The 132,689-nt window shown below is 42.4% G+C and overlaps 2 protein-coding genes and 1 long non-coding RNA gene across 5 annotated transcripts; 1 reads left to right on the top strand and 2 right to left on the bottom strand.

The window, feature by feature from the left end:
- Positions 1 to 15,184: 15,184 nt before the first annotated feature.
- On the bottom strand, positions 15,185 to 116,666 carry AATF (apoptosis antagonizing transcription factor). 3 transcript variants are annotated; one of them, XR_011423031.1, is made up of 13 exons: positions 116,392 to 116,647; positions 115,230 to 115,421; positions 112,306 to 112,734; positions 111,722 to 111,859; positions 82,191 to 82,305; positions 80,802 to 81,003; positions 80,118 to 80,282; positions 78,689 to 78,772; positions 52,957 to 53,057; positions 51,797 to 51,864; positions 49,893 to 49,973; positions 42,478 to 42,549; positions 15,185 to 15,507 (listed from the first exon to the last, which is right to left on the bottom strand). XR_011423031.1 is itself a non-coding variant. In XM_005597556.4 (12 exons), the coding sequence occupies exons 1-12, from the start codon at positions 116,480 to 116,482 to the stop codon at positions 15,444 to 15,446; spliced, it is 1,701 nt and encodes a 566-aa protein (XP_005597613.1). In that variant the 5' UTR covers positions 116,483 to 116,666; the 3' UTR covers positions 15,185 to 15,443. The 3 variants fall into 3 exon arrangements, 1 of the variants encoding a protein (XP_005597613.1); XM_005597556.4 differs by lacking the exon at positions 52,957 to 53,057 and having other exon boundaries at positions 116,392 to 116,666; XR_011423032.1 differs by lacking the exons at positions 49,893 to 49,973; positions 51,797 to 51,864; positions 52,957 to 53,057.
- Positions 116,667 to 121,025: 4,359 nt separating this feature from the next.
- On the bottom strand, positions 121,026 to 128,186 carry LHX1 (LIM homeobox 1). Its single transcript, XM_023652963.2, has 5 exons — positions 127,270 to 128,186; positions 125,159 to 125,385; positions 124,785 to 125,062; positions 123,234 to 123,396; positions 121,026 to 122,889 (listed from the first exon to the last, which is right to left on the bottom strand). Exons 1-5 carry the CDS (start codon positions 127,437 to 127,439, stop codon positions 122,510 to 122,512), a joined length of 1,218 nt encoding a protein of 405 aa, XP_023508731.1. The 5' UTR covers positions 127,440 to 128,186; the 3' UTR covers positions 121,026 to 122,509.
- On the top strand, positions 127,752 to 128,651 carry LOC138916167 (uncharacterized). Its single transcript, XR_011423030.1, has 3 exons — positions 127,752 to 127,886; positions 127,996 to 128,053; positions 128,174 to 128,651. It is a non-coding gene; the product is annotated as an uncharacterized lncRNA (long non-coding RNA).
- Positions 128,652 to 132,689: the final 4,038 nt, after the last annotated feature.

Genomic DNA, 132,689 nt, shown 5'->3' with positions numbered 1-132,689 from the left:
CCACTTATAGGAGGTATCTAGAATTGGCAAGTTCACAGAGACAGAAAGTAGAATGGTGGTTACCAGGGACTAAAGCATGAGCGCAGGGTTTCCGTTTGGGATGATGACAAAGTTCTGGAGATAGATAGGAGTCATGGCTGCATAACAGTGTCAATTTACTTAATGTCACTGAACTTGTACACTTAAAAAATGTTAAAATGGTAATGGCTATGTTCTGTATATTTTACCATAATAAAAAAAAGAAATTCTTTTTTTTGGTGAGGAAGATTGGCCCTGTGCTAACATCTATTGCCAAGCTTCCTCCTTTTGCTTGAGGAAGATTGTTGCTGAGCTAACATCTGTGCCAATCTTCTTCTATTTTGTATGTGGGACACCTCTACAGCATGGCTTGATTAATGGTATGTAGGTCCACACCCAGGATCTGAACCTGCAAACCCAGGGCCACCAAAGCGGAACACATGAACTTAACTACACCACCGCTGGGCTGGCCCCAGAAAAGAAATTATGGAGTTGAAAAGTACAATAACAAATGAAAAATTAACTAGAGGGACTAAACAGTAGGTTCAAGAAGGCAGAAGAGGAGCCAGCCCAGTGGCACAGCAGTTAAGTTCACACATTCCACTTCGGCAGCACGGGGTTTGCCAGTTCAGATCCTGGGTGCAGACCTATGCACTGCTTGGCAAACCATGCTGTGGCAGGCGTCCCACATATAAAGTAGAGGAAGATGGGCATAGATGTTAGCTCAGGGCCAGTCTTCCTCAGCAAACAAGAGGAGGATTGGTAGTGGATGTTAGCTCAGGGCTAATCTTCCTCAAAAAAAAAAAAAAAAAAAGGCAGAAAGAAGAATCTGTGAACTTGAAGATAGAGCAATAGAAATTATCCAAAGTGAAGAACAGAGAGAAGAATGAAAAATGCACAGAGCCTCAGAGACCCATGCAACAACATCAGGTCTACCACTATATGTGTAATGGGAGTGCCAGAAGGACAGAAGAGAGGGAAAGGGGCAGAAAAAATATTTGAAGAAATAACGGCTGAAAACTTCCCAGACATGACAGAAAACAATCTGCAGATCCAAGAAGCTCAATAAACCTCAAGGAGGATAAACAGAGAGATCCATACCTAGACACATCACAGCCAACCTGTTCAAAGACAAAGAAAATCTTGAAAGAAGCTGGAGAAAAACAGCTCATTACATATAGAGGAATGACAAAACAAATAACAGCAATGGAAACAATGGCAGCGGGCTGATAGATTCAAAGTGCTACGAGAAAAAAGAAACCTGCCAACCAAGAATCTTATATCCAGCAAAGTTATCCTTAAAACAAAGATGAAATAAAGACATTCCCAGAAAAAAAGACTCTAAGAATTCATTGCTAGAAGACTTGCCTTACAAGAAATATTCAAGGCACTCATTCAGGCTGAAAAGAAATGATTCCAGATGGTAATTTGAATCTATGCAAAGATACAAAGAGCCACTTGAAAAGGTAAATATACAGATAAATATAAAAGACTGCATGTGCTTAGTCTCTTTTCTTTAACTTCATTAAGAGATATAAGATTGCAGAAAACAATTTTCTCTCTGTATTGTGGGAGTTATAGCATATAGAAATGTAATGTGATAATCACACGAAGGAAGAGGAAGAAAACTTGAGCTATATTGGAACCAAGCTTCTATATTTTACCAGAATTAAGTTAGCATTCGTCTCAAATAGATTGTAATGTGAATACCTAGAACAACCACTAAGAAAATAAATAGTACATACTATTAGTAATATGTAAGTCATGTATCTAATAAGGGGTTAATATGCAGAACATATAAAGAACTTCAACAATTCAACAACAGAAAAACCCAAACAACCTGATTTTAGAATGGACATATGACTTGAATAGACATTTCTCTGAAGATTATATACAAATGGCCAATAAGCATATGAAAAGATGCTCAACATCACTATTAGAGAAATGCAAAACAACCACAATGAGATATCACCTCACACCCATTAGAATGGCTTCTGTGAAAAACACAGAAAATAGTGTTGGCAAGGATATGGAGAAATTAGAACCCTTGTGCACTCTTGGTGAGGTGGTAAAATGATGCAGCAACTATGGAAAACTGTATGGTGGTTCCTCAAAAAAATTAAAAATTGAATGACCATATGATCCAGCAATCCCAGTTCTGGGTACATGCCCAAAAGAATCAAAAGCAGGGTCTCAAAGAGAGATTTGCACATCCGTGTCCACAGCAGCGTTATTCACAATAGGATGCAGAAGCACTTAAATGTCCACTGACTCATGAATGGATGAGCAAAATGTGGTACAGAAATACAGTGGAAGATTATTCAGACTTAAAAGGAAAGAAGTCCTGTTACATGCTACAACACGCATGAAGCTTGAGGACATTAAGCTTAGTATAAGCAGTCACAAAAAGACAAATACTGTATGATTCTATTTATATGAGATATCTAAAGTAGTCAAATTCACGGAAAAGAAGGTAGAATGGTGGTCACCTGGAGGTGGGAGGGGGAAATGGGAGTTGTTGCTTAATGGGCATAGAGTTTTGGTTTTGCAAGATGAGTAAGTTTTGAAGATCTGTTGCACAACAATGGGAATATACTTAACATTACTGAAAGGTGCGCTTAAAAATGGTTAAGATAGTAAATTTATGTATCTTAAGAATAAATATATAGTAAATACAACAATCGAATTAAAATGGGATACTTTTTAACACAAAAGAAGGCAGTAAAAGAGAAACAATTGGACAAAACCCTTAATAATTACATTAAACTTGAAATGACTAAACACTCCAATCAAAAGGCAGAGACCGTCAGACTAGTTAAAAAACAAATCTGGGGCTGGCTCCGTGGCTGAGTGGTTAAGTTCGCGCGCTCTGCTACAGGCGGCCCAGGGTTTCATTGGTTCGAATCCTGGGCGTGGACATGGCACTGCTCATCAAACCATGCTGAGGCAGCGTCCCACGTGCCACAACTAGAAGGACCCACAACGAAGAATATACAACTATGTACCGGGGGGGGGGGGGGGGGGGGGGTTTGGGGAGAAAACGGAAAAAAAATTAAATCTTTAAAAAAAAAAAAAAATCCAACTCTAAGCTGTCTCCACTTTAGGGGCCAGCCCTGAACTCGAGTGGTTAAGTTCGCACTCTGCTGTGGCGGCCCAGGGTTTTGCCAGTTCAGATCCTGGGTGCAGACACGGCCCCACTCACTGAGCCACACTGAGGCACAACTAGAAGGACCCACATGGCAAACATGGCAACTAGAAACATCTCACATGGCACAACTAGGACCTACAACTAGCTAATACAACTATGTACAGGGGTACTTTGGAGAGAAGAAAAAAAGAAGATTGGCAACAAATGTTAGCTCAGGGGCCAATATTAAAAAAAAGTCAAAGAAACGCACTTTAGATTCAAAGACAAAAATAGGTTAAAAGTAAAAGTATAGAAAACCACATGGCGGATAAACAGTAACCATAAGAGAGCTGGAGTGGCTATATTAACAGTGGAAAAACATACATTAAGATAAATATCACTAGAGGGGCCGGCTCCATGGCAGAGTGGTTAAGTTCGTGTGCTCTGCTGGGAGGCGCAGGGTTCGGATCCTGGGCACGGACATGGCACCGCTCATCAGGCCACGTTGAGGCGGCGTCCCACATCCCACAACTAGAAGGACATGCAACTAAGATATACAACTGTGTACAGGGGGAGTTTGGGGAGATAAAGCAGAAAAAAAAAAAAAAGAAAAAAAATTTTTTAAAAAAAGATAAATATCACTAGAGACCCTTAAGAGGAACATTTATAATGATTAAAGCATCAATTTGCCAGGAAGCTATAACAATTAAAAATGTGTAATACCTAAAAACAGAGCCCCAAAATACATAGAGCAAAAACTGACAGAAATAAATGAAAGAACTAGACAATTCAGCAACAGATCCAGTTCAATAACCTAAACTTTCATCCTAAGAAACTGAAAAAAAAAAAAAAAACAACAACAGACTGAGCCCAAAGCAAGCAGAATTAAGGAAAAAGTAAAGATCAGAGTGGTAACTACTGAAACAGAAAACAACAATTGAGAAAAATTAATAAAACTAAAAGTTAGTTCTTTGAAAAAAATCAACAAAATTGACAAGGAGAGAGAAGACAAATTCTCCAAAGTCAGGAATGAAAGAGGAGACATTGCTAGTGTCTCTGTGACATTAAAAGGATTATAAAGGAATAATATAACCCACTTTATGCCGGCGAATTAGACAACTTAGATAAAATGAACAAATTCCTAGAAAAACACAAATTTACCAAAACTGACTTGAGAAGAAACAGAGAATCTGAAAAGACCTAAACAAGTAAAGAAACTACATTAGTAATTTAAAACCTTCCCACAAAGAAAAGCCCAGTTCTGGAAGCTTCATTGATGAGTTCTCCATCAAATATTTAAAGAAGAAATATCGATCTTTCACAAACTCTTTCATAAAACAGAAGAGAGAACATTTTCCAGTTCATTCTATGGGCCAGTATCATCCTGATACCAAGGCCAAACAAAGACATCAACAGAAAAGAAAACTACAGACCATCCTGATACCAAAGCCAAACAAAGACATCAACAGAAAAGAAAACTACAGACCAATATCCTTCATGAAGAGAGACACAAAAATCCTTGCAAATATTAGCAAACTGAATCCAGCAATGTATAAAAAAGTTACACACCATAGCCAGGTGGATTTGTCCCAGGAGTGCAAAGTTAGTTTAACATCCAAATCAATTAATGGCACACACCATATTAACAGAATAAAGAACGAAATGATCATCTCAGTAGATGCAGAAAAAGCATTTGGTAAAATCCAGCACCCATTCCAGATAAAAATTCTCACAAAATATGAAGAGAAAGGAATTTCCTCAACCTGATAAAGGGCATCTATGAAAGAAACTCAACTAACATCATATTTAATGGTGAGAGACTGAATGCTTTTCCTCCTAAGATCAGGAACAAGGCGAGAATGTCAACTCTTGCCACTCCAACTCAGTATTAGAGGTTCAAGCCAGCACTAGAATTTTTATTTCCAGTTAAAACTGGAAAAGAGAATCTTTCTGACCTTGTGTTGGGCCAAGATTTCTTCAATGTGACACCAAAAACGCAATCCATAAAAGAAAAAAAATGATCCCACAACTAGAAGAACCTGCAACTAAGATATACAACTATGTACGGAGGGGGTTGGGGAGATAAAGCAGAAAAAAAAAAAAAAGATTGGCAACAGTTGTTAGCCCAGGTGCCAATCTCTAAAAAAAAAAAAAAAAAAGATAAATTAGACCATCAAAATTAAAAACATTTGTCATTCAAAAGACAGCTTAAGAAAATTAAAAGACTAGCCACAGACTGGGAGAAAATATTTGCACATCATGTATATGATAAAGGATTTGCATTTAGGCTATATAAAGAATTCTTACAATGCAATAAAACAAGCAACACGAAAGTGAGCAAAAGATTAGAATAGACATTTCATCAAGGTAATATATGAATGGTTAACAAACATAAAAAGCTGTTCCACATCATTAATCACTAGGGAAATATAAATTAAAGCCACAATGAGAGTCCACTACTCACTAGAATGCCTGTAATCGTAAGACAGACATAAGCATCAGGAGGGATGTGGAGCACCCGGAACCCTCACACACTGCTGGTGGGGCTGTAAAGTGGTGTAGCCACTTTGGAAAACAGTTTGGCAATTTCTTAAAAAGTTAAACATAAACTTACCATATGACACAGCGATGCTTTGCCTAGCTATCTATCCAAGAGAAATGAAAACAGGTACCACAAAGACTGGGGATCGTGTCTATGAGCTTTATACACAATAGCCAAAATCTGGAAACAATCCGAATGTTCACCAGTAAGCGAACAGATAAACAAAAGGTGGCATTTCCACACCATGGGTACTAGTCAGCAATAAAAAGAAAGAAACTGACATATGTGTGCTACAACATGGATGAACCTTATGCTAAGTGAAAGAAGCCAGACAGAAACACTACATATCGTATGATTGTTTTTATAGGAAACATTCAGAAAAGACACATCTTTAGCTACAGAAAGCAGATCAGTTATTGCCTGGGGCGGGGCTGGACTCAGGATCGACTGCAAACCAGCACAGACTTATTTGTTGGGGTGACGAAATCGTTATAAGAGTGTGTTGTTAGTAGCACAACTCTACACCTTTACCAAAAACCAGGGAATTGTACCTTTACAATGGGTGAATTTTATGCTGTGTAAATTACACCTCAATATCAAAGCCGTCAAAAACTAGAACCAGCAAGGGGTAGGGGTGTATTAACCTTACCACCAACACCCAACAGCCTGCCCTCCTGCCTTCGCACCTGTTTCCACAAACTCCTCCTCCTCCAACACCGGCTGCTCACCCTGCAGAGACCCTCCCGGACCCCCGGAGAGTGGTTTACATTTAGCTGAGGACGTTGCTCTGTGATGATTGTCTTCCTGTCTATCCTCCCACAGGACCTGGATCCTCCTCAAGCTTGTCCACTAGCTGTTGTCTCCCAGCTCCTCAAGAAAAGCTTCTTAAGAGAGAACAAGACCACCTGTGTCTGAAGTCCCTTCTGTGGGCCTTCGTGGCCCCTCACAGAGGAACAATAAAGTTTAAAAGTTGAAACTACTATTCACCCACGAAGTGCAGAAATTGACCCTGGCACCTTTCTAAGTTAATCAAGTTACAGAATGATCCTTTTAGGATCAAAGTCATTATAACAGCTGCTTCTATGACCCATTTTGTTATTACCTTTCCTCAAAATCTACTCTGGTCTGCCACCCTCTGATCTAGTCCAGTCAAGCCCTACCCTGTGTCTGGGAGGGCTGGGGGTGTGCTGGTGAGATGTTACAACGGTGAGGGGCTGCAGTCACCTGCCACCAATCTTTTTTTTGTAATCTTTTTAAAAAATTTTCTTCTCCCCAAAGCCCCCCAGTATATAGTTGTATATATTCTAGTTGTGAGCGCCTCTGCTTGTGCTATGTGGGATGCTGCCTCAGCATGGCCTGACGAGCCGTGCCATGTCCACGCCCGGGATGCGAACCAGAGAAACCCTGGGCCACTGAAGTGGAGCTCGCAAACTTAACCACTCCGACCCCAGGCCACGAGGCCAGCCCCTGAGAGCAGTCTTGCCCATAACAATACCTGGTACTCACACACAAATTTCACAATAAGCAGGGCAGAAAGCTCGGAGTTCTGCGCTGTTTCTGTGACCTCAAGTCCCAGCAGAGCCCCTCTCCGTTGCTCTTCCCTACAAGCGACAGCCCTGCTCCAGGCCCAGACTGGGATTTACTTAGCACCTGACAGGCTGGGAAACAGTATTACATCAAAGATCCTCCCTCTGGTCCAGACTCTAGCTGAGGGCTGGGGAGACCCTGAAGAGGGGAATTCGACCTTGGCCATCAAGGAGCCACCTGGAGTCACCGCCAGCAGCAAGGTAACCTCACCAGAGTTAGGACCCTGGTCACAACTGCACAGGTTCAACCAACCCACAGCAGGAGCCGCCTCAGGCAGAGCTCCATGCAGAGGCCACCCGGGTGGCGCTGCCCGGAGGGAAGGTGCCCTCCTTCCCACAGGGCTCGCAGGCTCCCCAGTGGACGTCTGCCCAGTAGCTAGAAGGACTGGGCACTGTTTGCTGCAGACACCGCCACCACTACTTTACACACTATTCGAAAGTCAAACACCCAAACCACTCCTAGGTGCTCACAGAAATGCAATTATGCGCGGCGGAAACTACGCAGCTCCAAATGCACCTAAAACTCTACCCTAAGTATCTGCATATTCAGCCACCAGGAAGAGTTACGCTTTCAAAGGAAGAAGATCAAAGTGCTGTCATCTTTTAATTTAAGCCTTTTGGTGCATCAGTGGTCTTAAGAGGGATGAGGGAGATCAAAATAAAAATGGAAACAAACTATACCTTTGTGGCTGTTGTGTTTTAGTCTTTTTTTCTCAATTTGGGCCACAAAATAGGTCAGCTCTATTACTGATCAGCCTTCCCACAAATATTTAAAACAAATTGAATTGCACACCCAATACCCATCACAATTACACCAGGCACAATAACTAAATTAGCAATTCAACAAAATAATTGGAAATGCGATTCTCTCTATTCCACCAGTCTCCCTTGAGGGTTTAGCCGATCTATGGGGGGAAACTCAGCTTTCCTAATTCTGCAGCTAATTAGAGACACACTTGTAAATGAAGTTGTTTGTCTTAAAGTTGAAATTCTCTTCTGGGGGTAGGGGAGAGGGAAGGAGAGATGAGAAAGTCCTTCCACTCTGGAGCAAGTGTATAAACAGGTATAAAGAACACGCGCCTGGGTTCTAATTAGCAGCCATATCTGCAATTAATAAAGCATCACTATTTTACCATCACTTATCTGGTAATGAACGGCTTCAGAAGAGCCAGTCCAGCTGATGTCCTCGTGGAGAGGGGCATGCCTTTTAAAGGCCCTTGAGATTGGTTGTCGTGGGCTGTGCTGCTGCGGTTTGCAGGGGGCCACAGACCTGCAAGGAGGACAGGAAGGTCGTGACAGAGCCGAGGCGGTGTGGGCCTCGTCAGTCATTAGGGCCAGGAGAACAAAGGCTTATCCCAACAGGAAGCAGCGAGGAAGCCCCCCCACCGCCCCGTGGACCGCAGTCAGCAGTGGGCCCAGGGCCCTGCCTTGGCCCCCTTGCTCAGACCACTCTTGGAGAAGCAATCTTGAAGTTTCAATTTGGCTGTCCTTGGCCTCTTTTTGTTCTTTGAGGAAAGAAAATCTCTATTTAATTATATAACCGAGAACTAGGGCTTAGGTTCGTCCCCTCTTACCCTCCTCCACAAAGATCAGGATGTGACCTTCAAATGCAAACTCTCCGTGGGGCTCTGAAGGCTTGAGGCGCCCAGCCAGGGGGCTTCCTCCCCGGGCGGCCGGGCACGCTGAGCTCCTCTCCATGGGCACCGTGCATCCCAGGGCCTGGCACTCCCCGCTGGGAACAGAGGCCTGACCTTACTAGCAAGGTCAGCAGATGAAACGGTGGCCCTGGGGCCTGGGGCAGCCTCCTCTCCCAAGATCCTCCCAGAACATCACAGCGCCCAGGTGGGGGGCGAGGCGGACAGGAGCCTGCTCAAACGCTGATAAGTAAATTCAAAGGCACCTGCTCCTTACTGCTTATCTCCTCAAACAATATGAACTCGGAGTTATCACACTGAAGGTGTTCCGTATTAGCCTTACAGTTAGCTCTTAAAACCAAGTGCAGTGTGCTACAACTTGAAAGGACACAGAAGTCAAACTGGAAAATAATTGTATGGCATCAAGGAGTCAGTTCGCAGCCTAATCGCTCAGGAGGGGAGATGGGGCCCATTCGGCTCCAAGGTGCCCGCACTGGGCACCCAGGCAGGAAACCCCCCACTTCCTCACCCCTCAGAGTACCTGGGCCACACTCCCAGCCACCTCTCAAGTCCAAAGCAAGGCTGCTGCCCAGCCTGCACACACGTGTGTGAAGACACTGCGTCCCTCGGCCCCGCACAGCTGGCCCTCCTGCTGCCCCATCTGTTGATTATTTACCTCATTTTCAATTTTGGTGTTTGCTGCAACTTGTAAAAGGCTGGGAAACATTCATACGGACCTGAGCTGTCCGATACAGTAGCCACACTGCAAGTGCTCAAAAGCCACATGTGGCTAGTGACTGTATGGGATAGCACAGAATGATAGGATTATATTCCCATCAGCCCCGAAGGTTCTATTGGACAGCTCTGGTCTAGATGTTTTGGACACTCCTAGGGTTCCAAGAGGCTTCTCCTGGGCTCCCCAGGACTCCCCACAGGAGAGAGGAAGGCAGCTGGCCACGAGGGCGAAGGAACCACTCAGAGCTGGGAGCTGCCCTCGCTGTGGAGAGGCAGAAATCACCGAGCAGCAGGCTAATTGCTTTGTGCTCAGTATCAGCCACACCTGCATACTAATGCGGCCGGCAGGCCTGCAGGCTTGGCTTTGAGCCCCAGGAGCAAGTGCCCACAAGCACCAGGCCTACTGCCCTCCTGCCAGGCTGAGCTCACTCTGGAGATCCAGAACCTTGGGAAAGTGATGCCATGCCTGAGAAAGGGCTCAGAGCTGGGCTTCCAGGAGTACCAGCCAGGATTAACATAGGCAAGTGCAGTGGAGGTGACGGGCTTCATCAGACCCAAGTTAGAGTATGCAGACCTCTCCAGAGGAGGAGAATGGAGACCCACCTGCAGCCTGTGTCACCTGCCAAGACAGCCCTTTGCTAAGCCTCCAGCAGTGTCCGGCGAGGTAGGAGGTCAGTAAGAATGAACGGATGTGGAAAAGATTCTTGCACCTGTGCTCAACGCAAGTCTCCCAGGCTGCCTTTGGAGATGGCTGCTTTCCAACGGCAAGGGCCTCAGAAACCAGTGTAGCTGACGCTCACCTACTGATGAGGACTCAGGCCCAGGCGTCAAAAGACTTCCTTCAGGTCACACACTAGCAGGTTTAATTTCTAGTCCAGGATTCTTTCCACTGCTCTGTCTTTCATTCACATCTGCCGTTACTCAAAACGTCACAGAAGCCCATTCCAGGACTAACCCTGTGCCCCCGAGTCTCTATTAGAACCAGGTAACAGGCGCCTAAATAACCACAGCCTCCACCCACCTCAGGGAAGGGCAGGTCAGAGGAGGGAGCAGTCTGCACCACGTGGCGGGGAGCCTGCCAGCCCAGAGCAGACTAAGCTCATTTTCAATCCAGTCATAAAGAGGAAGATGGGGGGGAGGGGGGGTCAGGAATCTTTATGCGTTACTGTCACAGTGCCTATTGGGGACCTTATATTCTTTTTCTACCCTATCATCAGTAATGTGGGATTGGTTTCTTTTTTCTACATTCTTTTAAATTTTCTTTCCTGAGAATTCAGTGTCCTTGACCTCAGCAAATGAACTGAGAACCCTGAACCAGGGGAAATAAACCAAGCAAACTTCTCAGGAATATAAATGCTCCTGAGGCAATGACCCTATTGGCAGACCCCACATGATGGGCAAGAAAGGCCTGGTAAAGGAAATCTATAGATATACAAGAAAAGCAAAAGTTAGATAAGGCATACGCACTCTGCATTTACACCACCCCTCTCCTCTCCAGACAAGGAGCAGGTAATGGGGGCTCCATCAATAGAGCTGTTGGACAAATTGAATTTATACAAATCAGCAGGGCGATATGGATCCCCTGGACTTAGGAGAGAATTAGCTAATGAACTTACCAAATTACTGGCAATTATTTTTGAAATGTTATGAAAAAAGAGAAAGTAAAAAAAAAGATGGAAAGAAAATGAGGTAGATAAGCTTTATTAAAAAAAAAGAATGACTAGGGCAAGCTCAATTTAATTCCTAGCACATCGCTCCCAATACACAAGCACATACATAAATTTAAAAAGTAAAAACACAAACCGAGATGCAGAAAACGAGGTTGAATTGCTTCAGACAAGGCTGGCTGCTTGTCTTTACCGTTATTAATGCAAGTACCCAGGGCAGCACATTCAGGGTACGACCAGAGGGCCAGCAGCCGCCCGGGCATAAAACACCCACAGCTCTGCCCCCACCACCTTGCACTTGCTGGGACATCCTTTACCTCTGCTCTTCTGTAAAGTGTTGCTGAGACACGTGGCTACATTTGTGAGTCTGGCCTAGGGAGACATGGATCTTGGCAACTATCCATTCCATATAGAGAGTGACTGCTGTGTCCTAGGGAAGTCCCATGGTTTATGATGAATGTCACATTTGGATTTATTCTGAACCTCGAACTCAGCTCTTTGGATGAAGTGGTAGGAGGTGAAGAGGCAGCAATCTTGGAGAGGTCTCAGCAATCCGTGTGGGGGCCAGGAAACTCGGCCTCTCCCGGGAACTATTTTTCTAAACTGGAGATGCAGTCTGTTGGTGAGCTGCTGGAGCTGAGCTGTCCCTGTGTTCTCTCGTCTCTCAGGGTTTCCAAATGATGCTCAGTAAGGGGTGCTGGATGGTGACCCCAGAGAGAAGGGCTTACACACCAAAAACACTACAGAGCAGCTGAGAGGAATGCAAACTCATACAAGGCAAGGAAAACCCACCTGAGAGGTCCCCAGAATGAAGGTACTGAAAGTAGCAAGAGCTTGAAAACCAGAGGGGAGCAGAGAGCAAATTATATGCGATCTAGCCAGAAGGAGGACATGGGGGCCGGGAGGGAGACGGTGTCACTTCCTATTTATCCACCATCTTTCACTGGAGCATCTCAAAGCACATTACAGACAGCAGCTCTTTAATCCTCCCAGAGGAGGATGCTGATTTGAAGGGTTCCCTGGGGAGCAAGAAATAAACCCCAGTGTCAGACCCCAGGGCCGATCTCCTCTCTGCCTCTCAACACCCTTTGCTGCGGGCGGCCCAGCCTAAGGCAAGTGAAAGGGAACAAGGGCCCTAAACCAGCCTCCTTAAGCACCAAGAGCCTTCAAAATGTCGGCACTTTCACCTGGTTCAATTTACTCCTAAAAATAGGTGCCAAGAAAAACAATAATTTCAAATGACAATAAACAAGCTCTATGCACAAATATTTTCCCGTAACATTATTCAAACAGCAAAAAATTGCTAGCAATTTAAATGTTCAACAACTGGGGATTTGGTTAAGTAGTGAAGACATGCCCCAAATGGATTATTAGTTAGCAATTAAAATACTTAAATGACATCTGTAAAAACACAGAAATAATCTCTTACTGTAGTATTTATAATAAAGTGCATACTACCACGTGCCACTGGTTCCCAGCTGCTGGCATCTGTGTGTCGTGTGGCCAGGCAGATGGAAGGCAGGGCTACCGGGCACTTTGTTTTTATTGTTTTTAAAAGGGTAGGTGAGGGGCCAGCCTGGTGGCACAGCGGTTAAGTTCGCACGTTCCACTTCTCAGCGGCCCCGGGGTTCACCGGTTCGGATCCCGGGTGTGGACATGGCACCACCTGGCAAAAGCCATGCTGTGGTAGGCGTCCCATGAGAAGATGGGCACGGATGTTAGCTCATGGCCAGTCTTCCTCAGCAAAAAGAGGAGGATTGGCAGTAGGTAGCTCAGGGCTAATCTTCCTCAAAAAAATAAACTTAAAAGGGGTAAGTGAAAAATGTCAAACAGTCCAAAAGTAAAAACCAAGTCTTCCACCCCAGCTCCCTCCTGTCCCCCCTCCCCAGGACAGGAGATGGGGCCACTTGCTGTCATTGCTCCCACACACAGAAGAGGGTGATGAAGTATTGAAATGTTAACGAGGAGACATGGACATTTCCAGGTGATGGCATTACAGCCCAGTCTTATTTTTATTTGTTCTTTCTACTTTTCTGCAATTAATTTTTAACATGAAATAAACTAAGACAAGAAAGCAGCCTTATCTTCTCTATCCTGAAAGGAGAGGCCCACTGCCTGCTTCCCGCCTTCTGTCTCTGGGGCAAATGGGTGGCTGGGCGGGTGCCACCGCGTCTCCGCGTGGCTGGCTCGCTGTCGTGCTGCCCCGGCGGGCTGAGGTCTTCAAGGTCAATGCTGCGTGAGTGTCGTGCATGAAGGAGTCAGCTGGGCAAAAAGAAAATAAGCAAACTCCACACAACAGGGAGGAATACTTCAGTCAACACTGAAAACGGGCTCTGGATGGCAACTCTTGATAACAGTTCTCAACTCATTTAAAAATCAGCATTAGCGACCAAAATGTAAAGTATTAGTTTTATTAAAATGCAAATCAATCAACTAATCTGTCTTTCTAGTAACAGTTGAATTGCAGTATCCGTGTCAATTAAAATAGTTTCCAATTTATTCTGGGCTGGAAGGAGGGTAGTCTTCTGAATTTTAAAATGCAGGTCTCCCTTTACTGAAGATTCTGTCTGTTCTTTCTCATCACTCCTGATTTTAAGTCATTTATTTAAACATGTTGGACTCCAAATATTTTGAAGTACCTGTTTAAATCTTCTTCATCAGGTGAAGAGTGGCTCTGACAAAGGCTCTCTCTTTAGGAGATGCGGGCTGGCATCAGGCCGGCTGGAAGGTCCACACTGAGGGGTCACTACTCGCCATTAAAACGGGCATTTACCCGAATCCTCTCGATGGGCTCGATGGACAGGGCGGGATGTTCGCTATTTTAAAAAGCGGTCATTTTGAAGGGAGTGAATGTAGGGAACTCTCCTATTTCTGTTGACAGGTCTTGTGGGAAACTGTAGACACACTGAAAATTATACATTTCCCTCACAGTCGAGCCCAAGAGGTGAACACTGAGACAAGAAAAACAAATCACCAAGTACCAAGGGCCACTCAGTGTGAGATGGAGACGCCCTCCGCCCCGCATCGGCCCCATCCCGCACTCAGACACACTGATGTGAGCACCACACTGGGCTCTCGATTCCTCAGGACTCCCTTCGTCTGGAGCCCAGCCTTCGGGCACCGTGCCGCCATCCCCAGACACCAAGTCAATGACACGTGGGACTCCTGGGCCCAAAATCTGTCACTTGGTTTTGACATTTTACAATAATATCAAAATCTGACTTTACAAACAATGACTAGGTATTAACTACAGCTGCACTCAGTTGCCTGGATGCAACGTTTCTCCTCTAATCTCACAGCCCTAAATAAAGATTTGGGCAAAGGACATGGGAGATGGTCAGTCTCGTATGCTGGTGCGCACATTACTTATGCAAGATAATCTCCATTGTATATTGACCACAGCAGGCCAATAAATCCTCCTTATGGGGATTTAATTTCCAGCTTTTGACCTTTGGATGAAAAACAAGTGAATTATTTCCTCCTGCTAGATTTACACCAGAGCTCATCTCAATAAAGTGATTCAGGAATGGTGAGAAGAGAAAAGGACTCTGGGAGATGTTTACGGGTGAAAAGAGGAAACACAAAAGAAGTCACAGGTTTGCATTTAGCACAAATAGGTAAATGCCCCCATAGCGCCAGGTTACAGAGCCTTCTGGGCAGAGCTCAGAGGGTTTGTGGGATCCCTGCCCCTCAGAGCCGCGACCGCTCACTGGACATTACCCACCCAGAAGGCAGCACATCGCCGAGAACTGTTCCCGCTCTGACGTGATATTGGAGGAGGCGGCCATGTGACTAGAAAACATTGAAGTGTCACCCTGCTCAGCTCTACATCAGACTTACTCCGGGCTGTGTAAGAAAAGCACACTTGGCAGCAGTGCGGGAACACACTCTTTATTTGTGAGGCTGGAGAAGCACGCGGCAGTGTCCGTGGCGCACTGGAGTACTGGAGACAGACACCTGAGTCCAGGCTCCCCGGGCTTTATAGACGTGTGTTCTGAACAGCACGCCTTCCACGGGGTTTCCTGACTAGCTCAGCCCTGCAGGCCAACAGGTTCCTCCACTGGGGCAGGAGGAGCAGCCAACTGGCCAGGGTGTGGCCGGTGTCCCGTGGCCTCGCAGCAGGAGAGGCGGGTGTCAGTCCCTCTGGCCTTCGTCAGGGGGGCCAAGTTGGCCGAAAAGCGATCGATACAACTCTGACCTAGAAGAGAGACAAAACAAATTGGTTAACACATTGGTTACCTTTTCAAGGTTAAAAAAGAACTAAGGAGCTGAGAAATACCCTAATCTTGCTTCTTCAATTGCAAACACAGCCGTGGAATTAAAAATGCATCCCGCAGCTCTTACTCACAAATCTAAGGGAAGGAAGACACCTAGAAGCCAATCAAATAGCAAGATATGTAAACAGTCCAGTGTGGCTGGATACCCTGTGTCTGGGGAATGAGTTTTCTATAAGTTTGCCCTTTACAGACAGGCTCTTCAAGTAAGAAAACAAGATTGAATATTCTAATAGGATGTCTGAGACTGCCGCAGGATGAGGAGGGCTCAGGCAGACGTGGGATGGAGGATATCATTTAGTTTTCATACATTTTCTCGGACTTGGCAGTACTTGAAAAACAATGAAAATGCCCCAGCAACAAGATTCCAATTACTAGCCCGCGTGCAGCTGCTCAGCAGTGAACCGAGGCCCTTCCACTCCCCCAGTCTTCTCCAGACTCAACATAATAACGAATTTGATTGGCTAATTCATTTCTAAAGTTGGGTTTTGACATTAAAAAAACCATAATAAGCCAGGGTCTGGGGTCCCTGAAAATAAAGTTAATTATCACTTCCAACCTGTTTCTGCTATCAAATGCAACATACCCACAGCCACCTGCTCAAAGCCATCCGTCAAGGCCTGGAAAACCCACAAACGGGTGGGATGGGGGAAGGATGCCTCTATCACTGTGACAGAAGCTCCAGAACCTTGTGCATAGGGAGCAGACTCTCCCTGCAGAGAGACGAGGAGCCACGAGGGTCCAAGCAGGTCAAACCCCCTAGGGAAGTGGGCCGTGGAGGACACATGGCCAACTGAGGCCAGTGGTCCATGGCTGCCCTCTGCGTGAAGGTCCAGCCACCAACCCTCAGGGAAGGCTAAGGTCATGGGCCAGCAAGTAAATGACCCCAGAAGAAAGCTGTGCCTGTTCTGTTTTCTATGTTCAAGATCTAACCATAAAATATAGTCTGCCATCCCCGTTAAGAAAACAGGCTTTTAAAAGTGCTCTCATTATCTGAGCATCATGATCCCAGCAAATGTGACTTTCAAAACAAAACAAAACAAAACAAAAAGTAAACAAACTAACCAAAACCCACCATTCAAACAGCTGTTTTGGTTAAGCAAGACTTGCACACAAAAACCCACTAGTCTGTTTTGAGGTCACCCTGCTCCAGTTGCGGGTAGGAAGAGAGGTACTAGAATTAGAACACGCAGCAACAGGAGGAGCATACTAAAACTTTTAGAAAGGAAAAGTCTTAAGGAAGAAACTGCAGAAGGCAAGAATGTAAACTAACCTTGTCATGCTGGGGCCACAGGGCAGGCAGGGAAGTACAGGCCAGAAAAGAGCGGGCCTCCAACGTTATTACAGGAATGTGATCCCAAGAATTTGCCGGTACCCCCAGCCTGAACTACCGACCAGCCCCTGGGCCTACAGACAAAGGAAGCAGGTTCACCGCCTCTTTTGTTCCTCTGCTGTCTCCATCCGCCTCACTCGCCCTCGGCCAAGGCTGGCGCACAAAGGTGGAAGGCAGCTTCAGACCAAATGCAAATGAGAGGCTGGCAGCCTCGCTTCCAAATCACCAGCTCCATCACATGAAAGACAGCAACGCCCGGCCCAGGCTTCACTCCATCACACTAGGGCCTGCCTATTTGCCAATAACTACAAGTCTCTCTAGCCATTTCAACAAAAAAAATGAAAGGGCATGAAGGGGAGAGTCGCCATGACAAAAAGGACAGTATGACTTTAAGGCTGCACCGGCTGATGAGAGGGAGCCGCGGAGGCGCGACGCTGTATAGTGCCTCGCAATCATACCCTTTGGAACCTCGCCTTGCTTGCCTGCACCAGACCCCATCATTACGACGGAGCGAATGCTCCCACTCGGTGCCGCGACATCAGCGGAACGCCTGGGCCGGGGCAGCAGTTACTGTCCGCAGCAGGGTTCACAAGTCAGGAGCAGAGAGGGAAATGCTGAAACCCATGTTTTGATAGAACATCATTTCACACTCAAGTGGGCAGAGCTGACAAACATATGCAGCTGTTCATGGCAAAGCAACTTGGAAAGCTGAGTGGTCAGGGTTCTTAAAACATTTTGAGAGAGAATATGAGTAAGGGATTATTCCAACCTAAAAATCCCCAAGGAATTTCAACTCTGTGTCCTCCTCACCCACCACCACAAATCGGTGAGGGTTTTCACCTTCAAAGCCTCTCAAACTTCCGGCTCCCACAACGCCTCCACTATTGCTGATCATGCCATCTCTTACCAAGAATGTGGCGACAGCCTCCTAACCGGCTTTTCTGCTCCCTTCTCCTCCCCTCTCCATTGCCCTCAGCCCCAGCGCTAGAGGACTAAGCAGACGCTCCGGGGTCCAGGAGCACCGGCAGGATGAAGAACCCCAGACTCCAGCTGCTCAGTGTGGCCCAACCCTCCTTTCCCTGCCGAGGCTCCGTGCTGGCCACACCTCCCACTCGCTGGCCACCAGGCAGAGCTGGGGTGACCAGGCCACTAGGGTGGGGCTTAGGGTCCTGGTCCTTGAGTTGTGCTGCACCGCCCCCCCAACAGAATTTTACAAAATCACACAGCCCCCTTATACATTTTTTAGCTGACATATAAAATTTTTCTCGAGAAATTTAATCATCACAAAGGATATAATTACCAGAATATTGTGAATACTAACTTTTAAAATAAAACTCTTACATCCCTTTTGTAATACACCCAATGGAATCTATACGCCATAATGATTTGATACCCATCATCAATCATTTAAATAACACATCAACAAACTCTTTAACTTGGAAATTGTACAGCATCTTCTTCTTTTTAAACTTTATTTCCATCTGATTTTTCCCTACAGATTTTTTCCTAATCTAGTTGTTTTATGCTTGAAAGTCTTTTATTGATCACCTGATCATACTTCTTGGCCACAAAAGTAAGTATGTAAATTGAAACACCTTCTGAAAAGTTGAAATGAAAATATTTTAATTTCTTGAAACCATAAGCCTTTAAGTAATTAAAAAAATGACTTCTGGGTTGTGTTACCATTATCATTATTAGTAGGAAACAATCAAAATATGCAATAATAATGTAATTAAAGGTATTATAATTTTGGTAAAAATTTAATATAAAGAAATACATAAAATGTTACTGGAAATGCATCTCTGAATGATATGGATGAGGCTTTCCCCTCCATTCCTTCATGTATCCATGAACGAATATTGTTTATACCTAGAATGAAAGAGGGCTCAGCATTGATTCTATTCTTTTTTTTTTAAAGATTTTATTTTTCCTTTTCTTCTCCAAAGGCCCCCCGTACATAGTTGTGTACTTTTAGCTGTGGTCCGTCTAGTTGTGGCATGTGGGACGCCACCTCAACATGGCCTGATGAGCGGTGCCATGTCTGTGCCCAGGATCCGAACCTGCGAAATCCTGGGCCGCTGAAGCGGAGTGTGTGAACTTAACCACTCAGCCACGGGCCGGCCCCCTGATTCTATTCTATTCTTTGATTTTTGTAGACATATACGTGCTGAGAAACCTTGTCACATGAACAAGTAGATGGGAATGAGAGAGTTCTGTTACAGTAATGTTGCTCAATTCTTTTAAGTCCGTCTGAATCATATGCCAAAAAAAAGTCCCATAGTGATCTACCACCCACGGTTAGTTTTAATGATCCCCCAGCTGAGAGCTCCATGAGGTTCTCCTGCAATTCTGTTGGAAAGAAAGACCCAGGAACCACCTGACCGCAGGGCTGTTACGGGGCACACCCTCCTCAATCCCTGCACCGTTGTGGGAACTGTCCTTTCGTTTGCTGCCCTGGAGCTTTTCCCATTCGGGGCGATGTCCCACGTCAGAATAGGGCGGGGCTGGGCTCCGTGTCAGGTGGGAGGACGACTGCGAAAGCCAGAGGGAGGAGAACCTCGGCTCCAGCGCGGGCGCCATCTCGGCAGATCCACTTGAGGAGAGAGCACACACTGGAAATAGACTCCTGGGCAGTCTGTCTACCTTCCCCTTGGAAAGTCTCTGCTCCCCAATATGAAGACAGAGGCAGAGAGAGCAGCGAGGTCTTCCCCAAACCCAGACAGGGGCTAGATCTGGTGCGATGCCCTGGGAAAGGTAAAAGCATCTGAAGAGAAACAGAACATGTCCATACCCCGTACCCCATCCTAAGGAAAAAAACTGAAAATGAAACTAGGTAACAAGAAGCCACATGGGACCGAGGTCAGACTGCCTGCTGCTGCACAGACACCCCCCTGCAGCAGCCTTCCTAGCCAGGATTTAGCTGCTGAGAAGCTAAACTAGCAATCCCTCAGGTTAACCTTGTCTCCATCCGCTTCTCCAGGGTAAGTGTATAGTTCATACTCGAGGTCCCCTTAAGGCTATGCATAATGAACGTTTAAAAAAAAAAAAAAATGCATAATTCCTGCTCCCTATCACATTAAGAATCAAGATTTGAATCACTGAGCTGAAATGCCTTCCCCCTTACTCAGCCCTCCCCCACACTCTTGGCCTCGATGGCCAGTGGGAATGTCCACTGTAGAAATGGATTAATGTGGGTATCATGCGGGAGAACAGCCTATGGAGTAATTAACAGGACTCGGACCTAAGGTAGAAGGTCGATAGCAGGGGCTCTTCCTTGAATTAAAATTTAACTTACCCTTTATTGCAACCTACAAAAGCAAGTAATGAGCACTAACATTTTTATTTCTTTTAAACTGTCATTTAGGCTGTAGAGGGGATAATTACCTATCTCTAGTGTAGTAAGGTTTTATAACCCTTAGTGAGGCATTTTCTAATTTAATATTTTTACTATATTACCATAAAACCTGTTTCTGGAAAAAAAAAGATCACGGATTAGCAGCCATTTTCCATAAAGACAGAACGTGTGTGTGCGTGTCTTAGGACTCGGCTTATTTCTTATGTGATTCTTCTGAAGAACCTTGAAGTCCGCACAGTCTGGCTGTGAAATGCACTCACTTTATGGCGGGCACGGCTTCACACAGCCCTGAATGAAAGGGGGTGGACGTGTCTAACAATGCGGCCCCAGACATGTGCACCCAAACGTGTTCCTTCAGCCCCACGTGTGCACTTCCTCACCGACTACAGCCAGCCCGGTGTCTTTCACGCTGCTATTTGGGCAAACAGTACAAAGGAGCACAGTAAACCTGCAGATGAACTATGTGGGGCTTTCAATTTGCTAGGTCAATAGCTTGCAGCGTCTGGGATACTGAAGAATTGTACCGGCCGCACTCCAGGACACGCACTCCTCCTGCTCTGGCCCAGAAACCCCCACACCTCCGAGACATCCCCGAGCTGCACCTACCTGTCCCTGCGGCCAGAGGCAGAGAGCAGAAAGCAAGCCACCACTCCCTGAAGAAACTGTACGTTCTACTCTCTGAGCAAGTATTACACGCAGGAGTTTTGAGCCAGTCTTCCAAACATGCCAGCGGAGACAATATTGCTGCTTTCCTGATTAAAATTATACACCTAATTTGCCCTTGATTAATTTGAAATTGTTCACTTGTTGCTTCATGGGGGGGGGTGTCTCCCGAAATACACAAGACACATCCCAGGAAGCATCCTGGCCCCTCCCCCTTTCCAATCCTCTCCCTCTCTCTGCACACCCCGAGGACCCCCGTGCTGCACACACGCTGGTGGAGCATTTGTCTCTGCTGAACTCAATCCCTCAGACCTACATTTAAGAATCAAAGGATGAAGCAGCACACAGAGGGGAAGTGAGACTAGGGGTTCCAATTCCAACCCTGCTCACGTCTAGCAGAGTCTTGATCAAATCCGAATCCTTATGAGTCGGTATAGGCGCAGCCGGAACAGAAATTCACACCGACCAGCATGGTCACTGGTGACAGACACGTGCTTTTAAAAACTATTGGTGATGTTACTGATGCCTGCCTTTTTTCACGTTTGTGTTTTGAAAACAACTTACTTATTGGTGCTGTGGAATAAGTACAGACACACATTAGATGTCTATGGTCTCTGGCTTCAAAGTTTAACACAAAGGTACAATAAATTTATAAAATACTTGTTTTGTTTTTTTGTTTTTTCTGTTTTATCTCCCCAACCCTCCCCCCCCCGGTACATGGTTGTATATCTTAGTTCCAGGTCCTTCCAGTTGTGTATAAAAATATTTGAATGCCTGTTTGAACTTTGGTAGATTTCGTGGAGGATTACGAAGACATGAATGACGCAGCAGAAGCTGAGCGGGAAGGTGAAGGTATCCAGTAGATCTATCCAGGAGAACCCAGTCCATCTGGAGAGACACGTGAACACACCTCCTCACGCTGGACCCAGCTCTGCGGTTCCAGAGCCAGGAGAGGAACAGGCCGACTGCTCTTCCCTGGGGCAGCCCCTCACCTATTTGATGTCTTCCCTTAACTAAATCTGTTCTTTTCTAGGTGAGAAGAAACAATTCACTCCATCCCTGCCATGACAAAGCTTGGAGTTCCCTTGCCATCCTGACAGAACTCCTCGGAGCCTCCTGTGTGCCAAAGAACTGGCAGGGAGGCCCTTACCCCCCGAGCCAATCCCGACAGGTCTGGTGCAGCCTGGTTGGCCCACAGCGGGCAGAGCGAGACTGCACTGCCTCCTGGGTTCTCAACACAGCCTTCTCCCTGCCTTCACAGAGCTGCCACCTCTTCTGCTCTGCTCCCACCATGCCCAGGGCATTCCAAATAGCTACTGAGAAAGGCATCTTGCCAATTATCACTTGGCACATGCTAACAACACCAAACAAGGGGACCCACCTAACCGCCAGCCCTAACCGTCTGAATGCCTTGTGGTGTGCACCCCAGAACACCCAAGACAAAATGGCACCTTCCTTTTCTCTTTCATTCCTTCTGCTTCTTCTGACCCAAATCCATTCTACTCTAGGACTTCACAGGCGAGAGAAAAGTGTTTGAGAAATATTTTTAGGACCTATAAGGGGAAAGATATTGATCCAAATGGCAAGCAATTGCCCTGTGCTCTTTGGGGGTTGTGGGGTGGAGGTACACCTATGCACGTCACAGGAATGGGATCAGAGGCAGATGACACACAGTGGAACTTCATCTCTCAAGGACACTAGATGGTTGGGGACGCAATCCAAGTGAAGAGACAGATGCAACTCTTCGTCTACTCAGGATGACAGACAAAAGTCATGACAGCAGAAAACTTAGGATTCCTGAATGCAGCCGAAAGTTCGCACTTAACTCTCCCTCATTCTCCTCCCAACTTCCCCCAGCAACAAAATGTGGGCCAGGGGCTTCTTTCCTCAAATCTCATCACAATTCCATGCCAAAAAATAAAACCCAAAAAACAAAGAAATGAAGTAAAAAAGAAAGCAACCTTCTCTCACTTAACACTCACTTCTTAACAGGATCAAGTTAGCAAAGTAACTGATAGTGACTCAGAAAACGCCCTCATCTATCACTAATTACCTGAATCTGGATACAAGGCAAATCTCCAATCAGACACCAGCTGAACTCGTCAGAAGCTCCCAGCCAAACCGTACCTGCCTGCATCTGCCACGAGGTGGCAGTGCACCACGCATTTCTGAGTGGGCCAGCCACCCTGAGTGGCTGGAGCCAACCGTGCCCATAAATTACCTCGCGGGTCTGCTCTCATCACATCCTCCCTAGTGCTTGAAGGAGACTCTAGAATGTCTGCTCCAATTCGCTCTTTTGGTCAGGTCAGAACTAGGTCCTTCAAACCTCTGCAAACGCTTTTAGCCCTACAGCCTTAAATTACAGATGGTGACACGTGGCCTCTGGCCTGTCTCCTAAAGATCAGACAGACTCAAGATTTATAAATGTTCAGAGAAGCAGGTTCAGGCCCCAAACAAAGGAACTGCAAGGCTGGGGAGAGGAGGGCGAGGGAAGAGGGGGAGAGAGATGAGAAGGGAACCAGGGGCAGAGTCGGGCAGTGTTTCTCTCTTGCACCCCCTCCTCATCCCCAAGTCAGTTACAGATCCACTCCCATCGAACAAAGGAACACAAATACTCGAAACTTCCATCATCCCTACCACTAGCTCCGAGTCTTTCAAATTCTTTTAAAGAAAAATAATTTTCCTTGGTGGACTTGCAAAAAAAAGTGGGGGGGGGGGGTGGCCAGGAGCACTGTAGACAAAAGGGATGCGGCCTCCTCTCCTGTGCATTAATATTCCATATTCCTGGGATGATTTCCACTTTCACAGTTTGACTGTTTTATAACAGATTTGATGCGAGAGAAGACAAATGGCCTCACAAAGGAAAGACGACAAATCATCTCACTGCTTTTAGCAGGGTTTTCTCTTTATTTTTATTTATTTTTATTCTGTAGCTGGGCTGCAGAGCTCTCTGCCTTGCTGGAGATGTTTAATATTAACGTCAAGCCACCACGATCTGGCAATAGAGTTGGCCAGTGCTGTGTTTACGGTTTTGTGACTGCTGGCTTCAGGAAGATGAAGCTCCTGTTCAAACAGCAGCCCCGCTAACAGCTCCTGTTGGAAGCCAGGGGATGCTTCACTGCTTAGACGTGAATCACTTCCCCCAACCGCACGAAGGTGAGACTGACACTAGCGTTACATTTGTATCCCTCTCCAGACCACTGCCCGACGACCCAGGGCCTGGGCACAGCAGAGGATGCGGCTCAGCTCCCGTTTAACTTCTACGTTTAGGGGGTCAAAATACACAGAAATTAGTGAGGGTATTTATGGTCAACCCACAGAGTTTCAGCAAAGCATTCTATTACTTCCCGTAATGAGTTGGAGGACTTATTTTACTTAAAAACCCAGTACCAATCTAATCATGTAAGAAGCAACTACTGAGCAGACAAACGTAAGGCGCCACGCCTGCATGTCACGGACTTGGCGTGCCACAAAGGAGCTGAGGGTCGGAGGCGCTGGGCACCTACCTCTGACCAGCCCCGCGGTGCTGACACTCGCCCCCTGGGGTGGAATGATCCCTGTTCTCCTCCTCTGTCCTCTGATCTTCCTCCTGGCTGGGAGCAGCCCTTCTCCTGGGTTCTGTTCTCCCCGCTTCTCTCGACACCCTCCCCTGGCAGTCTCATCCCTGCTCTCAGCTCTAACAATCTCCTCTGCACGAAGGAGGCCCGCAGCCAGAGTGCCCACAGGCTCACCGAGATACTGCCACCGACTCGAATAAAACGGAACGCACCCCCGACGCTGCAAGACTGTGCTGTCACCTAAACTGCCACTTGTGTTAATAATGGCGGCAGAATGTTTGTTATTCATGCCCCAGACTTAACTGTTTAATGGCAGGAAGCTATAAACAAAGTCACAGGTATCAATACCACATTTTCTGATTAAAAAATAAAACCCACCCTGAGATCGGGCTCTAGTTTAGACAGTTTACCTACATCAATTGATAAAATGCAAATTGATGTCCTTTATCTGTCAGTCTTTGTGGTTCTAACAGTATCCTTCAGAGAACTTCCCTCTCTCCTCTGTAAATCAGAGAGAAATGTGGAAAAAGGAAGGTTTGTCCCCGACACCTGCCAGGTAAACCTTCGCCAGGAGTAGTGACCAGGACCCCTCAGCTTCTGGATGTCTCCAACAGGGCCATTTCTCCCCCACTTGGTTCACCAACTAGTCACTCAAGTGAGCAATTTGATGACCTCGACCAGTTATATGACTGGCTTTAAAAAGCCTGATTGCTAAGTGGAAAATGAGTAGTTTGCATTTCTGCCCCTGAAAGCTGGTGGGCCTGTTTTGCTGCATAGCTGCGCCTCCCCTGCAGGACCGGGAGGGGGACGAGCGGCCGGAGTACTGCCAAGTGCGCGTAGGAGAAAATGTGTATTGATTTCTTCTTTCTTATAAAGGAGCACAAAGCATTGAAGAACAATTGCTCGTCTTTGCAGCATTTCACATTCCACACGAGACAAAAGGCCCAACCCCCACCAGCCTCTGAGAAGCAGAAAGGGGAGCTGTGCAGAGCAGCGTCTCCTGGGTGTCAGCGGCCACCGTGCTATCCGGGTCCACCGCTGGGACTCCAAACACCCTGGGCCACGCATGCCTCCTCTGCCTCTGATCAAGTCAGCTCCCTCTCCAGGCCCATGTTTCCTCATCTATATTGGAGAAGAAAGAGCCTTCAGTCTTCTTTACCTTTTAAGTGCAGGTGCCAGAGGGTAAAAGAGTTAATGTTTATAAAGTGCTCTGCTCCCCAGAGGGAGATGATGGGTGAAACACAAGGTGTGGTTACGGCTCATTCCAGACCTCATCTCCAGGGTAGTTAGTAATAGCTCCCGTTACAGACGCCGTGCTTCCCAGCACCTTGAACTCAAAGTACAATGAGGCAAAATGCCCTTGATCTAAATGTCCCTTTTTGGTTTGATACTTAACACCAACGCTCAAAATAAAAAGGGTAACCAGAGCCTCTTATGCCTTGTTAAGGCACATATAGAATCCATTCCAGAACTGTCTTCTTAAACCAAACAAATTCTGAAAGCGGGCCAAATAACTGACCTATAGTAACTGAGAATTTGTAGGAGAGCCACCAGAAACCAAAGCCAGTCTAGCTATCACAGCCAAGAAGGGCAGGAGAAAGCCTATGGGATAACCCAAAGTTTGTGCTGTACACTCTTGGAAGGAATGGAAATGCAAGAGTGTTCTTGAGAGATCTTTCCCCAGGACTCATCCTCAGTAAAAATGACCTCAAGAACTCTCTAAGTAAAGGGTTGGGAATGAGAAGTCCCAAGACTGGACTCTTCATTTCTGGGGCTTTTCCAACATGGCCAAAAGCTAAGAACAAAATATGGAGCTGGCCCTCAAGCAGTGCAATGTTCTATCATGGAAACATAACCCACAAAGAATTAGGACACGGCCTGGTAATGAATGTTGTCCATAATATGGACATGTACAGTGCTATGGGAGCAGAGGAAAGTGTATTAAAGGAGTGAGATGATTTGGAAAGATTTCAGTAAAAGAGGCAAAAAAAACCTTTGTTCATCCATCTTTATAGGACTGTTTGCAAAAATAATCTTACCAGCAAATTGTAAATAGACTTAAAGCTGAAGGCCTTTAAAGGCATTTCAGACAGGAGACTTATAGCCAACTTTTTTTCAGGTTTACACAGAAATGGATATGTCTGTGTTTCAGGCAAAGAGGCAAGGACATAATATATATATACATGAAAACACACATTTTGTTTTTTTAAAAATTATCTGTGCAGGGGCTGGCCCCATGGCCGAGTGGTTAAAGTTCTGCATGCTCCATGCCATGCTGTGGAGGTGTCCCACATGCAAAGTAGACAAAGACTGGCACAGATGTTAGCTCGGGGCCAATCTTCCTCAGCAGACACAAACAAGAAAAAGAGGAGGATTGGCAACGGATGTTAGCTTAGGGCAAATCTTCCTCACACACAATTATCTGTACAGATTACACTTAAAACAGTTCTTCTCAGGAACAAAAAATTTAAAAGAACATTTCATTCTCAAGAAGCTAATGAGCAAGAAGGACTATTTTCACCTTATAAAATAAAGAAACCAAGGCACATAGAGAAGACTTCTTCCGGGTCACACTGCATATGAGCGCCAGGGGGTGACACACACTCAAGAAGCTGGAATCAGTTCTATGTCTTAGAGAAGGCCGACAGCAACTGGGGAAAGACCTTAAATAAACTGTTTTGCAAATAATACTTGTCTAAAAAAATGCTATATAATAAGGCAAGATACAATGGGAATCAAAAAATATTATTCCAAATGTATGAGCATAAAACCTTGATGACACCAAATACGAGATTCCAGTAAACATATGGATAGTACTTTGACTTACAAGTTAAGCATTCTTAGCAAGAAAAAAAACCCCTAACAAGTGTTTTTGTGAACTGTAATACATACCGTTAGAGAGGAACAAATAAAATAGGGGTTCAAGGAATAAAGAGCCCCCAACTCAGTGGAGCTCAGGGGGTCCTAACAGTCCCTGGAAAGGCTGGTGTTGGCCAAGGACTATGACCATTTCAACAGGAAAGAACAGCGGTCGGGTCGGGGTGAGGAGGTGTTCCAGGTTAAGTGAGCAGAAGAAAGAGACACAAGTGGGAGGAGTATGGAGTGTGTTCTGGGGATCGCAGTGGTGTGCACACTGAAAAGGTGATGGGGGGCCCGGCCCCGTGGCCGAGTGGTTGGGTTCATGTGCTCTGCTTCGGTGGCCCAGGGTTTCACCGGTTCGGGTCCTGAGCGCGGACATGGCATCACTCAACAAGCCATGCGGAGGTGGCATCCCACATGCCACAACTAGAAGGACCCACAAGTAAAAATACACAACTATGTACCAGGGGGCTTTGGGAGAAAAAGGAAAAATAAAATCTTAAGAAAAGAAAAGGTGATGGGGAGAAAGACGGAGCAGGGGGGCAAATCACCGCAGGCCCAGAGCGGCAGGTTCGAGAGTGTGGCTTTACTCTACAGGCTAGGAGGAGGAGCGGGCCCTAAGAGATACTTAGGGGGCTTTAATCTGGCCACGCTACACACAACTGATCAGGTCAGACTAGTGTTAAGAGGCGGTTAGTGCAGTAGGCTACGTGGGAAGTATAAGAAAAGATCTGGACTCAAAAAGAAGCAGCAGAAATGGAAAGTAGACATCACTGAACGATATGTTAAAATAAAGCTGCAAGCAGATTATACGAAAGAAAAGAAATCAGACAAAACTAAGAGAAAATATAGCTGAATAACTGATCTTGGGATACAGGGGGGATTGCTTACGTATAAAAGCAATGAAAAATATTCAAAAGAAAAAAGTTTTATATATTTGATTACATTAAAAAGTAAAACTTATATGTGACCAATAACAATCATTAATATCAACAGGCAAGCAAAATGGGAAAAATCTATAAAAAATATGAAATATGGTGTATAATAATAATATAAAATAGAGAATTCATACAAAATGCAGAGAAAAACTAAAACTCAAAGAGGAAAATGAGCAAAGGGTAAAAAAAAGAAATACAAATGATTAATAAATATACAGATTTTTCAAGTTCACTGTTAAGTGAAAAAATAATCCCCAGATCCTTAGCCCAGTGCCTAGCACGTTGTAGATCCTCATAAGGGGTTACTTGTTATGAACTCATAAACAAGAATCAATGACAACTGCTGGCGTATCAAAACAGAAAATATTTTTATTTTTTTATGTTTTTTAAGATGGGCATCTGAGCTAACAACTGTTGCCATTCTTTTTTTTTTTTTTCCTGCTTTTTCTCCCCAAATCTCCCCAGTACATAGTTGTATATTTTAGCTGTGGGTCCTTCTAGTTGTGCTTTGTGGGACGCCACCTCAGCATGGCCTGATGAGTGGTGCCATGTCCGCACCCAGGACCCGAACCGGCGAAACCCTGGGCCACCGCAGCAGAGCGCGAGAACTTAACCACTCGGCCACGGGGCCGGCCCCAAAACAGAAAATATTTTTAAAAGATAACTCTCCTTATTAGCAAAGGTGCAGCGAGCGACATAAGCCTCAGCTGCAGGGGGCGGGGGTGGGGGGGGCATATAAATCAGTACAACCCATCAAGAATCATTAGAAATTGACCCAGGCATTACCCTTCTAAGAACCTATTCTAAAGACACAAGCAAAACTTAGAACACAGATTTCTGTATGAATATGTTCATTACAGCATTACTTAAAGAGAAATAAAAATAATCAGAAACAACCTAAATGTCAAATAATAAGTATCTCATAATTGAATATTATGAAGTTATTAACGTCTTTAAAAATGGCATTAAAATGCTTATACTATAAAGTTAACCAGAAAAAGGGACTCAAACATATATGTATATATCTTTATAAAATATCTACACAAAAAAATTCTGCAAGAAATCATATAAAAGTATTAATGTTCAAGTCTCAATAGCACATAACATATGAATTTTTCTTTGTCTTTTCTGTATTTTCCAAGCTTTCTTCCATGAGCATGTATTATTTTTATTATAGGGGAAAAAGATATTGTCTCTACGGACAGTGGGTGAGATGCATCTGAGCTGGCAGAGGCAGAACTGTAAGAGCAAACTGACTGAATATACTGGATCTGGGTTCAAAGTTCATTAGGAGGGATAGGGTCTTTGTAATCAGAAGAATGGTACAACCATAAGAGCAGGTCTGGAAATTCAGTGATTCACACTAAAATGTGAATGACTTGATAGGCAAAACCTTCCTATATAGAAAGCATCTCCATGATAAAAAGAAAGCAAAGGAAAAGAAAAAATTTTAATTCAAACAAGTTTTTCTCCCCCTCCAAGCAAGTTTTTAATCGAGAGAAAGGCTCTGGCATGTGTACTGGGAGTGGGAGGAAGCAGCTTCCCTTGGGTACATCATGCCCACATAAAAAAAAATTTTTTTTTTGAGGAAGATTAGCCCTGAGCTAACTGCTGCCAATCCTCGTCTTTTTGCTGAGGAAGACTGGCCCTGAGCCAACATCCATGCCCTCTTCCTCTACTTTATATGTGGGCGTGCCAAGCGCTGCCATGTCCGCACCCGGGATCCGAACCGGCGAACCCCAGGCCGCCGAAGCGGAACGTGTGCACTTAACCGCTGTGTCACCGGGCCGGCCCCTATTCCCACATAATTCTAAAAGCTTGCTGGTTTCCTGGAAACAGTGGCAGGGGTCAGGATTCACACTCCTAAATGCAAATACTGGCTCCAATACTTACTTGCTGTTTAACTTGGGCAAGTTACTTAATTGCTCTATGCCTCAGTATTCTTATCATAAAATGCAGATAATGTAAACCACCTCAGTGGTTTCTCATAAGGATTGAATGAAAACGTACGTGAAAGGCTTAGTGCAGTGTCTGGCATATAGTAAATGCTCAATGAGTGGAATATGATGTTATTACTCTATGTTATTTCATTGCCAATCAGAAATAGGGCGGCAGCCTTAGGGTGGATAAATCAGAGCAAAGGATGAATGACCTTAGAAAAAGAAATGCTCTTCACATTTAGCAACCTAATGTTGGCTCAGTGATCACTCCAGCAAATGTGCTAACAGTGTGTATGTACGACTAGTGTAAAGGAAGGTGAGAAACACCTAGCTGTTGCCTACCCACTTGCAAATTACTTAGTTGTGATTAACACAATATCTATGTAAGATATTAAGATATATTTTAAAAAGCAATAATAATAAAATACAAGAACTTAAAAACAGTAACTCCTTAAGAGAACATTTATACACATTCACTTTAAAGAACATGACAGATTCTTTTGGGGGAAAAAAGGATTCACAATCCTTTGAAGAAACGATGGGCATTTGACTGCAGAAATGAGAACTATAGTCAAGAAGTCCCATTCTGAGGAAAGATTTATCTGTTCAGCATCTACAATCTCTTTCTAGAAGATGCGCTGTTATCACTCCACATGCTGCTCAGAACCAAGGCTTCAACTTGAGAATGCAAATTCTCTAGAATTGTCTAAGACTGCACAGCAGTGAATCAGAAAAGATAGAAGAGACAATGGCACTGCTTCCTTTGCAACCCAGTTTTAATCTGGCCCAAGTCTCAGGTTTGAACTTGAGAATGTTTCCTTTGTCCTTCTGACGTTCCTGGAGGAGGAAGCCCCATGCCTCCTATCTCTGTGCGGGACACCATCTTTAATGATGATATATGGTGGTCCTTCTCCTCTGCACGGTTGGGGGGTCAAACATGTGCCACCGCCCGCCTAAGTAGCAACAAGCGAATTATAAACTGTGTCAATCCGAGTTAATGCAAAGCTGTAATCCTCTTTAACAAGAGATCAAATCACTGCCATGAGTTATGTTCATTCTGTAATCTGATAAGGAAGAGAGGGAACCTCTAATAAAAGAGTAATGGGAGCCTTTAATGACGCTGGTAAAAGGCAGCACCAGGGAAAATATTGCTCTGTTCCTGCTGATCAGATCAATGTTGCATATTTGCCCGGACCTGTCTCACCTGTCAGAAGAACCTGTGTCTTTTTAGGAGATAAGAAGCCTCAGAGAAAACATCTGTATCTTAACCATTCTTGCTTGCAAGCTTTTAACCAACAAAAAATGCTCTATGGAGATGGTATTTGTGTGGTTATTAGCTGATGTGCTCTCAAATGCTGAGCAAACTACACCCAATATTCACCATGATCCAGTGCACGTTTCTATTAAATAAAGGGGTAAAGTTGGCAAGGGCAGTCAAACATGGTCTAAGTAACCTCTGGGTTACCACGCAGGAGGAAAGGAACATATCAGCAGAGTGGTAGAATATGCCATATTTAGGGTTCAGACCCACACAAAAATGGCAAGCCGAAGATAAATTGCCTGTACAAATTCTATTATACCAAGGCACCTCAAGAACAACGTGGCAGTGATGTTGACAAAGCACTTTACAAGGCTGGGTTACATTTGTACATTTCTTTTCTAAAACTCCAGATGTAAAACAATAATGTATTTGGTGCTTAGTAGTTATCATTAAAAGACTCTCTCCTTGTTCTGTCTTAATGCCAGTAGCTTATAAAAGCAGAGGGAAAGCAGTTTTTTATTTTGGGGGAGGGAATTGGGGGCTAAAATGGAAATTCTTCCTGTTCTTATTGAGAATTTCTTTAAGTTCTTTGAAAAGGAATGGAGTACCTATAAAATGTTAATATGGCTATCATTTTTTTAATAAGAAAAAAAGCCATTTAGGAAATACAATAACCTACCCTTTTAATGAACAGTACCAGAATTGGGTTTGTCGAATAACTGCTCTCTGAAGCAGCGGTAAGTGCAAGACAAACACCAAGTTCTCTGGTGTACATGGAGCTGCTCGGTGCCACTCAGACCTGTTCCATGCAAACAAACAAACAAACAACAACAACAAAACCCATGCCGGCAGCGTAAGCAGTTCCCATGGACTCCCTTTCCAAAGCTGAGGCAGCGGCCAGTTTGAGGAGCACATCTCGATCCGTCTCACAGGTCTTACTCGGAATTTGCTTCTCCTACTTGTCACACTAGCATTTCACTATCTGACCTACATCAACACAGCAAATGAGAAAGAATTAACTTCTTTAAAAGTCTGCCTCAGAGGGCCTTGCAAAAGCACAGGCAAAAAGCAGATGATTATTTCCACAACCTCCAAATTCTTCCTTTTGTTAGAACCATAATAAATAAGAGATCATCTGAATTTTTACTTCCTGCTCCCCTGGTCTAACAGCACCCCAGGGGATTCACACCATGTAAAAGAAGCTGTTTCTAAAATGTTCTCGGTCACCCCAGAATAGCTTCAGTAGTCAGAGAAGTGAACAGCAATCCTGTAAACATGCAAGTAACATGCTGACCTGTTCTTGGTGCTGACAATATGCTCAGAGGGATTTTCCACCAATGAGACATCACACCTCTTCGCACCTTAGCCCATTGATAACTCTGTCTCTACCATTTCCCACGAGACTTTGCCCTCATAGCACAGATTACTCTGAGGGGCAAACAGTAGCTGTTCTGGGAGCTGAGCTGCCCTGTGCCAAGAGCATCAAGGGTTTCACAAAGCCAGTGATCTAAAGCTTTCAGGCTGGTGGTAATCTCCTCCCTTGCATGCAAACACGTAATACATGGGAAAGTGGGATTTCTTTTGTTTTCTCTCAATCCTGGGAATGTTCACAGGGCCTGCAAAGAGAAACCACCTGCCTACCTCGTAACAGAGTAAAGATCTACTGAACCAGCACACACAAAGGATCAGGGGTTACATGAGACTTTCACTAACAAAGGAGACCTGCAGGCACCTAAAAGCATTTAAATCAGTATCCAAAGTTTATCTGGAAAGAAATGCCCCTAAAGGGGAATTTGTTAACACAGGGACCCAAACTTGGCTACTTTGCATTTAAAAAGAGTTTTTAAAAAAATAGATCACTTGAAGAGAAAAATTCCTAGCATGAGAAAAGAATATGTATCAGCAGAAATTAACTAAATAGATAACACTACACAGACCACACCACAGGAAAACAAAATGAAGCTGCCACTACCTTTTTAAAGATCCTGTTAAAGATAGTACTTCTTTCTCCACTAAGGGTATCTTAATACTCTGTGTTAAAGATCTCTTCTTCTCTCTCCCTTAATGAGAGCTATGTGCCAGGTTCAATTATATTGGACCACGTGCAAAATTTTTTAAACTCGACCTTGATAAGGCATATGGGGGATTCAACAACAAGTAACAGCCCTCAGATTCCCCATCCCCTCCAAAAAACCAAACACCGGGTATTAACCCAACTTAGCCATGCGTATGGAACAATAAACTGGAACCAAGAAACACAGAAAGAAATGAGATCTCTTCTCTCTCCAGATCTGGGTAAAGTAGGAACCAAGGTGGAGCTGCCTCTGGGAATAAGAAATCAAAAGGGCTGGAAAATTTATGTTATGTGTACTTTACCATGATTAAAAACCGGGAGGAGGGAAGCTAGTCAGGTATTAAAAAGCCAGTTTTATCCATATGGTCCATAGGGCAGAAATCATAAAGGGAGAGAAGACCTTCCCCTTCCATTTATATACTTCAATAGAGAAATAATCAGGACCTTCCCACCTCCTCTCTATTATATATACAATTTTCAAAATGAAAATGTCCTTTTTTTCTGTTGATGAAAAGCAATACAAGCTTATTGTAAAAAAAATTCAAACACTACAGAAATACATAGACTAGAAAGTAAAATTTGTCCTCTGCTCCACCCCATTCAGCAATAAATATGTGAAGAGTCTGGTGTACACAGCTACAGAGCTTATTTTTCAATGATGATGAATACAAAGGCATTCTCATGGCAGAAGATTAGAGCAAAATAGAAATATAAAACATTGAAAGCCTCCCTTCATCCTCTTCTTCCTCCCAGTGGCTTCTCCCTAGGGAAACATTGTTAATATGAGGATGTATGGTCTTCCCAGGCATTTTCCTAAGCACTACAACATATACATACTACGTGTACATATATATCTAATTTTTATTTTAAAAACATAAATGGATCATATTATAAGAACTGTTTTTACTCAAAAAGTGGGATTATAATATAGTATTTTGTAACCTACTTTTTCCACTCAACATTGTTTATTTTTTATTTATTTTTTATTTTTATTTTTTTTATTAAGATTATGATAGTTTACAACCTTGTGAAATTTCAGTTGTACATTATTGTTAGCCATGTTGTAGGTACACCACTTCACCCTTTGTGCCTTCCCCCCACACCCCCCTTTCCCCTGGTAACCACTGATCAGTTCTCTTTGTCTATATGTTAACTTCCACCTATGAGTGGAGTCATATAGAGTTCGTCTTTCTCTGTCTGGCTTATTTCGCTTAACATAATACCCTCAAGGTCCATCCATGTTGTTGTGAATGGGACGATTTTGTCCGTTTTTATGGCTGAGTAGTATTCCATTGTGTATATATACCATATCTTGTTTATCCAATCATCAGTTGCTGGGCACTTAGGTTGGTTCCACATCTTGGCTATTGTAAATAATGCTGTGATGAACATAGGGGTGCATGGGACTCTTGGAATTGCTGATTTCAGGTTCTTAGGATAGATACCCAGTAGTGGGATGGCTGGGTCATAAGGTATTTCTATTTTTAACTTTTTGAGAAATCTCCATACTGTTTTCCATAGTGGCTGCACCAGTTTGCATTCCCACCAACAGTGTATGAGGGTTCCTTTTTCTCCACAACCTCTCCAACATTTGTCACTCTTGGTTTTGGATATTTTTGCCAATCTAACAGGTGTAACGTGATATCTTAGTGTAGTTTTGATTTGCATTTCCCTGATGATTAGTGATGATGAGCATCTTTTCATGTGTCTATTAGCCATCCTTATATCCTCTCTGGAGAAATGTCTGTTCGTATCCTCTACCCATTTTTTGATCGGGTTGTTTGATTTTTTGTTGTTGAGCTGTGTGAGTTCTTTATATATGATGGAGATTAACCCTTTGTCGGATAAGTAGCTTATAAATATTTTTTCCCAATTAGTGGGCTGTTTTTTTCTTTCAATCCTATTTTCCCTTGCCTTGAAGAAGCTCTTTAGTCTGATGAAGTCCCATTTGTTTATTCTTTCTATTGTTTCCCTCATCTGAGGAATTATGGTGTCCAAAAAGATTCTTTTGAAACTGATGTCAAAGAGTGTACTGCCTATATTCTCTTCTAGAAGACTTATTGTTTCAGGCCTAATCTTTAGGTCTTTGATCCATTTTGAGTTTATTTTGGTGAGTGGTGAAAAAGAATGGTCAATTTTCAATCTTTTGCATGTGGCTGTCCAGTTTCCCCAGCACCATTTGTTAAAGAGATTTTCTTTTCTCCATTGTAGGCCCTCAGCTCCTTTGTCGAAGATTAGCTGTCCATAGATGTGTGGTTTTATTTCTGGGCTTTCAATTCTGTTCCATTGATCTGTGCACCTGTTTTTGTACCAGTACCATGCTGTTTTGATTACTGTAGCTTTGTAGTATGTTTTGAAATCAGGGATTGTGATGCCTCCGGCTTTGTTTTTCTTGCTCAGAATTGCTTTAGCAATTCGGGGTCTTTTGTTGCCCCATATGAATTTTAGGATTCTTTGTTCAATTTCTGTAAAGGATGTTATTGGCATTCTGATTGGGATAGCATTGAATCTGTAGATTGCTTTAGGTAGTATGGACATTTTAACTATGTTTATTCTTCCAATCCATGTGCATGGAATGTCTTTCCATCTCTTTATGTCGTCATCAATTTCTTTCAAGAAAGTCTTGTAGTTTTCATTGTATAAATCTTTCACTTCCTTGGTTAAATTTATCCCAAGGTATTTTATTCTTTTCATTGCGATTGTGAATGGGATTGAGTTCTTGAGTTCTTTTTCTGTTAGTTCATTGTTAGTGTATAGAAATGCTACTGATTTATGTATTTTGATTTTATACCCTGCAACTTTGCTGTAACTGTTGATTGTTTCTAATAGTTTTCCTATGGATTCTTTGGGGTTTTCTATATATAAGATCATGTCATCTGCAAACAGCTAGAGTTTTACTTCTTCATTGCCTATTTGGATTCCTTTTATTTCTTTTTCCTGCTGAATTGCTCTGGCCAACACCTCCAGTACTATGTTGAATAGGAGTGGTGAAAGTGGGCACCCTTGTCTTGTTCCTGTTCTGAGAAGGATGGGTTTCAGTTTTGTCCATTGAGTATGATGTTGGCTGTGGGTTTGTCATATATGGCCTTTATTATGTTGAGGTACTTTCCTTCTATACCCATTTTATTGAGGGTTTTTATCATAAATGGATGTTGGATCTTGTCGAATGCTTCCTCTGCATCTATTGAGATGATCATGTGGTTTTTGTTTCTCATTTTGTTAATGCAGTGTATCACGTTGATTGACTTGCAGATGTTGAACCATCCCTGTGTCCCTGGTATAAATCCCACTTGATCATGGTGTATAATCTTTTTCATGTATTGCTGTATTCAGTTTGCCAGAGTTGTGTTGAGGATTTTTGCATCTATGTTCATCAGTGATATTGGCCTGTAGTTTTCCTTCTTTGTGTTGTCCTTGTCAGGTTTGGGGATCAGAGTGATGTTGGCTTCATAGAATGTGTTAGGGAGTGCTCCATCTTCCTCAATTTTCTGGAATAGTTTGAGAAGGATAGGTATTAAATCTTCTTTGAATGTTTGGTAGAATTCTCCAGAGAAGCCGTCTGGTCCTGGACTCTTATTTTTGGGGAGGTTTTTGATTACTGTTTCTATTTCTTTACTTGTGATTGGTCTATTCAGATTCTCTATTTCTTCCTGATTCAGTTTGGGGAGGTTGTAAGAGTCTAGGAATTTGTCCATTTCTTCTAGGTTGTTCAAGTTGTTGGCATATAGTTTTTCATAGTATTCTCTTATGATCCCTTGTATTTCTTTGGTATCCATTGTGATTTCTCCTCTCTCATTCCTAATTTTATTTATCTGAGATTTCTCTCTTCTTTTCTTAGTGAGTCTGGCTAAGGGTTTGTCGATTTTGTTAATTTTTTCGAAGAACCAACTCTTTGTTTCATTGATCCTTTCTACTGTCTTTTTTGTTTCAATATCGTTTATTTCTGCTCTAATTTTTATTATTTCCCTCCTTCTACTGACTTTGGGCTTTGTTTGTTCTTCTTTTTCTAATTCTGTTAGGTGTTGTTTGAGGTTGCTTATGTGAGATTTTTCTTATTTAGTGAGGTGAGCCTGTATTGCAATGAATTTCCCTCTTAGGACTGCTTTTGCTGTGTCCCAAATGAGTTGGTATGGCGTGTTTTCATTTTCATTTGTCTCCAGATAATATTTGATTTCTTTTTTAATTTCTTCAATAATCCATTGTTTGTTCAGTATTTTAATTTTTTTACTTTTTCCTTTTTCTCCCCAAAGCCCCCCAATACATAGTTGTGTACTTTTAGTTGTGGGTCCTTCTAGTTGTGGCATGTAGGATGCTGCCTCAGCATGGTTTGATGAGTGGTGCCATGTCCGTGCCCAGGATCCAAACCAGTCAAACCCTAGGCTGCCAGAGCGGAGGGCGAGAACTTAACCACTGGGCCATGGGGCTGGCCCCTCAACATTATGTTAATACATACAGCGCCATTTCCTCCTTTACCAGCTGCTTATAATTTCATTGAATGATTTTCTGTGATTTATTTAACTAGTTGCCTATTGATGGTCATTTGGATTGTTTCTTATTTTTCCCTATTATAAACAATGTTCCAATAAAGACCTTTGATACAAATATATTTGCCCACTTGCTATTTCTTTAGGTTAATTCCTAGAAGTAGATTTTTCTGGGTCAACAGAGACATATACATTTAAAATTCTGAAACACACTGCCAAATAGCCCTCCAAAATGATTTTGCCAATTACATTCCCCACAACAACATACGGAAGTGTCTATTTCCTCACACCATCAACACTGTGGATTACCAATCTTTTAATGTTTTCCAATTTAATAAGGAAAAAAATGAAATCTCATTGTTTTAATTTGTGTTTCTTTGATTAATGAGGTTGACAGACTTTATGGTTTTTTGCCATTTGAGATTTTTCTTTTACGATTTCTAAGTTTGCTTTGCCCATTATTTTTATTGGGATATTCTTTTTTTTTTTGGAGGAAGATTAGCCCTGAGTTAACTGCTGCTGCCAATCCTCCTTTTTTTTGCTGAGGAAGACTGGCCTTGAGCTAACATCCGTGCCCATCTTCCTCTCCTTTATATGTGGGACACCTACCACAGCATGGCTTGCCAAGTGGTGCCATGTCCACACCCGGGATCCAAACTAGCAAACCCCAGGCCGCCAAAGTGGAACGTGTGAACTTAACTGCTGCACCACTGAGCCAGCCCCATGGGATATTCTTAGAGATCTGTAAAAACTCTTTACATTGTATTATTACATAGTAAAGTAATATGTCATATATGGAACTTTTTCTTTCCAGTTTGTCATTTACTTATAATCTTGTTTTTGATGTCTTTTTCAATGTGACTTTTATGTAGTCAGATCTATTAATATTTTCCCTTATGCTTCTGGCCTTGGTGTCATGCTTACAAAGTCCTTCTCTACCTCAAAGTGATAAAAAAATTCTCTATTCAGACATGCACACCGAGAATGACATATCTGTAAGTTAGCAGAACCAAAACTATTCACTTGAAGAAAAGTAGTATGCACAGATATTGACATTCTAACAATTATGAAAGTTTCCCCTTACTCAATGATATTTTGTGGTGTAGAAAGTAGGACACAAATAGTACAGATTATTTCCTCAAAACAGTACTAGATTATTTCCAGTTGTGACAAAGCAGGCCAAGCTACGACTGCCTCCTTCTTAAGTTAAAGTAACGATACCTCCTGGCCCTGGAAGTTTTGATACTAGAAGCAGAAAGAGCTAATACTCAGGTACTCCACCCACAGTTAATCCGGCCTTTTCAGACCACAGAGCATGAGCAGTAACATGGATGTGCGCCTGTGTACCCTTACGAACACAGTGGGAAGGGAGTGCACTTAGATAAAAACACATGCTCAGTTCTCCAGCTACAAGGCTTTCATTAAATTCCTTGTTAAGTGGCTAAACCAACTGGAGAACAACTCTGATAATCAGTCCACAAAGGATAGCCTCCCCCCCCCCCCCCGCAAATACTGAATACTACAATGTTACTCAACAAACTTCTCTCAGCGCCTTCTCCCCTGCCTACTCTACCTGAAGGGGCAACGTAACACAGCTCTGGCCAACATAACACAGCTCCAGCCAATGAAACAGAAGAAGTTTGTTGGAGGGGATTCTGGGAAGCTTTTACTTTTCTGATGAACGAAAATAGGCATGGCTGACACCACTCCTCTCCCCTTGTTGCCTAAAATGCGTGTTCAATGGCTGAAGCTGCAGCAGTCACCTAGGGACTGCAGGGGAAAGACCAAGAGATGTTGGAGAAGGGAAAACCATCGCCAATACTTGTCTGCCACTAGGATTATTCTGTCAAAAAAAAAAAACTCATTTGCTTATGCTTCTGTAGTCAGGATTTATGTTTCTTGCAGACCAAGGCCAACATAATCCTAAATAATACAGTCATTTTCAAATAATCTTTATGTCTAGCAAGTAGACCCTCAAAAATTATGAGTGAATAAATATAATTCTGAAAAATTAAGTGCCCCTAGGGTATTAGGTGATTCAAGAAAAATTCCAACTAAGAATGACAAAAACTTGATTTCCAAATGATCTAGTAATATTCAGACTTCTATATGCAAAAGATGTTACCGGGGCCAGCCTGGTGCCATAGTGGATAAGTTCACACGCTCTGCGTGGGCAGCCTGGGGTTCTCCAGTTTGAAACCTGGGTGCGGACCTACACACTGGTCATCAAGCCACGCTGTGGCAGGAGTCTCACATATAAAATAGAGAAAGATGAGCAGAGATGTTAGATCAGGACCAATCTTCCTCAAAAAAAAAAAGATGTTACTAATATTTAAACTAAGTTTCACTTTATGCCTGGGATAATAATGTTACCTTAATGGGTTTGTTTTAGTTTTTAAGCTTCTAGTTTTCCTTTTTTGTTGAAATAATTTTTTTATGTCATCCTAACAGAGAATCTAAGATGTACTCAATTCACTTTGTAATTTTTAAAAACAGACTAGAGCCGGAAATGAATGAAAAAAACCCAGCCAGACAGAGGCATTCACTTGCAAAGCATAGGAGAGCATATGAGGTCACGAAGTTCTGAGTATAAATGTACTCAGAACCATCCATAAGCTGTTTTGTACACAAAGCACTGAACAAAAGCAAACAAAAAATTAATAATCACTCTGTTCACCTAAGCTTTTCAAGTGAGGGGGTAAGTGGGTGGGGAGGAAGAGTCTGATGGGGTTTAGTAGCAAACCAAATACTCTCGAATAAAAAGGTTAAATGTCGCTTAAGGGATAAGACTGGCAAAACCCACACGCGCTGACCTTATGACCAGTAATTTCACTTGGTGAAGATGTATGTTTAAAAACATCTACCGCGGCTGGCCCCGTGGCCGAGTGGTTAAGTTCACACGCTCCGCTGCAGGCGGCCCAGTGTTTCGTTGGTTCGAATCCTGGGCGCGGACATGGCACTGCTCATCAGACCACGCTGAGGCAGCGTCCCACATGCCACAGCTAGAAGAACCCACAACAGAGAATACACAACTATGTACCGGGGGGCTTCGGGGAGAAAAAGGAAAAAATAAAATCTTTAAAAAAAAAAAAAAAAATAAATAAATAAAAAAATAAAAACATCTACCGCAGCATTATTTACAATGACAATTTAAAACAATTAGTGAATGGCTAAATAAGTAATATTATAAAAATATTACATAGTCATTTAAAATTTTTGAATAATTTTAATGATAGGAAACTGCTCACAGTATACAAAATAGTTAAAGAAAAAATTCACAATAGTAGAATATAATTTTAATTATATAAAAAATAAAAACAAGAACATATTGACAGGAGACTTATAAAGAATGAATGGAAATATTCTGAAATGTTAACAGTGGTTATCTCCTGCACGTGTGTGTATATGTATACACACACATTTCCTAGCCCTGTACCCTGAGAGGGCCTAGAAACAATGACACCCAGTAACAATGAGCACCCCTAGCACCCAGATCTTGGTTTCTAAATACCAGAATCCACTAAAAAGAATCAGAGCTCTTTGCAGAAAGATTGATTGATTCCAGAGATGGAACAGGGAAAGTATAAGATGAGCCTAGAATAGCTTGTTGTGCCAGAAAGTAAGGAAGGACTCAAAGAATGATCAGGACATCTCAAAAGGACACAAGCCAGCTTGAAGCTTGAAGGGACTTCCATGAATCTGAGACAATTTTAAATCAAAATAAATAAAGATAGTAACAGATTATGATTAATTGAATAAAATAGGAAAGCATGAGTCTATACTAACATAAATGAATGGTGAACAAATGAAGAAAAGATAAGGCTAAATAAGTAATATTATAAAAATATTACGTTGTAGAATGCCAACTAATAAATATAGAAAGAATTAGTCTTTAAAAAATGGTTATCTCTGAATTGTAATACGATGAGTGTATTTTTTTCTGTACACATTTCTATATTGTTCCAGCTTGATAAAATGAGCATGTACTTCTTTTGTAAAAACACTCCAAAAAAGAATCCTCAACAGCTGCCTGAACACACAGAACCGAATGCACATCTCTAGAGCAATCTCTAGAGCCACTTTAAAAAGGACAGCGTATGCATATAACTCCCAAACAAGTGCATGTGGTGTCCTGACCCATCTGTTTAGAGAAGAGCTCAGATGTCCTAGGCAGGTGGCTAAAGTTAAAAACAAAACAAAACAGCGAAAACAAACAAAAAACCACAAGAGGCACGCTGAAATTTACGGAAATTTTGTTTTGGTTTTACAATAATTATTGGAGTGAAAAGACGTGACAAAGACCCTTGCTATGATGCCAATGACGAATGGTTAATTGATAAGAAGAAAAGGAGAGGGCGATGGGCTGTAGAACAGGTCACTATCAGGCTGTCATGAAGCCATCTGAGACATATAATTAATCTATTACTCACCTGGCATCATCATTCATTGTAGTATGGTCAATAGGTGCCATGAAGCTCAGTAGCTTGCTAAGGACATGAAACCTAAATAAAGAAGGAAACAAACAGACAGCAACATTAGTAACTATTAGCCTAGAAAAGGAAACACATTCTAGGAGCTAACAAAGTCCAGAACTGATCACAGGAACATTTGGCTCCAGAGTGGAATAGGGGATAATTCATACACACACCCACTTACAACTATATTTCCCCCTTTTCCCTTAATGCTACAGGAGAAAAGTCGGATAAAAGCACATGGTAAATGACAGCAGTTCAACACAGATCCATTTGTTTCACAGCCCAAAAGAAGAGCAGATACACTTGTGTCCTTGAGCAAGACACTCACCCTTAAACATTACTCCAGGCAAAAGACAGTGAGGACCTGACTGCTCCATTTTCCTCCTCTCCATACATCTTAATCCTTTTTTAGTGTCACTAAAGCTACCTACCGGCAGTAGCACAGGCAGTGGTCTAACACTTGAAACCTCGCCACCACTATCACTCACTAGCACTGCTTCCCTGAGCCAGAAAAGGCTTCCAGAATTCCACATCATCTTTACTCACTAGCCCCAGTGACTCTTTCATGTCCCCATCTTCATATGAAGGAGCACAACTGAGTATACAAGTTTGAGCCCTAGTTCAGTCAAGGTGTTATGGAAATCACCTCCATATTCTACCAATAGAAAAAAATGGTACTGTTCTATGAAGTGTTTTGAGATCCTTTGGTGAAAGGAGCTGAATAAACGTATGACCTTATACAGACCAAATTATACCAAAGAGAATTTAAAGAAGGTATCCCTTTCTGTTCATTATACTCGAAGAGGCTGTACGACAATATGCATATTATAAAATTCTAACCAAAAAAACTCTCCTCTGGGCCGGCCCCATGGCCGAGTGGTTACGTTCACGTGCTCTGCTTCAGGCAGCCCGGGGTTTTGCCAGTTCGGATCCTGGGCGCAGACATGGCACCACTCATCAGGTCATGTTGAAGTGGCATCCCACATGTCACAACTAGAAGGACCCACAACTAAAATATGCAACTATAATCACACACACACAAAAAAAGATTGGCAACAGGTGTTAGCTCAGGTGCCAATCTTTAAAAACAAAAACAAAAACTCTTCTTGAGCAAAACACTATCCACAAACAAAAATATGATAAATATTTTCATGTGCATAATGTTACAGTTTTAAAAACACTTTTATGCATATCAAATAATTTGATTCTCTGCTGTACTACCCACCACTAAGCCTCCCAAATGTCATTCGTTTTTTAAAAAAAAATTTTTTGGTGAGGAAGATTGGCCCTGAGCTAACATCTTGTGCCAGTCTTCCTCTATTTTGTATGTGGAATGCTGCCACAGCATGGTTTGATGAGCAGTGTGTAGGTCTGCACACAAGATCCAAACCTGTGAACCCCAGGCCGCCAAAGCACTGACTTAGCCACTATGCCACTGGGCTAGCCTCTCATTCTTATTTTTAACAAATGAATTTTACAAGAATAACAGTGATGACATTTTTCACATTACTAGAATAATAGAAAAAGTATAAATTCACTATAGAAAATTTGGAAAACAAACCAACTAAGCACACACAAAAATGCATAGTTCCTCCACCTACAGACAACTGTTATTAACATTTTGGTTAGTTATGTTTGTTTTACATAGTGATCCTGTTTTATATATATATATATATATATATATATATATATATATACATACACACACACACACACACACCCCCCACACACAATTTCATATCCTCTTTTTTTCACTTAGCATTGTATCTGAATAGCTATATACAATTCCAGGAGTGGAAGTACCATAATATATTTCCATATTTTTGAACATTTATATTGCTTCCAATTCTTCACTTTTTATAAGATGCAAAAACAAAATCTCTGTGCATCATACTTTTTTTAAACATCTATCTCCTACTTATAAAAATATATAATTCTTGTAAAGAGAATCCAAATACAGAAATGTATAGAGAACTGACAAGTCCCCCGTAGTCCGCTCTCCCAGCAACAATCACTGTTAGTTAAAACTATTAAGTTTGACTGCAGCGTTTTCCATATAGAAGACAAACATAAACAAGACATTTTTCATATAAAAATGAGATTATAATATACTTAATATTCTGCATTATGCTTTTTTCCACTGAACCATACGTCATATTCTATTCTTTTTTCATAGTTGTATTGTAGATCCACTTATATATAATACTGAGTCAAATACTAATAATCAATCTTTATAATTACTTCCAAAAACCAAAATATTTCTTTTTATATAAATCATTTTCTAGCATCCAACTAGCAAGTCCGACCAGGCTGATGCCACTGACCAGCTATCATGTAAACTAATGTTTCCACAAGGTAACGTGTTCATCTTTGCTATGACATTTCTGGAAATTTCTCTCCAACCCTATCACAAACCAAGAGCAAAACTTGCTCACTGGTGGAACCTGGTATCAGTGGTGATAGCTGGCACACCCCACCAACTCCCCCGAGGTCTAATTGAAGGAGTTATTTATAATATTCTCATCCGGCCTGGACCACTTGTTTAAATGAAGGAGCACAATTGAGTACATAAGTTTGATCCCTAGGCCTTCAGTCAAGGTGTTGTCTGAAGGGCAGAATTCTAATATAGCCAAGACATCATTTTGGTGCCTGCGTAGGCCAGGTGGTCCTGCCCGGAGAACCAACTCACCAGCCACAGGTTAGAAGCATGGGCTCTGGAATCAGACCAATTGGCTCCAATCCCAGTTTGCTACTTAGTAGTTCTGTAACACAGCATGAGTTACTTATCTTCTCTAAGCATTTTATATAAATTAGCTAATTTAATCTGCATGACAATCCTGAGATGTGACTTTTATTAGTGTACTTTTTCACAGATGAGGAAATGGAAGCACAGAGATGTAAAGTAACTTGCCTCAGGTCAAAAGGCCAGTAACTGGAAGAGTCAGATTGCAAACCTGGACAGCTTAGCATCAGGGACTGTGCTTTTCCTACCTCTGCATGTAAACTGCTCAGCAGGGCCCGACAGTGAGTTAGTTATCACTATTGCTATAAAGAAAGGTCACTCTGATCCTGACCATATCGCACACATTCATAGTCACAAGGAGAGCCAGGAGAATACGGACAACAAAACCGCAAACAATTCAAACACGTGACCTTATTTATTACCTTTATTTTACTTTTTATTTTGCAATGAGTCTAGATCTATAGAAAAATTGCAAAAATAGTGCAGAGAGTTCATACATACCCTCACCCAGCTCCCACTACTGTTAACAACTTACATAAACATACTGTAATTTACAAAATCAGAAAATTAACATTGGTACAATACTGTTAACTAAACTATAGACCTTATTCAACTTTCACCCATTTTTACCCTAATGTTCTTTTTCTTTTCCAGGATCCGATCTAGGACCCCACATTGCACCTAGCTGCGATGTCTCCTTAGTCTCCTCCAATCTGTGACAGTCCCTCAGTCTTCCTTGTTTTTCAATGACTCGCTACAGTCTACAAATAAAGTCCAAATTCTTAGTATAGCCATGACCTAGCACTCTCTTATTGACATAGCCCCATCTCCTGCCATTCCCCCATATCCACTCTAAGTCTCTGCCAAAACAAATTAATTGCAGTTCCCAGAACGACCATGCACACTCTCAAGTCTGCATTTTTGTAAACGTTATTCTTTTTTGGCCTTTCTCTGGACCAACTCAGTTCTTTCTAGTCTGCTCGGTGTGAAGTATGGATGTCGCATCTTACAGAAAGACTTTCTGAGCAGTCAGGTAACCCGACACCAGGATGATCTCCAGCACAGCACTTCCCACACAGCATCACTGTCTGCTTATCGTCCGCCATCCTCTCCATACTACATGTGCCTTGAGGGCAGAATGGGTATCACGCAGCACCTAATATTATTCCTAGAACTTCAGAAAGAAGCCTTCTTATATTTTAGTAAACCACTTCCCATATTTTACTGTTTAGCCCCTGTTTAAATAGAATGTCTGTTTCCCACTTGCCTGTTGCCAGAATAAGATTTCATATGCCTCTGGATTTGTAGGGCTGTGGGAATCTAAATCACTATCAAAATGGTAGAAAAACAGAATTATATAATTTCAGTGACACAAACCTCTAAGGAACAGTTTAATGAGGTTAGTTTAATAAATTAATATAAGAAAAGCAGTCCAATGACTGGGAAGAAGCCTGCAACCACCTAACCTGGTCTCTGTTAAGGAAGTCTCCAGTAATCCCTGTTGTGCATGGGGAGAGGCAGGCAAGCCCCAGGGCCCAGGCCTTGGCGGTCATTAAGATGTTAAATCTCGTGCTGAAAATTCCTGGTGATTTAATCAATAAGGTATAATTTCTAGTGAAATAAATAAAAAGGACTTTGTTGAAAAGAAAGAAAAGAGAAAGGTGCTATTAAAACAAAATCTTGTCTTTTAATTTCAACCTGATAAATAATAACTCTGATAAATTTATTTTGATTTGGGAAACAACAGACCCACGTTCTCCTTGCCATGCTAGAAAAGTACTCACTTCTCCAACACTCATCCAGATTCCTTTATCTGTGTTATGTTTAAAGCTATAGCCATTCTCATTACCTGATGTGCATGTTAATTCTACTGTAATAATCATCCAAAACCATATTCTGACTGACTAATGTCTACAAGGCACCACAGTAGATAATAAGGTTGGAACTGCCTTAAAGTATAAAGCCGCACAGTTCTTGCCCTCAAGGGGCATACAAATATAGCTACTTGCCCCAACAGTTCTAAAATTTGTAACAATACAATAATGTAGAAAAGGCATTTTTTTCCTCTCTCAGTTCTTTTGAAGACTATATATTTGCAACAGCAACACCAACAGATAAACACAAGAGAAACCAAAGAAACTAACAGTTTCGAATGTTTACTATGTACCAGACATTTACACATTATTTTAGTCTTCAAACCAGATCTATACAGTAGGGATTATTATCTCCACTCAGTAAAGGAGAAAACTAAGGCAAAGAAAATAACAGTCAAAAATCGTATAGCCAGACAGAGCCCATCTCCTGATTTGAAATCCTGGCTCCTCCCTCAAGGGAATATTTACAGCTTCATAAAGCTTTAATTTAAAAGTACAGTACTGGAGAAAAATTTGATCTCAAAACTGGGGCCGGCCCCATGGCCGAGTGGTTAAGTTTGCGCACTCTGCTTCAGCGGCCCAGGGTTTCACCAGTTCGAATCCTGGGCACGGAATGGCACCGCTCATTGAGCCACACTGAGGCGGCATCCCACATGACACAACTAGAAGGACCCACAACTAAAAATACACAACTAAGTACCAGGGGGCTTTAGGAGTAAAACGAAAATTAAAATCTTTAAAAACAAAAAAAAAATTAAAGAATAAGGTACTCATTCAGCCTGGCCAATTATAAGGTCCTATTAGCAACACTCTTCTTTAAATCCTTACAAAGGTGAGGGGTGCAGAAGAGACAGGTTGAAAAGAGGCATGTATGTGAGTGAGCAAGTAAATGAGCACTAGGCCAGGAGACTGACCCAGTCTTGGAATAATAGCAATAATAATGATGGTAATAATGGCAACAAATAATTCTATAGTGCTGTGTAGCTGGCACTGTTCTAAGAGCTGCATATATACTTACTCACTTAATCCTCACAGCAAGCCTACTAGTCTGGTACTATCACCACTCCCATTTAACAGATGAAGAAACTAGCACAGAGTTTAAGGGTCTTGCCCAAAGTAACTACCAGTCAATGTCAAAGCTGGGATTCAAACTCAGGCAGTCAGGCTCTTGAGTCCTTGCTTTTTTTTCCTTTTCTTTTAGATTGGCACCTGAGCTAGCAACTGTTGCCAATCTTTTTTTTTCTTCTCTCCAAAGCCCCCCGGTACATAGTTGTATATTTCAGTTGTGGGTCCTTCTAGTTGTGGCATGTGGGACACCGCCTCGGCGTGGCCTGATGAGCGGTGCCATGTCCGCACCCAGGATCCAAACCCGCAAAAACCTGGGCTGCCAAAGCGGAGCGCGCAAACTTAACCACTCGGCCACAGGGCCAGCCTCTTGAGTCCTTGCTCTCAACCATTACACTGAAAACGAACCTGGAGAAGTATGAAGATTTGGAGATTTCAACATATGAAAAAAGTTAAATTATGACAATTTGAGCTGAGATTTAAGAGAAGTGACTTCGAATCAAAAGATGATGAAAGCTACTTTGCACTTCTGCAAAGTTAAAAAAAGGTAAGCATTTCCTGATGAGTTTTGTTAAATACTAAAACAGGTTAATTAAAGTAGTTGTGAAATCTGCTTCTCTGAAGATATTTAAAAATGAGATAGATCCACATTTGTCTAAAGGGAATTTAATGACAGGCAGGCTCTAATAAGGATGTAGGATTAGCTATCTGCCTAAAACCGTCTGAACGCAATGAGTTTAAGACTTTTTTCAATGTGCACCTGAATTACAAGTTGTTTCTTTGACACTGAGGCATTATGTGAATATTATGTAATATATATATATAGTCACAAGGAATCTAAGTCCAAAAGCATCGCAATGTCACGTCCTACTCTTGTTCCTTCTTTTGTCTGCATACTTACAAGACTCCTTAAAGAGCTCACAGGGTTGAGGGGTTTCCTACAGTCAGAAAATTCTGTTTTCTCATAAAAATTATATTTCTCGGGGCTGGCCCCGTGGCCGAGTGATTAAGTTCGTGCGCTCCGCTGCAGGCGGCCCAGTGTTTCGTCGGTTCGAATCCTGGGCGCGGACATGGCACTGCTCGTCAGACCACGCTGAGGCAGCGTCCCACATGCCACAACTAGAGGAACCCACAACGAAAAATACACAACTATGTACCGGGGGGCTTTGGGGAGAAAAAGGAAAAAATAAAATCTTTAAAAAAAAAAAAAAAAAAAAATTATATTTCTCATCTCATTTAAGCACATTGTTAACCTTCTCTGGAATCCCTCATTTATATCCTTTTAGCATACTGTGTGTACACGTATGGCATTGTGAAAATGGGCCAATATAATCCTATTCTAAATAAGACTCCAAAATAAAATTTTTATATTGTTCTACAGAAATCACTTTTTAAAACTAAGACAATTGGAACTATCGTGTCTTATTTTCCTATTATTTCTCTTTCAGGAAAATGCAAATATTATTTAACCCATCCATTCACAACAGGAGAACAAAAAGAAAAGGAAACTCTATCTCCATTTTAGGGTAAGAAAAACTGAGTCTCAAAAAAGCCTCAAATATTGTTTTAGTTATTTTTCTGATCCTTAAAAACAGACATTAGAAGAAACAGAAAAGTGACATAATAGCCAAACGGCAAGAGAAGGGATACAACATACCATGTTAACATTTTTTCTAAAAATAACTCACCGAAGTTTCCTTCCTTTGCTGGCTTTCCTATCTACTTTCTTGTGGATTTTGCTTCGTAACTTCTGGATTGCAAGCCACTGCCTGGGAAATTCACAAACATGTTATGCATCATCACTAAGAGAAATAGTTATACGTATTGACAAATTGGAATTTTTCTCACTAACAACCCTGCAGAAAGAAATCGTCAACCTCTATCAAGTTCCTCAAAATAGTCTGGGGCCAAAGCGACTAATCAATTGAAGAGGATTTGTTCAATGGCAAAAAAACAAACTGCAGCTGGGAAATTCTACAGCAAATTTGGTTAACAATGCTCCTTAGATTTGGGGCTGCTGTGACAAGCACTAAATCTACCAGCCTGCAGGAGAACCCATCAAACTGCAGAGAGCTGATTCGGTTTGCTCTTCATGTTTGAGCTGTGCAGCGTGTTCTCTTACTAACATTGCCACTGCTGTTTGGTTGGAACATGTGAACCCTTTAAATCTAATTTTCCCTTTGTTAATACCCAACTGCTTTTTCTTGGGCTTTCCAATTTTTGCTAAGTTTTAATGACTATCCTTTACTAATACTACTTTTACGGTCATTTTATTTATTTAATTTTCATTTCACCTATAATATTTCAGAATATGTTGCTAAAAGGTAAGGGCTCTTCCCCCCCAACATAATCTCAACACCACCGTCACACCCAAAAAAAGTTGACAATAATTCTGTACTATCGAAAATTCAGTCAGTTTTCAAACTCCCCAGATTGTCTCAATTTTACAGTTGGTTTGTTTGAATCAGGATCCAAACAAGATTCATATATTCTGCAGTCATTTTAGATTAAAAGGAATTAATTTTTCAAATAAAGGATACTGAGCTCAGAAAATCTTCATAAATTGCTCATATGAACAAATGTGAAAGAAAGAAGGAGAAACAGCAGCAGCTAGTCATCTTACCTGATTTATACAACGAAAACTCAACATCAGAAAAGAAAAATCTAGGGAAATCCAATTACTGTAATCTTAATATAATCTTAATTACCATAATCTATTTTATTGTAAAGTCAGATAAATGTACAATATAATCACCACTTAAATGCAATTTGCTCTATCACATTAAATTTATAGTTAACAGCTCTCTATAGCATTCCAGAGATATACAAAATATCAACAACATCCTATCCTAAAATTCAAACATCGTTTTACTCAAATAAAATTATTTCATCAATACAAATTTTTCATTGCGTTCTCAAAACGCTCTCTGCCCAGATTCCATTCTAGCACGTGCAGCTTTTGTTTCCTTTCATGCTTTTGCAAATTATGGCTCTTGGCTATTTAAATGTACACTATTCATTAGGTAGCACTCTAAATGCCCTTTTTATTTTCCAACCACAGGATGACGCATACACACAAGAGCCTTCCTTCACTACTTTACATTCTACCCTGACATCTGGGTAATGCTGCCATGTTCCATTTCTAATTGTGCTGAAGCTTTTACCGAAGGGGTGGAGGTCTAAATTAGGGCAGACTCTAACAAAGCAGATTCAACTACGAGCAGGGAACCTGTTGTGCACAGTGCCACGTTCTGACAGCTGAGAGCACACATTTGGGTGGGTGCTTTTTATCCTCTGGTCAGAGATGGATACAAATACAATCACAATCCAAACCAGAGAGCAAAGAGCATAAGAAGGACTTTGTAAAACAAACACCGATAGGTGTTTTATAATCTCTTATTCAAACTGCACTTAAGGCTTATAAGGTAAACAAATAGGATTTCCATCATGTTGTCTTTCTAACTTTTATTATCTTGCTTAACTTTTATAATAATAGAGCCAATCTCTGCCTTGGAGACAGAATGAAGGGGACTCAAAGGGAGAAACTATTACATAGGCTGCTTGCATGAACAGAAAGCCATATCTAAATTACCTTCCCATGGCCACCTGATCATTGGGATCCAAGGAGCTGGTCTTCCGTTCTATGAGTTCTCGAAGGAGCTAGAGGCAAAAGGAAATCCATTGATTTATTTATCATCTCCCAGCACCACCTGACTTTAAAAGGGCACAGTAGGAATTCTGAATGGCATAGTGACAGCTCTAAAACTACAATCAATAAGGGACAAGTCAGTGGCAAGAGCATGACTGAATTCCCGTTAACCCTTTCATATTTATGTATCTTTAAAAAGGGGGCTATGGCAACAGCTGAGAACAGAAGTCCATTTGGAAGACTTATTGTGCTGCAGTTCATTTCAAATGGGTCAATGAGTGTGCAACATTCCCTTCACTGTTTTTATGATTAGTTTTGTCCACCTCATCGATATCAATGGAGAATCTTTAAAAGGTCAGGGGGAAAGGGCTACGTGGCAAAAAGGAAAATGCATCAGCTTCTCACCAATAGGATAATGGTACATGGTTAACTTCTGACCTATAACCTCTAGCAGTCAGGAAGGTCTTCCCCAGGCAAAAGCCTTTATTATATATAATTAAAAGTGCGGACTTCATCCTCTTGCTTTCCATGGCTGGTACTCTACCCTGCTTACTATTAAGTGATTTAACCATATATGACACCAACACATTCACAGTGACAACTATTCTGAGAGGGAACCTAAAAGAAGTCATATGCGTGTACTGCAAATACAACACAGAGAACCAGTTTCTCATCCTATACAATTAACTCCATGGGAACTCTAAATTACTCTCCCACTCTCCTCTTAACCCTGGGTAGTCCACTGCATGCAATCAGAGTCTAAATCTCTATCATTCACACAGACGTAAGAATTTGCATTGGATCTTCAAGTCCTAGGTGAAGAGACGCAATGGATTTAAAAGTTAAACATTAAAGGAGGAGAATTTTAAATTACAACACTAAAACTAGGTATCATCTCTCCTGTGCAAGCGCTCTATGCAGGGAAATAGCAGCAGATTAAAATTCCAAAAATCTTCTGAGAGAAATCTAAGAGAAGACACTAAAATAAACTAGTTCCTGCTAATCTTCTGTCAATAATACAGGTTTGACTTTAAAAGTTGTTTCTTCACAAAAATAAGTAATTCTTTTGTAGGAAAGGCATGGTAGCAATATAATTATCTCACCAAGGTAAACAGCTGAAGTCTGTGAGAGGATAGAAAAGGAGGAATGAATTCCTATGAAAGCAGTTCACTCTCTCATTTCCATTTGTTTATGTAAGAAGGCTCTAGAAGAAGTAAAACAAATTTATAAAAATATTCATTTCCATATAAGATGAATCTTTATTGCAAAAGGGAAAAGGGTATCTCAATCGCAATTAAAAAACCTCCTGTGATGTTTTTTCATTTGCTTATTTGGGACATTACTACAGCAATTACATTTAAAAATGTGGGGACCAGAGGCCACTGGTTTATTATCACTAGAAAACAGCAAGCTATTTCTCTACCCTGTTTATCTGATTGATTCCCAACATCTTTCTGGCAGCCAATCTATCAGTTTATCTCTCCTACTTCATCACAGTCACTTCTGGCAGCTAAATACAAGATCCAAATCCAGTGTTACACAGACATACGACACAGTAAACCTGTGTAACACTGCCACTCTGTAAACAGCTGCCCTTAAGGCTAAGCAAAAATGGGCTCTGGTTCCTAGTCAATATTCTGTCAAAAGAAAGGTTGGGAGGTAGAAGAGAGAGAGGTTAATAAGAAACGAATAAAAAATAAAGAAAAAGAAGAAGAAGAAAACGAAGAGAAAGAAAATAATAAAAAGGAAGAAAATAATGGAATGGCTACATCTTATTGTCCTTACCTCGTTCCAGCCACATAAGAGATTTTACAACAACCGCTCCTGTTGTCCTAATCATCTCTGATCCCTGGACTGGGAGCACTGGGAGCAAGTGCTCACGGAAGGCTGCCCCAGCACAAGAGGGGCGATCCTCTGGAACAAAGCCCAAACGCCCTTCCCAAGGGCTGGAACTTGGGGCTGCACAACTGCAGCGGATCTCCCACTTGCAGGGGTCTCTGTGTTCAGACACCAAGTTGGTCCGGCATTCACCTGCAAGTGCTCTGTGTACTCTCTGTGTTCTGGGTTGCATTTCCAGTACCCAAGTGCCTCGCACAGCTATTCTTAGTCATTCATGAGTAGGAAGATGGTTTTATGAGTCTATCTGGCCAAATCTAGTTTATTCAGTCCAATGTTTCAGAAGATTTTGTTGTGTACAAAGGAAGAATGAGAATGTAGCAAGAAAATACAAGTAAAACTAGTCCCATGGCTACTGCTATTTCCCACAGGTATCACTATCACTGGGTTTAAATTTAATTCGGAAAACTGCTTCCAAAAAAGCTGCTGGAAAATGAAGCTTTAGGGATGTTGCTCAAGAACTTAAGGAGCCGGCCAGTGGTTAAGTTCATGCGCTCTGCTGCAGTGGCCCAGGATTTCGCCAGTTCGGATCCTGGGTGTGGACATGGCACCGCTCATCAGGCCACGTTGAGGTGGCATCCCACATGCCACAACTAGAAGGACCCACAACTTAAAATATACAACTATGCACCGGGGGGATTCAGGGAAAAAAAGCAGAAAAAAAAAAAAAAAAGAAGATTGGCAACAGTTCTTAGCTCAGGTGCCAATCTTTAAAAAGAAAAAAAATTAGGTTTCTGTTAGTTATTGGAGTTTTCTATTTCGACAATGATACAATTTTGTAATTTTCCATGTGACTCGGAAAATGGAGAGATGTATGAAATATTTTTGTTCTAGTCAGTTATAATTCCTCCAGAGAAAGAGTTAATTCAGAAAGGCTTGACTGTTTCTCTAGTTCTAGGGGAAAATCATATATAGATGTAGTTAGGTTTTCAGGTCAGCCCACAAAAACCTATTTAACCCATAACAACATAGATGAGGAATAGCACTGACAGTACTATTCAGTATGTAATCAGCATTTATAAATACATTGCCTAGAAAAACGCATGCCAGAATCAGTTAAAAATGGCAGATTGAACACATTAGTTTCTCTCTTCTCCCTTCTCAACCCTCTAAAAGACAGTAGAGGAATAAAATAAATGTATTAACCCACAAGAAAGAAGAGAAAGGGAGAGCTAATGAGAGCAGATTTTCATAAATTTTTCAAAGACAGGAGATGGAGGAGTAAAAGGAAGTTATCACCCAAGTGCCCAGAGGGAACAGAGGGGAGGGTGGAGCTAATTAGGCCCACAGAATCCCTGTGAGGATGGGCTCCTAGAGCGCAGTTACCAGGAAAGGTGGAGAAGGGGGAGGGGGAGGAATCACCGGGCCTTCTCCATTATCCCACAGCCAAGTGACTAACCCCCTGCACCATCTCCTCTCACCGGAAGAGAAGTTTTATTCTCTGGAAAAATTGAGCCACAGAAGCTCCAGACTCAGGGATATGAGGCAGAGGCTGGATGAGGTACAGGGGAAAGACACTATGCCAATCTCTGGGACTTTCTGCCTCCTTCCCCCATCCTGCACAGTAGTCCCTCCTTATCCGTGGGGGACACAGTCCAGGACCCTCAGTGGATGCCTGAAACTGCGCATAGTACCAACTCTATTCACTATGTTTTTTCGTATACATATATACCTATGATAAAGTTTAATTTATAAATTAGGTACAGGAAGAGATTAACAATAACTAATAACTAGAAGAATTATAACAATATACTGTAATAAAAGTTATGTGAATGTGGTCTCTCTCCAAATCTTTTACTGTACTGTACTGTACTCCTTTTCTTGTGATGATGTGAGATGATAAAATGCGTCTGTGAAGAGACGCAGTGAGGCGAAGGACGCAGGCACTGTGACGTAGCCTTAGGTTACCACTGATCTCCTGGTGATACCTCATGGGGAGGATCACCCGCTTCTGGACCGTTGGTGACTGCGGGTGACTGACCCCATAGAAAGCAAAACGCGGATGGGGGGGGCCTACTGCATACAGAACGCTGGCACCCAGATTTAAAATTCCCAAGGCAGGAGAGCAGACGATTCTTTTCTGGGGAAACTGCATAGTCGATCCTCCCTCCCCCGAAAAAACAAGATTTCCAAGTTCTGACATTTCAGAATATTCCCAACCAAGAGGTTAGCTCACAGCATAGCTATAGTTAAAGGAGCCAAAAAGCTCTGCTCAGGTTTCCAAGCTACTTTTGAATGCCTTACTCTTAAATAGGAAGAGACAGTTAGGGATCACCAGCATCTGAGGAAGGCCTCAAACACAGGCCAAAACAACTAGAAAAAAGAGGACTCAAGACAGCAAGGCGGAGAAAGAAACAAATCTACGATGGACACCCATAGAGAAGTGAAAGCAGACACGCTTCCACACGAACAGGATGTTATGAGAAAAGAGTAAAACAAGAAATTAAACACAAAACACAAAAACACAAATTTCAACAGAAGAACTACAAGATAAATGTACGAAAATCTTTCAGATATGAAACAAAAAGGCAAAAAGATAGCAAATCTTTACTTATTTATGAGAGAAGAAAAAAATTTAGAGGACAATCCAGAATGTCAAACATTTGACTAACAAAGTCTGGGAGAACATTATTAAAGAAATAATGAAAATTTTCCCAAATCGAAGGACAGGAATGAGCCTACAAAGATCTAGTACAATGAATGAAAAAAGACCTTTCCCAAGACAATCATCATGAAATGTAGAACGCCAGAAGTAAAGAGAAGATCCTAAAGGGTTAGAGAAAAACTAGGTCACACATAAAGAGGGTGACCACATATCCTAGTTTACCCCAGAGAGTCCTGGTTTATGCCTGCTGTCCTAGTATTCTTTCAGACTAGCACCTCAAGTGTCCCAGTTTCGACAATAAATTATACAGTCACCCGACATATTAAGGAATGAAAACCTAAATGGGATTAGACATCTCAATAGCAATAGCAGATATCAGAGGAGAGCAGAGCAATGACTTCAAAATTCTGAGGAAAATGATTTTCAACCTCAAATTCCATATACAGCCAAAGTATTAACCAAGTATGAGACTTACATAAAGACATTTTCATACATGCAAGGACTCAACAATTTACTTTCCACACACTCTTTCACAGGAAGATGTGCTTCAGTGAAAAGAGAGCACAGCAAGAAACAGACAGACATGAGATGGCAGAAAACAGGTCTAAATCAGGGAAAAGGCAAAGGCAAGTCCCAAGACTGACAGCAGAGTCCTGGAAAGCACCCGTTCTAGAAAGCAACTGAATCTAGGGAGCTCTAGGAGTGAGGTCTCTTGGGAAAAAGGCAGAGGGAGGAGGAAAATAACAGGTTATTTTATATATTCAAGGCATTTGGTGTATGTGGGGAAAAATTAGCAAAAGATACATAGAAAACTAAAATTTTTTTTAATTGAGGTCACATTGATTTGTAGCCTTATATAAATTTCACATGTACATCATCTTTAAACTTCCCTATAGACTGCATCATGTTCACCACCAAAAGTCTAGTTTTCATCAGTCACCATACAAACGTGCCCCTTTACTCCTTCCCCTCTCGTAACCACCAATCTGTTCTCTGTATCTATTTGTTTGTTTATCTTCCACATATGAGTGAAATCATATGGTAATTGTCTTTCTCTGTCTGATTTATTTTGCTTAGCATAATACCCTCAAGGTCCATCCATGTTGTCACAAATGGCATATTTCATCTTTTTATGGCTGAGTAGTATTCCATTGTATGTATGTATGTATGTATGTGTATACATATATATATATACACACACCACATTTTCTTTATCCATTCGTTGATGGGCATTTAGGTTGCTTCCAAGTCTTGGCTATTGTGAATAACGTTGTGATGAACACAGGGGTGCATATATCTTTTTGAATTAGCATTTTCATGTTCTTTGGATAAATGTCCAGAAGTAAATAGCTGGATCATATGGTATGTCTATTTTTAATTTTTTGAGCAATCTCCATACTGTTTTCCACAGTGGTCGCACCAGTTTGCATTCCAACCAGCAGTGCATGAGGGTTCCCTTTTCTCCACATCCTTTCCAACACTTACTTCCTGTCTTTTTAATAACAGCCATTTTGACAGAGGTAAGGTGATATCTCATTGTAGTTTTGATTTGCTTTTCCCTAATAATTAGTGATACTGAACATATTTTTATGTGCTTGTGGACCACCTGTAAATCTTCTTTGGAAAAATGTCTGTTCATATCCTGTGCCAATTTTTTTTATCAGGTTGTTCATTTTTTTTGTTGCTGAGTTGTATGAGTTCTTTATATATTATGACTATTAAACCCCTTATTGGATATATGATTTGCAAATATTTTCTCCCAGTTGGTGGGCTGTCATTTTGCAAATCTTTTAAAAACAGGCATTAACTCGAGGGAAAAACAAATTTGTAAGGAAATGTAAGCTAAGCACATTACTTGTGAACAATATTTATTTAGTCATAATATTGTAAACACTGACTTGTTTCCACAAAACTGTGACAGAAAGTACACCAGGAGAACAAAGAACTGAAATGTGGGGGGAGGGGGTATAGAAGCATCAAGGCCTTGTTCCCATAAAGGGAAGTCAAGAGATGATTTCATAAATGACTGAAATTGACAAATCAAGATTAGTATAAACATATAAACATACAAATATGCAAGCACTTATAAACTTCTCCGCACCATAGTATTTTAAGGTCTCTTAGGTAATGGAGAACCCAAAAAAAATGTCAGTATTTGTTTAGCAATGTCCAAAGGACAGAGTATAGATGTTTCTGAAAAATCTTGCCAGTGTGCAAATTCACACTGAGAAATTTTACAAGCCCTACAGGGGAAAAAAGAGCAGGAGAATCAAGGATATATTGATTAAAGCCCTTATGAATATTTTTCTGTTCCCTAAAATAAAACATAGCAACACACTAGAAATAATACCAATGACATTTATTTTGATTTGTTGCATATAATGCCAAGTAAATGTTAACAGCTATACTGAGATAGTGTAATTCACTTACCATACAATTCACCCATTGAAAATGTATATAATTCAGTGTATTTTAGTTAATTCATAGAGTTGCAAAATCATCACCACATTTAACTTTAGAACATTTTCATCCCACCTAAAAGAAATCCCATATCTATCAGCTGTCATCCCCAGTATACTACAGCCACATCCCCCATAGCCCTAAGCAACCACTGATCTTTCTGTCTTTCTGATATGCCCATTCTGCACATTTCATATAAATGGGGTCATACAATACATGGTCTTTTATGACTGGCTTCTTCCACTTAACATAGTTTCAAGATTTATCTGTGTTATAGCATGTGCCATTACTTCATTCCTTTTTATGGCTGAATAATATTCCATTTTACAGAAATACTACATTTTGTTTATCCATTCATCTGTTCAGGGACATCTGAGTTGTTTGTACTTTGTGGATTTTATGAATAATGCTGCTATGGGCATTCATTGCAAGTTTGTGTGGACACCTGCTTTCATCTCTCTTGGCTGTATACCTAGGGGTAGAATTGTTAGGTCATGTAGTAACTCTACATTTAACAGTGTGAGGAACTGCCAGGCTGTTTTCCAAAAGTAGCTGCACCACTTTACATTTCCACCAGCAGTGTTTGAGAGGTCCAATTTTTCTCCATCCTTGCCAGCACTTGCTATTGTTTGACTTTTTGACTCTAGCCATCTTAGTGGGTATAAAGTATTATCTCATTGTGGTTTTGATTTGCATTTCCCTGATAACTCATAAGGTTGAGCATCTTCCTGTGTTTACTGGCCATCTGTATGTCTTCTTTGGAGAAATGTCTATTCAGATACTTTGCCCATTCTTTAAGTAGGTTGTCTTTTTACTATTGAGTTGTAAGAGTTCTTTATATATTCTAGATACCAGTCCCTTATCAACTCCCATTCTGTGGGCTGTCTTTTCACTTTCTTGATGGTATCATTTACAGTAGGAAAGTTTTTAATTTTGATGTAGTCCATTTTTTTCTTTTGTCATTTGTGCTTTTGGCATTATATCTAAGAAACCATTGCCTAACCCACAGTCATGAAGATTTAGTCCTATGTTTTCATCTAAGAGTTTTATAGTTTTAGCTCTTATCTTTAGATCCATGATCCATTTTGAGTTAACTCTGGTGTATGGTGTGAGGTAGGGGTCCAACTTCATTCTTTTGCATGTAGACATCTAATTGTACCATTTGCAGAAAGACTATTCTTTTCACCACAGAATTATTTTGGCACCCTTGTCAAAAAGCCAGGTAATTTTTAAAGCATTTGGTTTTATGGTCATGTATTCCTTGCCTTTCTGAATTTGTGACACACAGTTATTGATTCCTACTCAGGCTTCCATGATTCATAGCCACAAATGCTTGAGATGGAAAAAAGCTTGGGGCAACTCTCCATTTAACTTACTTAGCCTAGCTGAGTCAGGATTTTTCAAACTCCCTCCCCAGTACATAGAGAGCAGGTGAAACAAGTGCAGTCAACTCCTCTTACAGGTGTTTCCATCCCTCTCTCACTGAGAGATACAAAAGCAGACACACAAGGCTTAGGTTTACTCTTCTTTCACCTTCCTCTCTAGCTCCCACAAGAATTCTTAGTGAAAATATATCTATTTCTGCTCTACTTCCTGCTTTAACACCTTTTTTTGTTCTCAGCTTTTCAGTCTTTTAAATGATCCCCCAAAGGAGTCACCTGCAATTTTTATATACTATATTTAAAGTATACAAAAAATAAATCCACATATAATTTCAAATAGTTGGGAAGGAATTACTGTACATGCCTATAGTATAAAATTGCCATAAAATGACCCACTCCCCATAGGTAACTATTTTTTCTCTGTTTCTTTCCCACCTTGCCCACTCACTCCTCAACCAACTCTATACCACCTAATATTTCTGCCTCCATTATTCTACTGAAATAACTCATGCCAAGGTCTCAAGACCTCCATGTCTACTGGACATCTGTCATGACTCATCCTACTGGGTATCTTGAAGCAGTAAGTGACACTGGACATTCTCACCTTCCTAAAACACTCTTTTCTCAGCATCTTTGAGGCACTCTCCTGGTTTTACTCCATATTCAGCCAGCTCCTCTACCCAAACATTAATTGCTAACATTCCTCAAGACTCAGTGCCAAGCTTTCTTTTCTTCTCACTCCATAAGCTTTCCCCAAGAGTTTCAACCTATTTTCATGGTTTCCACAACCTAAGAGCTACCCCTGGAGTTCCTTTTTCCTTACACTCAATATCTAATCTATCTCCAGGTCATATATATGTGATCTACCAATCCATGAATCTGTCCATTTTTCTTTATCTCCACTGCCTATACCCTAGTATAGGCTATTATCATCTTCATTCAGTCCATAAACATTGAGTACACTGGGAAAACAATGAAGAAAAACAGACACAGTCTCACTGGACTTAGTATAATGATTTCCTTACATTTCTTCTTCCCCTCCTCCATTTTGCTTTCCTCATTATAGTCAGAGTAACATTTTCAAAAAGCAAATATGCCAGAGGATAAAATTCTAATTGCAGCCTAATTGCCCAACACAGTCTGGCCCCTTATCTACCTCTCCAGCCTAACCTTCTACCTCCATGCTCCAGTCCCACCAGCGTTCTTTCTGTACCTGAAACGCTCCCAGGCTCACTCCTGCCACAGAGCCCTTTTTTTGTACATGCACTGCCTGGAACATGCTTCCCTAACCATTTACCTGCTAACATCCCCTCTCCTTCTCTACTCATTTGTTAAATCTCAGCTTAATCATCTCTTACTGGGAAACCTTACTTAACTGCACCCTTCCACACACATACACACTATGTTTTTGTTGTACTTAATTTACATTTTATTAGTGGATTACTTGATTAATCTCTATTTCCTCCACTAGCCAACTGCATGCTTCATAGAGAGCAGAGAGTATATCTGACTGTCCTCACCATTTTACCCCTTGCACTGGCCCACTGAAGGAGCTCAATAAATATGTTCATAGAGGGGAAAAAATTGTTTCTGGGAGTGAATACCAAATTTTTGTTTACTTTATCATACACGTACTCCTTTTCATTGTTTTTAAACAAAAGGAATCATACTATATAATACCCTGACTCTAATCTAGACTACCACTATCTACCTAAGCAATTGAGGAACCTCCTTGTTTTTGTCATTACCATCATTAGCAATTCCTCTTCCCCAAACAATATTCTTCTTCTCACACGTCTTACATACTACATACGGCCTAGAGAACCAAGTGGTTTGTTTTAAGTGGGTGAGAATTACCTCCCTTTTTTTTTAACCATCCCAAGAGTACCTGAATTAAAAAACAAGAATGAAAAATTATTTAATCCAAATGAATGAAAAGATCTTAAAATACTTCTCATTCTTTTACTGTTAAAATGATGTAGATATATCCTCCCTCTGGGGTCTCATTTCCCAAAGGAAAAAAGTTGGTTCTTCTCAGAAAAAGAGAGGGAACAGATCTTTGGTGCTTCTTCTTTTTTAAATTTTTAAAAATTTTTCCTTCTTCTCCCCAAAGTCCCCCAGTATACAGTTGTATATTTTTAGTTGTGGGTCCTTCTAGTTGTGGCATGTGGGACACCGCCTCAGCATGGCCCGATGAGCAGTGCTAGGTCCGGGCCCAGGATTCGAACCAGTGAAACCCTGGGCTGCCGAAGCAGAGCACAGGAACTTAACCACTCGGCCACGGGGCCAAGCCCCCAATTTTGTGCTGCTTCTAACCCTCGCATACCCTGACACCCTCTGTAGTATCTTTGAGTTGGTCCTTTTACTGCAAGAAAGGTGTCTTGATATCTTTGTAATAAAGAGCTGAATTAATTTCAACATAGTGTTTTCTATTTAAATATCTTTTATCTATGAAATAGGTTTGTCAAATCCCAGCTACAGGTTTCCATCTCCCATTTTCTAAGATCTAATGCTTCCAGATATGAACTTCAATTACATGAATGTGTGTGCTGCATGGTTCAGTATAACTGCAAATATCTGCAGAATCAGTATGCCTTTGGAGTCTGACATCTCTGAGTTTTGAATTCCAGCAATGACCCTTAGTAGCTGTGTAATTTGGGACAAGTTATTTGACCTCTCTAAGTAAGTTTCTTCATCTATAAAGTGGTAATAATTGTACCTCTTAAAGTTGATCTGAGATTTTAAAGGATGGTAAAAGTAAAGCACTTAGCAAAATGTAAGTATGTGATAAATAGAAATATTGTCAACATCAGATAATAATACTCATAGATAATCCCAACCCTATTTGGGACAAAAAATTCAACACCTTCCGTAGCTAAATCACCACAGCTGCTAACAACAAACAAGTGCAATAATTAATTTTCCTTTCTACAGATTTTCAACCAATACCTACCTTATTGGTAGATAACCAACAATATATGAAACGAAGGAAAAGCACAATGGAAGGAAGAAAATGTAAAAAGCATAGAAAATTCACAAAAATGGTAAGTCAATACTTGCAAAGTATGCTATTTTCAGGACTTTTCTAAACTAGATTATGATAAATCGGAGCAAAAGTGATCCTTTCCTTTATCATTTACTCTATTTGAACAGCTAACTGCTATTCCCATCCCATGACCTGCAACCACCCCCACGGTCCTCTGATCACACAGCCCTCTCCCTGGAAGCCCTCTCCCTGAATCTCACCCTATCTAAATTCCCATCTCTCCTTCTTTGAAAACCTAGGTCGAAGGTCAGCTCCACCTCCCTGCAGCCTTCCCTAATTCCCCAAAGTGTTATTAATTTCTCCCTCTTCTGAATTCGTTAACACCCCCTCACCAAGCATTCTGGTTGTTTATGCTTATGTCATCTCCTTTGCTGGGCTGTAAGTTTCTTGAGGGCAGGGCACAGTCTGACTCAAATTCTCACCCCCACAGGACTCTGCACGTGCCTTGCACACAGTGATTACTCAATAATATTTCTGAAGTGAAAGAGTTAAGTAGCAAGCAGTCTTCTAGATCTTGTGATCAAAGATGAAAAGCATCCAACGTCGGCACTGGCAAGTACAATATTGACATGAATAATAATATAGGGAAGAACAGAGGGAAATCAGGATGTGCGAATAAAATCCAAGCGCAGCTTAACACTCAAGTTACAAATAACCCTTTGGTTACTAAAATAAGAAAATGTATAGCTAGAGGCTACCACTGACAAAGTCAGCCTAACTCTGCCTCACTGCCCCTGGTCTTTAAGGATTTGATTGGTTTTTCCACTTTCTGATTCAGTGTTGCATCTTGCCTCCACACCAGAGCTACAGCTAAGGCCTGTGATTTGGAAGGGATGATAAATTCATTCACTGAATAAAGTAACACTGTTTTCTCAGCACAAGTTCTAAAATATTTCAAAGGCCCTAATATTTCACTAGGCTTGGCCATTTGAGTTAAAATTTATTAGTCAAAACAGAAAACTTTCTCACCAGACCCCATATATTCCATCAGGTATGATATATGGTGTCTCCCAATGTCTAATTATTAACTAGAAGTGTAAGTAAATCTATCAGTATTAGGCCTTGATGTGTGAAGACAGAGTAAGAATTAGGCAATTCGAATGCTAAAGAACTTCTTTTTGCCACATTGCTTTTCCTTTTTCTTTCAAATAAAAAGAATTTTACAAGGACTAAGTGACTGCATTAAGACAGTCTTCCTAATCCATACCAAAAGTAACAATGTACAGATAGTGCTATTGTTTAGAATTTCCAATAGTCCCCATTTCTAGTATTTTGCCCCTTGGTCACCAGACAGATGTCCTGGTCTGTATCTTTTTTTTTTCTATCTATAATAAAGGTTAGGGAGAGGGATTATATATCCTTTGGCACACCAACTCAATCTGACTATTTCTGGGCATTCTTTGGTAATGTTTCTTCTAACGGCACTTGGGGATTGATGTAACCTGGAATTCAGTATCTTTAGGATTTTAGGGAGGCGACAGTGTATATACCATAAATGCCCCAGAGGATTCAGGGGCAGCACCCCAAAGTCAAATACATCGATATTTCTGCAATAAAATGCATGAATACTCACACTAAGTGGGATAAATAAAGCCTTATTATAGGTTTATACAGCTTCATGACCATTCAGATCAGATGTTGCCACCACAGTGGTTTCCCAAACTTGCCAAAACAAGCAAATAAAAAACTATGAGTTTTCAGAACTTTTTTAATTTCAGAATTGCACATAAGGGATTATGTACTTGTACTTCCTTGGCAAAACCCCAAACTGTGTCAAATCTCAGTACCTGCATCCGTGCGGTTGAACTGACTAGGTAAAAAGACAAGAGAGAGCGAACTGGTCTCACTCACTTTAAACTCATTACCACTAACCTCATGTGGGTCTTTAGTCTACCTGACAATCCACCACAGCTTCCTCTTCCACTCACTCTGGCACTCTCTTAGCTGATTCTGCCACGCCTTCTCTTTTCTCAAACCTCCAGCCCATGCCACATCTTCTCACTCTCAGCTTCTGTTTTTTTTAAACATTGGCACCTGAGCTAACAACTGTTGCCAATCTTCTTCTCCCTCCACCCCGCCCCCGCCCGGCTTTTTCTCCCAAAATCCCCCCAGTACAGAGTTGCATATTTTAGTTGTGGGTCCTTGTAGTTGTGTCATGTGGGACACCGCCTCAGCATGGCCTGATAAGCAGTGCCATGTCCACGCCCAGGATCCGAACCGGTGAAACCCCGGGCTGCTGAAGCGGAGCTCGAGAACTTAGCCAGCCCCCTCACTCTCAGCTTAATTCATAAAATAAAATAAAATAATAGCACTCACATGAGAACTTCCACATGCTCCCACCCATATCTACTTGAAACCGTACCCATACACTCTGCCTCCCCTCCCATATCTACGGAGGAACTGTCCATCAGATCAACCCCTCTCTACTTGTGTACTCACCAGCAATTCTCTCCTCTTCCCTGAAACATTCATTTTCCCCTGTCTCCTGGATCATTTCGTTCTCTCTGGGAACCACTCCATCACTCTACTAAAACAGTTTTTGTCAAGGTCACCAATGACTTCCATGTTGCTAAAACAAATGGTCAACTCTCAGTCCTTATCTTACTTGATCTATCTGCAACATTTAACATAGTAAGTCACTCTCTTCTTTAAAAAAAAACCTTTATTTGGATATAACTCACATACCATACAATTCACCAATTTCAATTGTACTATTGAATGGTTTTGTATATTCACAGAATTGTGCAATCATCACCACAATCAATTTTAGAATATTTTCATCACCCCCAAAAGAAACCCATTACTCATCAGCTGTTACTCCCCATTTCACCCCCAACATCCCAAGCCCGAGGCAACCACTAATCCACTTTCTGTCTCCATAAATGTGTCTATTATGGACATTTCATATAAATGGAATCACATAGTATGTGGTCTTTTGTGATTGGCTTCTTTCCCTTAGCATAACGTTTTCAAGGTTTATCCATGTTGTAGCAAGTTACCAGTACTTCATTCCTCTTTCTGGCCGAACAATATTCCACTGTATAGATACACCACATTTTGTTTATCCACTTATCAGTTGAGGGACATTTGGGTTGTTTCCTTTGTGGCTATTACAAATAATGCTATGAATATTCATGTACAAGTTTCTATGTGGACATATGCTTTCCTTTCTCTTGGCTATACATCTAAGAGTAGAATTGCCAGGTCATATGGTAACTCTATGTTTAATGTTTTGAGAAACTGCCAAACTGATTTCCACAGAGCCTACACCAATTTATATTCCACCAGCAATGCAGGAGGGTTCTGAATTCTCCATATCCTCTCCAACACTCACGACCTTTTTGATTATAACCATCCTAGTGGTGTAAAGTGGTATCTCATTGTGATGTAGATTTGCATTTCCCTAAAGGCTAAGGATGTTGAACATCTTTTCCTGTGCTTACTGGTCACTTAAATGTATCCTTTGGAGAAATGTTTATTCAGCTCCTTTGCCATTTTTTTTATTGGGTTATTTGTCTTTTATTATTGAGTTGTATGGAGTTGTCTTTATATACTCTAGATACCAGCCCCTTATCAGATATATGATTTGCAAATATTTTCTCCCGTTTCGTGGGTCTTTTCACTTTGCTGATGGTGCCTTTTGCAGCATAAAAGTTTTTGATTTCAGGGCCGGCTCCGTGGCTGAGTGGTCAAGTTTGCGCGCTCTGCTTCAGCGGCCCAGGGTTTTGCTGGTTCCGATTCTCGGTGCAGACATGGCACCGCTCATCGGGCCATGCTGAGGTGGCATCCCACATGCCACAACTAGAAGGACCCACAACTAAAAATATACAACTATGTACCAGGGTACTTTGGGGAGAAAAATGAAACATAAAATCTTTAAAAAAAAAAGTTTTTGATTTCAATAAAGTCCAGTTTATCTGTTTTTTCTTTTGTCACTTGTACTTTGTCATATCTAAGAAACTACTTCCTAAACAAAGCTCATGAAGATTTACTCCTATGTTTTCTTCTAAAAGTTTCATAGTTTTAGCTCTTATATTTAGGTATATGATCTATTTTGACTTAATTTTTTTTTTGACATCAGGCTTCTGGGAGGCCAGGACGTAACGGGGATGTATTGCAAAGTTGGACATTCTTAATTCATGTCATCTGGAGACGATCCATGCAGCTTGATGTTGAATTCCTTGGCAAAGGCTAAACGTGAAATTTAGAGAATCCCTTTACATTAAATTGCCTCTTCACATTACACATTTAGAGGGAAAAAGAAATCCCAGAGAGGGAACTTTTACCATGTAACTATCCAATTATCCAGCAGAAGAGACAGAGATGCCCCATTTTTTTGAATGTGGCAATACCCATTGTGTCCTAGTCAAGCCCATTAGGAACAACCTGACGGAGAACGTCTGGAAAAGGGGAATTAGATCAAAGAGCTCTTCCATCCTGGATGCCTTTATAAATGTTAGAGAATTAAAATCTTACAAAGAATGGAATTCAACTAACTGGTCCCTCTTACTGTTTTACTGACTGAACGGATTCCTAAGCCCTAGGACAGAGGCAACTCACTTAACCTGGCTGGAAGGAGAATTCTTTTATATGATTATTTGACTCTGGTAAAATCCTTCATAATTTCTTTTTTCTGTTTTCCTTTTTCTCCCAAAGCCCCCCGGTACATAGTTGTGTATTTTTTTTTTTATTAAGATTATGATAGTTTACAACCTTGTGAAATTTCAGTTGTACATTATTGTTAGCCATGTTGTAGGTACACCACTTCACCTTTTGTGCCCTCCCCCCACCCCCCCACCCCCCTTTCCCCTGGTAACCACTGATCAGTTCTCTTTGTCTATATGTTAACTTCCACCTATGAGTGGAGTCATATAGAGTTCGTCTTTCTCTGTCTGGCTTATTTCGCTTAACATAATACCCTCAAGGTCCATCCATGTTGTTGTGAATGGGATGATTTTGTCGTTTTTCATGGCTGAGTAGTATTCCATTGTGTATATATACCATATCTTGTTTATCCAATCATCAGTTGCTGGGCACTTAGCTTGGTTCCACATCTTGGCTATTGTAAATAATGCTGTGATGAACATAGGGGTGCATGGGACTCTTGGAATTGCTGATTTCAGGTTCGTAGGATAGATACCCAGTAGTGGGATGGCTGGGTCATAAGGTATTTCTATTTTTAACTTTTTGAGAAATCTCCATACTGTTTTCCATAGTGGCTGCGCCAGTTTGCATTCCCACCAACAGTGTATGAGGGTTCCTTTTTCTCCACAACCTCTCCAACATTTGTCACTCTTGGTTTTGGATATTTTTGCCATTCTAACAGGTGTAACGTGATATCTTAGTGTAGTTTTGATTTGCATTTCCCTGATGATTAGTGATGATAAGCATCTTTTCATATATCTATTGGCCATCCTTATATCTTCTCTGGAGAAATGTCTGTTCATGTCCCCTGCCCATTTTTTGAACGGGTTGTTTGATTTTTTGTTGTTGAGCTGTGTGAGTTCTTTATATATGATGGAGATTAACCCTTTGTCAGATAAATAACTTGTAAATATTTTTCCCCAATCAGTGGGCTGTTTTTTTCTTTCAATCCTGTTTTCCCTTGCCTTGAAGAAGCTCTTTAGTCTGATGAAGTCCCACTTGTTTATTTTTTCTATTGTTTCCCTCGTCTGAGGAATTATGGTGTCCAAAAAGATTCTTTTGAAACTGATGTCAAAGAGTGTACTGCCTATATTCTCTTCTAGAAGACTTATTGTTTCAGGCCTAATCTTTAGGTCTTTGATCCATTTTGAGTTTATTTTTGTGAACAGTGAAAAAGAATGGTCAATTTTCAATCTTTTACATCTGGCTGTCCAGTTTCCCCAGCATCATTTGTTGAAGAGACTTCCTTTTCTCCATTGTAGGCCCTCAGCTCCTTTGTCGAAGATTAGCTGTTCATAGTTTGACTTAATTTTTGTATAGGTATGAGGGAGGGCTCTAACTTCACTGTTTTGCATGTGGCTATCCAGTTGTCCTAGCACTATTTGTTGAAAAGACTGTTCTCTCCCCATTGAATTGTCTTGGCACCTCTGTTGAAAAGCAATTGACCACACATGTAAGGGTTTATTTCTGGACTCTCAATTGTAATCCATTGATCTATATGCCTGACCTTATACCAGTAGTACAATATCTTGATTATTACAGTTTTGCACTAAGTTTTGAAATTAGGAAGTATGAGTCCTCCTACTTTGTTCTTTTTCAAGATTGTCTTGGCTATTCTGGGTCCCTTGCATTTCCATATGAATTTTAGGATCAGCTTGTTAATTTCTTCAAAAAAGCCACCAGGATTTTGATAGAGATTGTGTTGAATTTGTAGATCAATTTGGGGAGTACTCTCATCTTAACAAATATTAAGTCTTCTAATCTACAAACATGGGATTACTTTCCATTTTTTTAGATCTTTTAAAATTTCTTTCAGCAATGTTTATAGTTTTCAGCATACAAGTCTCTCACTTCCTTGTTTAAATTTGTTCTCAGGTATTTTATTCTTTTGGATGCTACTATAAACGGAATAGTTTTCTTAATTTCCTTCTCAGATTGCTCACTGCTGATATATAGAAACATACTGATTTTTGTATATTCTTCTTGCATCCTGCAAGTCTGCTGAATGAATTTATTAGATCTAGTAGAGTTTTGGTGGCTTCTTTGTGATTTTCTATATATAGGATCATGCCAGTTGCAAATAAGAGAGTTTTACTTCTTCCTTCCCAATTTGGATGCCTTTTATTCTCTTTATCTTGTCTAACTGCCCCGGCTAGACTCTCCAGTACAATGTTGAATATCTGTGGCAAGAGCGGACATCCTTGCCTTGTTCCTAATCTTAGGGAAAAGAATTCAGTCTCTCACCATTGAGTAGGATATTACTTGTGGGTTTTCATAGATGTTCTTTATCAGGTAACGAAGTTCTCTTCTATCCAGAGTTTGTTGAGTGTTTTTATGATGAAAGGGTATCAAATGTTTTTTCTGCATGTACTGAGATGACCATGTTTTTGTCCTTATTCTATCAATATGGTAGATTACATTAATTGATTTTTGTTGTTAAACCAATCTTGTATTCCTGGGCTAAATCCCACCTGGTCATGGTGTATAATCTTTTTTATGTGTTGCTGGATTGAGTTTACTGGTAGTCTGTTCACTTTTGCATCAATAATCATAAGAGACAGTGGTCTGTAATTTTATTTCCTTGTGATGTTTTTGCCTGGTTTTGGTATCAGGATGATACTGGATTCCTCCTTCTTCAAGGACTTTTACATGGAACCTGGGAAATCACTCTTCATTTACTCTCTCTTACCCCACTGGTTGCTCCTTCTCAATCATCTTCGCTAGTTCATCCTCATCTCCCCAACCTCTAAACCTTTGAATGCCCCAAGACTTTGAATCTCTTGTCTTTTTCTCTCTCCCTTCATTCCCCAGGTGATCTAATTCAGTCTCAGGGTATTAAAGACAATCCATGTGCTGACGGCTCTCAGATTCATACCTTCAGCCCAGACCTTCCCATGAACTCCAAAATTATATATATAACTACTTCTTCAACAACTCCATATGAATGTTTCAGAGGTATCTTAAACTTAAAATAAGTGATTTTGAATAACATAATTAAAGCCAACACAGGTTCATGGGGTTGGGGGGGGGACCTTAATATAAACAAAATCAAGCTCCAGATTTCTCCTCCAAACTAGCTTCCCTCACTGTTTTTCCCCATCTCAGTAAATAGCAACTCATCCTTCCAACTCCTCAGACCAAAACCCTTAAAGTCATCCTGGACTCCTCTCTTTCCACACCCCACATGCAACCCAACAGCAAATCCTGTCAGTTAAAGATTCAACACAAATTCAGGATCCAACCACTTCTCAGCACTCCCTCCAAAACCACCCTAGTCCCAGCTACCACCATCTCTTGCCTGGATGACGTATCACTGGAGTCTCCTAACTGGTTTCCTGGAATCTGGCCAGGGCAGTTAGACTAGTTCGCCACCTTGTCTCCCTATAGTTTATTCTCAATGAAGCCATCAGAGTGATTCTCTTACAATATGAGTGCAATCATGTTACTCCTCTGTTCAAAACCCTCTAGTGGTTTCCCACCTCAGTCACAGTAAAAGCCAAAGTCTTACAGTGGCCTACAAGGTCCTCCAGGACTTGGCCTCCCATGACCTCCGACTTCTCTCTTATCACACTCTTTCTTGCCTACTCCACCTCCATGACACTGGTCTCCTTGATCTTCCTAGAACAGACTAGCCTCTGCTGTGCCTCAGAGCCTTTGCACTTGCCATTCTCTTTGTCCCCAACACTCTTCCAACAGATACCTGCATGGCTCTGTTGTTCACTTTCTTAGAGTCTCTGCTCAAACATCACCTTACCCCCTGAATGTACTAGATAAAAATAGTAACCATCCCATCCCTACCCTAGTACACCCTTCACCCATACCCAGTTTTATCATTTTCTACTGCAGGGTCACAGTCTATTTCCCCACTTCATCCTACCTCTAAGTTAGAACGAATGCTCATGAGAGCACAACTGTGCTTTGTTCTAGCCCCTAACAGAGCTCCAACAGAACTTTCTGTGATGATGGAAATGTTCTGTATTTCCACTGTCCAATATGGTAGCACATGTGGCTACTTAACACTTGAAATGTGGCTAGTATGACTGAGAAACTGAATTTTTAACTTTATTCTATTTTAATTAAAATTTAAATTTAAATAGCTACATGTGACTAGTGTCTACTGCATTAGACAGCACAGCCTAGAACAGCAGTTACTCAATAAATACAGTCATGAATCGCTTAACGACGGAAATACATTCTGAGAAATGCTTTGTTAGCCGATTCTGTCACTGCGCGAACATCATAGAATGCATTACACAAACCTAGATGGTATAGCCAACTACACACCTAGGCTACATGGTACTAATCTTATGGGATCACTGTCATATATGTGGTCCGTTGTTGACCGAAATGTCATTAGGTAGCGTGTGACTGTAGTGGGTACTCAAATATTTGTTGAATGAATGAATGGAAGGATGAAAGAAACCTGATGGCTTTTCTTCTCCTTAACTTTTTACTATAGAAAATTTCAGAAATACACAGAAGTAGGCCACCGCAAAAGGAACCATGAAATAATCATCACCACTCTGAAGGCTCTTTTAACCTGAAATAAGTTTCAGTGGCTACTGGCATGTCAATCTGGCTTCTAACAATGACTCTATTTTTGGAAAATAGGGAATTTATATTACCCAGAGTTTTTATCTAACAGCATCTCTTAGGGCCTTTTAGAGTTATTGAGAAATGACTTTAGGAATTAGATCAGGTGTATGCTGAGGGAAAACCAGTATGCTAATAAATGCTTGAGGTATATTTGTGGTAAGACAAATACAGAGAACTACACATATGTTTTTATATCACGGACCTGACTGCTCCCTTTCACCATTTATTTTCTCCACTTAAATTTTACTAAAGTCATACTCTTTAAGAGGAGTTATGTGACTTTACAAAATTGAGAACCTCACTCCTGTTAGACGACAAATTCCTTGGGCAGGGATTTTCTTATTCGTCTGTATAAACCTACCATCTAGTATAATAGTTGATAATTGCACAAAAGTGATACATGTAAGTTGTCAGAGTGCAAAGAGATACACTGGATCCCCAATTTCCTAAACAGACATAAACCTGAAAAGGAAACTCTCAAAAGGATTTTTAAATATGTCAGATCAAAAGGCAGTATAATATGCTGGAAAGGAAATCAACCTGGGAGCAAGGACATTTGGTCTTCAATGTCCTAACTCACTTAGTGGGGTGATCCTATGCTAGTCATTTACTTCCCCTAGGCTCCAGTTTGTAAAAAGAGTTTGGACTTGACGATCTTCAAAGATGCTATCTAGCTTTAAAGCAATTCTGTTCTATTCTAGATCCACAATATACGTAAATTTTAAAAGATGCTTATTAACTTCTCCTTTCCCTACTAAGTCATTGTCCCTATAATTTACTTTAAAGAAGCTATACACTGAATATGATTTAATAAGAAGACATCATCCCTACTTTAGTGAACTGGCAGTGTTGCCCACTTCTTGAGGGGTGCCAAATTCTTCACTTGGGGCTACTAAAATACTGCTGGTATCCTGTGTTTAATTTATACTCAGCCGACTGACATTTTGCTTATTACTACAGAAAAGGCAATGTGGGCCACATATTTGCCTAGTAAACTCCCGAGGTACCACTTGTGTTTGAAAAAGTTTCTTCAATAGTTCTAAGCCAATTCTTATCTCTTTCCTAGCTGGCTCCATAAAATGTACTGTGTTAGGCTTTGTTGTGAGGTTTTATTTTGTTTAAAGGAAGTAGTACTGAAGTCATGCTCTGATGTTTTTTAAAGCAAGGAAACCGAAAGAAACAAGAGCCAGTGGTGTGTAGCTTCCCTTGACGCTGCTGTTCGATGAAATTTCTGGACCTTGCATTTAAAATGTGGCTTTTGGCCTGCTGTTCTGTGCAGCCTCCACAATAGTGAGCCAACACTAGCAGTCAAATACCAATATTGGTGCCGTATTTGGGTCTAAGCATTGAGGATAGACAATGGCAGCAAAGAAACTAGAATGCATTTCAAATACAATTCTTACACATGGTACATAAAATAATCCTATAATGATTAAACCTGGGGTTTTAATTGGACATTGGTATTTAGTTTGGGGTTTTTTTTTTTTTTTAACACCTTTACTATGCCCAAAGAAACCTAACTGATTAATTCTCTGATTTTCTTTAATCATAATTTCAGTTTCCAAGTTTATGTACTTCATATATATATCCTCTCTAAAATCACCATACAGGTCAATGTGAACGAAATAAGTTTTATCAAACTTTCAAGGAACACTATCCACATCTCAAGTAACAGCAACATTTTAAAGTAAAACTAAAAACAAAATACTGCTCTTAACAGTAGGTATCTGTTTTCCAACAACTAATTAAAAGGAGCAGGTTCAAATCAAACTTTAAAACACCTTATTAACCATCAACTGAACCACTGGAAAGATACATGCCAACAGTAAGAATATTGTATTGCCATTAACCATAGCAATGGCTTCAGATATCTCTTATTTACACTAAGATCTAAATGCGTATAACTAAAGCCACCACGTAACTGTCCACATTAACCACTCACCGATTTAACTAAGGTAAACCGTCTTGTCAGAAAGCTTGCCTCTTCTCTATTTCCTAACATTATTGACTTTTAATAGTTTATCGAATTAGTAATTACTTGTTTATGGCATTATCAAATGTCTTGGATACAAAAGTCCAGCATGTGGCAAGGTCAGTTATAGACACGTCCCGATGGCAAATGAAAGGAGGAATTTAACCCATCAAAGTGTCACCCAAAGAGCAAACCCTATTATGCCTTTCTCTAGACACTCCTGGTTAAACTCAACGTGACAGCACAAAACAGATCAAAACTAAACAGAGCTAGGAGCAAGAGACAAAATCCTAATGAACCCTTAGAAATCCAGGTATCGCTCTGTCAATAGCTAAGCTCAATTTAGTCCTTTCAGAACAAAATACCTCATGAGGTGACAAGAAACTAGTCTGAGGTCTGGAATATGAAAAAAATAAAACTAGTCACTTTATATAGCTCATTGCTAAGTGCAGTCACATCTCAATATGGAAATCTTGTGAAGATTAAATAAAGATGTATGTCTAGTACCTATCTACTTAGTAGCCCAGGGGCTGGCACATAACTAGTGTTCAGTAAATGTCAGTCCTTCCTCAATTCTTTAAGAACTCAGGCTTAGCAAGTCAAAGATCAACTAATGGTTTAAAAAAGCAAATTGAAACAAAAGAAAAACCTTAAATGGTGATATAGACAACACTTCTTAAAAGAACTTAATGTTAAAAAGTAGCAAATAGGATAATGAAAATGAAAAGTAGATACTGAAAACATTTCCAAATGGCTCATCCTTCATGGTCATTTACAGCCTTCATGTTTTATGAAATTGTCTTTTAAATTGAGCTTTGACAAGAAATAGGCCAAACGCAAACTAATTCCATTTGGGAGTAAAACTGCAATGCTTGTAGCAGGTGAACAGTTCCCCTCATAAAATCTTCACCACTGGGCATACTTCAAGCTTTCAGCAATTCCAGTTTCCAAACAAACCAGTAACACAACTACAAAGCTAATTTTTTTAATTAGAACTGTTAAGAAACAGGAGTTCAATAAATCATTTGCCTTCTAAGGAAAAAAAATTACTTTCTAACATACATAATATTTCTTCCAGTTCTAAGAAAATGAGGCTTATTTATTTACAAACTGAAAACTGTAATACTATATGAAGTCTTTTTATGGCTCAAGAATGAAATATTTAAGAAATAAAGGTATGGAAAGAATAGGACTTGGTCTAAGAAGTCTTGAGCTCAAGTACTAGTGTGGCCATTTACTATACGACTTTTGGGAAGGTACTTAACTGCTCAGGGATTGTTTCTTGTAAGGTTCCTCTCAGCTCAAAAATGATATGATTACTTATGATATCTGACATTCTTCAGTGCCTCTCTCTCTGTATGTATATGTGTATATATATACACACACACATACATATATACATATATATCTTTTATTAAACAATACAGACATATTTTTAAAGTTGTAGTAACTGAAGGCCCATTATGAAACAAAGAGAGTGTGTGTGTGTTGGGTGTTCTGACCCGAACATCATCTCAGTAGTTAGGACATTTACACAGCCTTGTGACACCTGAATTAACCAAGTAAGCCTTTAAACCCTTACAATGAAACATTAAAATTCAATGTGGCTATAATCTCTTCCTTACAAAACATAGACCCAAACAGTTTGGCTTCGAGTATGGTTTACAAAAAAAGGAGGCGAAATGTATTATATTCACCACCCAGCTCTTCCATATGACCACATTAAAAAAAACACACAAACGAAAACTCACAGGCCCACTGTAATACACTGTACCACTTCTGAATGCAACACTTAGCTCAGGCTTACTACCCTGACAAATAAAGGAAAGCACTTTATGAAGCCAATTTAATTGGGAGGTGACAGAAAACATACAGCTATTTTCTTTAGCCTTATCATTGAATTGGCTTCAGCTCCAATCTCTGGCAAATCCCACTCAACAGAAGAAATTAACCAGGTCAGCAGAACAGGTGCTACGTTGTGTCTGTCAAGGGCCTGGCATTGCCACAATTACTTGCACACAATGAAGCAGTAATCTTTACAGATCATCTCCCCCAAGAAGCATATTGGGGAGGGGGAGGAAAACTGAAGGGAGGTGGGGGGCGGGGGAGTGGGAAGAAAAGGAGGAATAGGAGGCAAAGAGAAAAGGCAAGAAAAGAAAATGAATGTGCAGCTGCCTGGCGGCTCAGCAGATGCCAGGATGTGATGTACGAGGCTAGGATAAGCTGTCGTAGCCTGCTGCCAAAGACTGGTAAGTGATTAAAGCCGCACAGTTCTAAGCACCATATTTAGAATCCGCGGGGTTTCAAGACTTGCACCCATTCCTTGCTGTGCTGCCAGATGTTGGCAACTGGTCCAGTTCCTACTGACTGTGCATGGATGGCAGCAGTTGGTACAGCAGCAAAGCAATCTGGAATGCTTCCGGAGATGCTGTACATTAACAAGTGTCACCCATCATTCACCTTTACAGAAGGCTGAAACAACTCCAATTTGCTGCCACTTCCCTCTTGGGAAACAGCCAAGATAAAGTTGCGCCTGGCAGACCCATTTGTTTCACTCAGGTGTTTCAGCTGCCTTGCTGACCTCTATTAGTTTAAGTTTTAATTTAGATTAACCCTAGCACCCCAATTAACCAGCAAGGGGAAAAGCTAAGATGTGACTAGTCATAACTCTGAAATCAGAATTTATCGAAGTTAAAATTATTAATTGGGCTGAAGGGCCAATCAAGTAATGCTATTTCTTTTTAAACAGACCTCCAGGCAAAAAAAAAAAAAATCTTTTAGACTAAGGATTGCCAGTGGAAGCAACTTCTCCCCAGTAATTTCAGTTTATTTTATTAAGCCTATTTAATTTATGATGCACTTTCCATCGAACAATGTACACTTCAATTAAATGAAGACTGAAACATTTTTGATTGTCTCCCAGGATCTCACATAATTACATAGCATTAATATCCCATATTGGGCACTTCTTTAGACGCTCTAGAACAAAATAGAGTTCCCAACTCTTCTGACAAATTGATATAATAAGAGAAGAAAGGGAAAAAAGAATCAGGACCTCTGACTAGGAACACCTGAGGCCACACCAATCCTCTTTCCTACACCCTCTCATCATTACTTTTAAGACTTACCGCAATCATCTTATGGAATATTACTGAGTGGATGGAAACATTAATAGAAAGTCTCTTTCTCTTTTTAGGGCAAAGCCTATAGAGGCATCCCCTATACAGAATCACCTGATCTACTGGCTTTATAGTGTAATTTTCCTAAGTTCCTTCCTTCATATTCCATACACATAATACAGCTGTCATGGCTAAACCTTCATAAACAGTTGCCAATTTTTTGGCAAAAGTTATCATACTAAAAATTCAGCAGAGAAAAAATATTATCTTGATCAATAATGGCTCAACAAAAACTGGCACATCACTGCTGAACAGCACCCTCAACTCTCCACAGCTAGAAAGAGTACGTCCTCAAGTACATTTCATTAAGAAGTACGACTTATCAGGAGACCCAGGATTACAGGAAATTATTTCAGTTCTTTAGAACAGCCCAAATGTTTAGTCTACCTTAACAGTCACCTGAATCATTAAAAAGAGCAGCATGCCAGCAGATGATAATGTCAGGGAAAGAACTGGGGGATGTTTTGTGAAGAGATATTGAGAACTGAGCCATATCTCAACTTCTACCAATTCTTTCTGTCTTCAAAGCACTACACTATTATTATAATCAACAGTAGCAGACAATCAGACATACTTAACTGATTTGAACAGGCACCAAAAAACATTAAAGGCAAGAGATTTAATAGGTAATAGGACTACAAGAGCAATTCAAGAACTCTGGGATCCCAGCCCTTTAGCTCCATATCCCAATGTAATAGTAATAGGACAAGAAACCAAATGACTAACAAAAAGTCCTCCATTAACATTATCAAAAATGGCTGAGAAAGAGTAACCATCTGACTCAAAGAAATTGAAACTGTTTCACAGATAATTTACACTCTGCAGCAACTAACAAAGTAGCTGCGGCTGTTGTCATTTCAAAAGGAAAAATATAAGACAGAAGAAAAGCAACAGATCCAGAACTTCACAGTAAGTCAATTCTGAACACAGGAGTTCTAACTCCCTGTCTGATTCTATCCTTCTTCCAAAGTAAGCTACCTTTTGGTCAGAGAATTCTATTAGCTGTTTTAAAATGCCAAAGCCTGATTTGTAACAAAAGAGTGTAAAAATCACACCTGGTGGTAAAAGTCATCATCATCAAAGATTTCTTCATCCAAGTCCTTCAGGTGAGCATTGGCAGGGGCTTCAGGAAGGATCTCCTATACCAGAGAAGAGAGGAAAGAGTGAGCCCAATGGGGTTATCAAAGTATGGTGGCTACTATAAATAATGTGTATAATAGTCAAAGCACAGTTTTCCTTAAGACATAAAGAGCTCTCAAAATCAAAGAACAAAAATAGTCCAACAAAAAATGGGCAAAAATATTAATAGGCACTTCACAAAAAAAGAATCACAAATAGTCAATAATCATATAAAAATACGTTTAACCTCATTCTAATTAAATACATGCAAATTAAAATTAGAAGACACCATTTTTCACCTCTAAAACTGGCAATACTCAGTACTGGAAAATACAGCTGTGTTTTCCCAGAGCTGGTGGGACTGGAAATTAATGCAGTATTTTTGGAGGCAATTTGGCAACATCTATCAGGATTTAAAATGCGTCTTCTCTTTGATTTAACATTTCCACTTCAAGAAATCTATCCATATGGTCACACAAATACACAAATATAAATGCTCAGGAATGTTTCCCTTAGAATTGTTTCTAAAACCAGAGACAACATAAATATCCATTGTTTGAATAAATTATAATACAAATCCATACAATGGAATACCCTGTAGCCATCAGGAAAAACGAGGCAGATCTCTTCGTAATGATATGGAAATGTGTCTAGGATATATTAAATTTAAAAAGTTGTAAGATTTTAAATATAGTTTATAATATTTTATATAGTTATGCACACACATACATATCCATCCAATTTAGTTAAAAAAAAGAGACAACCATATTTTTATATGTGTATATGTGTTTTATGTATATGTACATTGTTATATGAATAGAAAATACCTGAAAGCTTGTTACAACTATGAACACTGATTAAATCCGAGGAGTGGAATTTTCAGACTAGGGGGAATTTTACTTCTCATTTTAAATTCTTCTGAACTTAAAAAAATTTATTAAGTATATATTTCTTCTATAAATAAAAGATTTTCCTTTAAACAAAAAAACCTGATTATTCCAATTTTGGATCCTTTTCTGGAGTATCTAAACATCCAACGGAAAGCCTGAAGTACACACTTGCTCCACTACTGACATTTCTAAAGAAACAGGTTTAAAACTGAATTTAGAAAACTGGATTATGAATGCTTCCATCACCAGACTCATATCAAACTCAAAATTAGAGAAGACTATACACAAGTTAATAACAGCTCCATTTTTCATAAATGTTCTCCTACATACTCTGTTTCTCAACAATCTAGTAAAGCATATAGTATTGTTTTCCTTTCTTTCACTAACTCCTTATACCACAAGTAAGTGATCAGATTTTTCAGTTAGCCTCTTAGAAAGTGCTCCCCATAATCACCCTACGTCACAGAGTCCTTACCGGCTGTCCTGGCAAACTCTCTGGGACAGGCTGCGCCGCCGGTTCAGGTTTGCCAAGAACTCGGTAGACAGAGCGCTTGGTCTGTGTCCTTCGAAGTAATCTTTCTTTGTCCATCAGAATATGATCAATCTGAGTCAAGATGGAGCGTTCAAAGGCACCAAAACCCTGCAAACAACATTAACCATGTCAGATAATGCAGAAAGTCTGTGCTGAAGGCAGCTACATTGGTTTCTCTATCTTTCTGTGTCAGCAGAGAAAAAGACAACCCTCCTTTCAGGAGGGACTTTCTGTTAAAGACTGAGTTTGTGAATGGCTATAATTGTTCTCAGAAAAAAATTAGTTTTAAGCAGGTCATACTACTTTCCTATACCCAGAGATTAACTTCTGCTCCTTTAATAATAATTGCTTTAAAATCCATTTCTTTAAAGTATTTTGTATTTCCAACACTTGAACGCTTACAAGGCCACAATTTCTAGAATAGAATATTCTTTCTAATATAGTTAAAATCCTATATCTGAATGGTATAAACCCCAATGGGAGGAATTCAGTAAATTTTTCTACAGAAATGACTGATTACCATTACATCATGACATCATCCATATAAATAAGCTATAGTTCCAATTTCTTATAACTGCTTCAGGGTGCCACAACCTATCTCACACACACACACACACACAAACTTGCCTTGCCCAGTTTTCCAGAAGCCAGCTTAGTTTTATCATGCCACTTCTGAAGTGTGTGGTTTCTGTAGACCGTAAAGTCAGCGAAGCGCTTGGCCATGAAGCCGGGATAGTCATCCATCGCCAGCTTCCTCTTCGCTGGGGCCCTTCTCCGCCGCTGCTTCTCTTCTACCAGCTCTTCATCTTCACTGGAAATCTCCTCTTCACTAGAAAGCCAGTAAGAACATTAAATCCAAGGCAAATAAACATTACCTAAATAAAAAGCTAGGCTCACATGAAGTTGAGAGTACTTAGGCCTTCCCTATTCTGTCTACATTTTAAATAACACCGTAGATGGGAGGATGGCTTTTTTTGGTTTGAAAAGAATGTTCATGAGGTCAATCAAAAACTCATATAACTTTTCAAATAAATATAAAAATAATGGGTTTCAAAATATTTTTTAAAAGGTAAGCAAACCGTAAAAATAAATGAGGTTGTAAAAACATTATTAGAAATGCATATGAACCAGGCCCATACTGTTACAAGAAGGTCTTTAAAAATTAAACACATAATCATACTTTTATGACCTTAATCCTCAAATCAATAAGGGAAATGTGTCTCCCTGTAACCAGTTGTTCAGGAAAGCTGAATAACGTTAGTTGAGCCAAATGAGGAGAAGCTGAATAGGAAGACCACTCAAAGCGGGAAGCAATAGAGTCACTGTTAAACTGCAATACATGCGACGAGAAAGCAATGCAACTTCCAACCAGATGGCCAGTTGCACTCACTGGATTACTGACTGCATCACATAGTAGGTCCTCAATAAATGTGAGTTTACCTTTTATCCCTCCAGCTGATTCAGTAGAAAAGAAAGGAGGAAAGGATAAGACCAAGGGAAAACAGCAAGTGGGTGCCACACACATCAGGCTCAAATAAACGGGCAATTCTTCATCCAAGGTGATAATTTCAGTAAAGAAAAAGGTTTATACTGCTGTTTTCAGAAATCTTTCCACCCTTCAAAATAACTGCTTCTTCCCTCACGCAAAGGAGATGGTTGTGACCAGTGATTCCATGGGATGGGGACGAATGGGGACGAAGTGCTTCATAAACATTAATTAAGCACTAATTTGAAAAATGTGCATTCATCTACTAATTTCAATAGCTCTAAAGAGAAGGCAAGTCTTTTGCTGAAGCCCACAAACAGAACTAGGCACAAGTAAGTATAAAAATCCAAAACCGAATTCCCAATTTATATGCCATCCTGGCCATCAATTAAATGTAAGAAGCTCTTCCTATTTTACTAACATAAGTCTGATACCTGCCTGGAAAGGACTGGCTTTCTTTTTCAAAAATAATGGGAAACTATTCAGATGAAAAGAAAATTAGGGACTCCATAGTTCCATTCCCTCCTTACCTTTCCACTTTGGGCTTTGTCCCATCTACTAGATACCTAGTGTCTGGGTACTGGAAAAGCAACTCTTCTTGAAGATCTACCAGTGACCTCAACAATGCTTTAAGTGCCTTGTGACCTGGGAAATGAAGCACAGAGAAGGAACAAGTGACCATCCACAATTCTCCAAAGTAGGCAATGCCTAGAACTCATGACTGCTGAGCAATTCTGGCTGAGGGTGAGGGGGACATGACGGGCACAGGGTACGCAGGGACCAAGAACTCTCTGAAACAGGCGCTCCCGGAAAGGAAACAGGAACAGTGGCCACCTCATATGGTTGTTGCGAGGAACGAGCAAGGAAACAGGTAAGGTGCTTAGAAAAGTGTCTGCAATAAATTCTGAGTTCTTAAATTTAGTAAGATTGACAAAATCCTTTGCTGCCTGTCATCATAACCAATCATTTTTTTTCCTTTGGTGTTAGTTTCTCAGGTATTTTTTTACAGGTTACCCACCAACTTCTTGGATTTATCCCTCTATCGATCAACCCCTTAAGCAATTCCTTCTCTTCTCCTAAAGAGCACAACTTAGTCCTGGGATCCCTCCTACCACCACCGCCTCTCCCAGGATATCTTGTTTGCCTCTGGTTTGAGCTGCCACCTCATTCATTCAATCTTTCCATACACATCCTTATGGAAAGTTTCTATTCACGTATGAAAACCCAAGTTAATGACTCACTGTTTATAGTGAATTGTATATTAAAAATTTGTATGTCAAGGGCCCAGCCCCATGGCCAAGTGGTTAAAGTTCTGTGCACTCTGCTTCAGCGGCCCCGGTTTGCAGGTTTGGATCCCAGGTGCGGACCTACTCCACTCACGAGCCACACTGTGCCAGTGTCCCACATACAAAAATACAGAGGAAGACTGGCGTGAATGTTAGCTCAGGGCTAATCTTCCTTAAGCAAAAACAGAGGAATATCGCATGGACGTTAGCTAAGGACAAATCTTCCTCAGCAAAAAAATAAATAAAATAAAAAATTTGCCTGTTGAGAATATGTTCTCACTATAGCCAACAGGATATACTTGTAATAAAGCTGGTCAGGATTAAGTCTACAGTCTATGGCTAAGAACTTTCAGAATAAACACTGGCCCTCTGAGAACAGAGCCTCACCTTCTTCATCAGCATCATCCTACTAAAGGGGCTAATCAGACACTGATAATCACTAGTCACGTGTTGACAGCACTCAGACGTCTCTCCTATAATCAAACTTTCACATTTCCAGCAACTGCAAGAAAATCTTCACATGGATGCTCCATCACTCCTTCAAACATACCATGTCAGAAACAGAACTCTTTTCTTCCTACCTAATACTTCTCCCTTGTCTGACTTCCTCTTCTCAGTTTAATGTGTTTTCATAGGAGATCACTGACATTTTGGTGCCCTTATTCTATATATTTAATCAGTTGCTAAATCTTGTATTTCCCATTCTTATTATCACTAACAGTGGTCCATTTATCTCTGGCCACGCTTCTGTCACTCCTTCCCTCCTTCTCTTAAGTAACTGTAATCACGTCACAAACATCCCTACTTTCATTCAGCTATCCCCACTTTCATTTTTATTTTATAGTCCACACTAACTTCATCCCACACAAACTTCAGTTTAAGTGATGTTTTATGAGTCTCATTCTATCTTTTCTGCTTCTACCCCTCCCAACGTAAGTAGCCTCCTCACTATTTTACATCCCAACCCGTTTCATCAATGGGACCCCAACACATGAGATGGACAAGCTCTCTCTCTCTATCATACTAGAGCATTATATTTCAACATAAGGCTAAGAACTAACCTACCTGAGAAAGCCTTCTCAGATGGGTCTGACCCAATAAGTACTTTGCATTCCTTCAGTAATCTGCATATAAGCTATATAAATACAACCTCCTTGTTTAAAATAACATAAGACCCTTGATCACATCTTTCCTAAGTTCTATATTCTAATCCTTTTCTAATCGGTACACACCCATACCACTTGGGAGGACCTCAATACATAAATATTACCCCCAAAATCCAAAATGCCTTGCATTCCAAATCAAGATTCTCAACTTGTTGCTCTGAATCTTAAACAAAAACAAAAAAACTTTCCACCAAATATGGAGATGAAAAGGTAATTCTCATGAAGAAGAAAAAAGTAATACAGAATTATTATTTGGTCTGTCAGTTTTTGGGAAATGGATTAAGTATAAACAAGATGAAAAGTAGGCAAGAAGAAAAAGAAGAATAAACATGTAACAATTTTAAAGGAAAGAATTATTCAGTCTAAATGTGCTAAGTGTGTAAGTAAAACAATGCAAAATTATGTAAATGTATGGAAAATTTTTAAAGAAATGAGGACAGCAAAACATAGAAATGATATCCACAAATTTTAGGTTACCACAAATGATCATTTGAGAAAGGGCTGAGAACTGTAAACAGATATCCCATAATAACTAAGGTTCTGAAAGTATATGTTGTAGCAAGAACTTTAAGAAAATAGAAAAGATACTACTAATACCTGGAAGGAAGCCCATAAAAATGCAGAGATCTCATCTTGTCAAAATTCTACGCAAGCCTTAACCACTGTTTTCACCTCCTTTTCTAGAAATGGCTACATCTTAAAAGACAGAGTCCACATTTTTCAAAGTGAAGCCAGAAATCAATTTTGCATTTGCAAAGTTATCTTCAAAATTCCCAAGACCAAACCTTGAATATATCAGGTTAAGTGAAATAAGCCAGTTGCAAAAGGACAAATACTGTATAATTACACTGATATGAGGGACCTAAAATAGTGAAATTCACAGAAAGAGAAAATAGAATACTGGTTACCAGGGGCTGGGGAGAGGCGGGGAATGGGGTCTTATGGTTGAATGGATACTGAGTTTCAGTTTACTTGATGAAAAAGTTGTGGAGATGGACAGTGGTGATGGTTGCATAACAATGTGAATGTACTTACTGATACTGATACTGATACTGAACTGTACACTTAAAAACGGTTAAAATGGGGGGGGCTGGCCCCATGGCCAAGTGGTTAAGTTCGCACGCTCCGCTGCAGGTGGCCCAGTGTTTCGTTGGTTCAAATCCTGGGCGCGGACATGGCACTGCTCATCAGTCCACGCTGAGGCGGCGTCCCACATGCCACAACTAGAAGGACCCACAACGAAGAATATACAACTATGTACTGGGGGGCTTTGGGGAGAAAAAGGAAAAAAATAAAATCTTTAAAAAAAAAAACGGTTAAAATGGTAAAAACTTATGTCATGTGTATTTTACCACAATTAAAAAAATACTTTTAAAAATCCCAAGACCAGGGTATAATAAATAATTCTACCATCTCAGTCATCTCTATATAGAAGAAATCATCTATAATCCTTCAGTCTTGACTCTAGTCAAAATGAACAACAACAAAAAGGAATACTATTCAGCCTTAAAAAGAAAGGAAATTCTGGAGCCGGCCTAGTGGTGTAGTGGTTAAGTTTGCATGCTGCGCTTTGGTGGCCCTGGCATGGACCTACGCACCACTTATCAAGCCATGCTGTGGCAGGTATCCCACATAAAACAGAGGAAGATGGGCACAGATGTCAGCTCAGGGCCAATCTTCCTCAAAAAAGAAAAAAAGGGGGGGGGAGGAAATTCTGAGACATGCTACAACATGGATGAACCTTGAGGACATTATGCTAAGTGAAATAAGCCAGTCACAGAAAGACAAATACTGTATCATTCCACTTATATGAGGTCCCTAGAGTAGTTAAATTCATAGAGACAGAAAGTAGTGGTGGTTGCCAGGAGCTGGGGAGGAAGAAATACAGAGTTGTTGTTTAATGGATATAGAGCTTCAGTTTTGCAAGATGAAAAAGTTCTGGAGATCGGTTGCACAACAATGTGAATATACTTGACACTTTTGAACTATACACTTAGAAACGGTTAGGATGGTAAATTTTATGCCATGTTTTTTACCACAATAAAAAATTACATAGCGCAGCAAAAGCAAGTGCCTGTCCCTTACTTCCTCTAGGTATCATGTGTCCATGATCTAAAATATGAACTCAAGAACCATGCAGGGAAGAAGCTGCAAAGCACTCTATAATGTTTATAGCTTCTTGCCCCCGACGAGCAAGTCATAATTTGACTCTAACACGTAGCATAACCAAGAATTGTGAAAACATCCAACGAGACGACTACTACTTTTAAGGGCTACTTTCAAGTAGCTATACAAGCCCTTTTATTTTGTTCAAGTCAGTTTTAAAAAATCCATTGCAGATATATTAGACAGCATATCAATCCAACAAGAAAACAGAGAGCCAATATCAGTAAATCAAAGTGTGCCTTTCTGTTAATACTCTCTCATATGTTCTCATTTTATACACCCCTTCACCCAGTCAGAAAGTAGCCCTGAAGTATTTAAGCTCCATTCAGGGATAGCACCACCATGCATCAAAGTGTCAGGAGACCTACCAGAGATGAAATCTGCAATTCTGTGCTTCTAACCACCAAGAAAAAAAAATGTTTATCAAAATAAAGTCACTGGTGGCCAATACACGGACAACTTCCTGCAAAGAGATTTAGAAGACAGAACCCAATTCCCATTTCTTTGCAATATTAGGGCCTTCTAGTAAGATTTTATGGGAAGCCTGAAGAGACCACGGGCAATCCTTTGCTGGCTACGGTAGGCCTCCTCAAAGCCACAGCTGACAAGAGTGGGGAAAGACTCCCTCCCGCGGGCTCAAATCCAACAGTGAATTGTTCCCAGCCAAAAAACAGAACAAAACAAAACAATCCCCCTTTATCATTTACATAGGGCTGAACTCTATTTGTTCAATGCTCTGAATAATGAAGAGAATGGAATCAACAGTTTCTAATTCACCTCCAATTTTTCTCCCAATTACTGTCAGAGTTAACAGTTGAGAAAAGCAGCAGACGAATATACTTTCTTGTGTCCCCCTCTTGGCATGTGGCCACAAAACAAATGGAGACTGTCAAGGATACATATGTTTATTTCGTCCTACGTGGTCCATTCCAGAGGCCTTTCCCTTAAGAGGAGAATAAGAAGGACATACGCCTCACCGTATTACCAAGACTCATCCTAAGCATCTGGGCACCAGCTTTAGGAATAATTTTCCAAGAGAATAGAGGAAAAGAGCACTCCACTAAGGGTCGGGAGCCCCCCATTCTAACTGACTCTATCACTGACCAGGCATTCTATACTGAGTGGACCAATTTAATCTGAGTCTCAATTTTCTCATCTATAAAATGCAGATAATCCTTTGCTTGTTTATCTCACAGCATTAAGGTGAAAAACAATAAATATGTTTTTATACATTAAGGTATTTTGCAAATTTAAAAATGCTGTAGAAATAGAACATATATTACTACCAAAAAATCATATTTCACATGTTGAAAATCTTAAACTCTGCTTGTACTGATCTACAGAGCTAGGATTGAACTAGTATTCACAGATTCCTGTATTAAGTATTCATTTACATGCTACCCATATGCAAGCATTCTATATATAAAATGTCACCAATCTAAAAACCATTTTCACCTAACAGCTTTATTTTTTCCCCTGATTCATCTAGGCTGTTCGACATAAACAAAATTGTAGGCAGAGAATGAGTTTGGACATGGGCACACAGTACATTAATTAGATTATAAACCAATAAGTAAAACTTCTGGCAAGGGGATGGGGGGAACGGGAACAGTGAATGCATAATGTAAAATAAAGCTTGCCTTATCAGTGTTTAAATATCTATACAGTTATTTTAAAAATAAATATGCAAACATACAATTATTTATGTACAAGGATACATAAACTCCCACATTCCTATTACCCCAGATAAATATATTGAACTAGAATGTACAGAATACAAGAGCATTTTTTTTCTCCTTCAAAAGTAACTCTAGAACTAGAGCTAAACTATAGGTCAAAATGACACACGAGATATCGGCCTGAGAACAATACTTTTCATTCAAATCCACACAAGCCTGCCACTTGCACTAGTCATCCCCGGCAATTAATCCCCCAAGAAAGACGTTTGATTAAATCTTTTCAACCAAATCCTTTGCTTTGCTTTTGTTAGTTCACTTCTTGTCAACATCTATTAAAATATGCCTTTAATTCTCCCACAATCTTAAAAAACACCGATTCCACTGTCTTCAACTTTAATCAACTGTATGGCCGGCATTTTTCATTTCATAATAATGTGCTGCTTGGAATTCAAGAGGCAGGCTCAGCATCAATCATCTGGTAAGAATTTTTCCACTGCAATAAATATGCAAATGAGGAGAGCCAGTCAGTCGTATTTCAGGCCCGACTTGCTAGTGTTTTAAAAAAGACACAAATTTATTAATTGCCGGTGGCCAGAGGAATCCTATTACTTTGGGCATTGATTACAAAGCTGTGTGAGTGATTATTGTGCAACTCGCGGGCTACCCAGGCATGAGGAAAAATTATTAAAGCAAGGCAGAGATTATCAACTCAGAATAACAATAAGCCTTAACATTTAGGCCCTAACTTCTTCAACAAAGAATTACGTGAAGGCCCCACTGTATCATAATTCCGAATTCTGTCAGTATCACTGTTTGGGCTTGTTCTATATTCCCCAAGCAGAATGGCATCAGCAGTAAGAAAGAGGACTGCAGGTTACAGATTCCTTACCACCAGCCTCATGGATGAGCTGCTATCATTTTGAGTGTGTGTCCAGCTAGAATTTTTATACATCCATGGATGTACACACATTCACACGTGTGTGCATGCACTCCCACATTTAGAGATAAATGGATGAGCCATCCTGAGGACCGTGGTTTTAACTGGAACAGCATAAGGAGCTCTACCCCAGTGTGTTGGTTGGGTCTGTGGACCTAAAGTCGAATTTTTCTTAATGGTACAAAATAACCACCAGGATCACTTTTCAAAGCAGAGCGTGGGGACTTATATTCTAAAATCATGACAGCTAAGCAGAAAGCAGACTTGGGTTTTCACACCTCAGAGGGCACCACAGTAGAAGGCGCGCAATCTATGAGGGCCTGTGGAGGAAACGGTTTGATAGGCTAATTCTGAATGCAAAGTGTTTTTGTGAGAAACATTCAACCCAAGACATATTAAATCAAATAAGAAAGAGGACTCGGTGGACAAAACTTATTTTTTCCTCTTAAGAGAACGATGTGGGGAATTGGGGGAGTAAGTGGAAGGTGAACTAAGGGAGAGATGAAGAGACATACGATAAAATATGTTGGGTGAGCCCCTTCACAGAAAGAAACAAAAAGAAAAAAACCCTTAACATTTTACATTACTGCCACACTAAGTAACATGATAGATAGTGTGCATTTGAGTTCTGTGAAGGGACATCCCACTCAAGCTGTAATTTCTGACCAGGCATGAATTTATAAGGAAGGGAAAAGAACTGCAGAATTTCTTAGGTTTCCCTGAATACTCTCTCAAATACCTTGATGAAGTGTGTCAATAAATCCTTAAAAAGCCCTATAGGACACAGCAATCTAACTGATCAATGTACTTCCTGAAATCCACTACAGTTACCTTCCACTTCACAGTTCCCAGACAACCTCCACTGCTCTGGAGTACTCTCCTAAAAAGGGACATTTATTTTTCCCCTTTAAACAGAGTAAATGCTTAGAATACAAAGTACTTAAAATCCAAGTTTATTTACAAGTAATTGTTTAAACTGTCTAACAGGAGTTACCCAGGGAGAGTGGGGACCCATTCATTTTTATTTGATACACTTTTGAACTGTTTGAATATTTTATAAGCATGTATTACTTTTATAATTTAAAATACTATTAAAATTTAAAGTAAACTTTGAAGTAAAGAAACATTTAAAACAAAATTAGAACCACAATCCAAGTAACCCTCTTGTTCCATATAAGATAGCCTGATCCTTTCATATTAAAAAGTCTCTAAGTAAACAGCCTCTTAGGTAGTGAAACTGTTCCTAAGCAAGTGCCCAGATTCTCCGTTTAGTCTGGGTCTGGAGACAGCTCCTCCAAAAACGGAGATTCCCGCACAGAGTTCATCACTCCTCTCTCAGCATCATTCATATCATTGCTACAGCACTTATATTGAACTGTGAGTCTGATGGCACTACACTGTAAGCGCTGGAGAACAGAGACCGTGTCCTGTCATTCTACCATCCAACACGTCACCTGGCCATAAAAAGTATTCCACAAATATTTCAGTTCCAGAGAAACGATTCCTAAGACACATGACAGAACATCTAATTACACTATCATTTTCAAATCTAAATGCCGACAAGCAAACAAAATGTGGACTGCATGTTGCTAACTTCAATAACTATGTATCCTCAACAAACTGACCTTTGTTAACAGAAGCAAAGTAATCAAATTTTTCCATATTAGAAGACACTAACTGTAAGATGTACAGACAACTCCTAAGAGACTCGAAACCATTTTACCAGATATAAGAACTTACAAATGTTACAATTCGTACTCATTAAGGTTTAGTAATTATCACCACTTTGATGGAAAAACAGCGTCGGAAAATAAAAGATTATTTTGTGTTTCTTTGAATTTAGTAAGACTAGCACTGTTTATTTGCCAACCCAAAATGAAATACTTTGAGAAGCTGCTTAAACGATGTCTTATGCTTTAAAAGTGGTGTACCTATCTCCATCCCTTACTAGGAGCTCCCTGAGGCAGGGACCATGAACTATTCACCCCGGTGTGCTTGGTCTGGTAGACTCCAGTTGTTGAATGAATAACTGGTAAAAAAAAAACAGATCCTAATATTTCCTGGGCAGGTACTTTTTATGTGCGCATTTCAAGTCTTCAAACTAACTGTAAGGACAGTACTAGTAATTATTTACATAACCCTTTTAAAAGGAGAGAAACAAATACTGCGGCCATAGAGATACAGCCTAAGAAAAGACTGTACTGGGGCTGGCCTCGTGGTGTGGTGGTTGAGTTCAGCATGCTCTGCTTCAGCAACCGGGGGTTCACAGGTTCGGATCCCAGGCATGGACCTACACTACTCCTTGGCCATGTTGTGGCAGCAACCCACATATAAAAAAAAGTGGAAGAAGACTGGCACGGATGCTAGCTCAGGGCTAATCTTCCTCAAGCAAGCAAGCAAGCAAAGAAAAGAACAGACTGTACTATCAAGATTAACAGGATTTACTGAGGACCTACTAAGTACCAGGCACTAGCCTAAGCACTTTATATGTATTAACTCATTCAAATCCTCCTAACAATCCTTTGAGATAGATACTGTTATTACGTCACCATTATGCAGATGAAGGAAATGAAACACTACTACAAGCTTAAAAACAACTGCACATTTTTTCATTTCTAGATCAATGTATCCTTATGGGTTATGTATCAAAACTATCTGGAAAACAAAGTGTAATGACATTTTCAAGTACTAAAAAGACAAAACCACCCTCCCCAATCCCACCACATGAGAAAAATACTAGTGAGGCTTACTAAAACGTCATGTCCAAAGTTGGTTTCCACACTTGAAAAACAGAGTGGAGAAACTAAAGGAAGCCCAAATCAGGTGGACAGAAGGCAGGTCCAGTAAGACAAAATAAGGGAATATTTGCTTGATCTCAAAAAGAGAATGTTAAGAAATGGATTAATAGTTTCTAAAATTCAAATGGCCAAATAAATCAGAAAAGATGCTTAGCCTCTCTAAAAAAACAAAACAAACAAAACAATGTGATCTTTTCTGACAATGCTCGGTGCTGGCAAGAATGTAAGAAGGAGGCACTCTCCATACACAACTGATAAGACTTTAATGAGCACAGCATATCCAGAAAGCAATCCGGCAAAACATATCCAAGTTTTATACATGCATACCTCTTGACCCTGCTACTCCACTTCTAGAAACTAATCCCAATGAAATAATCAGCTAAGAAAGCAAAGAGGCAGGTAAAAAAAATTCTTTTTAGCATGGTTTATAATAGGTAAAAGTTGCAAACACATTAAGTGCTCATTTATAGGGGACTGGTTAAATTAATTTAGTTTAGTCAGATAACTTTCTGTGTAGCTGTTGAAAAGGGTAAGTATAAATGGAATTGGTTTGAATAAACTAAACCATAAAATACTTTTTTGAGATAACTGAAGTAATCTCAATATGGAGTGGACAAATTAGATGACTATTAGGAAGTAATTTTGGTTAAGTGAGATGATAGTGTTATGTAAGAAACATCCTTACTTTTTAGAGCCATTTACGAAGTATTTAGAGGCAAAATGGCATGATGATTGCAATTCACTTTAAATTACCTCACGAAAAAGAAAACAAAGGTAGCAAAATATTTTTTTTAAAGAAAGGAAAGGTAGATATTTATATTCAATAACATGTGAAAATGAAATCATGATTTCATTTATAGTTTAAAAAAGTTTAAATTGACATAAAGTATCTGAAAGGATACACAACAAATTGTTAAAAATGGTAATCTCTGGAGAGCACTACTAAGAATGGGGAAAAAAAGGACTTTCACAATCCAGGTTACATATGTCAGTACTGTCAGTACTGTTCAGGGGCAGGGGTCAGTACTGTTTGAAAAAAAATATTTTTAGTACCAACTTTTATGATTTTTTTTTTAAAAGGTAATGAAGATTAAATAAAGTCATTCAAGAAAACAAAGAGGTCTTCTGAGGTAGATGTAATTCTCCCTGTCAACAGAAATCAAACAAGAAACATATTGAAATAAAAGCAGGAGACACTGGAGGCGGCCATAAAGTTGATTGACAAGGAGAGCACCCATCCCCAGAACTAGGTTAAAAATTTCCCTGTAGGATTCACAAAAGAAACACCCAGGACCAACGAACGTAAGGGAAAAAATGTTTACCCTCATTAAACACTGGGAAATGTAAATTAAAATAAGCAGAAATCATTTCCTATCAAAGTGACAAAGACGAAACAAAATTATGATAGCCAGTGTCGACAAGGATAAGGGAAAACATTCACATAGGGAAGGTGAGAACGTAAACTGATACAACTTTTCTGGAGGGCAACTTGGTGATACAGATCAAAAGCCTTAAAATTCTGTATATTCTTAGAAAACATACTAATTCCACATCTAGAAATTTCTTTCATGCAACAAAGTTATCATGGACGTGAGTCAAGATTTAGTAACAACGATGTTTATTGAATTACTTATAAAAATGAAAAACAAAACAATCCAAATGTCCAATAGAGAACTGGTTAAACCATCCATATGATGGAAAGTCTATGGTGCCGTTAAAAATAATGCTGTAGAACAATATTTAATGACACGGAAAAACATTCATGATCTCTGCTACATAGAAAAAAACATTTCAAAACAGAATACAGAATATGGTTCCATTTTTGTTCTAACTCCACATCTACAGGAAGAAGAAAAAATTAGAAAAGACACATATACCATATACCAAAATATTAAAAGTACTTAGCTGTAGCTGCTGGAATCAGGGAAGACTATTTTACTTTCACATGGCCATTTTCTAAATTTTATAAAATGAGTAAGTACATTTATAGTAAGAAAAAAAAATCTACTTATCTATTTCTTTATCACTTAAGAAGGTCTCACCCGCCTACAGGAGAGGGACCAGATCAGCTGATCTCCTGGGGCCCCTCTAGCTCTCTTACTGAAAAAACAGTGTGCAGGAAAGTCTTCAGAAAAATGGAAGGATAAATTTACTACTTGCACTCTAAGCCTCCTGTTTTACAACAAATTCATCTCCACATCTCTTCTGCCTTCATTCCTTTAAGCTTTGGCATTTATTCCATTTCTTTATTCCTTCACATTTTCTTTAAAAAGAAAAAGAAACCCAGAAAGAAGAGTTAAACTGCATGCACAGTGACTGGGCTGTATGGCCAAGAGCAGAGGTTATGAAGGGTCGACCTCCCTTTCCACACTGGCTTTGCCTCTGTGACCTGGTTCCTCAGCTTCTCCAAGACTGGATTTCCTCCCACGTACAACACAGTCATGAGCACCTATTTCACAGGTCACTGTGAGAACTAAACAAGACATTTGTAAAGAACTTAATACTGTGCTTGGGGAGTGGCGCACAGTTAACAACTGGGAGCTATTTTTCTCAGAGTATACTGGCATCTAGCATTGTACTTGCATAGTAAAAATACCAAGATAGAAGCAAACTGATAATCCTGATTCTCAAAATGTCGCACTTGTTTCCTTTTCACTCACGTTCCTAGGATCTTACAAGCCTTACTGAATACCAGAAATGCTTTCTAACTAGCTGAGTTGGAATGTTTGTCTCGGCCCTTCCCGCTAACCCTCACCACTGCTGACATTTACGTCGCACAGATTATGTACCATCTTTAGGATGTAAGAATCTTTAAGACTGTCTGAACAGCTTGTCTACCTATAAAAATTTTTCTTACAGGAAATAGTATAAATAGCTAGCAAGAACTCTTCTCAAAATAGTAGCATTTTTTATCCAGAGGCAAATTTACTCAACTGCCCCAAGAAAAATACAATCCAGTAGATTTGAGACTGAACACCAAGCAAAATAATCAATATTATATGAAAGGTAATTAAAAATTACCAAAGAACTCAAGCTAAAGTCAAGGATAACAAATTTTCAAAGCAAATCATACCAGCATACTTATTTGGGGTCAATATAATAATTAAAAATAATCAAGAGAGAATTATATCTTAAAGTTATCATGACATAGATGTTCTCTAAGATAATTCATAAGTAACATTATAGCCTATGTTTTTTTCTCACACCCACACACCCACCTCCTCTCCTTGTCAAACTTCCATTAAAACTTCATGGAAAAATATAAATAGTGGAAGAAAATATAGACATATTGAAATGCCTGGAAGAATACCCCACATGGTTTTCTCTGAGAAGGAGGTATGGGGATTTGGGAAAGTGGGAGAACTTTTACTTTTTCTTTTACACACATGTATACTGTTTATACGTTCTTTATAGTGAAGATTTTATGTATATATGTATCGTAATAGAAGAGCATAAGGACAAATTAAACTAATTCCCATAAAATCCCTAACTAGTTTCATAAATATCAGGGAAAAAATGTCTCTACTCTTTTGAAAAATGCTTTGCAGCTTCTCATGGTATTTTTAAAGATGCTGTTAAAGACACTCGCTACTATTAAGAAAATACATTATGAGTAGGTAAGCATTAGCCATGGTTAACATTGGAGAGGAGGAACCTGCTGAACCAGTGATCTGATTTCATGGTTCCAACTGCTTTTATACCCTCTTACACATCAAGATGGCTTACACCAGGCTTCCAAAAGAAATAGTAACAGAACCCAAACCCTCTGGAAAGTGATTTCATGAAAAAGCAACTCAAAACCAGAAACAGCTTACTTGACATAAGCATAGGGATATGTTTGTCTCAATTTCTGGGGTTATTTGGGTTATGAAAGGCAACTTCATTTATCCGTACAACCACTATTATCGAGAGAAAAAAATCTGCAAATTCAGAGTAAACAGAATTACAACTCAATATTACTCAACTATTACACTTCCTATACTTAGCCAAGGGAAACAACCAACAAAAACCAAACACACAAATTCTGTCTTCCAGGGGAATTTTTCCCTTCAAACAAAGGATTTACTTTCTACTCTTCCACTGCCGCCTTCTCATTTGGATCACTTGTTCCTATTTTGGTACAATGTATCCCTAAGGAGTTTCAATGAGTTGCAAATATAACTGTTATTCACAAGCAAAAAGAAAAAAAAGAAGAAAGAAAGGAAAAGCAGGATTACTTGCAATCGCCACTACAACTGAGAAACTTGCATCTTGCACTTTTACCATGTAAATAATGCACAGAGCCTGCGGGAACACGCCAAACACCAGGATTCTTAATTAATGGAGCTCTTTAATGTGCAAATCAGGAACAAATTGCAAGTTCTGACTTGCATTGATTATGAAAACATTAATTGAATGAACAAGACCCTAAAAAAGGCAGAATCCTAAGTCTTCGAAGAGACCAAAAGAATACAAAGCTCTGGAAACCAGACAAGTCTGACCAATGTCTAAAATGAAAATCTGAAACTGAGGGCTGCTCACTAGTATACAGTGAATTTAAAAACAAGAAACAAAAAATCACCAGTTTGATCAGAAAGCAATCACTATAAAAAGCATCTATTCCACCAACATCTCGCATTAGGCAGAAAAATGAGTGTCTACTCCAGAAGCTCAAAGACACTGCTTTAAGGGGAAAAAAACACTTTCTCTACATACACACTTATATGTATATAGGTATAACAAAACAATGCTGTCTCTTTAAAAAGAAATTCATCCTATATAAATTATAGCCATAAACTTTTCCTGCAGTGCAGCCTAATTAATTCTTGTTCTATACACAAAGGGAAATGCTGGGTGACAAATGGGTGTGAAGCCAGAAAGCTGCCAGGTCTGCAAAACATTTTCTACTTCAATTTATAAGCAATTTTGCAGTAAATCATCAACCAGAACCTGGAATCTCAGGAATCTCTGAGTGTCCAAACCACATTATATCACTTATCAAAGAGAGAAGGAAAAAAGAGTTTAAAGACATCTCATTTTTCAGTTCTAACCCACATCAAAATCTAGAAGCTCTGTGTAATCTATTATTCTCTTCTAGGTAAGGTTTTAGTACCAAAGATATATTTTTCAAGCAAAAATGACACCATAGGTTGATGCAGCCCATTCCTCCATCCCTAGAAGTACTGTATCATGTATCCATTACCATAAGAATATTCCCAGACTTATCTGGAAATAAGCAAACAACTATTTACCCCTCCCCCGCACTCCCCCCCAAGCAAAATGTTCCCACTTGAGCCAAGCTGAAGGGTTCAGTGATGAGCCGCTGTGGAAAACAGTGGGAAACACTCCAAGGAAATGAGGCTACCGAAGAGGAAAATAGAACTTACAGGAAACAAAGAAGAAAGCAGGGCTGCCCCTCTGTAGTCAAACCCTTCCCCCACCCCATCCTCTGCCAGCCACTGATCTGTTCTCCACCCCTTTAGTCTTACCTTTTCCAGAATGTGATATAAATGGAATTTTAAAGTATATAAACTCTTGAGACTGGCGTCTTTCACTTACATAATACCTTTGAGATTCATCCATGTTTTTGCATTTATCAAGTTTGTTCCTTTTTATTGCTGAGTAAAATACCACAATTCATTTATCCATTTGCCTATTGAAGGATATCTGGGCTGTTTCCAGGTTTTGGTGATTACGAATAAAGCTGCTATAAACATGCATACGCAAGTCTTTGTGTGGTCATATGTTTTCATTTCTCTAGGGTAAATATCTAAGAGTAGGACTGCTGGATCATCTGGTAAATCTATGTTTAACTTTATAAAAAACTGCTAAACTGTTTTCCAAAGTGGCTACACTATTTTGCATTCCCACCAGCAATGGATGAAAGTTCCAGCTGCTCTGCATCCTTGTTGACACTTGGTGGCACTTCTCTGTCAGGTGTGTGGGTGTTTTTACCATTCTAATAGGTAGGTAGTGGCATCTCATTGTGGGTTTAATTTGCATTTCCCTCAACACTAATGATTACATTAAATACCTTTTCATGCACTTATTTGCCATTACGTATCTTCCTTGGTGAAGTTTCTGTTCAAATCTTTTGCCCCTTTTTTTAATGGGTATTTTTTAATGTTGGGTTTTGAGAGTTCTTTATATATTCTGGACATAAGTCCTGTGTCAGCTATGTGATTTGCAAATATTTTCTCTTGGTCTGTAAGCTTGTCTTTTCATTCTGGTAACATGTCTTTCTCAGAGCAAAAGATTTTAATTCTGATTTAGCCCAATCATCAATTTGTTCTTTAATGGATTATGCTTTTGATGTCATATCTAAGAATTCTTTGTCTAACCCAAGGTCGTGAAGATTTTTCTCCCATGTTTTCTTCAAAATACTTCATAGTTTTATGTTTTACATTTAAGTTGATGTCTATTTTGTGTTAATGTTCATATAAAGTGTGAGCTATAGGTTGAAGTTTATGTTTTTGCAAATGAATGTATTATTGTTCTAGCACCATTTGTTGAAGACTATCCTTTCTCCACTAAACCGACTTGGAACCTTCATGAAAAGGCAACTTCCCATATTAATGTGAATCTATTTCTGAACTCACTGCTCTATTCCACTGATTAAAGTAACTTTTAAAACAAATAAACCCATAGGGAAGGACAAAGAATGAGAAATATGACAGCAAGCTAAAAAAACCAATGGGGGGCCTGCGCTGGTGGCCTAGTGGTTAAGTTCAGCGCACTCCACTATAGCAGCCCAGGTTTGGTTCCCAGGTGCAGACCTACGACTCATCTGTCAGGGGCCATGCTGTGGCAACCACTCACATACAAAAAGAGGAAGATTCACACAGATGTTAGCCCAGGGTGAATCTCCCTCAGCAAAAACAAACAAAAACCAACAGACTACACAATTATCAGAATACCTAAAATTAAAAAGACTAGGGCCAACCCCGTGGCCAATTGGTTAAGTTTGTGCGCTCTGCTTCGGCGGCCCAGGGTTTTGCAGGTTCGGATCCTGGGCACGGACATGGCACCACTCATCAAGCCATGCTGAGGAGGCATCCCACATGCCACAGCTAGAAGGACCTACAACTAAAAATATACAACTATCTACCATGGGACTTTGGGAGAAAAAGGAAAAGAAATAAAAAATAAAAAGACTGACCACACAAAGTGTTAACGAGGATGTGAAGTAGCTAGAACTCTCATGCACTGCTGGTGGGACTGTACAATGCTATAAATACCTTGGAAAACAGCTTGGCAGTTTCTTTAAAAGTTAAACGTATACTTACCATGTGACCCAGCCATTCCATTCTTAGTTATCCAGGAGAAGTGAAAGCATACGTCCATACAAAAGCATGGACACAAATGTTTGTGGCAGCTTTATCTCTAACAGCCAAAAACTGGAAACAAAACAAACTGTGTTATCCATATATTATATTCCATATAATGGAATACTACTCAGCAATAACAGACAATGAACTACTGACATATGCAAAAACATGGATGAATCTCAGGGGCCAGCCCTGTGGCATAGTGGTTAAGGTTGCATGCTTCACTTCAGTGGCCTGGGGTTCACCAGTTTGGATCCAGGTGTGGACCTACACACCTCTTACCAAGCCATGTTGTGGTGGTGTCCCACATATAAAGTAGAAGGAGATGGACACAGACATTAGCTCAGGGACAATCTTCCTCAAAAAACAAAACAAAACAAAAAAACCATGGATGAATCTCAAAAAAATCACACTGAGTGACAGACCAAAAAAAGATACCAACCGTATGATGTCATTTCTATAAAATTCTAGAAAATGCAAACTAATCTACAGTGACAGAAAGCAGTTTGGTGATTGCTTAGGGAAGGGAGGGGCAGGAAGGAGAGATTACAAAGAAGCTGAGGAAACTTCTGAGGATGAGGAATATGTTCATTTTCTTGAATGTGGTGATGGTTTCATGGATATTGATGTCAAATTGTACAAATGCTGTTGATAGGTTAAGTATAATGAGGATTAAGAATTGACCACTTACAGGCCAGCCCTGTGGCCGAGTGGTTAAGTTCAGGCACTCTGCTTCAGCAGCCCAGGGTTTCACCGGTTCGGAGCCTGGGCATGGACATGGTACTGCTCATCAGGCCATGCTGAGGTGGCGTCCCACACAGCACAACCAGAAGGACCTACAACTAGAATATATAACTTTGTACTGGGGGGCTTTGGGGAGAAGAAGGAAAAAAAAGAAGATTGGCAACAGCTGTTAGCTCAGGTGACAATCTTTAAAAAAAAAAAAAGAACTGACCATTTAATTGAGCTACATGGTGGTCACTGTGACCTTGATGAGCAGTTTTGGTGGAGTGGGAGGGATACAGGCTTGACTGGAATGGGTTTGTGAGAGAATGGGAAAAAGGGATTTAAGATAGTAAGTATACACAACTCTTTCTAGGGATGTTGCATTAAAGGGGAACAGAGAAATGGGACCTACATACAATTTATTGTATGCCCATTATACCTCAATAAACCAGGTTTTTTAAAAAGCAGATGGATAAATTAATAACTGACTTAGCAAACCTGAGCAGGTTGACTCTGGTGTTAGCATGAAGAATGAGAAGCAATCCACTTACGGTCCACGAGCAGAACCCAGAAGATTGAGGAATTGGCAGTGTGGGGCACCTCTAGAAGAGGAGAGGAAGGTAGGCCTAAAACAGTCAACATTACCAGATCCTGTCGCTTAGGCAGAAGTTGAAAGGTTTATCCTTATGGAGAGTTAAATACAGAGTCTCTGGATAGGGAGACACCACACACAGCTGAGGGCAAAGCTGTAAGATTAAAAACAGAGGGAATAAGTTGAAGTTCACCAATTGAATGCTGAGATCTCCAGCCTACCCACCTCCAAGAATGCTGGCAGCCAGGCAGGAGACTGGAAGTCCTCTAGCAACTGTGACCTCCTAAAGAGCAAAGATCTAAAGACACTGACACTGGGGGCTCCTGAAATATGGCCCACATAGGTCATTTTACAATGGAAACCACACACAAAGAGCCCTGTCTAAACATACAAAGCTCCTAATGAACTTTTTGCTGTCCTACTCATAAAAGTCAACAGAGAGCAAAGGATCACCAAATACCTAAGGAAAACATCTAACATGTTATACAGGGGTTAAAACAAAAGAAAAGAAAGCAGCTTGGAGGAAATAGTATATGCAAGAACACTTAAGAAAACAGATAACATGTATATATTTCCTCAGAGAAATAAAATTAAAATGATATAAGAAATAAAAATACTCCATAGAAGGGTTTGAAAATAAAGCTGAAGAAATGTCTTAGCAAGTAGAACCAAAAAAGGAAAGAGAGAAAGAGAACTGGAAAACTGAAGAGAAAAAAGAAGAGAACCAGAAAAACAGTCTAACACCAAATGAGAGCCTTCCAGAAGGAGAGAAAACAGAGGAGAGGAAATCACTAACAAAATAATTTCAAGAAAATTTCCAGCCTGAAAGATACGTTCCAGATTGAAAAGGCCCTGCAAGTTCTCTGCACAGTAGATGAAAACAGATCCACACCAAGGAGCATCACAGAATTTCAGAATCCTGTGGACAGAGAGAAGTCCCCACCTTCCAAAAAAGGAGGAAGAAACAGTAAGACCGGAAATCAGAATGGCTTCTGACTTACCAAGATCAACTTGGGAAGGTGGAAGGCAACGGAATATTCTATAGAATTCTATACATAGCCAATCAATTGTGATGATAGCATAAAGATATTTTCAGACAATCAAGGTCTAAAAAAGTTTACCTCTCATGCACCATTTCTCAGCAAGCTACTAAAGGATATGTTTCACCAAAATAAAGGAATAAGCCAAGAAAGATTCTGGAAACGGAGATTCACAGAAACAAAAAAACTACGGTAATCCCCAGGACAATGGTGAAGGGAGATCTGCGCACCAGAGAAGGCGAACAGCCCAGATTAGAGCAGTTCAAAAGGCTCTGGGAGAGATTCTTCAGGAAGATAAGCTGGCAGAATATCTGATGCAAGTGAATATATGGAGGGGAGATTTAGGCAACCAGAGAAAAGTCTGGATTTGAATTACTACATAGAAAACAAAATAAACAAAAATGTAACAATTATTAACTCTAGAAACAAAATGATGTGTGGGAAAGGAAAAATAATCAAAGCATATATATTACACAGCTCAGCTATGAACAGTGTTTACAGAGACATAATAATGTAAACACTGACTATTGATCTAACCAAATTACAATATAACCATGAAGAGACAGAAAGTGTGTCTGAGTGTAGGAGGAATGAGAGCTAAATCCTCATTTTCATAATGAGGAGTCAACAGATAATGCCTAAAACTGAAAAGTCAAGTAGAAACAAAACACATTAATTAGAGATATGGAGATAAATCCAAGGATTCCAAAAAAATAGAACAATTTAAAATATAATTGGGGCTTCGGAAGAGTGCATTATGGCAAGGGGGTGTGTGCACAGGCAGCAGCTACTGGTTTTCATAACAAACATGGTAGAATTATTTGAATCTTTAAAATATAGACACATATAACTTGAATGAAAATAAAAAAGAGAAGAAAAAAGTCCAAGATAAATAGAAAACTCATGGAGACAAGAACAATTCCAGGAACTAAAGTGAATATAGAACTAAATGAATATAAAAACAAAAAAACTTTAAATGTACATAATACTCTCTAAGAATATTAACCATATAGAAAAGGAACATTCAGAAAACAAAAACCTCTGCAAAAAAAGAAAGAACTGGAAATCAAACTCAAAATCTTTCAGAATACAGACATGGAAGATTACAAAAAGATGGAAAATGTTAGAGAACAAACACATAAGAGACACAACACTAATCCAAGTTTGATATCTAAAAGAGAGCAGAGAAAATGGAGGGAAGGAAATTATCAAAGAAATATTAGAAGAAAATTTTCCCCAAACTGAAAGATCCCAGTCTTCAGACTAAAAGCACCCAGTAGGTACTCAGTACATTGAATGAAAAATGATCCATACCTAGATCTCTTCAGGCAATTTCAGAAAACCAAAAATAGAGGATCTCAAACATTTCCAGAGAGCAAAAACACGTCACCTACAAAGGAACGAGACTCAAACCCACAGCTGTCTTCTCGTTGACAACACTCAGATGACAGCAGACAATAGGGCCTGTGATAGGCTGGATAACGGTCCCCCAAAGATGTCCACATCCTAGTCCCCAGAACCTGGGAATACGTCACCTTACATGGCAAAAGGGCTTCGCAGGTGTGATTAAGTTAAGGATCCGAGATGGGAAGAGGATCCTGAATTAGCCAGGTGGGCCCAATGTAATCACAAGGTCCTTACACGAGAGAGGCAGTAGGAAGAGAGTCAAAAAAGGGGAGGCTGGAGTGATGAGACTGCTGCTTTTGAAGATGGAAGAGAGCCGTGAGCCAGGGAACGTAGGAAGCCTCTAGAAGCTGGAAAAGGCAAGGAAACAGAAGCCCTAGGGCCTCCGGAAGGAGCACAGCCCTACTGACACCTTGGTTTTAGGACTTCTAACCTCCAGAGCTGTAAGATAATAAATTTGTGCTGTTGGTGTACCAAGCTTGTGGTAACTGTGCAGTAGCAACCAGACGCTAATATAGAGCAGTATTTTTCAAATTCTGAGGGAAAGTAATTTTCAACCTAGAAATTTATACCCAATCAATTAAGAATATATCACTGAAGAATGAGGGGCAAGGTATTTTTAAATGTACAGGAACTCAGATAATTTATTCCCCACACATGTTTGGCAACAAATTGACAAAGTAAACTAAGACAAAAGACAAGAGAAGCGCAGAGCAGTAGCTCTATCCTAGAAGAGCAATGAAAGGAAGTCCCAGGAGCACAGCCATGCACTAGGCCCAGAGAACAACCAGTTCACATTGGAAAAATACAACAGAAGAGATGGCATGGTTTAAGGTTTTTTGGGGAAAAAACTGAAATAATAAAACCAATCTGCAACAGAAAAAATAAAAAGGAAACTAGAGAGTTTAGGAAAAATCAATACAATAAACTAATAGTCCAAATGTGAAGCAAACTAAAATACAGCATGACTTTAAACAACTGATGGAGGATAATAACAGAGCTACTTGAACTAGGAACTTGAACGAATCTGGGAACATTCTCCTTTGAGCGGCCTAGGAGCCATGAATCTGAACACACAGGAAAGAAAATGTCATTTTCCAGTTCTTCCCTGCCTTGGATTATACCTTATTTACATGGTAATAACACTATGAATGCAGTTTATTGGTTTTCAACTTCTAGGTCAACATATGGATAAAGCACTGAAATCCTGGTTGTAGATGCAGGGCAGAATGTCAAACTGTAGTGGAAAGAAGATGGAATGATTATTTGACATCTTCTCAAAATTTCTACTATCTCCTCATTCGCAATATGACCTTGGTTTCTAGTTCAAAGAAAATCGAACAATCAAAAGACTCCTACCCATCTATGTCTATTTATATACTCTTCCCACCTGTCACTATGGTTCAACTGTCCACATGGCCATCGAAGGCCACCCTTCTTGTGCACTAGTCCCATGTCCACTTACCCACTCAAGGACATTGCTACAACAGACTGCCCCCTCTCCCTCATCATCAATTTTCCCCTCCCTGCTGGATCATTCTTATCAATATACAAACATGCTGTTATTTCTTCCATCGCAAAAACAAACACACAAAACACCTCTCTGGACTCCACATCCATCTCTATCTAAAGTCCCACTTCTCTCCTCTCCTTTAAAGGAACATCCCTAGAAAGAGTTGTGTATACTCACTATGTCAAATCCCTTTTTCCCATTCTCTCACAAACCCATTCCAGTCAAGCCTGTATCCCTCCCACTCCACCAAAACTGCTCATCAAGGTCACAGTGACCACCACGTGCCTAAATTAGACAGTCAATTCGCAATCCTCATTGTACTTAATCTGTCACAGTAGCATTCTCATCTTTCATGCCAGAAAATAAATAAATCAAGAAATAGAGATATAAACAAGTTATCTAAAATTATAGAAGTAAAACATATTCAGAATGAGACTAAATAGGCAAAAGACTGTTGTCTTCCTGAATGCTTCTGTACTATTTATCATATTCATGTACGATTTCAATAAAACGATTTAAGAACAGGTTTTAAAACATAAATAACAACAACAAAGTAGAGAAGCATCTTACACAGTGGTTAGGTTCTAAAGTCTCAGCATAAAGCAAAAATCAAGTCCTGACAAAACTACTTTAAAATCTCCCATACTTTAAAACCGCCCATAAAGTACAGCACCGCGCTCTCTGCAAGTTCAGCAGAAGCGGTGTCTCCCCTCAAACACCAGAGCATGCAGCTACTTTACTGACCAAACACAGCCGGTTACCCTGAGGGACCACTCTGTATGGACTGCATGGGGTAACTTGAAACATGAGAGTCAAGTCTGTCCGACGAGATGCGCACTGCAGAGGTGCCCAGAGACACACAGTAACTCGGGCAATGGCAGATTTTGCCTGCCATCTCCGCTTACTCCAGGGCACTCTCTCACTGAGTAAAATGGCAGGAAGAATTTACTGGCACTATTTAAACTGTTTCTCTCTCCCTCTTTCTCTTTTGGCCAGGCACATATAGTTAAAGGTGAGCTAATTAGATGTCCATATACAGTCAAGAGGCTCCAACACAGAACGTTGTGTACAACTTCACCGTGAATACAGTGGATAGAGTGACCCTACCATGGAATTACTACTGCTACCAGCTACTCCAAGTCAGAATTGCTTCCTTATCTAACTCATCTCTTCTCAAGATTGCTTCTGGGGCCAAAGACAACCCGAATTCCTAAGAAACCCAAAACAATGAAACAAAGTTTCCAACTAAACTGGTTTCAGTAGTTTTCAAGCCTCCACAGCTCATGACCTATCCAGGGCTCCATCTTTTCAGGATAGGTGGAATCATTGCATAAGAATCCCACACTCTCCTCCTCGTTCCACCATTTGGTGACGTCGGGAAAGCACTTGCTCAGTGATCCAACTTTACCCTCTAGGTAATAGAAATACCTAACGAACCAGGTTGGACAAATTAGGTAGTAGCTCAATAGGGACCAAAAGTCTCCCTACACAGAACTCATTCTCTAATAAATACACAAAACATAACATACATTTCAGTGCTAAGCCAACAGGCATTATGTAAATCTCAAACAGAAAGTTATCAAGAAATGATTGCCTTCATTTCCCACCTACAGTTTAGGAAAAATAAGAGATCAATAGTACTCTGTGGTGGCAAGAATGCAGGAAAACAACTGTTACAGATGAGAATTTGAATTGTTACAATTCTTCTAAGGGCCAATTTGGCAATATATTCCAAAAGCCTTAAAAAAAAAAAGTACAACCCCTTTGTCCTAGTAATTGTATTTCCAGGAAATGTAGATCTGTGCTGTCCAATACAGTATCCACTAGCCACATGTGGCTGTTGAGCACTTGAAGGTTAGTCCAAATTGAGATGAGCTGTAAATACACAATACATTCGGGATTTCAAAAACTTAACGTGAAAAAATACACAAAAAATATCTCTAATATTTGTATATTGACTACATGCTAAAATTATAATATTTTTGATATATTGGGTTAAATAAAATATATTACAAGAATTAAAATTAATTTTACCTGTTTCTTTTTACTTTTTTTTAATGTGGATACTAGAAAATTTAAAATTACATATGTAGCTTGCATTAGATTTCTATTGGACAGTGCTACTTTTAGACAAATTGCACAAATATGTATGTACAAGGATTTTATCAAAGCATGCTTTATAAAAGTGAAAAACTAGAATAAACCTAAGAAGCCATCAATACAGACTGGTTAAATAAATTGCAGTAAATCTATAAAACGGAATATTCTTTAGCCACTGAAAATGCTGATGTACATCTAAATATACTGACATGAAATGATATATTAAGTAGAAAAAATAAGCTTACAAAATAGTATATATTTATAAGGTTCCATTTGTTTTAAAAAGGGTCTGTGTGTGTGTGTGTGTGTGTGTGTGTGTGTGTGTAAGCAAAGGAAAAGGTTTGAAAGGATATTCATCAAAATGACAACTGTGGTTTACCTCTGAGCGGTAGGATTACAGGTAATCCTTATTTTCCTCTTTATGCTTTTACATATTTTCTGAATTTTTCAAGTAAGCATGACATAATTTTATAATTAGAACAGCAAAGCTATTTTAAAAATGATAGCCATCGGCTGAAACAACAAGATCAATTTTATTCATATCATCTTGGCTAGATGGAGGCCACGGTAATATTACCATCTACTCACGGTAATAAGGGTCCTCAATCCTACACAATGCTGCACTCGGAGAAGCTTACAAGTGCCTTTGTCCCAAGCAATACTTAAACCTATCCCAAGTAATTAAGAATATTTCAAGGGTCTACAGATCATTTGTGAGAACTCTGCCATGAACCCATAAAGTGTTAATTGAGAGAACACTCAAATAGATGTTCATTGACTTCGTCACCTAAGGCAACTACGTAATTAAAAAAGGGGGGAATTTCGCTGATAATAATGGTTGCCTATGGGATAGGGAACTGGGTGGCAAGGGGTACACAGGTGGGAAGGAGGATTTTCTCCATAGAGTTGTTAGTATCTTTTGAATTTTGAGCCATGTGAATGTGCTGTCTGCTTAAAAATACATAACATTTAAAAAACAAAACAGAAACATCATCTATCAAGACTCCATGAGTGCCCATGACTTACTCAAAATTCAAAAAGTTATTCTTTAACGTGTCTATCAGTGCTGAGGTCAAGTTAGCAGTAAAAATTTTAATCTATTCAAGTCAAAATAGTTGAGCGGCTGCGGGAACCACAGAGAGAGGAGAGGATGAACATGAACTAGCAGTGGGAAGATGAGGAGGAGCAAACAAAGTGTAATTTATTAATAGTGGAATTTGTTTTTATACTCTTAGGCAAGTAAAAAATTTCAACACTTCCTCTATATTTGTATTACATTATTCTGTATTCTTAGGTTTTTTTGCTTATGGGAAATATCAAAATGTCAACCATTGTTTCTATTAAAGGTCTTTATTGCATTTTAGACCTGTAATGAAACATGGTGCTCACTGCAGTTTGTAATGCATCTCATTAAATACATTAATAACATGCATTTCACTAAAAGGTCAACTTATTATGGCTGAAGTTTGGCTTTCCTTTAATCACTTCATCTAAAGCTATAGCGCAAACTCTGAAAAAGACAGTAGACAGTGCCTGTTACAGAAATGCCCTCTCACCTCTCCCATCCATTCAAATCAGTTATGCTTATTAAGAAATCATTGTTAATGTACTAATGTGGGATAACGGTATTGTGATTTCTTTTAAAATCCTTTTCTTTTAAAGCTACATGCTATTTACTGATAAAATTATAGGATGTCTGGTATTTGCTTCAAAATAATCCAGAAGTAGGGGGAGAGTTAGTATAAGTATAGGTGAAATAAGATTAGCTGTGAGTTGGCAACTGCTAGCTAGGAACGGCATATGGGTTCATTGTACAATTCTCTCTGCTTTTATATAGGCTTGATACATTCCATAATGAAAAGTTTTAAATAACCCATACTGAGGTTTCCTTAAATAACTTGCCTTCTTCCTTATATATTATTGCCACCAATATAAAAGACCCACCTCCTAAAATTGTAGAACTTTTTAAAAGAAAATCAGAGAAAAAGCTAATCTCTTTAGAGAAACCGTTTCGTGCATAGAAAATCCCTTAATTTTACTAAGGTTACTTCATGACTTACCACTTACGCAGCTACTAAAATATAAAAAAAAGTCTTTGAAATCCATTCACAGTTCAAGAATTATCAATAACAACATGTAACACCAAGGTGAGTGGGGACTAAGTGTGGGAAAGAAGAAGGTATTCGTTTAGTTTCTGAAAAGTAGAATTTAGGGTGCGGAAGGCACAGAGGCATGCTGCTCAGTTTACTGTGGCTAGAATGCAGCTGAAGTCTGCTGTTTTAGAGGCTACTGACAGCACTATGAGAGTAAATGACAGTGCCAAGTAAAGAATATATCAAGGAAACAACCTGAGAACAGGACCCTAAATGCAATGAAACTGACACTGAGAGGCTAAAAGAAGAGTCTGAGATGAGAAGGATCAGAAAGGCAGGAGAACCCAAACAGTATATGCAGTGTCACCAAAGCCAAAGGGAAAGATTTCAAGGAACGGGGCAATGCTTCAGGGAGGCAGTAGCCTGCTTTGGCAATAAGGAAATCTCTGGTCACCTTTCCATAGTTATAAGAGGCAGAAGCTGAATTATAAGTATTACAGTAGACTACAACACTACCACTTTCCAGAACAAATGGTTAATGTAAATTATTCAAGGAATTTGAACATTAATAAAAAGCCTAAAACCACTGAAGACAGTGGGGATCATGGTTAGTTACACTGATGATCATCATTCACATGGCTGAACATTGCCAAGTGCTTCTTTCACAGAAAAACATAACACTGGTCCCTAACATTCGTGGTGTGCTGTGTGCCCAACACTGTGCCTATGCTTTCTATCGATTATGTCCTTTAATCCTCACAACCATATTATCCCTGTTTTACAGTGAAGTTAAGTAACTTGCCCAAGGTCACATAGCTAATCCACTGCTGAGATGGAATTTAAACCCAGACAATCTGACTCTAACTACTACTGGAAGCCCAAGCAGTAAGTTCCAATGCTTCTTCTGGAGGCAGCACAAATTCAGCCTACGTTCCACACCAGCTACATAGTACAGTATAAACTGTTCATCCAGACGAATGTAGCCAAGAAATTTTCCTTAAAATCTGTTTACCAAGACAGGGAGCTATACAACATATTATATCACATTGTCATAAGGTTAGAAACAAAAATTAGCTACCCTTCAGATGCACAGACATTCCAGTTATTAGAAAACTCGCCACCCTCCCATCTGAGAATATGTGATACCAAACAAACATTCCTTTCTCTCCCTCTTCCACCGCATCCCACCCTGTCAGATTAATAGACATCTGTCAGATTATCTGGAATTCACCAATGAGGCAAAGAGGCAACTGGTTAAGTACAAAAAAGACAGATTAAAAAGATCAGAACTGTTGAAAAATAAAAGTAAAATAAAGAGACTAAATTGTATCCAAGAATAAGAAGGTGTCCACTATACTGGACACGGGCTAACCCTTAACATATCAATGTTTTAAGATGAATCCAAAAAAAAAAAATGGAAAAGCTCAAGCAAGAAGAGTAATGAGTAACAAAATAGCAAAGGCCTTATCCTGAAACATTTCAGACATTTAATATAGAGCAGCCTAGGTCTCATTCTAAAGGCATACCAGGAATTAGGGTACTAGGGCATTAAAAATAGCAGAGAAGTGCTCCAAAAATCTCAAAAAATGTTGAAAACTGCCAATTTATCATTTATTTAAGGGAGGAAGGCAGAAAAACTGGGGGAGCAGATATAAAAGACCCACTTTCCCAGTATCTGCAGGGTTCCTGAAGGATCGTCCAGGCACTTCACATAGGAAAGAGATTTCAAGCATGGCAGGACAAACAATCTAAAGACTGGACCCTAGGAAGTAATTCCTCATTAAACCAGGTATTCTCCTACAAGAAAGGGTCACAGAATTCCCTACCCTAGAAATCTACACATTTATCTTGAATGGTTTAAGTGACTCTACCTAGGGGCAGACACCAAATCAGATGTCCAACTCTAACTCCATGACATTATAAAAATAAGTTTTAGGGGCCGGCCCGGTGGCAGAACAGTTAAGTGTGCGCATTCTGCTTCAGCGGCCCGGGGTTCACCGTTTGGGATCCCGGGTGTGGACATGGCACCGCTTGGCAAGCCATGCTGTGGCAGGCATCCCACGTATAAAGCAGAGGAAGGTGGGCACGGATGTTAGCTCAGGGCCAGTCTTCCTCAGCAAAAAGAGGAGGATTGGCAGCAGCTAGCTCAGGGCTAATCTTCCTCAAAAAAATAAAGAAAATAGTAAGTTTTAAAGAGCAAATGAAAACACTAAGTCTCAGCACACAAACAAGGAACAAAAATTCCAACCACTGTGTAGTCACCCAAAATCTCCCCCTGCCCTAGGTTTTGATGTCACTGGGCACACAGGCACACAGGAGGCAGTGTGGTAGAGAAAGACTCCTAGACTGCAAGGCAGAAAAGCTAAAGTTTTGTCTCTGAAATGTATGAACGAGCTCTGTAACTTTGGGCAACTCATTTTCTCTGGGCCTCAGTTCTCTCATCTGTAAAATGAGGGGATTGGGAATCAAAAAATTCCTAAATTCCTTTTCTCTTCTAAAATTCTCTTCCAAAACTTTCCCTCTCTTTGCAGTCATCATCTATTCTCACTCTATGCAACCAAAAGGAGGATATGATTACAACCATCTTAGCATGTCATGCTAGAAACCTCCCAACAAAGAACACAACTAACTTAAATGAACTGAGTCTAGTCATTCATTCTCTCCCTTTTGGTCAATACCAGTGGGTTTTCAAATAGCGTTCTCTGAGTATTAAAGAAATAACTCATAGGGGCCGGCCCTGTGGCCAAGTAGTTAAGTTCGCACGCTCCACTTTGGCGGCCCATGGTTTCGCCAGTTCGAATCCTGGGCGCAGACATGGCACCACTCATCAAGCCATACTGAGGTGGGATCCCACATGCCACAACTAGAAGGACCCACAACTTAAAATACACAACTATGTACAGGGGGGCTTTGAGAGAAAAAGGAAAAATAAAATCTTTTAAAAAAAAAGAAAAAGAAAAAGAAATAACCCATAAAGCCAAGGGGAGAGGGAGAGGGAAGTGAGGGCAGGTGAGAAAAAAGTGGAATAGACATGACTCAAGCACCCAATCCATTTCAATCAAAGTTGTCTTCATTTGACAAAAGAGTTATATTGCTATTTTTTAAAAAAAGTTAAAAACCACTATTTTATACCACATTATCACTAAACCCAAATCTTCTCTCCTTCAACTCCGTGGTGCTGCAAATACGAACCCAGTGTATTCAAATGTACCCCAGTGGTTCTAAGTATCCCAATATGGCATAAGTATCCTTACTGTTTTTTAGGGCGCTGGCAAATTCTGGGCCACCTTTGTCCTTGAAAATAGGGAAAACATCTGGTTGAGGAAGTTGATTGGTGGTTAACAGAGCTTTTTGCAGTTTGATCCTTCCCTCCAAGAGCTGGTCCCACAGCGCTGGGAAAGAAAAAAGGAGAATTCCATTTCTCAGTTATAAAATCTTTCTGGGGCGGGGAGGGGGGAGGGACAGGACATCATGCCAGTCTCTAAGCAGCACAGCTTTATCACAGTTTTGTGCTAGGGAAACACTCGCTATTATAGAAAATAAATTCAGTATCTTGGAAGCAAATATTTGCTACATGAGAGAGAGAATGCTAAAGCCCAAGGAGAGGAGAAGACACTCCTCAATCTTCCAGAAGTACTAGAGCAGAACTAAGCAGCTCAGTGGAGAAATGGCTGGCTAAGCAGAGAGGAATGGGGCTTTAGGCCTCTAGGTAAGTAGGGCATGTCACAAACTAATTGGAAGGACACAGAAGAGAGCAAACAGCCAAAAACAAACAAACAAACAAAAAAGAGATCAGACGCACTCTGAAAAAGAAGCAAACAGGGAACCATGTACAAACCTATCTGGTTCTTCACAGCTCTGCCTTTCTCCACTTCCTCAGAAACTTTGACACTGGAGAAGGTCATCACCACGCCATCGTCTTCACTGTTCCTGTCTTCACCCCTGTCTTCCTCACTCTCACCCTCGACGTCTTCCTCGCCATCCCCTTCTTCCACGCCACTCTCCTCTTCGTCTTCCTCCTCTTCACTGCTACCAACGTCATCCATTCCCTCGGTAAATTTTTCAAAGTCACTGATGCTCTGGACACTGAAGCCTGGGATTGTCACAGAGCCGCTTCTGCTATTCTTCTTCCTGCCCAGACTACTGTCCCCATCATCACCACACTCCTGTTCCTCAGCAGCGCTCATGGCATCCTCATCAGATTCCTCCAGACCCAGCCCCTCTGAATCTCCATCGTCAGACTCTTCCTCATCAGATATTTCCTCGTCTAAACAAGGCAGGGAAGAAGGAAAAAATGGACGTTACTTTGAGACAAATACCGGGCCATATCTTTCATTTCAACTAGAGGACTTTGGCATCTACCAAAAAATGTATATATATTATTGTACTCAATTCAATTCAACAAACATTTATTACACAGAAACAAAGATGAATAAAACATGGGTCCTATCCTAATGTAAGGTTCTAGTGGGAAAGACAGAACCATAAAAAAATACAGAGAAGAATTAAAAGTGCTGTGACAAAATTTTAATAACCCAGAGGAGGGAGAAATGTTAACTATAGGACAAATGAATTTCAGCAAGGCTATAAGGAAGAGGCTGCCTTTGGTCTGGACCTTGAAAAATGGTAATATTTCAACTGGTGTGAGGGAATTACTAGTTTTCCCAAACCCGCATCTGAAAAAACATAGTTTATCATTAACTATCTCAAATGCACACTCTCTATCACACAAGTGTGCCATATTTATTAAATACTTATTAAGCACCTCTTATAGCATAGATAAAAGCTAGGGAATGACAAATAGAATGCAATACCTGTGGGCAAGGCTTCACAGTCTGGTGGGAGTGGTAGATATGCGTACCAATAATTATATTACAATGTCATTAGTACACCGTGTATAGAGAAGGAACCACTTAACTCACCTGGAAGGGCGTAGGAGACATTATAATTTTACTTACTAAGCATAAGTAACAGCTGATCAGACAGAGAATGGGAAAGGAAAAGAAAAACAGCATATGCAAAGGTCCAGCACTGGAAAAGTGCACTGAAGTGCAGAACGGTGGGAGATGAGCCTAGAGAGTTGCTCAGGGACCAAGTCAGGAAGAAGTCTGAATTTGATCCTAAAGTAAACAGAACGTTAGTTAAGGCTCCTGGTTTTACTTATGCTTAGGGTATCACCTGATACTTACAGGTTTTTACTGATTAGTCAGTCTCTTCCATGGTAGAACATAAAGGTCCCATGTACAGCAAGCATAATTATTAGATACAGGGATCAGTTACCAACCACTTTCTTCATAAAAGATTTTATGAGAATGTGATAGGTCTTCCGTATTTCTTTTAAAAACTATATATAAACTCAAGACAGAGAAGGCTGTCAAAAATAAAAATTAAAAAACTAAGTACAAAAAATGGTAAACAGAAGGGCTGGCCCCGTGGCCGAGCGGTTAGGTTCGCGCGCTCCGCTGCAGGCGGCCCAGTGTTTCGTGGGTTCGAATCCTGGGCGCGGACATGGCACCGCTCGTCAGACCACGCTGAGGCAGCGTCCCATATGCCACAACTAGAAGGACCCACAACGAAGAATACACAACTATGTACCGGGGGGCTTTGGGGAGAAAAAGGAAAAAATAAAATCTTTAAAAAAAAAAAAAAAATGGTAAACAGAAATAATCTTTTAAGTTCTTTAAAAGTATGCCATTTCTCATATTAAGAAATATTCATACATAGTAGTAGTTAAGAGTATAGATCTTGGAGTCAGACTGCCTCATTTGAGTCCCGGCTCTTCCCACTTACTTACTAGCTATGTGACCTTGGGCAAGTTACTTAACCAATCTGCCCCTCGATTTCCTTAACTGTAAAATGGGAATAGATGGTGCCAACCTCATAGGGCTATTGGGAGGATTAAATGAGATGATACATGTAATGATAATGGAGAGAAGATTTTTTGAGGACTTACTGTGTCCTTGGCTCTTAGAACTTAATTGAAAGAGCTTACTACAGTGTCTGACACATGGTGAGAGCTCAATAAATATTATAATATTTGTCTCATGATTGGCCTCTTTATCAGTCTTTAGGCAAAGGATATGAAATGAGTTTATCAGAAGCCCCCAGAACTATATTAAGGACTAAATCATGGATATCATAACCTGAATGATAGCTTCTTTTACATCATCTGTGGATCCTCAACATGGCACCTCTAACCTGTCTAAAGGGAAACAGATGGCACCCACTCAATAATCACCATATGCAGCTCCTTCTTCCACTCTGAGAAACTTACAGAGCTTTAAAACTACAAGTTCACATTCTCCTAACTCTCTTGCAGGGAAGAGGGAAGGATAACGTTACTTCTACATCGGCAAAAAATTAGTTTCACAAATTAATGTTATACACTGACCCAATGCAAGACTTGGAAAACTGAAGGAAGTGTCAAAATCCAAGAGCAGCATACACAGTGCTTTTTCAACACATAGCCTTCTCCAGTACCTGATATGCACTACCTTCTCTCTGACCCCATTTTAGGGTGAACCATTAGTCTAACATAAGGAGTACAGCAACTTAATTGCTCTGGGCTTTAGATTCTTTATGAAGCAAAAATTAAGTACCTCTAAAGCCCTTTCTAACGCCAAATCAATGGTCTCTCCTAACATAAGAGGCAAGGGCACACAGACTAGTCTTGCAGAGATCATTAACAAAAAAAAAAAGGATTTTAGCCCTAAAAAATTAGGGAAGAAAGACAAATAGTACCATGCAAATATGTCTACTCACCAGATGAACCTGGCAGAGTCTGCTCCCAGTGGTCTTCCTTCCAAGCTTTTCTAGAGGTGGTCTTGCCAGAATACCTTTTGTCTGTGTCCAAGAGGGAAGCTGATGCCAGTTTTCTAATGCTACCCACTGCAGGGAAATCTCCTTCCCCATCTTCCCCTTCATCAAACCTGTCAATCACTCTGGCAGCAGTGGCTGTGGGGAAGGGGGGAAAGTAATCAGAATCTCTAGGTTAGAAAAAACTTTAAGGATAACCTTGTTAAACCCTTTCAACTCATACTTGAATGTCCTCTGCAAAATCCCCACCAACTTCACGGAATAGGGAACTCATTACCTCCCAAGGGAGACCACTTACTACCTTGCTGCTGTAAGCTGACTCCGCTACTACTAGTAGGCTATATTTCTACGCCTTAGTTCGTACACTACTGGGCTAAGTCCTCTTCCATGTGTGACAGTCGCTCAAATATTCTAAGTGAGCCATCATCCTGTTCTATCCTCACTCCATCCCACTCCGCAGGGAGTTTTCTTCGCTTATCCTGGCTAAACAGCCCCAGTTCCTTCAACTGATATTCCTAAGACATGGTCCACAACTCACATTTATCCCTCCTCTTCTCCCTTCCTCACACTTCTCTGACTCAAGTCTAAAGCAGGATTACTTGCAACTAGACTTTGAACATCAGCTTACAGAACAGGAGTCTCATTCGTCAGGCCCTGAGCAAGTGTCTTGAAGCCCAAAGAGGCTTAAACAGAACCATGGGAACCCACTTCTTCCCTCACTCTCCAAGTAAGTTCTCAGCGGCAGGCAGAGTTTAAAAGCCGAGGAGACTTGCTCTTCATTTCTAAGGCAGTACCAGTAAGGGCATCCTGAAAGATAACTTCCAGCCTGCTACCAGACTCTGGCTGCCTGCAACAGCCCTGGACCAACAGTTAACCCGAGGACCAGCTCCTCGCCAGTCCTCGGGATGCTCCGCCCACCGGAGCACCAAGTCTAGAGTGCCTGTCAGAAAGAAGCCGAAGCCCTCCTCCCAAGCCCGGGGGCAACCCTCCCGGGAGGCAGTTTCCCTCTGCGCAAGGGTAAGGAGAGTAGGCCAGGCGGCGCGGCCCAGTTGCTGGCCCCTCACATCCCGCCGGGTCCGCACGTGGCCTCGCCCCAGTCAGGCCTCACCCTCCTCGGGGTCGGCCTCAGGATCCGCCTCACGCGGTCGCGGGTTCAGCAACTGTTCCAGCTGCAGCGCCAGGGGCTGCGGCCTCGCCATCGTCAGCGGGTCTCGCTCCGCGCCGCGCACGTGAACGTGCGGCCCCAGCCCGGACACTGTCTCCTCGCCGAATCCTCTCGCCGGGAGACCGCTCCCCAGCACCGCTCGCACCGCGCGGAGCCCTGCGCCCAGCTTCGGGCCGGCAACTTCCGGGAGGCGCGCGGGAGGGGCGGGGCCTGCCGCGTCACTGGGGGCGTTGCTAGGATGAAGGCGGAAGCTCCCGGAAGGCTGAGGAGATCGTCGCAGTTCGGGAGCGTGTGCGCGTGCGCGCCTGCGCGTGCGTCGAGGGGGTGTGTTCGGTGGTGCGGGAGCGCGCAAGGGCACGTGGACGCCTCTGGTGCCGAGCAGAGATTGTGAGGCGCGCGGCCCATGTCGCCTTGCGTAAAATGTGCCTCAAGGTTTATCCGAGATTTGCTTTGTCCGAGATTTGCTTAGAAATAAAGTGTAATGTAGCCGTGATTCATGGTGGCTGATTTGGGAAGAAGAAGGGAGTGAAGGGTAAGCCTCTAGAGCCTCAGGTACGCTTTCAGGCACGCACAGACTGGGACCAAAAACAGGTTTGGCATTTCACAATTTGGAGGAGTCTGGGTCCGGGACCACGCGCTGACCGGGATTTGGGAATCCTACGTCAGGGATGTGCATGTGTAAGTGTGCAGCGGACTGCTGGCATCTTCACCAACAGGAATAATTAGAAATCGCTATGGCTGTACATAAATAAAGATTGATTCTGTAGCTTCTCCAAGTAGCTGTATCTGAGTAGGGAAAAGGGGGTGGAGTGAGGATTATTCTACTGCACACCCGTCGGTATTGATATCCTGGCTGTTCAAAGATGAGGGCATACTCAGACACTTGAAACTGATACACAAATGCAGAAAAACTCTGGTCTATTGTTAGAGGGGCACAGGCAGACTCTAAATGTAAAGACTTAATACAATCGATTTAATTGCACCCAGACACGTGGAAAGATACAATCCCTTTATATTCTCTTTCCTTCATCAAGCATTCCCTGACTGCCCGCTATGTGGCAGGCACTACTACAAGAGATACAAAGATGTGTAAGTTAGATTCTCTTCTGACGGTGATCAGCCCAGAGGGGCAAACAGACATGTAAGCAGAAACTGCAATAAGGGGTGATAAGAGTGAGTACAAAGTGGTCTATCCTTCCAGTATCTGTTTGAGGTCACCTGTAGAGACCTAGAACACCCTAACCAGAAACTGCCTCAAAAGGATCCATAAAACAGACGGTAGGGGTACCTTGTGTGTACCTTCTTGAGTACAGCCCACACCAGTTGGATTCCACAGCTGGACACCCTGGGGAACCTTCAGCTCCCCAGTGTCTCCTGTGGAACCCGAGGGAAGGGAGGGTCCCTGACTTTCACAGCGTTCATATGCCCTCAATGTCAAGAACAATGAGAGACCACCACTTTAGTGTGGCTTGTCCCATGTCCCCTTCCTAGGTGGCTGCAGAGGGAAAGGAGAACCTGACTTAGGATAGCCACCCTCAGACAGGGAAGGGAAAGAATGCCAGACGAGGCTGGGGCACCCAAGGCAGGGGACTCGGGCAAAAAAAAACCCCTGCATTTCACCGTCTGCAAGGAAACAGCTTTTTTTTTTTTTTTTTTTAACACATCCCCTGTAATTGCAGTCTGGGGTCTGTGCCTGGGGAGTCCAGAGCAAAAGCATGCTCGGCAGGATTCGACAGGCGGCCGTTGCCCTGGGCTTCAAAGGACAAAAATGTTTCTCTTACCCGACATTTAGGAAACTACCTCCCCCAGTCCTCTTCCCTTCCTATTTTGGACACTAATAATGCTTAGAAACCTGGCCTTGGGGTAAAGAAAAGGGAGAAAAGGGGGAGGGAAACAAGCAGGTCAGAAACCATTTCTAAGCTGCCATGCAAACTGGACACTGCTGGATAGTTCTAGGCAGGAAATGCTCTACACCTGCTTACCTACTGTCCCTTTTCTGTCCTGGTCCCCCCTGACTTGGGAAGCCTTTGGAGGAAGAAATCAAGACCACTCTACTCCTGTCACACACACATCCCAGGACCCCAAAATGCTTCCTCTGCTTTCTCACAACATACTGGGGGGGAGGGGGGGGGGTGACTCCAGAAGTGGAGGAAAGAAGAAAGAATTCTAGGACTTAAGATGCAACTGAGAGAAGTTGAGAGCGGCAGGAGAGCAGCCTCCTAAATGCCCTCTCTGGGGGGCCCTCCCTACTTGCATTCTAGTTTCTTGAGAAGGGAGGAGGGGTTTCCTCATGGGGATGGGGATGAACATAGAGGGTGGACTATCAGAGGGGATATTTCAAGACTATACCTCCTGGAAGAAATTGAAACATCTGAGGGCTCTAGAGATGACAGCAGATGAGATGAGACGGGGAATGGGTGTAAAGGGGAGCACTCTCCCAAAAGAACAGCCTTCTCCAGAGAAGGTCGGAGGGTCTCCCCACTCACACTTCCTCTGCCTGCTGCCCAAGGGCTGCAAAGTGGCAGACAGATGTGGGAATAGCAGAGGATGGGCAGGTGTGACTTTGAATACCCCTCCTCATTGTCCCAATCAACTGTTCACATGACCAGGAGTTTCAAGAGCTTAGGAAAACCAGGTACTTACCTGCCTCTCTTCTTAGATTCCATCAAACCCCAGGTCCCAGGCCCCTGCCAGTGTTTGTCTGGTTCTCCATGCATAGTGCTCCCTCACCTTGTCTCGCCCTAGAGCAGGCCCCCCTAGCATCCTCCAGTCTGGAGAAATTGGGTGGGTGAGCTTCAACTCCCTCTCCCCGGACAGATGGTGGCTCCCTGCTGCTGGAACCCTCAGGGCAGGTGGCGAGAGGCACAGAGGTGGTGGCTTTAAGATGGCCGCGGGAAGAAACCAGGCTACCAAGCCAAGCCGGAGAGGAGACTTCCCTCCTGGGTGGGAGAGGACCGTGGTGATCCCCTCCTGCCCTCGAGCCTCTCCCAGGAGCTCCCAGCCGGGCCTCATGGGGATGGTGCAGTGCTTCTTTGCACCTCAGGGCCAGAGGTAGGTACTGGGGCTCTCCTGGGACGGAGAACAGTCCCTGACAATTCTAGATCTCCTTCTCTTGGTGGCTTCAAATTTGGCTGCTAAGCCTTGCCACCTATTCAGGTATTTGTTGGGGTTCAGGATGCAGCACCAAGGGGGAGAGACTGCACTGCTGCCATGGAGTCAGAGAGAAGAATTAAGTCCACACTGAGCACCCAACTCTAAAACGCTTCTTATCAAGTACCCAATTCCACAATAAAGCTGCTAAATAATTCAGCAGCCTTGATAGGAAAATACAGCTTCCAATGAGCGTATGTTCAGTTAAATGAATGTCTTTAAAGGGGGTAGCTATAATGAATAAGTTGGCTATGATTTAATGTATATAAACGCTAAACGGGCAAAAACAAGCCGATCCAGTGATTGCATACAAAGCAGATAAAGAAATGTGCTGCATGCAGAGGCTAGGAGTAAAAGTCTCCCCTGTATTTCATAAATTTGGATTTCTGAAAGAACACTGTCAGGTTCCTCCCTGATAATCCTCCCCATTAGATAAGCCGTCATATGGATGCAGTGAAATATTGCTTATTTTAAAGCCTTCTCTGCAGGAAAGATACACTTGGTTGTGTCTTAAAATATGAAAACAACACTAGAAATTACATACCATTTAATGTAAAACCTTTGGTTTTTTAAATAAGGAAATAAATAATCCAGACTGAAATCTAGGTGATATGGAAAAGAAATTCTGGAACTCTAATAGCATCTGATATTCAAACACACACAGGTGTTTTTCATAGTAGATAAAACATTTGAATTCCTTCCATGTTTAATGAAGGCTTGGAAAAGACTGAAGTACTTTTCAGAACCTATTGGCAACTCCCAGTTGAAATTTGATTTCTATATTGGTTATTTTTGCTCATCTTTCAGAGAAACGTAATATGTATCTTGTGCCAGGCAAAATAGTTTTCCTTCTGGGGAACTTCAAATGTAACAAATACTATAAAACAACTATTTCATATCCGTTCTGTGAAAGGGATTAAAGTATTTCATTGCTAGCCGTACTGTACATTCATTTTATGTTATCTTTCAAACCGCTAAATTAGAAAGCAGGATTATCTATGGGAAGTGAATTGAAACTGAAAAGGACCACCTCTAACTATATATTTACAGGTAACTGACATTTACAAGTCCAGTTTTGCATGCGCAGAGAGCTGGAGAGAGAGAGTGCACGGGATCTCATGTCTAATCACAGACTGGGACCACTCATTTTTAGCCATGGATTTGATTTCCATTTCAAATTCTGTATTAACTTATCAGCAAATATCTCTTCAACTGTATCAGTTAAATCCACAGAATGCAAATCTGTAGTTAATAACAGCAGGGAGCCAGGGAGAAAAGCTTGGCTGGCATTAGCAAAGGAGTTCAGCCCCAGACAAGGTAAAAACAGATACCCTAGTCCTGCCTCTCTTTCTCCTGGTTTCTGAGGGGTCATTCAGCTCCCCAACAGGTCTCCCCATCAGTTGTTAAAACATCGAATAACACACCAATTATCTAAACATCAGATTTTCTATTTTTATTAAAAACTCACAAATTTATTCAACATGTTTTCTTTCATACAGTGAATGGTCTAATATGCACTGGAGGTCACACAAGCTTAGGTTTATCAGAACAATAAAAGACATATGAGAAATTTAAAATATAAAGAAAAAAGTAGCAGCTGTTGACTGCATATTTGACCATAAAATTTAAATATTTTGGACTTTTATTTTAAAGACACAAAAATAAAACCTGTGTGGGTCTATATAAGTCATATTAACAATTCCATGAATGTTCAACAGGACTAAAAATTAGCAAAGATGTTTTTTTTTAAACCTTGTAACACTTTTTTTATTTTTTAACACTTTCTCAGGTTGTGGTGCCAGGCACCTTTACAGTATTTGTGCTATAATTATTCTATTTGGCAAGTGTCTGAATATCATGTTTTCTCTTTGCCTTGTGTAAACAACACCTTTTTACATACTAGCACAGTGAGCTGCGAGCCCTGCAAATCTGTCAGAACATCTACAGGAAAAGAAAATGAACAATTTTGGTTGATTGCTCAAAACGTTTTGTTTTTGAACAAGAGGTTTCAAAATAGGATATATTAGTAAAACACTGAACTCCTGAATTTAACATTATACGTAAACAGTTGACTGTTTTTAGTTCAATAGTCTTTTTTTTTTTTAACGTTTTGTGTGTGAAGGTAGAATACTTTTCTTGTACAGCTGATGTTCAAGTCATTTTACTGAGCGGTCTGGCTGGAGACCATTCTATGGAGTATGTCTGTGTGTGTATCTGTGGGTGTGTGGTGAGCTTTGTGAAGGTAGAAGAGTTGATACTGAGGGCTTTACATTTAGAATTTTGCAATTTGGCAAAAACAAAAACCAAAAAACTCAGACAAAAAATATATATATATAGTCCCACCTGATGCACAGCAGGTCGGCGTTTCTGAAGCTATAAGAGTTTGTTGTCGCTGTTGCTGAATTCTGAGACAACACTAATAAGAGATTTCCCAGAGCCAGAACCCTCCTGGCTGGCCTGGGAGTGCCCTGGCCACTTCACCTCCCTCACCCGGCTGCGCCTCGAGGCCTCTCTCCCTGCGGCTCCTGGTGTCACCACTGGCTGTGCGCCCCCGAGGCAGCCACGGGTGTTGCTGTGCCGCCCGCTGGCCAGGCACGCACACCCGCGGAGTGTGTCCGCGGATCTGGCTCCAGGTGGGAGGTGGGGAGAGGTCTGCATTTCCCTTCCGGAGCCCCAGTTCTGCACCTTGCCAGCCAGCGCGTGGATCCCAGTCCTACCTCCAGGCGGATTTGGATCCTATTTCGTGTCCCCCTTTCCCATCCGGTCTCCCCAGACGGAAAATGGTCCCCGAGGCTGGAGGAAGGGGGAGGGGGTACTTGCTTTTTAAGTTTTTTTTTTAATTTTTCTATTTTTCTTAAATAAAGGTTCGTTTCTGTACAACCACGAACTCCGCGCACCGTGCGAGACCCCGCTACCACACGGCCGCCTCGTTCATTTCTGGGGGGTGAGACAGGTGGTTCCCGTAGCTCGCCCCGCCGTTGACCGACAGCGACGAGAAAGGCGGGCTGGGCCCGAAGACCTCAGCCGACATTGAGTGTAGAGGCCCGGGAAGGCTGGGCTCCGGACTGGGCGAGTCCCCTGGGGGATGCGCCAGGATGTCGGTGAACCGCTGCGCCTCGCTCGACGGGTGGTGGCCGGGCAGCGGGTGCTCTAGGCCGCCCAGGGGCGTCCCGGACGGCCCTGATGATGGCACGAAGGGCAGGTCCACTGGCGTCTGAGCCTGTGAGGACGGGGGGCCTTGCGGGAAGAAGTCGTAGTTGCCCCCGGGCCCGTAGTACTCGCTCTGGTAATCTGCGGAGCGGCGGGAAAGAGGATGTCAGGGCGGGGCCCTGGGTGCAGCGGGAAGGCAACGCGGGGAACTCGCCGTTTGGGGGGCTCCCCTGAGGGCCTGGGAGCAGAGAGCAGGCTTGGTGCTAACACAGGAGCTGCTCCCTACCTGCCCGCCCGCCTCATTCAGGGTCGGGAATTTGGTCTTTGGTCTCACTATCTCCCCTTGATTTCCTCCTCATCCTTCTACCATCTCTCCCCGACTCTTCGCTTCTCTATAGAAAGCGAAAGCGCCTCCCGCGCTACCACCCGCTTCCAACGAAGCTAACTCCGCCTGGCTGTGCCGGGCCACTCGGCAGCACACCCACCTCCGTAGAAGAAGGGCCCATTGGGGATGAGCTCGCCCGGCTCCAAGCGGTCCACCAGCGGCCGCATCCGGCGCGGACTGCGGAAGAAGGCGTGGCGCCGGGCGCCCAGAGCGCTTAGCTGCTTCATCCTCCGTTCCTTGGAGCGACGGTTCTGGAACCAGACCTGAAGCACAGACGCCGCGGGGTGAGGCCACCGAGACTGCACCTCCCACTTCGGGTGTGCTGGGCCTGGCCCCTCACCCCTCCACAGCCTAGCTCGCCTATTCTGGGCTACCAGAGTGTGTGCATGTCTGTGTGTGTGTGTGTGTTGTGTATGGGGGGGTGTCTCTGAGTAGGACCGCTCAGGGTGGCCTCTGAGCCAATGGTGAACAGGATTCCCCACAGGAGGACCTGGGCAAGCCGCCCTGCCCGACGTGAGGCAGTTGGAGCTGTTTCTAACAGTCACTGTCACAATTACAGCTTCTTGGGGGCTGTACACACATAGACACTCAACCTCCCCAAACAGTGTCAGACACACAAAGCTTCCCTTTTGCATTCCTGGCAGCCCCCTCCCCTGCATGATAGTGACAGTGAATTAAACAGCCTCCTGTTGACACTCAGTCTCCCAATGATAGTGACACCAAAACCCAAAATCTCCTTTTCACACCCACGCACAATCTCCTAGTGCCAAACATACTTATCCACAGTCTCTCACTGATAGTGACACAGACATGCAACCTCCCATTCACGTGTGCACACGTTGACACAGTCTCCGAAGAGGCAAAGGGCCTTCCTCCGAGGGCAGCCTGTATATGTGTACCCACTGCAGACTCAGCCTCCCAGGCACGTCCATCCACCCCCTCGCAGAGCCTCCAGGCTTGGCGAACCGCACACCTAACCTTGCGCGCAACGCTGGGGGCCCGAATCATATGCAATCTCAAGTTCTCACAACGCACCCAGCACAGGTGCCCAGATGGCAGTCTCGGCTCCCCATCCCACTCTGCACCGCCCGAGGCAGAGCGGTCCCGACCCGACTCCCGCCCCACCACCTCTCCTTCAAACCAGGACGCTCCACCTCTCTTTGGAGGGAAAGTCTCTGCTCTGGGGCTTGTCTAACTGGGGCTAGAGACCCACAAAGTTGGGGTTGGGGACGCAGAGGAAGATCACGTTGTGCAGAAGCCAGCGGAATCGATTAACTCCGGTATGCACAGCGACCTCTCGGCTCCTTCCCAACAGGGGGTGGTGGTGCAGAAAAAAGATCCCAACTTTGGCCGCGTTGTCCGACAGTGCCCCCTCCTCCGGCCTCATGCTGAGCTCCCCGTCCCTCCCTCTCCTCCACCACTATCACCTGCGTGGGACCGAGAAGAGAAAGCATAGGGATTTCTAGAAGCTCTACCCATCAAGCGGCGCTTCAAAGGTCGCACGCGATAAGGATGTGTTCGGACCTCTCCTCTACCCCTCCGCCAGCCTCCAGGGACTAGCTCCCCTCCTCGAAGCTGGGCGGCCTGGGTGCCTGCCTGGAAGAGCCATGTAAGACTCGGGGGGAACTGAGTGGCACGCCGGGGTCCTGACCTGGATGACGCGCATGTTGAGGCCGGTCTCCTGAGCCAGCTGCTCGCGGATGTGGCGCGTGGGTTTGGGCGTAGCAGCGAAGGCGGCCTTCAGCGTCTCCAGCTGCTTGGCTTTGATCGTGGTGCGCGGCCCTCGCCGCTTGGCGCCCAGGTTCTGGTCGTCATTCTCGTTGCTGCCCCCTTCCTTATCCGACACATTGGCGCTCTCCGAGTCCTTGGCGTCATCCTGCGACGGGTCTTGGGAGTCCGGAGACAAACTGGGGTCACTGCCTGTGGTGGCTGGGGAGAGGGAAGGGACAGGTGAGCAGCGGCCCTGGCAGGCCGTCCTCCCCCAGGACCCGCCCGCCCCTAGCGAGCCGGGAATTGGGGCCTCACCCGAGTGGAGGCTGTTCTCTTTGGCGACACTGCTGTTGCTTAGGTAATCCTCTTTGCAGACGAACTTGTTCTCGTCTATGATGTAGAGCTCCTCGCCAGTGGAGAGTTGCTTGTTACACATCATGCAGGTGAAGCAGTTGAGGTGAAACACTTTGCTCCGCGCTCTTCGCACCAGGTCGCTAGGGGAGATGCCCTGCGCGCAGCCCGCGCATTTGGTACCGAAACACCTGCAGGGGGGCAGGTTGGCGAGGGGCAGGGGAAGACAGGGGCCAGGAGAAGGACGACAGAGAAAGAAAGGTAGAAAGTGGAGGAAGTCGGAGACGAGGAAAAGGAAAAAGAAGAGAGAGTCAAAAAGAAAGGCAGAATGCCGATTAAGTAGGCAAGAATGCAGGAGGAGAGAGCGCGGGGCACCAGTGAAGTCAGGGAGGAAATATACATGGTTAGAGCGAGAGAGCGAGGGGCCCAAGCTGCCCCCACCCCTAGCCTCACACCCAGCGTTGTCTCAGAGGAGAAAAGTAAAGCGCTGCTAAGAAGGAGGCAAGGCGCCGACGGGAAGAGGAGGGAGGCACTTATTTTCCGATTAGATTCAGAGAACAGTCAAATTCGAATTACAGTTCCATATAAATGCACCCCGAGCTTTGCTTTTCTCTCCTAGCGTCACCTTTCACCGCAAAAGGGCCCGCACACAGGCTGGCAGTTGGCAAGGTCCAGTCCCTCCGCGGGTCAACAGCCGCGGAGAGCCCAGACGGCCGCAGCAGGGCCGCCACGTTCAAGCCGGGCAGTTTGGCGCAAGCTGGAGCCGCGGCGGGGCTCTAGGTGCCGGGCCGCGCTGCGCGGGAGCCAGGCCTCTGGGGCCCACTGGCAGCCAGCACCGTTCGCCACTCTCCGGCCCGGCTCCCGCTGGCGCGGCGGACTGAGGCTCAGAGGCTCAGCCTGTGCCTCCTCCCAGCAATACCAGCGTACCTAGCGCTTTGCGGTCCCCCGCAACCAGAGCCGCCCGTCTCGGGGAGGCATTGGGAACAGCGCGTCCCGGGGCTCTGAGCAAAGCGCCCCGGGTGGTTTCGAACCCCTACCCCGTCCCCTAGTTTGATCTGTCACCGCAAGCTCAGAGAAAAGCAGAGACCAATTCAGCCAAGCAACCCGGGAGATTTCTAACTCGTACAGGGGGATTACAATTCGCTTTTGCTCCTGTTCTTCTCTGTTGACTTGTGTGTTTGTGCGGATTCGGCGGCAAGATAGTGAATTTAAGAGGATACAATTAAAATGCTAAATGGAGAAGGGGCGTCCGGAGAAGTCGCCTGACTCACACGAGCCAGGTCTCGGCTTTTTCCCGGATTTCGGCAAGGAGGCGGCCGGCCTTGGCGGTCAGTGCCTGCGAGAGCTCCGAGCGGAGCCTGAGCCTCAGAGCCGAGGTCGGCGTTGCGCGGAGGCCTAACCTCTTGCCAAGCGGGGCAGCCGGGGAAGCAGGGGGAAAGGTCTTCGCGGAGGCTGCAGCCTCGGGGCGCTTCACAGGCCGCGGTGCAGTAGATTGCCCAGGCCGGCGCTGGGAGGCCCATCCGGATTTCAGGAAGACCCTGGGCCGTGCAGGATAGGCTTCAGGGCTGAGCCCTGTCGCTGCCACGCAGGCAACTCGGACACTCCACGCAAAAGGCTCCGTGGTTCCCGCCAAGACCTCTCTGAGACTGCAAGGTAGTGGCATGGAGCTAGCCCGGGCTTCTGAGCTCAGCCTGGAGGGCGAGCAACCCGGGAGGCCCAGAGAATGCAGCTGTTGGAGAGCTCGGCGGGAGGAAAGACAGGAGCCTGGGCTACAACAGCGGAGGCTGCGCTATCGCCTCCCAGCTTGGAGGGGCTTCTGGCTCAGAGGCGGGCTCAGACCCTTTCTTTCCAGGCACGTGCAGCCAAGCCCGGACCCACAATTTCCAGGACGCAAGCAGGGCCGCGTCCCGGGCGCCCAGCGCGCCAGCTGGCGAAAAGGCAGGCGCTCGCGGCACTTGGCTGCCCTCTCCAAAGGCAGCTCCTAAGGTGGCCACGCTGACCTCTGATCCGAAGCTGGCCAGATCCGAAGGGCCCGCGGGGACGGAGCAGCAGAGGCGCGCGAGGGATGTACTCACCGGAAGAAGTCGTTCTTGCAGTAGAGCTTGCCTTCCCGGGAGAAGCACTTCTCGGTCAGGTTGCATTTACATTCACAGCACTGGACGCACTTGACGTGCCAGGCCCTGTCCAGCACGTTCAAGAGGAAGCGGTCCAGGATGGGCCTTTTGCAGCCGGCACAGTGCACCATGGTCTTTGGTTTGGTCGGGTGAGGCCCGGAGGGAGAAGCGCAGGCGGAGGCGAGGGGACGAGTCCTGAAGACGACCGGCACAAGCTCCCCAGCCCCTCCAAAAAGAGGAGACACACTCGGCGGTGCGAGCCAAAACCGCGCAACAGGAAATCAAAAGAGGGGAAACAAGGCTGATGGGGCGGCGGGGGGGCGCCTCGGCGGAGCGTGCAGCCCGGGAGTCCCAGGCCCCGGGGCACGGCAGCGCCGCCGCAGCTCCTGGGGCAAGGAAAAGAGTCTCAGGCGGGCGAGAAAGCGACTCTTCTGCCCGGAGCCCGCGGAGGAATGAAGGTCACCGAGAACGGCGACGGGAACGGAAATAAATAAATAAGACGGAGACGGAGGAGGAAGAGGACGACGCGGCGAGCTCGGCTGGCGGGGAAAGCGCCACTGAGTTCTCTCCGGCTTGAGGTAGAGCTGTCAGAAGTCAAAGTGCATCTGCTTTTGTCGGGGTATGAGGGCGAGGGTGTGTGTGCCGGGCTGCCTGACGCCGGGATTTCCCCTCCTCTTTTTATGATAGAAAAGAACAAAACGAGTAGAGAAGCTTTGGATCCTAAACTGCCGGCATCGCGCAGCGGGTCGGGACACGCTGGGCGCCCGCCGTGGGCCTGGGGGAGGGGGCGGGGGCAGGCCGAGGGGGGAGGGCGGGAGGGGAGGGCGGGAGGAAGATCTCGTTGTTGATTGTTGTTGTTGCTTAGGTTTCCCCCCTTTTGGAGAAGTGTTTGTGTGGATCGAGAGCGGAGAGAGAGAACTCCGGGCGGACGCGGCCAGGTGCGCTCGCTCGCTCCCCACCGCCCTAGCCCCGTCACCTCGGCCCGTGGCCTGCCTGGCGGCCTCCGTGTTCTCGGGACGGCCCTCCCTGCGCCTGGACTCCTTCGGGGAGGTGATACGGTCTGGCTCCTCACCGCGCCTGGCCGTGCATCGTGGCTCCAGTCTCAACTCGCGGCCGCCTGGGCGCGCAGCCCCGCATCGCTCGGCCCACGCTCCGGCGGCCTGCGTCCAACCCCACAGTCGCTCGACTTTTTCTTTTCCTTTTCCCCTCTTTTTTCGTTGTGGTGGCAAATCTGAGTTTCCCTTCTAGCCTCTTCCCTTCTTTCCTTTTTTTTTTTTCTTTTGCAGCGGGAGGAGTCGGGGGGCAGGGAGAGTAGATTGGAGAGCTTTAAAAAAAAAAAAAAACGTCCTGGTGCAGCAGCTACAGTTCTGTGCGACTGGAACAGCTCCGCACAGGCAGCCGCTGTCGCCGCCCGGGCCGCGGTTCGTTGCTGGCTGTCCCCGGACAAGCGTCCCTCTGTCCCTGGTCTCCTGGCCCAGACCGCCGCCCCGGCGCGTCTCTCCCCAGCTCCGGCGGCTCGGTCACTGCTCCTGGCTGTTGGCTGAGCTCTGGAAGCCCCCTCGCCTTAATGCAGCGCCCGCCGACGTCACGGCGGCCAGCGACCAATCAGCGGCTCGAGGTCCCTCTGTAAACCATTCTGCATCCCCCGGCCCGGGAGAGTGCCGGGAGACCGCGTTTAGAGGCTCAGTGGCGGCCGCATCCGCGGCCCGGCGCGGTGCGGGCGGCGGGCAGCGAGGTGCCCGGGCCCCCTCCTGCTCCGGTAAGGCGTCGGTTTCGGTGGGAGGGACTGAGAGAGCGCGGGGGTAGGCGCAGGCGGAGGGCCAAGTTCTGCTGGAGGGTGGGAGTCATCTAAGATCGAGCCTTGTTGAAAGTTGGGGTGCAGCTGGGTCCGGGAGCCTCGGCGGCCCTGGTGTACTGTTGGACTTTGCAATTCAGCAGGTGTTGGCTTTCTTTTCTTTTCTTTTTCCCCTTCTTCCTTTCTTGGCCTAGAAGTTTGCCCCGGGCATAGCGCACATCTTGGGGGAGTAGATAGGGGAGGGCGCTTGGCAGCAGAATCTCCCTCCTCCGGTCCCTCCTTTTGTGACCCCTCCCTCAATCCAGCCAAAGTCCACCGGGTCCCGATCACTGGGAGATCTGGGTGTCTGTTTCCCAGCGCGGTCTTGCAAAGTTGATTCGGAGGTTTCCTCGTGGGGGCGGGGGAGACCACAGGCGCGGCGCCGGGGCGGGGGAAAGGAGTGGGTGGGGAAGCGCCTCGGGTGAGGAGTTGCAACCCCGGCGAGAAGTTGTGAGAAAACTGTGATCCGGAGACACCTTTTACACACAAAAACAAACGACTAGGCGGGAAACTGCGGGGTGTCAGCGGCGGCGGCTGGGGGATGGTGGTAGTGGCGGTGGAAAGGGGGGCCATCCTCGGGGCTCCACAGAGAGGCTGCAGTGGCTTGGGGTGTGCAGCGCTAGGGCACAGCGGGCCCGGCACTGGCACTCGTCCTCCCCTTTTCCAGGCCCTGGGCTTCCCCCGACACCCTCAGCCACACCCTCCGTATTTCACTCCATATCTCCCTTTTTCTGCTTGGAGTATAAACGCGGGATCACTGCCCACGGGGGCGGACTATCCCAGACGTGGGGGTCAGGTCCCGGTCCTGAGAGCTTTAGCCTCGAAGAGTCACTCTAGATCCCTGGCCCATGCCAGTCAAATAGCAAATTTCGTTTCGACGCTTCATTTCTATGCTTACCGGGATTTCTCCCGAAGTGAAGTCTGAGGTGGCAGGGTTGGGCAGTCTCGCTTTTGCTCCCCTTTTTTGTTTCTTGGGGGAAGGGGTGCTAGGAAGGCGCATTCGGCCCTAGCGGGGAAGGAAATAATGATGCATAGCCAGCCATGTATTTGGGGATTGGCCTTTTGACCCCATTCCCAGTGCGGGGCTCAGAGAGCCCACTCAGGGCCGGGAGCTAAGTTGGGGGAAGTGCGTGCCGAACCGCAGTTGCAAAGAACCTGGGCCAGCAGGGACTCCAACGCTCTGCAAATGGAATACCCTCTTCGGACGAACCGGGAAGCCGCTACAGCGAATTTGGTTTGCGCTCCGTTGGACTGGGGTTTTAGGGCTCTGCCAACGCCCCTTTCCTGCCTCCTCGCCTCCGCCCTCACCGCCCTGCAGCCCCGAGGCCCGCCGGCAGTCCTCGCCTTGCCGCCCGCCACCTTGTCATTGGAAGCCGAAGCAGAGGCCGCGGTGCGCCTTTTTGGCGCTCCGCCCATCCTGACCTCCGGGTGCGGGGGCTTCTCCGCACCCCCTCCTCTTACACCTGGGCTCTGGCTCCTCGCTGCGGGGAGGGCGGCGTTGGAGCTGGTTCTCTCTTGTATCAGCCCCCTCGGTGACTCTCTCCCAGGCCGGGGCTCAGGGCAGGGCTGGGGACTGGAAGGGCGGTTCTCCAACCTAGCAGGCTATCTTCGCGGATTCAGACTTGGCTTTGTGCTCCTCCTGCGGGCCCAACACTTCCAGGAACAAGCCGACCCTTACGCGGTGCTCCAGGACCCCGGGAGGCGCCAAGAGATGCGTGTCGCGGGGTCCTCTCCTCCTCCACCCGGACCCCGAGGCGCCTCCCCAGCCCTCTGCGTTGGGTGAGGTCCGCGGGGAGGGGCTGGTCCAATCGAGCGGTCCCCACGCTCCCCCCGTCCCCAGCTGTCTCGGTTCTCGCCGCAAGCGCTCTCGACCCAACCGCCCCTTTCTGGAATCTATAGTTGACCGAGTCCCGAGTGGCCCGCCCCCGCCCCCGCCCCCGCCCCAGCTGGGCTCCTTCTCATGCAAAGCAGAGGGGCCGCGGGGGTGGGGGTGGTTGGCGGGGACCTACGGGGCGACAGCTGGACCCGGCTGCCTGTCCTGCCTGAACTCAAGGCCCGTCGCCTCCTTTCAGGTGAACAGGAGGAGGCTGATCCACCCGTTTCGGGGTGCAGGGACCTCGGGATCTCGAAGTGGGTGAAAGAGGGCCCCACCCGCGGGAGGACCAGCACGGTAGGGGAGTTGAGGGCGAGGACAGGACGCCGGCTCTGGGGCATTGGGCTCTGCTTGTCCCGGTGTCCAGATGGCTCCGTAAACTGGTCCACGGGAACCAACCCCGGCGTCTACCAGAGTCCGAGAGCGCAACTCGAGGCGCTCCTCTTGGCTCCTGATTGTAGGTTTAAGTCCAGATTTAACGCCTCCACGGGGATAGTACACGAGATTAATGGTTTGGGTTTTGTTCGCTTCCATTGAGCTTTTATTTTAAAATGTAATTGGTCGCAGAGACAGAGAGAGAAAACTGACCAAATTTGCTGTCTCCGAAGCCTCTCAGTTCAGCTCTGCATTTAAACCAATGTCTGCTTGGCGAAGAGCGCCAACCTTCCCGCCTCACCCTCACCGCCACACTTACTGCCTGCGTCCTAAGTATACACGCGCTTCCCTGCCCAACGCCCTCCCAGTCTCACAGACCCACAACCACGCACACCGCCCCGGGTCCCGTAAATTCTGGACGGGGTGCCGTGAGGGTCAATTTCGCAGCCTAGTCGTCCCTCAGTGGCCGCAGATTCCTCTCCACCTCATCCCCAGGCACTCCTGGAAAAGGCCCCAGAGGCCCCAGGAAGTCGCTTTCACGGTACCACAGGTTTCTCTTCCGAGAGCGCCTTGAGGATCAGCCCGAAAGCAGGGACGCTGCCTGGGAAACTGGAGATGGAGCGAGTTCTGCCAACCCTCCCCAGCCGCGCTGCCAATGGCCCCCTCTCCCGCGCCCCCTTTCCTCCAGCCGCCTCTCGGTTCAAAGCCCCACATCGCCTTGCTACCCAACGTTCCCGCGTGGCTCGCGCGGCCCAGGACCCCAGCCTTCCGGGCGGGCGTGCTCAGCTGCTATAGATCCCGGGAGCGGCGACCGCCCCTGGCCGCTTCCCTCCTTGCCCACCGCGCCCTTGTTCCGCCTAGGACCCCCAGAAAAGCGCGGTGAGGCCGTGAAAGGAGGCGCTTGGGGCGCCGGGCTGCAGGAATGCCAGCGGGTCCCTGAAGGAAGAGCAGGGAGCGAGCCGGTGCGTCCTGGACCCTGCGGGACCCGGAGACCACGCAAACTCCGCAGAGACACGGTGAGGACGCGGCAGGTTCAACGCAGGAAACTTTTGGCCCGGGTCCCTCGGATCTGATCGGAGCTCCCGCTCTATCCTTCTTCCTCTCTCGTTCGTTCCTGCCTCAGGCTGCCTTAATCTCACTCCATCACTCTCTACTGGAAATGACCTACTTGTGTACTGCACTTTACAGTTTATATCACTATCTTCCCTGAATCGCGTAGTAAGAGGGGGGATCGATATTACTTCCTTTTTCCTGGAGGAAGAAACCCAAGTTAGGGGATTTTCCCCGAGATCCCTGGGT

The sequence above is a fragment of the Equus caballus genome, chromosome 11 (assembly GCF_041296265.1).
Source record: "Equus caballus isolate H_3958 breed thoroughbred chromosome 11, TB-T2T, whole genome shotgun sequence".
In the NCBI taxonomy this organism is placed as follows: domain Eukaryota; kingdom Metazoa; phylum Chordata; class Mammalia; order Perissodactyla; family Equidae; genus Equus; species Equus caballus.
Note: the sequence above shows the minus strand (reverse complement) of the source record. Positions and strands in the feature narration are given on the sequence as shown.

What these genes read in the sequence shown, in the direction of transcription:
- AATF (XM_005597556.4), bottom strand. Translation starts at nt 116,482, where the DNA reads ATGGCGAGGCCGCAGCCCCTGGCGCTGCAGCTGGAACAGTTGCTGAAC. An exon ending in ACAAAGCCCAAAGTGGAAAG is followed by an intron (nt 81,004 to 82,190) that starts GTAAGGAGGGAA and finishes CTGGCTTTCTAG; the next exon opens with TGAAGAGGAGATTTCCAGTG. An exon ending in ATGATGACTTTTACCACCAG is followed by an intron (nt 51,865 to 78,688) that starts GTGTGATTTTTA and finishes TTTTGCCTCTAG; the next exon opens with CTCCTTCGAGAACTCATAGA.
- LHX1 (XM_023652963.2), bottom strand. Translation starts at nt 127,439, where the DNA reads ATGGTGCACTGTGCCGGCTGCAAAAGGCCCATCCTGGACCGCTTCCTC. An exon ending in TCAACATGCGCGTCATCCAG is followed by an intron (nt 123,397 to 124,784) that starts GTCAGGACCCCG and finishes TCTGTGCTTCAG; the next exon opens with GTCTGGTTCCAGAACCGTCG. An exon ending in TGGGCCCTTCTTCTACGGAG is followed by an intron (nt 122,890 to 123,233) that starts GTGGGTGTGCTG and finishes GCCGCTCCGCAG; the next exon opens with ATTACCAGAGCGAGTACTAC.